Below are 124,086 nucleotides of genomic sequence, written 5' to 3' on the forward strand. Positions count from 1 at the left end.
ACCAAAATTAACACTCTAGGTCATTTAGAAGCCAAGATAATGACAATTTCGGTTTTCAACAAACGCCATTTTGATAATCCAAAATGGCCGCTATAAAGAACTTGAAAAAAATGGAGACATATTTTTTCTACAACTTCTATCATCCCTAAAGACAACCCAACCAGTGTCCACAAATTAACATTTGAATTCAACGGGAAAACATTGGCCCCCCCACTCTCAAACATTGGGCCTTTTCCTGCCATGTCAAGGAAATGTGCTGCATATGACGAGGAGTGTTGGTGGGATGGCACCTTGACCGTCCAAAGGAATGTGAGACGGTATGGAGCTAGGAAGTGTATCACAGGTTGGTGAATAGGGTACAAAAGTGTTGCAAATGTATCCGTATTTCAGTGTTGTCGCTGAAGAAGTACACGTTTACGAAAACTTGAGAATCGCAATCTAAAATACGCAATTTGGTGTCTGTCTGATGATTTTTTGACCACGATACGTTCCATTGTTACTTATCCAATCGCAGCCAAACTTGACAGGATGATTAAGGGTTACACAATGAAGGTTGTAGCGCATTCACTTGCCCCCCTCCGCAAGGGGGGTTTTCTCCCCCGAGCGGGTTTTCCCCACCATTGCCCTCAATGGGTTGCGTGTTCAGGTGTATATCCATATTAAGTTGGCTGTGTCGTGGCGTTTTTCCAAGTCCGCTTCGAATAACAAAACTAACGATAATAGCATGATATTAATGTTATTACAAAACGATATTAATACTGCTTGGGTTTTGAGGTTTGTACAGTGAGCTCAATAAAGTTTAAAGGTTGCCCCCCATAGATAGTCACACAAGCAACATGTAGCCTCGTTTGTAGTATAGTTATTACCTTCGCAAAAGCGGAAGGTTATGTTTTGATCGCTGTGTATTTATTTGTATGTATGTCTGTGTGTGTGTGTGTGTATGTTATTCGCATAACTCAAAAAGTATTCAACCGAATTGCATGAAATTTGGTGGGATGATTGGTTATTATACGGGACACATTTGATTAGATTTTGGGAGCAATCGGGTCAAAGGTCAAGGTCAAGGTCACGAAAAGGTCAAAATCGTATTTTTGTTCTGTTCCCTACACTCCCATGCCAAGTACAGAACAGTAGCTGCGGCGAAGGTATGCGCTCTACCGAGTGCCCGTTCTAGTTTTAGTATGTCTAAGAATAGGCCCTTTCCAGTGTTAATTCTGCGTTGTGTACAGCCAGGAGAATAGGTCCTACTTCTGCAAACCATTCTACCTCTACAGGCGTGATCCATTTTGCTACCCATGAGTTGTTCATTAGTCGAGTTAACACAAGGTAGGCCTAAGAAGGTGGGGGCGGTGTTGAGTTTGGCGCGGCAGAGGCGATGACGGTAAGCATGAGCCGCCAATCAGAGCTCAGAGGTGGCGGCATCAGAGGGCGTGGTGAGAAGAGTCTGGTGAGTTCCAGAGGGTTTGCGGGGCGTGCCTATATAACCCGCTGCGCAAAGCCCTCAGAAGGACTGAAGCGGAGGACTTGCAGAGAGGGAGAGGACTTGCAGAGGGAAGAGAGGACTGCAGCGTTGTAAAGGACTTGCGTCACAGGGCTTGATGAGAGAGCTCGCATTGTGCCGTTTGAGGAACTGCGCTCACCAACACCCAGTGAATTGAGGAAGAAGAGTTGGTCGCTAGATATACGCGGGCGCAGCCAGGCGCGTTTATAACGGACTTGCACATTTCAGCCAAGCGAGTGAACGAAGCTGAGTAACCGCCCTTTGCCGTAAAAGCCGTCCCGACCTTTGCCGTAAAAGTCCTCCCTACCGTTCGTCCTGATATATCGCCTTTGCTCGAGAGACGCGCTACGTGGCCCTGCCTTCGCCGATCCCCATCTTCGCGGACGTGCCGGGGACCGTGGAGAGCTGGACGAGGACCATCCTTGGACACGCTGGGGAACATCTGCCCGTCTGCAATACCCTGTGTGAGTGTGAGAGACGGCCCGTTGTCTCTGGGGTAATTAAGACTGTATAAGGATTTCTCTGTGTCTCTTCGTCCTTGAGCTGTATATACGTGTAATAATAATTAAACCTATCTGTTCTTCCTTTCTTCTGAATTTAATCGTCTTTGTGGTTTCATCATTGACTAAGCGTGGCACGAATAAGATCGCTTAAATCGGGGTGCATTAATTATAACTGCGCGGATCATGTGTACGCAAACCGCTCGGCGTACTCCAACCTCACGTGTTTCGTGCGAGGCTTGTTTCCTTGCTTCCAGGGCAGCGTGAGTACTTAGGTACGAGCGAGAATTTAGTCCCGAAACCCTATTTGGCGCTGTCCGGAAGGGACGTTGCAAGCCCCGGTTCCGCCAGGCCCAGTAAAGACGAGGAGATTAATCCCCCCTTGATAAGGGGCGAAGGCCGGCGAGAGAACCGCAACATTTGGTAGTCAGGAGTTGGGATTTGGAAGCTGGGACAAAAATTTTTGGGACAATTTTTTAGACAAAATTTTGGATACCAATTGTACATATTGGCAGCAACATTTGGTGTCAGGGGTTTGGGATAGGACCCGAAGTGCGCTTCACGCACTAAAATTATGAGTGCCCTGAAATTTAGTTTTTAAGAACCAAATTTAAATTCGTGCCATGGCTAGCCAAAGCGGTCGAATGCCGGTGGGGGTAGAAAATGAGGTAGAGGAGGTAGAATCGATAACCCAGGACCCCCTGGGAAGAATTGGAAGAAGAGGAGGACATCGACGGGCCGGCCGTATGGGGTAGAAAATGGCGGCGCCTCGCACGTGGCAGCGGAAGCCGAGCCTGCGGCGCCAATGAATATGGACCTTAAATAAGGGCCTATATGATAAAGTCGGATCATAAAATGGATGCAATGAGTGGACAAATGGCTAATCAAATGAAAGTAGAGGGGGACAACTCAAGGGCAGAAATGAGAGAAATAAAAGACGGGTTAACTGGGTTGGAAAACAAAATGGGTGGCCAATTGAAAGAATTGGGGGACGAATACATCCGGGGAATAAAAGAAATGGGGGAGAACATTGGGCACATGTTGAGCGAAGAGGTCGCATTGGAACGCGACGAGGTAACGCAGCGTGAGGAACGTGTGGAGAGCGGGGTAGAGCAGAGCGCGGCTAGGTTGACCGAGGGGATGGAAATCGCGACTCGGGGTGTGGAAAAGCCGACGGCCGCCGAATTGGGAAATAAAATTTTATGCACACCGGCGGTCGTCGAGCTAGATAAAGAAAAAGAAATAGTTGAAATTGGGGCCGAAGAGACGGCAGAGTTAGAGATTAAATCGAGGGAAGTGATGGAATATGTGCAAAGTTAATGTTCACATCATGATGCTGTGCTTGCTAACCCCAATGAAGGTTTGCAGGTGATGCTGCCGCGGAAGAAGGCCCCTAAGGTGAGTAGGAGTGTGTACGGCGGGAAAAGATTTTTGGCGCGCTTTGGGTATAGACGGAGCCCGGGCGCTCGTGGAAGGTCCTTTGTGCGGTGTACGCGAGCGAATGGCACGCGTGTGCTAGAGAAGTGTGCACCGGAGCACAAGTGTGTAACAGGAGAGTGTGTTACAGAGTGCGAGGGAGAATGCACACTGGAATGTATGTGGGAAGAGTGTGTCGGAGACGAGTGTGCGATGGCCGAGAGTGAGAGCGAATGCACACCAGAGAGTGTGTTTGGGTGTGCAACAGGGGAATGCACACCCGTGGGTAAGTGTGCGCTGATTGGGTGTGTACCAGAAGAGTGCACACCAATGGTTGTTACTGAGTGTGTAACAAAAGAGTGTGCGCAAGGGTGTGCGATGGCCGATTGTGAGACGGAGTGTGTAACGGAGTGTATGAGTGGTACGAGTGTGCCTGGGTGGTGTGCACCTGAGTGTGCAAGGGAAGAGTATGCACGGGAGAGTGCTGTAATAGAATGCAGGGAGTGTATGAGAGGCGCTGGAGCGCCGCGTTGTGCGAGTGTGGGAATGGGTCGCGAGTGTTGAGAACGCGGCCCAAGCATCAACGCAGACCAGGGTAGCATTTAGCGTGGCGACATGTAGCCGATGCAAGCCCTCGGTGAGTGGTGTGCTTTGTGTGCTGCGGGGGATCGGCGGGGATCGTTGCCGCATCGGCGTGCACGATTCGTGCCGGGCCCCGCCCTGTATGGTCGGTGCCGCGCCTTAGCGGGAAAGGCGATCGGGACGGTTCAAAGGGGGGGGGGGGGTAGGAGAGGTCAGAGCCATGCTCCGACCGTGGGCGGTTGGGCCATCGTGCATGGGACCGCAAGGCTCCACGTAGAGATGGCGCCTTGAACCCTGGCCCAAGCATGCCTCCTCCCCTGAATCAAAAATGCCGGACGGACCCAACATACAGTAGACCAACCACCCGCATGCATTGCTCGGCTTTTCAAAGCCGAGCTGTGGCGAAAATGTAGAGGCTCATAGTTCAGAGGACTGGAATAGCAATTGTGTTGGTGAATGGTACCCTGTGTGTAGGAGTGGTGGTTTCACCATTCCTCATTTTTTTGGGCTCATGAGCATTAGAATATGGGGATGGCAGTGAAAGCTAGCTGAGGGCGGGCTAGGTTAATTGTTAGGGATTTAGAAATGACAGTCGATAACAATATTTAAGTAGACATTTGTACAGGTAGAGGGGACGTAGTTAGATTAGATGGATGATAATGACAAGGGTGTGCTTAGTGTAAGGGAAGATGGTGAAGCACGAGTTTTAGGGGAAGTAGTCAGCTAGATGATGCTGTGTGTGTGAGGAATTGTGTATGGAGACAAATGCAATTGTGTTTGAGAGGTGTGAATTAACTTGCATGGTGTGCAAGTGGGGAACAAGTGTGTGAGCACAAGAGGTGTGCAAGAGATTTGGTGTGTGAGAAAAGTGGTGTGCGAGATAAATGGTGAGGAATAAATGGTGTGGAATGCTTGGTGCGGGATAGAAGGTGTGGAGTGAATGGGGGGAGATGGACCCTTCACAAATACCTGGGGTGGGTAGTTTAAAGCTGGGTAGAGGGCTTAGGTAAATTGTTTGGATATTAACACCTGTGCTGCAGGAAGTAGCAAGAAGTGCTTTGTTGGGTGCATGAGTCTATGAAATGGCTGGGCGTGTGGGCTTTGTTAGTGCGTATGGTTATTGGGGCGCTCCGCCACTGGTAGTCTGTTGGAGAGGTGAGGCCGCAGGTAGGCTCCGGGAGCCAGTTAGAGTTATGAGTAGTGTTCAGTGGGGCCCGAGGATCCTAGGAAAGGACCCGGGTAGCCCAATGCCAGAGAGGGCATCAGGGGGTGAGAGAGCCAGGAGGGGCCTTCCCCAATTTAGGTAGTTGCAAGGTAAGCTCGGGTGGCGACTTCAGTGGCGGAGGCACGCAGGTAGTTGGACCTGCTAGTGGAGCCACACGACCCAGCCCCGAAATTGTGCAAAGGCACAGTGTGAAAAATTGGGGAGTGAGACCCAACTTTGGAAGGCACCAGGTGGTCCAATGGGAATCAGGTTTTTAGAACCGCATATTTTAAAGATGCCGATGGGCAGGGTGTGACCCCGGGTAGTGTAAAGGAGTTAATGTCAGTAGAGTAGTTAGGATTTGAGGAATTCCCTTCGCGCCATCCACATCCATTCACCAAGAAGGACAAAGCTCCGCACCAGCACCAAGTGACTGATTTGAGTAAGTGAGATGCATCTCGACGTGATGAGACAATGTGTTTGTTCCATCTCTTCCTTCTTGGGAGGGATTGGAGACGAATTTGGAGTAGAGGGGGATATGGGAGACAGGACGTAGTGACGAATTCTGTAAATATAGGGAAGGGCAAGGGTAGTGTAAGCTGATATTGGGGGGTAAACGAACGGTTAGGGACGAGCTTGCTCTGTTCGCTCTCCTGCGCCCCTCATGCTGCATTGACTTGTGTTTTGGTGTACCTTTGCGCCCTTTCCGTTTGCTAACTGTGCTTTGTCTCTCCTCCCCACCCATTGACCCACTTTGGAGGAGGAGTTGTGCAGCAACAGCAAACTGTGCAGCTGCACCCTGCTACATCTGTGCAGCAGCACCTTGCTATGCTTGTGCGGCACCCCTGCTGCACTTTGCTACACCTGTGCAGCTGAACTGCGCAGCACTTTGCTGCCGTATTCTTGGTTATAACTTTGCTGCCCGTGTGCAGCACTTGTTGCCACAGAGACACATTACACATTACACAACCAATAATCATCACATTACACATTATGGACCACACGTTTTGTGGCTTTACACTTTGCTGCAAACTTCCCTTGCATCTTCGGACCACGTATTTTGAGTGGCATCAATGTCACGCAGTTGGACCACATAAGGTTGGCCCTGCTTGGCCAGGAATTAAATAAAAACGAACACGGGTTTTTGTACATTTTATTCTTGGTGTGCCAGGAAAGAAGAACTTTAAGTTTTTATTGCACACAGAAGATGCGACATGCAGGAAGCAAGAAGATGCAGGAAAACAGAAGATGCAGCAGCCTAGCAGCAAATGTGAATTTTTTGATGAATGTGTTTTGTGTATTGGTGCTATGATGTGCTTTCTCTCCCCTCCAATCTTCTTTCCACAAAGAACAGGTCCTGGGTTATAGAAATGTAAATAATTAGGTTTGTGGTTGTAAATAAGAGGCTACTCAATGGCTTTATGTGTAGTTTGAAATTAATTCCGCAATTTGGTTAAGTGTGGGTGCGAGTCTGATTGTTAGTTACACAACGCAGTAGGTGGGACATATCTAGTGTTGTAAAACTGTCACATGCACGGGTTAGATTAAATGTTAGGGGGAACCACATCTAAGTGTCGCACATAATTAAAAGCTAGTCCCAAGTCTTTCTCAAAACCAGTCGTTCCCACTTGGCTAGGTTCGCCTCAGGGACGAGTCTGAAGAGGGAGGGGGGCAGTGCTATGGTTTTGAGGTTTGTACAGTGAGCTCAATAAAGGTTAAAGGTTGCCTCCCATAGATAGTCACACAAGCAACATGTAACCTCGTTTGTAGTATAGTTATTTCTTAGTATGTGTAAGAATAGGCCCTTTCCAGTGTTAATTCTGCATTGTGTACAGGAGAATAGGTCATACTTCTGCAAACCATTCTACCTCTACAGGCGCGATCCATTTTGCTACCCATGAGTTCATTAGTCGAGTTAACACGAGGTAGGCCTAAGAAGGTGGGGGTGGCGTTGAGGTCGGCGCGGCAGAGGCGATGACTGTAAGCATGAGCCGCCAATCGGAGCTCAGAGGTGGTGGCGTCAGAGGGCGTGGTGAGAAGAGTCTGGTGAGTTCCAGAGGGTTTGCGGGGCGTGCCTATATAACCCGCTGCGCAAAGCCCTCAGAAGGACTGAAGCGGAGGACTTGCAGAGAGGGAGAGGACTTGCAGAGGGAAGAGAGGACTGCAGCGTTGTAAAGGACTTGCGTCACAGGGCTTGATGAGAGAACTCGCATTGCACCGCTTGATGAACTTTACCATCGCATAAGAACGCACGTGCTAACCAACACCCAGTGAATTGAGGAAGAAGAGTTGGTCGCTAGATATATGCGGGCGCAGCCAGGCGCGTTTATAACGAATTTGTGCATTTCAGCCAAGCGAGTGAACGAGGCTGAGTAACCGCCCTTTGCCGTAAAAGTCCTCCCTACCGTTCGTCCCGATATATCGCCTTTGCTCGAGAGACGCTACGTGGGGGACCGTGGAGAGCTGGACGAGGACCATCCTTGGACACGCTGGGAAACACTTGCCCGTCTGCAATACCCCGTGTGAGTGTGAGTGAGACGGGCCCGTTGTCTCTGGGGTAATTAAGACTGTATAAGGATTTCTCTGTCTCTCTTCGTCCTTGAGCTGTATATACGTGTAATAATAATTAAACCGATCTGTTCTTCCTTTCTTCTGAATTCGATCGTCTTTGTGGTTTCATCATTGACTAAGCGTGGCACGAATAAGATCGCTTAAATCGGGGTCCATTCATTATAACTGTGCGGATCGCGTGTATGCAAACCGCTTGGCATACTCCAACCTCACGTGGTTCGTGCGAGGCTTGTTTCCTCGCTTCCAGGGCAGCGCGAGTACTTAGGTACGAGCAAGAATTGGTCCCGAAACCCTATTTGGCGCTGTCCGGAAGGGACATTGCAAGCCCTGTTTCCGCCAGGCCCAGTAAAGACAAGGGGATTAATCCCCCCTTGATAAGGGGAGAAGGCCGGCGAGAGAACGGCAACAATACCATTAATATCCCACCTCCCAAAGGGGTTTTTCCTCCTTGAACAAACATCTTGTCAACGTTTATAAATAGCTTATCATGGCGTTTTCATGGGAACAACGTCCCAACGGCCTCTACCAGAGTTAAAATATTGTAAACCACAAACACACATGATTAGCTTTTTAAACAGTCGCTAATGCTGTTTATAACACTAAATAAAGAAATTTGGAGAAATCCCGACATCCGTGAGGTAAGTTTTACTTGCAGAACTGAGCGAAGATCTACTGTGCTCTATATACCCTACTAGGGTTGGGTTAATAACATGGCCATTTCTGCCTCTAACGTGGCGTTTTTCTAGTGAACTTTTGAAACTCGCTCCTGCTGTTTAACACGAAACTGAAAGGGAGGAAGACCGGGTGGTGTTCATTTGCCAAGCAGGTAGCTAGCGCTTGCCAAGCCAGCCGTTCCTTAACGGGTTTGAATGGAGTGCTTGCTCGAATGCTTAAACCATTTGTTGATCTCTTCACAAGAAACTTGGTAAATGAACACACACCCAATGTTCTTGAGATCTGACCATGGATCGTCTGTAATCTATATACGTACCCCAAATAGGAATGACCCTTTCTGCCACTCCCGTAGTGAACGGGTGTACGACAACAAACAACAACAGGCATTTTAAGGCCATTTTCCCTGCAAGAGCGGCGGTTAGCCTTGCGGTCCCCATGACAATCTTCTCCATTTCGCCCTATTTTCTGCATCTCCCCTTGTTAAAGGGTGTACTAGTGTATAAAAATGACCAATTTAACAGCATTGATTGTCACAGACCATGTGTCTTTGCTCTTCCATCTCGACCTTGATTTCCCGTAAAACGGGTCATCGGAACTCCAGTCGATGGCAATGACACAGGTGGGTGTGTGGTGAGAACACCTGGGTGTAGAAGCAAAACCTGGCATTGGTGGAGAAAATATCTGAGGTTTGAAGATTGACTTCCTTTAAAAAAAAAACATTTGAAATGCTCACGAGATTATCATAAGATTTTGAAAAATCGAGGAGATTTCAGTGAAGGTTTTACTTTTGTGCAAAAGATACATCATGTCTGATGGTCGGACGAGGAAGCTTCACTGAGTATTTCAGCCAAAGGCCTATCACAAACTCTGGTGTTTCTTTCATTAGAGTTTAGACAGAGTGCCCCATTTCAGGTTTCTGCATCTGACGTCACATCCATCATCACATCACATTAAAGGGTTTTACAGTCGATACTTCCCCATTTCCCTGTTTCCATCACATCCCATCACAAATTCCCTGTTTGTCGTTAAAGGTGGCAAAAAGGGTTGGCGTCAGGAAGGGCATCCGGCCGTAAAACATTGCTTCAAAAAGGGGACCAAAAAACAACAACAACCACGGTTCCCGAAAAAGGCCAACCCCCGCTTTGCGGGGAAAAATGGCCTCTAAAGGTGTTTTTTTTTTTTTTTTTGTATACTTCCCCAACATTTGCAGGGAGGTTGTTCCATTCATGGGTAAAGAAAAGGTGTTTCTGGCATCAGGTCTGCATCTCTTGTACAATTCTCGAGGTCGTCCTCCTGAAGTGGTGCTTTTAGTAGCTGATAAAAAGAGAGGTGTTCGGTAGAGTCTGGTGAGCAGCTCGGATAGACGGCACCAGACACATTCCCTCTTGTGGGACACGAGCTTTATTAACTTTGAGTCATTCCGATTTGTTGGTTTATTCAGCGTGTGCTGGCAATAAGTCATACTTGTTACCTTCACCTGATGCTCATGGTTGGAAGATGAAATTTGACATAAAATAAAACAATTCAACAAGAAATTCAGTTCCACCTCATATTGGTTCCATTTTATAAAGTGAAGAAATCTGTAAATAAATTGTGTTTTGTTCAGAAAGCATCACATGATCATTCCAATGCCAACTTTCCATCAAAAAGTTTTACGTTTTATTGCACAAAAGTTTAAGATTTATCTATAAATTTATCGCTTATGTCTTCGCACTTTGTTCAGCAGAGTGAAACTTTGAACTGTTTTGATATTTGTGATGTTTGTGACTTCCGTAACTGATTATTTCTTCTATCAATTTTTTTAAAACTTCATGTGTTTGTTTTACATATTCTGATCATTTTTGCATTTCCTGTCTTGCTCTCGCATCACAACGCTCCGTCTTCTCTCTTTCGCATCATAACGCTCTCTCTTCTCTCTTTCGCATCATAACGCTCCCTCTTCTCTCTTTCGCATCATAACGCTCCCTCTTCTCTCTTTTGCATCATAACGCTCCCTCTTCTCTCTCTTTCGCATCATAACGCTCCCTCTTCTCTCTTTCGCATCATAACGCTCCCTCTTCTCTCTTTCGCATCATAACGCTCCCTCTTCTCTCTCTTTCGCATCACAACGGTCCCTCTTCTCTCTTTTGCATCATAACGCTCCCTCTTCTCTCTTTCGCATCATAACGCTCCCTCTTCTCTCTTTCGCATCATAACGCTCCCTCTTCTCTCTCTTTCGCATCACAACGCTCCCTCTTCTCTCTTTCGCATCACAACGCTCCCTCTTCTCTCTTTCGCATCATAACGCTCCCTCTTCTCTCTTTCGCATCATAACGCTCCCTCTGCTCTCTCTCTTTCGCATCACAACGCTCCCTCTTCTCTCTTTCGCATCATAACGCTCCCTCTTCTCTCTCTTTCGCATCACAACGCTCCCTCTTCTCTCTTTTGCATCACAACACTCCCTCTTCTCTCTCTTTCGCATCACAACGCTCCCTCTTCTCTCTTTCGCATCACAACGCTCCCTCTTCTCTCTTTTGCATCACAATGCTCCCTCTTCTCTCTTTCGCATCATAACGCTCCCTCTTCTCTCTTTCGCATCATAACGCTCCCTCTTCTCTCTCTTTCACATCACAACGCTCCCTCTTCTCTCTTTCGCATCATAACGCTCCCTCTTCTCTCTCTTTCGCATCACAACGCTCCCTCTTCTCTCTTTCGCATCATAACGCTCCCTCTTCTCTCTCTTTCGCATCACAACGCTCCCTCTTCTCTCTCTTTCGCATCATAACGCTCCCTCTTCTCTCTTTCGCATCATAACGCTCCCTCTTCTCTCTCTTTCGCATCACAACGCTCCCTCTTCTCTCTTTCGCATCACAACGCTCCCTCTTCTCTCTTTCGCATCACAACGCTCCCTCTTCTCTCTTTCGCATCACAACGCTCCCTCTTCTCTCTTTCGCATCACAACGCTCCCTCTTCTCTCTTTCGCATCACAACGCTCCCTCTTCTCTCTTTCGCATCACAACACTCCCTCTTCTCTCTCTTTCGTACCACAATGCTCCCTCTTCTCACTTTCCCCTCTTTTCTCTCTCTCTCTCTCTCTCTCTCCCTCTCTCTCTCTCGCCCCCTGCTGGTCGTTTGCATGCTGGTTGTACTGTCATGGCGTCTGCTTGTGGAGGCCTGTGAGTGCTCTGTGTTGTTGCTCCATTCCCCCCCCCCCCCCCCCCCCGTTTTCCCCCCTCTGTGTCCTTGTACCTGTTCGTGGAGTCTTCCTGGTGATTCCCATATACGTTGAGACGGGAGAGAGAGCCGGAGAGCACAGGGTGATCGCTGGTAAGGGTTCGCCGTTTTTGGGCGTCGCCCGATCGGTGTTTGCTCCTTCATCTTAAACCTCTATTTCCTTTTTTTCCTTTCGTTTATCCTTCCTTCAGTTTGTTTTGTTGCCTCCCTTTTCCGAAGTTAGGGAAATCGGAGAGGTCTGATTGCTTCCCATTCCCGGAGTTCGGGTAGGGAAGATTGTATTATATATTCACCCTCCCCGAGTTGGGGAGGGGTTGTAAGTGCAGCTGTTCCAGCATGGCAGCTGCACTATCTCGATTTACGGCCTTTCAGAGCCTGACCCGTAAGCACGGGTTCTTTTGTGTACCTCCGGAACGTGAGGTTAGTGTCGAGGACGTTGTCCTCGCAACCGGTCGTGTTGTCGGGATCGACAAGGTTGTTGCCGCTTCGCGGATGAACAAGCGGATCGTTATTTTTTTGTCCGACGTGGATTGTGTCCCACAAATTGTCGAACAGGGGTTGACAATCGATCCAGATTTATTTGTAATGATTTCCCCACTAGATAGCCCAGCGATAAAAGTCGTGATATCAAATTGCCCCCCATTTGTATCCGACGATGTACTAATTAAAGAGTTGTCCCGATACGGTACCATCGTGTCTCGTATCTCCATGATTCCCTTCGGGTCACGAAACAACGATTTAAGGCACGTGGTTTCATTCCGGCGGCAAGTGTTTATGATTTAAAAAAATTCCCAGAAGGATTTAAACCTTATAATAAAATTAAAACATCAACAGAACGAATATACAGTGTACGTGTCCACCAACGTTCTAAAATGTTTTGGCTGCGGACAATTTGGGCATGTTAAGCATGACTGCCCCCGAAAAGAGAATTCTCCACAAGTGCAACCTCCCCTCCGAACCGGGAATAAGCAACCCCCCCACCTTCCCACCACCGGTCCAAACCCTTCCACCACTGACCCAAGCCCTCCCACCACCGACCCAAGCCTTCCCACCACCGAACCAAACCTTCCCACCACCGAACCAAGCCCTCCCGCCGCCGAACCAAGCCCTCCCACCACCGACCCGAACCTTCCCACCATCGACCCAAGCCTTACCACCACTGATCCCAATCTGTCCACCACCGACCCAAGCCCTCTTACCACCAATCCAAACCCCCCCGCCGTACCCCCCTCCCCTCCCCTTGAAACAGGGGCCCCTCCCTCTACTGAAGGATCTAATTGCAGCCATCTCCTGTTAACTATAGATCTCACCCCCCAGGCGACATCGTCCAATCACAGCTTGTTGCCTGCTATAACTGATCCTACCTCTCCCGCCGTGGTAGCCGATGGGATCCCCCTCCCGATGACCACGTCCTCCCTCCCCCCCCCCCCTCCCCCCAAACCCTTGCAATCTCTTCCCACTAACCAGGACGAGTTTCAATTAGTCTGCCCAAAAGGAAAAAGACATCTGCAAACAACAGATGAAAACGGTCATCTCTTTAAAAAACCTACAACTGAAAACCGACAGCCCCTCCTCTCTGGCCTAGATTTGTCCCTCGTCACAGAAAATCGTTTCTCGGTATTGGAGGACATAGATGTGGATGAATCCTCGCCCTTGTCTACTGACCTAGAAACTGATATGGTTGAACCACAAAAATTAGTTCCCCCCCCCTCCCCTGAAGATGGCTCATTTCTCTCCCTCCCTGTCCCCCCCCTCTATGGACTATGCCCCATCCGATAACGTGGAGGGATGTGATGACGGTGAGGAGATAAATGATGAAAACCAGTGTGACACACCATCTGAGCCATCTGATATAGATGACTCTGTTAGTGAATGTGGTAGCCTTAAGGAAGAAGAAATCCCTCCAATCCCTCCCTCCGAGATAAAAAGGTTTCTTAAGGACACATTCCGAAAAAGGAATGTTGTAATAGAAACCTTTTTTCCGGAGCTACCTGATTTTATACATTCCGCTAAACTGATGGTAAAACGGCCCCACGTTTTTAATTTCAATTCCTCCCAACGTCACCGTTTAAAGAAGTGGTTGCAAAAAGCTAAGAATGAACTGCTATCAAAAAATTGAGTGGTGGTCACTCCTCCTTATAGCTGTAATGAGTTTTTCCATTTGTAGCCTGAATATTAACGGAGGATGTAGCTCTGTCCGTAAAGTTCAAGTAAGGGATTTTTTATTACAGAAGAAAGTTGACATTGCCCTCTTACAAGAGACCCATGCCAACGACTGCTGTGTCGCAGAGTGGTGTAGGCTCTTCCCCGGCCTGTCCTTCTTTAGTAACGGTGACTCCCGCAAAGGCGGTGTCGCAATAATTCTTAGCCCCTCCTTTTCGCCTTCATCGCTTAAATTCGACGAAATACACAAGGGATCCCTAGCATCCCTAGAATTCCACTACTATGGAAAATTCTATACTATTTTTAATATCTATGCCCCAAGTACGCCTGTAGCTCGGCGAGTTTTTTTTAATGACCTTGGGACACACCTAACGTCCCTCGACAGTCAAAACGCCCTAAAAAACCAAGACAATCATGTTTGTATTGGTGGAGATTTTAACTGCACCCTCCAACCCCAACTAGACAGGAACAGTGCAGAGCCCCATCCTGCCTCCACAATCCCTCTCACCAAATTTTTAAAACAAATGAATTTGACAGATATATGGCGGGTACAGCACCCATCAATCAGGCAATACACATGGTGTCGATGCATTCAGGGTAATATTGTACTTGCTCGCTTGGACAAGTTTTATATTAATCCTCCACTTGAACGCCTCGTTCTGTCATCCAAAATTTGCCCATCAGGATTCTCGGACCACAGCGCAACATTTCTCAAAATTTCTGCCCCCTGCCCGAAACACAAGAGTGCTTTTTGGAAATTTAATAACAACTTACTTGATGATAGTACCTTTAAGGACATTTTTCCGGAAATTTGGAATATTCTGGTTGCCTCCCAAGGGAATTTCTCAAACCTCAGACAATGGTGGGATAATGCCAAAACGCACATCAGACTGTTCTGCCAACAATATCGTGCGTATGGTGTTCAAGAGGAAAGAAAAACCACAACCTTACTTGAAGATGAAATCCTGGAATTACAGGAACAGCTTCAGGGAACCGCAAGTGTGAGCTACCAGGGAATGAGGCAACAAATCCATGGAAAAACGGCCTTGTTTCCGAATCCGAATCCGAATCCGAATCCGAACCAATCCGAATCCATTCCATATCCGAAAGGCGAGCACAAAATGCTTTATTGCGCCTGAAGATGAGGTACATACACGACCTTGATGCTCCAACCAAATTCTTCTTCAGCCTTAAAAGGGGGGCCTCTTCGTCAATGATTACACGCTTGCTCCATGATGGAGAACTCCTTTATGAAGATGGCAGAATCAGGGAATGTGCCCGGAAACATTTTAAACAACGGTTTATGCGGCATGACATTAACCAGGATGCAATATCGGAACTTGTTTCTAACCTTCCAACATTGGCGGAGGATCAGAAGCAGCAGTTGGAGGATCCTCTTAGGTTACCTGAGCTCACCGCTGCCTTGAAGGCCTTGGAACCTGATAAAGCCCCTGGACTGGATGGGCTGACAAGTGAATTTTTCCAGTTTTTTTTGGGACACCATTGGACCTCACCTACTGCGGGTATTGAATGAATGTTTAGAGGATGGACAACTGCCGTGGAGTTGCCGGAGAGCAGTCACCACCTTAATTCCTAAGAAAGCGGACACTCAACTTATAGAGAACTGGCGTCCTATTTCTGTTTTATGTACGGATTATAAAATTTTAGCCAAAGCCTTGTCTAATCGAATGAAACCTTTTATGAATGTACTAATAGGAGAACATCAATCCTTTTGTATTCCTGGACGTACTATTTTTAATAATATCTTTCTTATCCGTGATACCATTCGGTTTTGTAACAATTTTAATATGAATGTTGGTCTGTTTTTTATTGACCAAGGAAAAGCCTTTGACTGTATTGACCACATGTACCTTTTTAGAGTTTTAGAGAATTTTGGGTTTGGACCTATTTTTATCTCGTACGTTAAACTTTTGTATTGTAATATATCCAGTGTTCTTAAAATTAATCAAGTATTGTGTAGCCCCATTGCTGTACAACGGGGAGTACGGCAAGGTTGCCCGCTATCTGGACTTTTATACTCTCTTGCCATCGAACCTCTTCTGCTCCAGTTACGTACGCACATTTCTGGCTTCACTGGATCAATTCTTACCACACCGCTAAAAGTCTCTGCCTATGCAGATGATGTCTGTATTTATATAAAAAATAGTGCTGACGTCACTGCGGTGGCTCAGGCACTAAAAACATATTGTCAGGCTTGTTCAGGCCAGGTAAACTGGAAGAAGAGTGAAGCCCTTTGGATAGGACCTGGGGATTGCCCGCCAATTGTCCTACCAGGAGGAGTGAACTGGCAGAAAAGTGGCATTAAATACCTCGGTATTTTCCTCGGAAACAACACCTTTGAGCAGCAGAACTGGGTGGGATTACCAGACAAGGTAATGGCAAAACTGGCCCGCTGGAAAGGACTTCTTTTTCAACTTTCGTACCGCGGAAGAACTCTCGTCATTAACAATCTTGTCGCCTCTATGCTATGGCATAAGATGATATGCCTACAACTGCCCGGGAGCCTTCTTTTTACACTGCAAAAGAGCATTGTCGACTTTTTCTGGAGCGGGAAACACTGGCTCCAACCCCCCGTGGCATACTTACCACTCACTGAAGGTGGCCAAGGTCTTATTGATATCCGCAGCCGGATTATGGTCTTCCGGCTTCATATCGTGCGCCAACTTGTATATGGAGATGAAGCCCTACTCTGGAGGCCTCTGGCTAACTGCATATTACAGCTTACATGCAAACTGGGTTACGACCGAGAACTTTTCTTGATGAACCCTCATCAAATCGATTCATCCTTGCTGCCCACCTTTTACCAAGGGGTGATGAACGCCTGGCAAGCCCTGTCCTTTTCCCGTGAAATGGCAACATACAACATGGAAATGTTGTTGAATGAGCCCCTATGCTACAACCCCTTCCTGGAAAACAGCTTGAATAATAGGGGACTCGTTCAACGCTTTATTGATGCCAAGCTGCTACGAGTGAAAGACCTCATGACAGAGTCTGGGAGCTGCCGGCTGAGTGCTGCCGCTGTGGCACAAAAAACCGGAATAAAATCTGTCAGGATCATCTCTCGGTTCCTTCAAGGGATATCCACAACGTATCGTAATACCTGCGAGGAACTTGGCCCTTCCCCCGAGGAAACAGCGGGTGACTTCCCCAAACTCCTAGTCTTCAGCCCGCCACTTAATCTGTCCCCTGGCCTGAACAGCCCTGATGATACTGCATTATCCCTTCCCGCCTTTCCAAAGAAAACTTTGTACAACGCGTACGTTAAAATTTTATACGCAAAAACATTTTCTGAGCACCCGAGGCTTCGATGGCGGGATGTTTTACCCCCAATACCCCCCAATTGCCCCAATTGGCGAAGTTTTTATCTCTTGCCTACTCCAAAGTATGTTGGAGATATTCAATGGAAACTTGTACACTGGATTTTACCTTATAATGTTTTACTGAACCGGTTTTCTACTGCTAACTCTAATCTATGCCCTTTCTGTGCATCCATTGAAACCCTACCGCATATATACCTTGAGTGTGAACGATTGCAACCTCTTTTTACATTCCTTCAGGAACGCTTTGTGAAGCTTGGTTCCCTCTTCAATCACAATGTTTTTATTTATGGTGTTTTAGGACCGTCTTCCCTTAGGAATGTGGTTTTAATGAATTTTTTAATTGGCCAAGCCAAGTTTGCAATTTATAAATCCAGGAAGAAAAAAATGGGAAGCGCTTCTGACTCGTCATGTGATGTACTGCTCACCTTTAAGGCTCTTGTAAATGCAAGACTAAAGCTAGAGTACCGGTTTTTTAAAATGAACAAGACTTTAACATGTTTTAAAGAAAAGTGGGTTTTTAATGATGTCATATGCACACTTGATGATGATGATTTGAAAATAACCTTTCCTTGAGACCATTTTATTGTGTTTTGTTTCTTTGTGACTGAACATAACTGATTTTTTGTACTCTTGTAATAAAAGGAAGAAACAGTCAGTCTCTCTTTCTTTTTCCATTACATTTGCGGTTGTCCCCGACTAAAGCCACCAAACTATTTTCACAGATCAATAACAATGTAATACAGGCTTGGATTACTCACAGCACGACGTTTATCAAGTACTAGCAAAAATACCCCTCCCCAGTGATGGGAAAAGATAGACAATACATGGTGGTGGTGACTGGTGAGAATAACCACAGAAGATGACAGACAGTTGGCCGGGGAAATTCAATCCATCCTGTAGCGCTAAACTTCACCACAGGTGGCGCTATTCACATCAACTGCAACAGTGAGGAAGTTTACACCATTGTTTCTGGGGGTTTCCCGTCGGCCGAAGGAACCTCTCACTCCACTAAAACCTAGGCAGTACAACCTTTTACCTCTGACAAATTTGGTCCAAATGCGTCCACAGGTGTAGGACTGTATATGTGACAAACAGACAGACAGACAGATCGACATTTATAGTTATAAGATTGATTTGTGTTTTCAGGTTTAAAACTCGCTGGCATAATTATTGTTAGAGCAGCCTCTCTGAATCTGGGCGGGTGACGGTTCGAACCCGAATCCGGCTCAATCATACCAAAGACTAGAAATGGTACGTGCAGACTGCAGATTCCTCATTTGATACTCAACACTTAAAGGGTATAACATGGCCTAGCTCCATAGGTTTGCATCCACGAGGAGGAAATTCCTCATTTGCCTCGCTGAGTGTGGAGAGAAGAGCAGAAGCGACGTTGTAAAGGTAGTGTCGCTAAAGATACTGTACGACACAACGATGGAATCATCTGGAAAAGGAAGAGAAGGGTATTGGATCTAGGTAGTTTATATCTATGAGGAATAGGATTGGGCCCAGGACACTGCCGGGCGAGGAGCACTCCACTGGAAGAGGAGAGGGTTTATTGATCGGCATGTGTTGACTGCACGAGTCGAGGAAGTTAAAAATCCAGGTATTAAGGTAACCTTGTATAGCACAGGCAACAAGGTTGTCAGACTGCAGAATGAAAAAATTGTGTCGAATGCTTGATATACATCCAAGGAGATGGTCTAGATCCCAAGATAGAGATTGAGGAATTATGTTCCAACCATTGCTGAGAGAACAGCAGCAGCATGTGTAGGGTTGGGTGACAGGAACAGAATCGAAACTGATGGGCAGAGATCAGACTGTTTGAAAAGAAGAAATATGGCATTGGCAACGCTGATTGATTCCATGACTTTCCTTAAAATTGAAAGGAATCTTATTGGTTCGTTGTTGGGGGAACCAATGGTGAAAGGCTACACAAAGCTGACGGATGCTCGCACGGACTATGTTGGCGTGGAAGCCATGCCTGGCGTAGGGAGTATAAAATCCCAGGACACATCTTTGTTTTGTAGTGCCGTGTACGGCCGAGTGAGGCCGCTGTGGGTGGGGCCGAGTGAGGTCGGTGTTGCCATTGCCTGGAATAAAGATGGTGCTTGATCCTATCTGCATGTCCGCATCTTTAAAACAAAGACATTACAATTGGCGACGAGGATTTTTCAGACCATGGCTACGTCGTCAACTTTGAACTCTTTGCGCAGCAGCTGAGCTTTTATTTCATCCCTAAGGACATAGTCCAGGTGGGGAAGCAGAAAGCGATTCTTCTATCGTCCCTCTCGGCGGAGGTTTTCCATTTGCTGTGTGATTTGTTTTCTCCGGCAAGGACGTCGGATGATGCTGTCACCTACGAGTCCATAGTGAAGACGTTGCACGACCATAGTAAACCAGGCAAGTCACCACAGTTATCGTGGTGCGAGTTCGACAACCTGGTTCGGTTTCCCGATGAGAGCGTAGCTGATTTCGTGGCCAGGCTGAAGCACCTGGCGGGGGATTGTTGTTTTGGTGACTGTGAACGATCACAGAGATTGAAGATCGTTTTATCACGGAATTGCGAGATGAGAAGATGGTCGCGTCAATTTTACGAATAACGTTTGAAGAGATTACATTTGCTAAAGCGGTTCAAACTGCGGCTTTTGTGGGACAAGTTAGAAAGGATGTTCGCGCCATTGTTGGGGAGGACTCTGCAGTTAATGCCACAGCTGCTGGAGGGTCACGTGCTCGCAATTCTCCTGCGGGAGGGTCACGTGCTCACAATTCTCCAACTGGGTCGGTGGATCAACGTTCTTCTTCTTCTGCTTCTTCTTCTTCTTCTCGCCGGGTACATGCAAGCAGTGCATTACAGGGACAACTACCACAGCAGCCTTGTTCGGGATGTGGTGGTTCACATTCTTGTATGAGCTGTCCATTTCGGAATGCGGTGTGTCCCCGGTGTGGTAAGACGGGCCATGTGCGGAGGGTCTATCGGGGTCGGGCCAATTGTTATGGATACGTAACATACCAATTGTTACGATACCAATTGTTACGATACCAATTACGATACATTGATACGTTACGATACCAATTGTTACGATACCAATTACGATACATTGATACGTTACGATACCAATTGTTACGATACCAATTACGATACCAATTACGATACATTGATACGTTACGATACCAATTGTTACGATATTTTTTTTTTTTTTTTTTTTTGTATACTGAATCGAGGCTCGTGAAAGAGCTCGTGAAAGATACCAATTACGATACATTGATACGTTATGATACCAATTGTTACGATACCAATTACGATACATTGATACGTTACGATACCAATTGTTACGGATACGGGGACGGCGCTTCCCCTTATTGGGGGGTGGGGGGGTTAATCCCCCTTCTATTTTCACTGGCCGTCTCCGCTCCTGAAGCTACCCCGCTCCACAAGGCAGGGGGGGCAACCTCGTTCAAGACCGCGGACAAGATGTTAATTGCCGAGCGGATGGCAGCCCGCGGCTCGAACCATTAACAGAAACTAACCCGATCCTATTCGTTGGCCAAATCGTGCCACAGGTATCCAATGGGGAAATCACTAAAACGAAACGGATGTAAAGGAAAGAAGGCAAGGTAGGAAGAACAAATATAATTTATTACTACTATTATGTACAAGACCAAAGAAACCAAGGAAGGAGGAAAAATACGAAAATAAAGACAGAAGGAGGAGAAGACACAGTGCAATTATTAGAGGGGGTCGGTTGACGTGGTCGAGGCTGGCAGTGAGTTTGATCAACAGAGCATGTTTCCGATGATGTCAGCTGCGAATCACCCCTTTGTGGTGGCTGTCAGTGTGAATGGCAGGCCAGCCAACTTCACAGTGGATACCGGGGCATCAGTCAGTCGCGTGAGTAAACGGACCTGGCATCAGTTGGGTTGTCCGGTGTTAGCCTCTACATACTGACGTCATACTTACACAGGGGAGATGATAAAGCCATTAGGCTTGATGGATGTGTTGGTTCGTTATCGGGACCAGCAAGCGGTGTTGCCCCTGCATATGTTTGATGGTTCTGGACCATCTCTACTTTGTCGTGATTGGTTGCACACCATCCGTCTGGATTGGGCAAACATTTACAGTGTGCATACGTAATTTCCGTCTCCTTCACACTTGGAGGGGATCTTGGGAAAACACCAAGTTCCATTCGGGCCTGCACTTGGGAAGCTCAAAGGTGCTCAAGGTCACCTGCACCTGAAAGAGGGTGTCAGTCCGTGATTCTGTAAGTCTCGAACAGTGCCATATGCCCTTCGCGATCGGGTCAAAGTGGAGCTCGATTGATTGGAAAAGATTAGGGTCATTGAACAGGTGGAACACTCTGAGTGGGCGATGCCCGTGGTCACATTGCTTAAGTGGATTGGAGGTATCCTCCTGTGTGGTGATTTTAAAGCGACCGTTAACCCCAACCTCTGAGTGGAGCAGTATCCACTGCCATCCATTGACGAGATATATTCAAAGTTGGCGGGGAGTGGGTACTTCATGAAGTTGGACTTGTGCGATGCGTACTTTCATCTAGAGATCGCGCCGGAGGATCGTCACCTCCTGACCATCAATACGTGTCAGGGTATGTACCAGTATACCCGTCTTTGTTTTGGGATCGCTTGAGCTCCGGCAATGTGGCAGAAGGCGATGGATCGTCTTTGTACCGACTTACCTGCACAATGCTACTTGGATGACATCCTCATTGCGGGCACTACGGCCGAACAACATCTTGAGAACATTGACAAGGTGATGTCTAAGTTAGCTGACCATGACCTTCGCTTGAACATGGACACATGCTTATTCTTTCAGAAGCGAGTGGAGTACCTAGCCCCAGAGGGGCTGTCGAAAACCCCTCAAAGTTGATGCTATAGCTATAGCCCAGCCCAAGGGACAAAGTTCAGCTTTGTTCCTTCATTGGGCCTGCTCAGTATTACCAGAGGTATGTCAGCAACCTAAGCACTGAGCTTGCTCCGCTGACTCGCATGTTGCATCGAGATGTTTGTTGGAGGTGGAGTTCGGTGGAACAAGCAGCATTTGAACGAGTCAAAGCTCGTCTTACTGCAGACACAGTACTCACACATTACAAACCTTCACATCCTCTCATTCTGGTGTGTGACAGCTCGTCGTACGGCATTGGTGCTGTCTTGTCTCAGGTAATGAGTGACGGTGCTGAGCGTCCGGTGTGCTTTGTATCATGTGATCTGACAACCACAGAGCAGAACTATGCTCAGATTGAGTGTGAAGCACTAGTTTGGTATGGGGCATGTTGAAATTTTGTCAGTACTTGATAGTTCGGCATTTTCTCCCACAAACTGATCATCAGCTGCTTCAGTTCTTGTTTAATCCTCAGAAAGGCATTCCAGTCACTACCGCTACTTGGCTACAGAGATGGTGTCTTGTCCTCAGTGCGTACGACTATGAAATCAAATTTCATGCTTCCGAACGGCACGCTAACTGTGATGGCCCATCTCGATTGCTGTCTATAAAGGCTGGTGCCGAACCTGCGGATGAGGTCGAGGTGTTCATGTTGGAACAGATTGAATCTGGTCCGGCAATCGCTGCGGAAGTGGCCGCTGCCATTCGTCGTGATCCTGTGTTGTCACGTGTTGCACATGTTGTTTTGTCAGGTTTTTGGTGCGAGTTGCCCTCGACGTCAGAATATGCTCCATATGTGTCACGTGTCTCTGAGCTGTCTTCAGCTCAAGGTTGTGTAATGTGGGGCATGAGGGTGGTCATTCCTGCTGCTTTACATCAGCGCTGTCTCAATGAGTTGCATTAGGGTCATTTGGGTGTGGTCAAAACAAAGAGTTTAGCCCGGAGTTTGTTGGGATGGCCTGGGCTTGATGTGGACATCGAGCGGATGGTAAAAGCATGTGATACGTGTCAAACTGATGCTGATAATCTTTCACGTGTGTTGTTATGGCCGCCTGATGACAGAGTGTGGCAGCGCGTTCATGTAGATTTTGCAGTCCCAGTCATGGGCCGCATGTTTCTGGTGGTGATCGACGTTTACTCAAAGTGGCCAGAAATAGCTATAATGCAGTCTACCTCGACAGAGAACACGGTGGAGCATCTGCGGAGTATTTTTGCGCACAAGGGGGTTCCGGAGATTTTAGTTTCGGATAATTATGGTTCACAGTTTGTATCTGAGGTGTTTGCTGTGTTCAAGCGTGCTAATGGTATCAAACACCTGAGGTCGGCACCTTACCACCCAGCTAAAAATGGCCAGGCTGACTCATTTGTCAAAACATTGAAACATGCCTTGCGTAGAGGCCAAGCGGTTCGATCTGTGCAGAGTAGGGTTGATGTGTTTTTGCTTGTCTATCATAATTCAGTGCATTTTACTGCACAGGAAACACCTGCATTCCACATGTATGGCCGACAGTTGCGGTCCTGGATTTGCTTTGACCTGGTGCACCTGAAGTTGTGATGGCGACCAATGTTTGTTCATTCACGGTGGACCATCCAGTTTTGGCACGGGACTATGTACACCGACACAAATGGGTGCCGGCTGTCGTGGTCAGAGTTTTCAGTCTGGCTAACTACATTGTTCGTACTTTCGTCTGGCTTATCTGGAAACGTCATGTGAATCGGTTGTTGTCTCATGGATCCAGTCATTCACACACAACCAATTCCGTTCCCCCGCACAATGTCTCCTAATCCATTGAGGTGCCCGTGACCACGTTTTGGCCAGCTGCCCATCCATCTATGGAGCCGGATGTTTATGGCAGTGAGAGTAGTGTGGATGTTTCTCCAGTTTCGGTTGAGCCTAATTTGGTGCCTGGTGGGGAGCCATCATCTGTTTCCAATGCCTCACCATCACTGGTTGTGTCCACGGCTCAATGCCCGTGAGTTTCTTCTAGACGCATTGTGCGACCAGCATATTTGAAAGACTATGTGACTTAAGGGGGGAGGAGAGTAGTGCCATGTACGGCTGAGTGAGGCCGCTGTGTGCGGGGTCGAGTGAGGACTGTGTTGCTGTTGCCTGGAATAAAGATAGTGCTTGATCCTATCTGTGTGTCCGCATCTTCATAACAAAGACATTGCAGGTTTAGGGTGTGCATGTCAGAAACGCCTTGTTATGAGCAGGGCCGTGGTGTGCACATCAGGAACGCCTCCATACAAGCTGCCGATGCGAGAACACCGCCATACGAGCCGCCGCTGCGAGAACACCTCAGAACAAGCCACACTTGCGAGAACACCTCAGAACAAGCCGCCGCTGCGAGAACACCTCAGAACAAGCCGCCGCTGCGAGAACACCTCAGAACAAGCTGACGCTGCGAGAACACCTCAGAACAAGCCGACGCTTTGAGAACACCTCAGAACAAGCCGACGCTTTGAGAACACCTCAGAACAAGCCGCCGCTTTGAGAACACCTCAGAACAAGCCGCCGCTTGGAGAACACCTCAGAAAAAGCTGACGCTTTGAGAACACCTCAGAACAAGCCGCCGCTGCGAGAACACCTCAGAACGAGCCGCCGCTGCGAGAACACCTCCGTACGAGCCGCCGCTGCGAGAACACCTCAGAACAAGCCGCAGCTGTGAGAACACCTCAGAACAAGCCGCCACTGCAAGAACGCCTCTATGAGCTGCAGCTGCGAGAACACCTCAGAACAAGCTGCAGCTGCGAGAACACCTCAGAACAAGCCGCAGCTGCGAGAACACCTCAGAACAAGCCGCAGCTGCGAGAACACCTCAGAACAAGCCGCCGCTGCGAGAACACCTCAGAACAAGCCGTAGCTGCGAGAACACCTCAGAACAAGCCGCAGCTGAGAGAACACCTCAGAACAAGCCGCAGCTGCGAGAACACCTCAGAACAAGCCGCAGCTGTGAGAACACCTCAGAACAAGCTGCAGCTGCGAAAACACCTCCGTGCAAGCTGCCGCTGTGAGAACTCCTCAGAAGAAGGTCCCGCTGTGAGAAGTCTTCTTACAGGTACTGCCTGCTCGAAGGTTGCCTGTCAATACAAGCTGGCCTGGATGCTGGAGTGAGCTGAGGGCAGCACAAAGAGAGGGCACAGTGACACCACAGAGGCCCTGGCGTTCCACAGTCACTCTCCTCATCAAGATGACCTCATTATCACACCACGTATTCCTGTCACTACATTAACGATCCATCGCTCTCCTCCTCTCTCTGTCCTTGCCCCCCCTCTCCCCCTGTATTATTTAGGCCCAACCCAGCCCCGTCTTGCTGGGTAAGGTAAACCCATACTCCAAACTGCCTCTTCATTCTTGCTTTTTTTTCTTTTCTTCTTCTCGCGGATTGGTTCCAGGTACCTTGTCTCGTTTGTGCTCAGGTTTATTACAAGGATACCCGTAGCTAAGGATAAGTCTGCTCTTTTGTTCTTTTTTTACTTTGCTTGTTTTTTCTGTAAATACATATTGCCATTGATTTTGCTTTGGTGAATAAAGAGCTGAAAATGGTGTTCTTCACCATTGCTTTGTAATAAACAATAGTTGTGCTTTTTTCATCTGCTTCACTCTCATCCTTACTTTCATTGATTCAACATACAGGTGTACGTAATGGATAGCTGGGAGTTCTGCCCCACTGTGGCGAGTGTGGTTGGCCAACGTTCACTTACGGTTCGCTCGGCCATCGTAGTAATAGTATTTGTGGAATACGGATGAACACTGAGGGCACGGTCCTTAGCTGAGATCATTATGCCATCAACAGGTATCATGATGACAAGGCGAGAGGACCCTGTTGGAGCACATTATCCCAACCGACATCCACGGTGGCGTAACAACCCGTCGGGCTGCAGAGTTATCCGTGGCTTGGTGGCCTCAGGTCCGGATGTCATGGAGCAGGAACACCCTTGTGGTAACCCCTGAAGCTCAGTGCCATAACAATATTATGCTGTTATCATGAGTGTTGTTATTACTTTTGTTATTAGAAGTGGCCTTGGAAAAACGTAATGATTAGCTATCTTAACACAGACATACACCTCAACACAGATTTCGCCCAAGGCAGAAATCCCCCTTGCGGAGGGGGGCAAATTACGTCGCTACAACTTCCTCACGTTACCCTTAGTCCTCCTGCTAAATTTGGTTGAGATTGGATAAGTAACGACCGAATGTATTTCGGTAAAACAAACAAAAAAATACACAGACAGACAGACAGATACCAAATTGCGTATTTTAGTATGATTATTATTTTATTCTACCATAATAAGCTAATGCTTCAGCAAAAAGCATGTCTATCGAAGCTCGATATCGGGCCATCGACTTATTACATATGCATGGGGGTTCAGCTCAGGGTGCCCATGATGCTTATGGAGCACCCCAAGGAAGATGCCGACAGGAACAGGTTGGAACGCTTGCATACCGATATATATGGCGTACGATGGTTGAACAACCCATGGGTATATATGGGTTAATATCACTTCAACTCCACAACTCTTTTGTGTTTTCACTTTTGTGTTTTCACCCCTCTTTCATCTTTCAACATCCATGTCCCACAAACCCACTTTGTCACCCCAAAATGACCAGCTGGTTCTTTGGGACACCTGTGTTCTTTGTCGATGCTTGGGCTGACTATATGTTGGGCAGATTATGTCTTCAACATTGGCTCCAAATCCCGTGGAATCATCTTCCCGAGTCTGTTCGATGTGATGTGATCTTCCCTCTCGGCCTTGAGGTTTGCTGCCCATCACCACCTTGTGGCCTTTCCCTCCCCTATTTCTACTGAGATCCTGTCCCCCTTTCACCTGCAACTCCTTTAGACGAACCCCATGTTGTGGTGCATCCCTATGTTTTTTAATGATGCAGCTGTTTCCCCTTTGCCCCCATTTTGTCTGTTAATTGCTGTGTTTAATATTTTGGAAGACATAGTCGAGGTCCATGGAAGAGTTGGTAAACTGAACAGATCAGGACATAACAGGATGCAAAATGATTAGTAGAGAGGGAAAACATCAACAGCAGTGGTGAAGGCCAAGGTAGAGGGGGATTTGGATAAAAAATGGGTGTGAGGAGGAATGGGGGCAGGAGACAATGCATTGGGTGGACAAGATGATTTGACCAGTTTGTGATTTTGTCAAGGTCTAAAGAGAAGAAGAAGATGCAGCCTACCTGTTTGAAGGATGACGGATGTCACGGCACAAGGTGGAGTCATCAGTAAATAGATAAAGAGGATTTTCCAGAGAGTCAGAGAGATTATTGATGAAGATCAGGACGAGGACAAGGCCCAGAACACTGCCATGGGGAACTCCAGCCTTGACAGGGAGAGGAGATGAGAGGATTCCATTGATTGCCACATGTTGGGTACAAGTCAGTAAGTCATGTGTGCAGTTTACCTTGGATTCCATAGGTCGAGAGTTTGGAGAGCAAGGCAGGATGTATCAAAAATGTATCAAAATCACGAGATATGTTCAGGGAGACGGCTCTGATTTCCTGTCTGACATTGAAGGCCTCCATCCATTGTTGAGGAAGTAGAAGCAGCATGTCCAAGGTGGAGTGACCTGGTGTTGCGAGGGTAGTTTAAGCTAAATATCTTCCTGTGCTTGATTAATATGGTCAACCTTAGCCCTCTATTGTTCAGCTCTTCCATGAGCCTCGACATCTGCATAAAACACATTGATTTAAATTAAATGTCGATCGTCATATTTAAGAAGGTATGAATCAAAATAAACCTCAATATTTACATACGTAACGAGAACATTGCTCAGTGGAGAACACACCTAGGCCAGGCTGAAGAATTTACCTTTTGTATCCCACTGATAGCCCGGATCTAGATCCGGACCTGAACCAATATCGAATCGGCTTCTTCTTGTCCCACACCCAACCTGTCCACCAGGTTTTGTCCGAATCCGTTCACAACATTTTCAGGTATGCTGCTCACAGACGGACAAACAGAAAACAACAGACAGAAAAGCACGAGTGAAAACGTATAACCTCAATCTACCTTCGGTGGTGAAGGTAATCATTAAATACCCTGGATTGCTGATTTCTGCTGATTTGTCTCCCCCTGCTGGGTACCTCTTTACGTTTCTGGGTACCTGGAGAGATGAAACTGTGTGTATTTCAAGCAAGGTGAATCCGAAAGATAATGCCAATTCGGATGTGGAAGGGTGAGGAAGAAGGGGATGGATTTAGAAGGAATCGAGGGTGTAGGGATCAATTTTTAGCTCACCTGGAATGAAGTTGAGGTGAGCTTATGCGATGGCGCGTCGTCCGTCCGTCCTTCCTTAAGCACTTGAAACTTCTTTTCCGAAACCGCTGATGGGATTGCGACCAAATTTGGCACAAGTGATAAATTGCTGTGTTGTGAATAAAATTTGTTCACGGAATTAAAAAAAAAAATCGGGGTCTAAGGGGGTCAAAGTGGGTCCAGGTTTGACCCCCCAAAATAGGAATTTGCTTATTCCTCTGAAACTATGCACACTATTTCGATGAAACTTTACCACGACCTTCACCACCCATGCTGTACCAAAATTTGGTCAGGGCATGAAAAAAAATCTGCCCCTTTGGGGATCTACAGGGGGGGGGGGGGGGTTGGGGTTGCCCCCCAAAATAGGTATTTTTTTGCTTGTTTAAAGTCTTATGATTGTGTTAGTATGATTCGACATGCTGCCCTGTTTTATAGCAACCATTGAAACTGGTTTAAAATACCTTTAGTCAGTGCACTATACAGTATATTCTCCCAGGTGAGCGCCAGGGGTGTTGCCCCTATGTTGTACTTGAAGATCTGAGCCCCCCACCCTCGTCAATTCCTGGAGCAGTGACCATATACCTTAGATACCCAAACTTGTCGACATCCGTTCGGCCAGGTCATTATCCATGACAGCAGGAGAAGGAGCTGGGGTAGAGAGAGAAAATGGCGGTGATCGAGTTAAGACTGTTTACCGTATACCTGTGGTACGGATCTGATTTTATTATTTATTTATTTTTGGTGTGCATGGCCGAGGCTCATGGAAGAGCTGGTACACTGAATGGATCAGGACATAACAGGATGCAAAAGGAACAGTAGAGAAAGGGGGATACACCAACAACAGAGTAGAATAGAAAGCCAGGAGGCAGAGTAGAGGAGGAATGGGGTGGACAAGATGAATACAGAATGAAACTCCAAGGAGGAGAAACTAGATGTTTGGATGGAGGAGGGTTTGAGTGTGAGTGTGGAGAGGGAGAGGATGCCCAGTTGGCAGCTGGCTTTAGACCAGGAGGCCAACTTTGAAATGTGGTTTGCCCAAGAAAAATAATGGCTGATCATGGCTGACCCACTGCTTTGGGTAAAACGTGCCTGTCCACAGTTATTTGGGCCAAGTGATTCTTCGGGCCTTGCACTGGCACATATCGGAAGCACGGCGGAAGTTATTGCTGTACATACATCCGTCCTTTGGACGAGCTGAAAATGTTCTCCAACTCTCTCGTTTTGTAGAGGCACCGCCTTTCCCTCAGGTATTTTTCCAAGTATTTTTGGCTTCTTTTCAAAGCTTTGTTGCCATTTCAGGTAGCAATCCACATTCTGCATGCACGATGTGTATGTTACTATGTTCCGATAGCCGCTGTTGCTCGTGGGTTGCTGCACATGCACACTGAGGATGACGTCATTTCCAAAGTCCCATGTTCCTCAAGAGGCTCCATATTACTCCAGGCATGATGGGATCAGTAAGAATCAAGTCTCCTTGTGCTGGACATTCACAGCATAAATCCACATCTCCAAGGTGCAGGAAATGTTCCCAGCATGGAGCAGTGGAGCACCTCCCCTCCTCCAGGCTACATGACATTCCCTCGCCCTCCCCCAGCTCCCCTCCCTTACACATGTGTGGTTTCGTTGATAGATCTCACACATCGGTATTCCCAAATGCCAACACCTGCCCGTGTTATCGACCACTGGTTCAAATATGAATCAATCATTCATACGTGCTTGATTCTGGTGCTGGTCCTGGTCCTGATCCTGATGCTGGTGCTGATCCTGGTGCTGGTCCTGGTCCTGGTGCTGGTGCTGGTCCTGGTGCTGGTCCTGGTCCTGGTCCTGGTACTGGTCCTGGCCCTGGTCCTGGTCTTGGTCCTGGTCCTGATGCTGGTGCTGAGGCTGATGCTGGGGCTGGGGCTGGTCCTGATCCTGGTCCTGGTCCTGGTCCTGGTGCTGAGGCTGGTGCTAGTCTTGGTGCTGGTCCTGGTGCTGGGGCTGGTCCTGGTGCTGGTCCTGGTCCTGACCCTGGTCCTGATGCTGGGGCTGATCCTGGTGCTGGTACTGTTCCTGATGCTGGTCCTGGTGCTGATGCTGGGTCTGATCCTGATGCTGGGGCTGGTCCTGGTCCTCAAACTCTCCTTTTAACATGATTTACTCATTAAGACTTCATTAAACTTCGTATAAACGGCGAAAGCTATTACTCACTCTCGAGCACTCAGAACAAACATACAGTTTTTGATCATAACGAATGAAGAACGTGTTGGGAATAAACCCTGGGAAACCATTAAGCGTAATGACGTCATCGCTCGTAACCAATGCGGCGACGTACGTGGCTACGTCATCCAGGTGTGTTCTCGCCATCTGCAGACTTGGTGCTGTTTGCGGAACTGTCTCCGCTCACGTCTGGGTTACCTGTCCAGGTGACCAAGTTCGAGAGTCGAGTGGAACCAAGACATGGCGTGTGGGATTGGCACGGCCACCTGTTCCGCTCTCACCTACCGCGGTCTCAAGTACTCGTTATTCGTGTACTGCTTTCTTTTCTGGGTTCGTTATCAGATCTCTCACCTTATTACTCTGCCGATCGTCTCTGACGCCATTTAGCGCACCGCACACACATATGCGCGCATGAGTCGCGTGCACACACCTTCAGACCTTCTCTTTCCATTTTGATTGTATGTAGGTTTGATGATTTTTAAACAGGTGTGTTTAATAATTCCACTTTCTGCAGCATGTAACCACACCTCTAACTCCTCCCCTTCTCACCTTCACTAGCACACCACGCCCCTTTCACGTCTCTTCACTCCAATCAGATGTAACTTTTTGTAAACTAGCCCATCGGGCAGAGCCGTCTAGAACACAGTGTATGTATGTATGTATGTATGTATGTATGTATGTATGTATGTATGTATGTACGTACGTATGTCCATCCCATCAAACGTATACCAATCAGAGCTGAGAGTCTGGTCACATGATAGGGTGATGTGATTACGTCTGATGTCATTACGGCGGTGCGGCGGCCGACTCTCCACACTCCGCCATTTTCATTTACTAGGGCATTGCCCGTACTATATCTATATCTAAAATTATATCCCCCCCCTCTATTTACATGAAATGGTTTGGTCCAAAGCGAACGGCTTCCGGAGTTTGGTAAAGAAATCGCCATCGCGTGCACAAACGCGCAGGAAAGCGAATGAATCGCAAATTCGTTTTTATTAGTTTTAAAACATAGTTTAACGCCAACATAGTTTGCAAACGTGAAATAAATGAATACGCTCTCAAATGTGCCATCCGAGGCAGAGTGTGTCCGCCACGTTCGGCACACGCGATAGTTCGCTGCTCTCTGATTGGTTGAATCGTTTTTTGGACATAGCTCGGTAAGTAATTGTCCGATTAATATGAAACCTTGAAAAGGCACATCCTCGGGTCCCCAGCAATATACCTGGCAAGTTAAAAGTATATCGGACCCGTGGTTGTCGAGAAACAGCGGTCACAGACAAACGTACAAACGTACAAACAGAGATTACTGGAATTATAGATAGATATGCCGTTCATGCCGAACATATTGTCGAACCTGTCATATATCACAATCGCCATGCGTTTTACGTTTTTCATTCAGTGTGAATCCTGGTGTCCACAGTTATTTACGGTCCTGGTCGTAATACCTTTACGTTTTTCATTCAGTGTGAAACACAAACAAACCGATTGTTAAAATGACCATGAAATATCGAAAGCATCGGCATTACATCTTTTCCAACAATACGGTATGTATAGGCCTGAGGCTTTATGACTCACCGTCCGCTTCGGACAAATTACGCCCAGGTTTCTTAATACAGTGGTATCGTTTCAGTAGTATTATTTTCGTAATAATAATAATAATATTATAGGAAAGATAACCATAACACTTTAATCCCAATGTCGTGAATGGAAAGTTGATGGATTGAAATGGTGTAACCGCGGAAGTAAGGAATTCACCTCGGTTTAAAAAAAATAATATAATTTTTGTAATAATAACGTAACGTTATTATAGTAAATCTAATCATAACACTAATCCCTTTGTAGTGACTGCAACGTTACTAGAGGTTAAATATATATCTAATATATATTAACCCTTTGAGTACGGGATTTATTTTGATAAAAATACCCCCGGTACGGGATTAATTTGGCATTACGGGAATGCAACCACGTACTGACGATCTATTTTTAGGTATAGTCGATGACGTGTAGTAACGTCATCCGTACACAAAACTTTTTCGCGGGTTGCGGCACTGGACGTCATCCGTACTCAAAGGGTTAAAGTAGCGGAAGTTTTGTGTCTGGTTGTCATTCTATGTCATTACGTCTATGATGCCATTACGGCGTAAACACCCACACACTTCGAGAGCGGCAGGAAAGGTCATTCCTCTTTGGGGTATATAGATTACAGTCTCTCTATGATCGGGTCTCAAGAACATTGGGTGTGTGTTTATTTACCAAGTTTCTTGTGGAGAGATCGCCAAGTGGTTTAAGCATACGAGCAAGCACTCCATTCAAAACCGTTAAGGAACAACTGGCTCGGTGAGCACTAGCTATCTGCTTGGTAAAGGAGCACACCTCCAACCTTTGTGGGGTACATAGATTACAGTAGATCTTCCCTCAGTTCTGTAAGTAAAACTTACCTCACGGATGTCGGGATTCCTCCAAATTTCTTTGTTTAATGTTATGAACAGCATTAGCGACTGTTTAAAAAGCTAATCATATGTGTTTGTGGTTTATAATATTTTACAAGCCCGGCTACACCGCTGTTAGATTTTCGGTCTTGATTTTGGTACTGTGGTATGTTTATGGTAAAACGAGTACAGGTACGAATCTACCGACTTGGGGATGTTCTCCTTACAGGTGTGATGTACACTGTACAGTACAAAACATGGAGGGAATGCTTTAATTTAATAATAATAATAATAATAATAATAATAACACCCAACGTACACCCCACACTGTGACGTCCTACACTAGGTACAGGTACGGAATTCAAATATGCAGGTGACACAGTTTGGTTCTTGTCACACACCAAACCTGTCCACCAAGTTTCATCCAAATCCGTCCATATGTTTTTGAGTTGTCGTGTTCACAGACGTACAGACAGAGGTGAAAATAAAATCGATTTTGGTGAAGATCCAAATCCAGATACTATAATTATTTCATTCCCAAGGTATTCTTCACCATTGAGTGATAGGATCATGATATCTCCACAATCACTACGCTCAAGCATTCAACAAACTTAGCCAAGGAGAGGAGACCTTGGAAGAGTGGCTCACAGTAGGTATAAGTCCTTCCTCATCCCAAAGTCTAAAGAGACACAACTGCCTCACATATATAGACCAATAACCTGTCTGCCAACAACATACAAACTCCTTACGGGAATCATCACAAAATTGTCCACTGCCTGGATAGACTATACGAAAGCTTTTGATAGTGTCTCACATTCGTGGATGATAAAATGCATGCAAATAGACAAAATCAATCCCCAAATAATCAATCTGATAGAGAAAGCAATGGAGCTCTGGAATACCACATTGATATTACAGCACTCGGAAGGAAAGATTGAAATACCAGGAATGAAGATGCATCGAGGAATCTTCCAGGGAGACAGCCATTCATCCCTCCTGTTTTGCCTGGCCCTGGACCCACTGAGCAACCTCATTAATGAGCAAGGAATTGGATACAACCCGACGTCAAATAAGAGAACGTACAAAGACACAAAAAGTTGACACATCAACTTTACATGGATTATTTAAAACTCTTTCACCAAACGACGAAAAATTGGGAGAACAACTCAAATTAGTGAAACAGTACTCTGACATTCAAATGGAATTTGGCCTGGTTAATTATGCCAAGTGTACATTCATACAAGGTAGACCAACTAACATGGACAACATAAAAATTTACACAAATACAACAATACAGGAGCTAGACAACTACGCATCTCACAAATACCTCGGAGTAGAATATGTCACAACCAAATATGTCACAACCAAATACCAAATATGTCACAACCACAACCAAAAAAGGCCACCAAATATGTCACAACAAATTAGCAAACCAATTACCAAATAATACCTGGGTAGAACGAGGCTGATCCTGAAAACATACCTTTCTCCAAGGAACAAAATCAAAGTGATAAACCAACTCGTAATACCAGTATTCCAGTACAGCTGCAGCCACAATCAGATAAACTGGTGTAGGGTTGTAAATAATCTGGCCATAATCAGAAATCAAACTGGCTATCAAAACAAGGAAATACCTCACCATCCACAAAATGTTTTACAAAAATCAATGCATCCCGAGGATGTACCTGCCGATACGAGAATGAGGTAGCAGCTGGATGGAGCTCAACCAACTGCACAGAATGACAACTGTAGGATTGTAAAAATATGTAAAAACTGCAACAGACTACCAAATCCAATTTGTAAGAAAACGCAAAGACAACAAACCAGAGAAGGCATCCCTAACCCACCAAGCAAAAAATTTCCAGACAGGTGCGAATGAAAGATGTCACACAACAAACCCAAACAATAATGAGTACAGTCCCTACAATTGTAAAAAAAATAAAAGAAAAAAACAAGAAAGCAAAATACAAAATGAACTAGAAGGAGCAATCATTGATTGCAGAGCCTCGCCAGGACTTGTTTTCAGTAGTTTTTAAGGCTTTTGTATTAAAACAAATATGGCGCCATAATCACGTGACCAATGACGTCTTCATTTTTTTTTCTACACCAATTTATCCCTAGATGATGCTCAAGAAATTTAGTCTTGATCGGATGAAGTTTTGTTCTTGTTGAATTATGACATCATAATGGAGGCACCTATGACATCATCATCAACATATGTTATTCCACAGGGAGAATTCTTTACAATGAGCCATGTCTCAATTTTTTTCTATGCAGCGCTTTCGGAGATATAGAGGTACATTGTTTTTTGATTTTTCCAAAATTGCGCCTCTACCATGTGACCTATATCATAACTATCATTAAAAAAAAAATTATACTGGAGGAGGTGCTGCTCTGGTCAAAATTTCGTGTCAATTGGAAAGAGAAAAAAAATTGCAGAGAATGTTTTTTTTCATACTGATCAGATCAAGCATTGTACAAGCATGATGTCATAATTAAGGCACCGATTACATCATCATTATCATATCTTATTCCCCATGGGGAGTACTTGACAATGAGCCCTGTTTCAATTTTTTCCATGAGCGGTTTTGGAGCTGTAGAGGTGGAAATTTTTTGCAATATGGCGTCTGTACCACGTGGTCTATGACGTCGTAATTATGAATAAAAGATTATAGAGGCAGAGGCGCTCCTATGGTAAAATTTCGTGTAAGCGAAACTCGCGTTGGAGTTTCGCGAGATCCAAAAGATCCAAAAGATAATTGGATCTCGCGAGATCTCGGAGACGGTGGGAGGGATTTTCGAAGCTCCACACGGTCTCCACGTTTTTCGAAGTTAAGTCTGTTCACAATTGTATTTTGTCGAAACTGTATTTATCTTTCGGTGTGTGAAGTTATTGTGTGCAACTTTGGTTGTTTCTCGGTGTTTATCTTTCATAAATTGATCGTCTGTTTGCCGTGTCGCGAGCAAGGCCTTTGCCACGTCGCGAACGATTTGAAATCGAAGTTAAGTGATTGTTCCCATTTGTATTTTTGTTAAAACTGTATTTATTTATGGTGTTGTACGTATATTGTGTCCCGACGAAGATTTTTCGGTGCAAATCTTTCATACCTGTATTGAAAATCGTGTTAATTCGTGTCGTGTCTTGAGGCCTTGTACAGTGTGCACTGTACAACCTTGAGGCTTTGTTTTTCTCTCAGCGGTCCGTCGTTTGTGATCCAATAACTTTCGTTCTCTGTATTCCCAGTCTTTTCACCCATAGCCTACTTCCTTGTGTAAATCTCAACTCAAAAAAAAAACATTTCCTTCTCTGTTCTCATTCGTTTTTTCATTCTTATTCGTTCGTATTCGTTCGTTCGTTCTTCGACCACGTGTTTCTCCCCCATTTCCCCAGATAGTTTTCACTCATTAACCTTCAATGTTTACACTTTCCCCTCAAGTTATGTATTCCGTCATATTTTATAACACCTTTTTCTTCTTCTTCTTTAAAAGGCTGCTTTCGACTTGCTCACCAAATCAATTCATCCCAAAAAAAATATCCATCTCCTATAGTGCCTTTTTTCTACATTCCCTAAACTCTCCTGCACTCCATCCTCCATCCAGCGTCCTTAAACGTATTTTTAACTCAAAGGTCACAAGAAACTCATTTTGCAATAAATGTTCGTTTCCCATAAATCGTACACTTTCAAAAATCCAATCTCACCCCTCCCCTCCAAATCTTCCCCATAACCCCTCCCCTCCAAATCTTCCCCATCACCCCTCCCCTCCAAATCTTCCCCATCACCCATCCCTTTCAAATCTCCCCCCTTGCCCCCTCCCTCCTAAACTACCCCCTCACCCCTCCACGCCAAGACGCCCCCTCGCCCCTCCCCTCCTAGACTCCTGCCTCACCCCTCCCCTCCAAATCTCCCCCATATCCCATCCCTTTAAAATCCCTCCCCTTGTCCCTTCCCTCCCAAACTCCCCCCTCACCCCTCCCCTTCAAATCTCCCCACCCTCATTGCTTCTCAATTTCCCCCCTCTCACTCCCCCTCCTCAAAGCATCCTCCCCGCTTCTTCCCCCTTCAAACTCTCACCTCCATCTTCCCCAACCTTCTGCCTCGCTCTTCCCCCTCCTCAAATAACACCTCATTGTGGCTCACCCAATCACCATCAAACCTTTTGCCTGCCCCATCCTTCCCTTTCTCCGAGCTATTCTGAAATCTCTGACACACCTTCAACAGCTCTCCCTACCTCTTCCACCTCTTCCACATCTTACCCTACCCCTCCTCCCCCCTGTTCTGTATCTGATGCTCCCCCTTCCTCTTCATTAACGGTATGGATCTCAAACATCCGGGGCCTTCGTTCAAACTTAACTGATCTCTCCATACAGGTTGCTTCTGTCAAACCAGACGTGATCTGCTTAACAGAAACTTTCCTCCTTTATGATGTCTCTGATTCCATAGTATCTCTCCCGGGCTACTCCCTCCTCCGGTATGATAGACCTGAGCCTCGTCCTGGAGGCGGGGTTGCTATCTTTATCAAAAACTCTCTTCCTCACTCGCCCTGCACTGCACTCTCTCCACCTCACCCCCAGGAATACCTCTGGCTACGGCTTCCCCTTCGCTCCCACCTCTTGTTCATATGTGTGTTGTACCATCCACCAAACAGTGATGACTCCATCTACATCTCGCTGTCTGATGATATGGACCAACTTCTATCTACTCATCCCAACTCTCTCTTCCTCATACGTGGTGATTTCAACTGTCATCATGCCAGTTGGCTGGGTGTGGGTCCCTCTCTCACCAGCCATGGCTCCTCAGCAAAGGACTTCTGCGACTCACTGGGACTGACACAATCTGTCAATTTCCCGACCCGGATCTCAGTCAACGGAACATCTTCTCTTCTGGACTTGGTTATGACAAACTTCCCTGAAAATGTCTGCTGCTCTTCTTCTGCTCCGATCGGATCATCTGATCATGTCCTTGTTAAAGTGGACATCTCTCTGACCATCGTCAGGGAGCCTGCTCAGCGTCGACGAGTCTGGCATTTCACTCAGGCCAACTGGCACGGTCTTCAAACAGCCATCAATCATCTGGACTGGTCTCCCATCTCTACCACCTCTGACATCAACTCATCCTGGGAATTCTTCCAAAGTAAATTGCTCTCTCTCATGCACAGATTTATCCCATCCCGTCTTCAGTTGTCATACCCTTCCTCCCGTCCATGGTACACGGAATCTTGTGGTGAGGCTGTTGCCGAGAAACAACTTGCCTTCGTCTCCTGGAAAGCAAATCCAACGGAAGGAAATCTCATTTCCTTTCACAAAGCCCGAAACAAGTGTGTGTCCACCCTCAGGAGAGCCAGGAAACAATATCTCTCCGTTCTCAAGACCGAACTCTCTTATCTGTCTCCCTCTTCCAAATCCTGGTGGCATCTGGTCAAATCCGTTTCTGGTGTTTGTTCCCCCTCCATCCCCTCCCTTACCTCAAACGGCTACACAGCTGACTCCACACGTGAAAAAGCTGAATGCCTCAACTCTGTGTTTGCCTCTAAATCTTGTGTCCCAAACCCATCCCTCTCTGTACCCACCATACCCAGTCGTACCCTGCTGCTACTGGACTCCGTGTCCTTTCCTCCTGACAAGGTGGAAAAGTTTCTGTCAACCCTCGACTCTGATTCTGCAACTGGACCCGACGGCATCAGCCCACGGGTCCTAAAATCCTGCTCTGCTGCTCTATCTCACCCTCTCTCTGTTCTCTTCACCCTCTCTTTTGCTCAAGGTAAACTGCCATCTGCTTGGAAATCAGCCAACATCACCGCTTTGCACAAAAAAGGTGCAAAAACAGATCCTAGCAACTACAGACCAATCAGCCTTCTCCCAATTATCAGCAAAGTCATGGAATCCATCATTGCTTCGGATATGAAATCTTTCCTCTTCTCCAATGGCTTGATCTCTGATCATCAATTTGGTTTCAGACCAGGTCACTCTACTCTGGACATGCTGCTTCTGCTGTCTCAACAATGGATGGAGGTCCTCAATGCCAAACAGGAAATTAGAGCTGTCTCCCTCGACATATCACGTGCCTTCGACACGGTCTGGCACCCCGCTCTGCTCACCAAACTCTCCTCCTTTGGTATCCATGGAAATCTCCACGCATGGCTGGCGGACTTCCTCTCTAGTCGTCGTCAACGTGTGGCCCTGAATGGGTTTCTCTCATCTCCTCTTCCTGTTCAGGCTGGAGTTCCCCAAGGCAGTGTTCTGGGCCCCGTGCTTTTTCTGGTCTTCATCAATGATCTCTCTGACTCTCTCGAAAATCCTCTCTATCTCTTTGCTGATGACTCCACTCTCTGCTGCTCCATTCCTCTTCCCTCAGATCGGCAGTCTGCTGCCTCCTCACTCTCTGAAGACCTGGACAAAATCACAGACTAGTCAAACAAGTGGAACATGTCTTTCAATCCTGACAAATCTCACACTCTTACTATGTCTCTCCGAAAAGATCGACTGGACAACCCTCCCATCTACTTTCTCAACAATCCTCTCCAAGAAGTTCTGTCGCTCAAGATTTTGGGTCTCACTATCTGCCATGATCTTTCTTGGGAAAACCATATTTCCAAGCTGGCCTCCAAAGCCAGTCGCCGACTGGGCATCCTCCGTCGTGCGAAGTCCTTCCTCGGCACACCTGAGCTCCTCACCACATACAAGGCGTTCATCCGCAGCTCAATGGAATACTGTTCTCCCCTATGGGCCGGTGCTCCTGCCTCACACCTAGCTCGGCTTCACGCTGTTGAAACCAAAGCTTTCAGAATTATTGGAATCTCCCGCGATGAAGCTATCTCTGAGGGCCTTTCACTCACTCACCGCAGGCAGGTAGGTGGTCTTTCTGTCTTCTACCGACTCCTCTCCGGCCTTGCACCCCCAGCTCTCTCTGTGCTCTGTCCCCCAAATATTCCTACAGGTCGCACAAGATCTGCCAGCAACCCTCTGATGGTTAAACTGCCGAAATCTCGGCTCTCTGCTCACCTTCACTCTTTCATTCCTCTTTTCTCCCGCCTCTGGAACAAACTCCCTCACTCCCTTCAATCCCACTCCTCCCTCCAGGTCTTTAAAACAGCTGTTCACCACCATCTCTTATCTTCCCCCATCCAAAACCTTGATCTTTTCTACCCCCGCTAATTCACCCCAGATCCACCTTGTTTGAAATTCCAACTTCTTTCCTGGAAGTCCTGGCAGTGTCCATATGTTTTATACCTCTCCCACCGCCCCCTTCCCATGCCCCCCCCCCCCCAAAGCCCTCGCCCTCTCTCAGATCTCTCCATGTCTCCATGTCTCTCGGTCCCTGCTCTCAAATGTTGTGTTTTGTGTCCTTCCCCCTCTCTCCCCATCTTGTCTACCGCTCCCGATGTTGTATGTTTTATGTGTCGGTTTGTCTTTCTGTGTGATTAATGTTCGCTCTTTCACGAGCCTCGATCTTGTATACAAAAAAAAAAAAAAAAAAAAAAAAATCGGACCAACGGTTACCGAAAAAAAAAAAAAATTTAAAGCAGCTTTTCGCTTCGCGAGCGCAAGGTAATGAGCAATAATGGCCATGAGAGTAACAGGATGTGAAAGAATCAATGTGTGTTGAAGAGATCATCGATGGGATGGCAGGATACATGAGACTAGAGGTATGCGCACTCGCCTCAGAGCTGTCTACCCTTGGTTTGAATCTCAACCCAGTTGTAAACTGTCATCCTGGTGTTTTGTGTGAGGACGAGACAACGGAGGCAAGGAGGCACTTCCCAATTGGGAGAACAAGGGGACTGATGAATGCAGGTGGGCAACCAGTCTGGACTTTGGGAGAGTGAGCAGGTAAGGGTTTGTCGGGGAACGCATGCAGCCTCGGGTGGTTTGGGGAGGACATAAATAGTAGAAGGCAGGAAGAGCAAGGACAGATGTACACTTCTGTAAAATGGAGAATCCACAAGCTTGCCACAAGTGGGAGAGTGACACTCCTTGGAAATCCACATCCTGCCTTAAGATACCAATGGTGCGGAAGGTCATCTATCTATAATGCCAGCAATCTCTGTGTGTCTGTCTGTGTGTTTGTCTGTGACCGCTGTTTCTCGACAACCACGGGTCCGATATACTTGAAACTTGCCAGGTATATTGCTGGGGACCCGAGGATGTGCCTTTTCAAGGTTTCATATTAATCGGACAATTACTTACCGAGATATGTCCAAAAAACGCTTCAACCAATCAGAGAGCAGCGAGCTATCACGTATGCCGAACGTGGCGATCAGACTCTGCCTCGGACGGCACATTTGACAGCGTATTCATTTATTTCACGTTGGAAAACTATGTTGCCGTTAAACTATGTTTTAAAACGAATTCAAACTGCGATTAAATTAAAACGATTCATCCTAACTGCGATTTGCGAACTTCCGGACAGTGACGACTTATCTTCCGGCAGCCAATCACAGAACGCTCTGTTGCGTAGGCGTGGCCGATGTGAGACGAGCGGAGCTGAGCGCGTTACGAGCTGACCGCCATTACGGTACGTAATTCGATTTCTTATGCGCATTATTTCTCCCAATTCAGTCAGAGCGAAGGGCGGAAGCGAAGAGCGTTGCTTTTTTTGTTTACGGGCGTACGGGCGGGGTAGAGCGTACGGGTAGCGTTTTTTTTTTTTTTTGGCCACGGAACGGGCACCCACGTACGGGCAATGCCCTAGTCTATCTATAATTCCAGTAATCTCTGTCTGTCTGTACGTTTGTCTGTGACCGCTGTTTCTCGACAACCACGGGTCCGATATACTTTTAACTTGCCAGGTATATTGCTGGGGACCCGAGGATGTGCCTTTTCAAGGTTTCATATTAATCGGACAATTACTTACCGAGCTATGTCCAAAAAACGATTCAACCAATCAGAGAGCAGCGAACGATCGCGTGTGCCGAACGTGGCGGGCACACTCTGCCTCGGATGGCACATTTGACAGCGTATTCATTTATTTCACGTTTGCAAACTATGTTGGCGTTAAACTATGTTTTACAACTAATAAAAACGAATTTGCGATTCATTCGCTTTCCTGCGCGTTTGTGCACGCGATGGCGATTTCTTTACCAAACTCCGGAAGCCGTTCGCTTTGGACCAAACCATTGCATGTAAATAGAGGGGGGGGATTGTCACCACTCGCAAGCCGTTCGCTTTGGACCAAACCATTTCATGTAAATAGAGGGGGGGGATATAATTTTAGATATAGATATAGTACGGGCATGCCCTAGTGCTTTAAATTGGTGTAAACGGAATAAAATTTTGATGCGTAAGTGAATATTTCACACTTTCATCAAACTCCCTGTGTCCCATATCCAGGTGCTGGGATTGGTTCTCCTGTTTCTGGGAATCTATGCAGAGACGCAACGACCTGAAACCAGGGAGCTCCAGCATGTATTCCTGGCTCCAGCAATCATCCTGATCCTCTGTGGCCTAACTCTCTTTTCCATCAGCTTAATTGGAGCTGTTGGAGCCCTGAGAGATAACCCCTCCTTTCTGCACACGGTAAGCACCACTCTTCCCAAAGAGTGCACCACCAATTGAGATTCTGTGCATTCCTCAATTTCGACATGTTCTACTCTTCATATTTTTGGATGTTAGGTCTCATTCATTGTCTGCATCCTCCAGAATTAACCTATTCCATTGTTTCCTTGCATGGTTTCCCAAATCCTATCTTTATTCCAAAATCTTTATCTTCCACCTTTTGTCCACAGTTCTTTGGTTTTCTCGTGGTCGGGTTGCTGCTTCAACTCCTTGGAGGAGTTGTCGCTGTCATTTTTCGACAACAGGTATGTATTGTTGTGGGAATGCCATATCCATATCGGACGTGACTTTGCATAATATAGCAATAGTTATTTCCCATATTGCATGTTTATAATACGTGTGAGGTAATTTAATTGTGATATATGATATGCATCGTTGTATGTACAGAAATTTGCGTCTTACCTCCCCACATGTGTTTGTTTAAAACCGCTATCCCTTCATACCCTTTTTACGTTTTATCCTGTCGTAATCTGTCTTTTATGTTATTTAAAACATGCTGACAGGCCTTCGGCGCTCGTAAAGGCCGGAATGCCGTCACGACACGGAAAGTGCACCTTTCGAAGTGGGTAAAATGTCAGGGTCGGTTGCCCCGCTCACAGACTGAAAAATGGGCCAATTTTCACCTGACCAGGGAGGGGCTAGTGGTGTCATGGATGTGGGTGGGGCCGAGGCTATAAAAGGAGGGGTTGTGCAAACCATGGGGAAGAAGAAGTTCAGAGACTTGTAGCGGAACCTGGACATGAACTTGAGGGGTTTATCCACGGCATGAAGCATCTGTCTGCTTAAGCTTCTCAACACGCCCCACTTCCCTGTCATGCTGGCCCAGTTCACCGACAAACTGTTTTCCTGCGAGGCCATATCTCGACCTGGGACTAAGGTGTGTTCTGTTGGGCACAGCAGGGTGTTTTGCCTTGTTTGATTCTCCCTGGTCTATTCTGAGGTGTGACTGGGGCCCGTTAAGTGATTAGATAGATAAGGATCAACATCATAATTATGACGTCATAATTATGAGTAAAAAAAAATTCTACAGGCACAGGTGCTCTTATGGTAAAACTTCGTGTCAATCGGACCAACGGTTGCCGAGAAAATGAGTTTTTAAAATGCAGACACGCACGTATGCAACCGAATGCTTAACCCTGCTTTTTGCTTCGTGGGCGCAGGGTAATAACATCAATTTGCTCCCCCCCTGTTCTTCGGGTAACATCACATTGATGAGGTATATTTTGGGTTTGGATATATTGTCCTGTAAGTATCTCAAGTTTGGTCTCCAGTTTATTTAGTTTTTAAATTCAGGTGCCAAGGCTCATGGAAGTGCAGAGCAACAGCGGGTCAAATAGTTATTAAATACAAAGAGCTGTTTCGGTGACCCGGCATAACTGATGGACCCCCTCCCTTCACCCCCACCCTCTTCTCTTCTCCTCCCCCCCCCCCCCCCTTTTAAGGCTTACACCTTCTTCAGCAACCGGCTTCGGAGTGGTATTCGCCATTACTACGACGATTTGGATTTCAAAAACATAATGGACTACACTCAAATAAAGGTGAGACGGATTGTTGCATTTACGTGTGGGTCGATGTACATTGATCATCACGTTACCTCGAGGCCTGATCTGAAAAATAGTGGGCTGAGGAGCACTTTGCACATTCCGAGGAATTACATTGAGTACCAGGAAATTTAAGGGGATATAGTCGTAGTTTTTAAAGTCTTTTAAAAACGATTTGAGACATTTCACCTGCGCAGCGGAGACAGGGTTTTGCAATCGCTTCTGTGTGTGGGTGTCCATAACTGTCCAGGCCATAACTTTTTTTCATTTGAGTTTTTGTCATAAAATTTTCACACACCTTTATTATGAGAATAATAATTGAGTCAAAATGTCGAAGGACAGGGTCGTAGTCAGTACAAATAGCCCTTGTTAGTCCGTCCACCGCTGTGCAGCGCGAGAGGGCTGGGTTTATAATCGCTTTTGTCCGCTTGCATTTTGAGATGCCTTCTAGTTTACTATTTGAGCTTTTGGTATCAATTTTTCAACAAACATTTCTAAGAGAATATGGAGAACAGTAATGAATAAAATGTACATTTTTACCATTCGCTCGCGAAGTGAAAAGCAAGGTTAGGCATTTGGTTGTGTACATGTGGCGTGCGTGTCTGCATTTTATAATAGATTTTCTCGGCAACCATTGGTCCAATTGACACAGAATTTTACCATAAGAGTGCCTCCGCCTGTGTAATTTTTGATTCATAATTATGACATCAAAAGTCACGTGATACAGACGCCATCTTGGAAAAACGTTACACATATATATCTCCGAAACCACTCAATGGAAAAAATTGAAACAACGCTCATTGTCAAGTACTCCCCATGGGAAATAAGATATGTTGATGATGTCATCGGTGCCTTCATTATGACGTCATAATTTAAGAGGTACAACGCTTGATCCAATCAGTATGAATTTTTTTTCTCTGCAACTGTTAGTCCGATGGACACGGAATTTTGACCATTGAAGCGCCTCCTCCTGTATAAATTTTTAATTATAATTATGACGTCATAGGTCACGTGGTACAGGCGCCATCTTGGGAAAATTGAAAAATGGTGCACCATTATGTCTTTGAAACCATTCCATGGAAAAAATTGAAAAGTGGGTCATTGTAAAGAACTCCGCATTGGGAATAAGTGGTGTTAACGATGACGTCATTGGTGCCCTAATTATGACGTCATAATTCGACAGGGACAACGCATAGTGTGATCAGTTTGAAATTCATTGAGCGTGATCTACACAACAATTATGTTAGAGACTATAAATTTGTGATGTCATCGCTCACGTGGTCTGGCAGCCATATTGGATCAAAGAAAAAACCCTTCAAAAACAGAAGAGTTGGCTTGCAACAAGTAGACTGTGTAGGGTAAGTATTCTCTGAATACCATCTAGTTTTTTTTAGCTGTTGCTTTCATAAAGTTGAGTTCGAGTACAAAGCGGACGCGGATGGCCTTTGCATTTTGGGATGTTTCTTGTTACATGTTACGTTCGCTCCATGCAGTTGTCTTGTTGCGGGGCCGACAGTTACATGGACTGGAAGGTGAACGAGTACCACAGCTGTGAGGCACCTGGTCCCGCAGCTTGCGGAGTTCCATATTCCTGCTGCGTGCAGCCAAAGGTAAGCTCATGGTGGGGGCTTAAGGGGTATAAACACGGAGAGCCGCAGCACACACATGTGACTGATGAGGGTCCGTTGTTTCTCCAGCCACTAATGGTGGATTTGCCTGCCGAGGTCAAAGTTGGAAGAGCTTGGGAATTTTATTGTTTCGTCTTCAATAATTCTTCACTCAATATAACTCGATTGCATGTTTCCTCCAGGGTGTGAAACCTGTAATAAATTCTCAGTGTGGATTTTACGCTCTATTGGAAGAGGTACCATACTTTTCTTCACACTTTTCCTGTTTATAACAAAAATAACAAACTCTCTGATGTTATTGGTTCATTAAGTTCCTTTATTGGTTTATATTCTTATTACACTGTGAATTCATCGACATTTTTCAGTAAGTGCTCAAATTGTGTGGTGTGTTTGCATGTGTTTTTGTGTGTACGTTTGTGTGTGTGTTTGTGTACGTGTGTGTCTGTGTGCATGTGTACGTTTGTGCATGTGTACATTTGTGTGTGCATATGTGTGTGTGTTTTCGTGTTTACATGTCTACGTGTGTGTGTGTCTGTGTGTGTGTGTGTGTGTGTGTGTGTGTGTGTGTGTGTGTTAGAGAGTCGAACTCCTCGATAGGGTGGCTACGCGAGGTTGCATCAACGCGGCAGCCCATTGGTTAATCGATCATTTCACGGTCATGGCAGTTCTTCTGTTTGTAGTGTTTTTTCCTCAGGTAAGTGGATTATCAATGTTGGGAAGCAGAGTGAGCAATACTTACGAAGGTGACCATGAGCTGGTAGTCGAAGTAGTAAAATCGGTAATCGTTTGTTTCTTGTCACCGTGTGATTGAACAGTTTCTCGGTTTGTTGCTTTGCTGTTTCTACATTCAACGGCTTGAAGATCTGATACACGAGATCGAAAATGATGAAAAGGATCAGCGAGTGAGACTGGCCCAAACTGCGTGTTAACGAGGAATAATAATCCATGTTAAGGTGGTGAGATGTGAACACGTGATTTGTGTATAATCCTTTCTTAACCACATGGATTTAGTGCGGTTTTTTTTTATGTATCATTCATTGTTTGTTCATGCTTTAAACATGACGTCACAGCTATGAAGCACTTTTGGTACAACACGCAGGATAAATCTCAATCTCTCTATATCTTTCCACCATCTCCCCTGTCTCCTCACTTCGGTCACAGCGACTTCATTTGGTTCATTTAATAAAAAACTACTTCTTTTTTTTCTAAATAATAAATTGCTGGTTATTTGAAGGCAAAACTGATTTTATTATAATTCTTTTATTTGTATATACAGGGTGAGTCCAAAGTAGCGCCCGATTTCTGTTTATATATATCTATATAATAATAGCGTAAGGACTCGACTTTGTTATCCCTTTTACGCCGCACCCAGTGACCCGATGCCCACGGCACTAATGGATTTACGATCTAAGAACCGCACTCTTTGTTTATCACGTACAGCCATACTCGAAAAATCTGAATTAGCCGACGTTGGGGCCCAAAAGAATCCGATTAACTGCCGATACGACGCCATCTTACGACGCCATCGTATTGGCGTCTGCTGGGCGAAGGCGAAGCAAGCCGTCCGCTGGTTGGACAGGCGAAGGCGAAAGCAAGCCGTCCACTGAGTGGACAATCCAGAGCATGCATTTGTGCCGGTGTCGGCGATCGTTGTTCATATACGCACTCTTCATTCTCATCTTTCTTCCTAACTCTTACTCGGACAAGCAAATCCCCTATGCCATCCATAATGGTACACTCTATCCATACACCACATCCTCCCTTCCGTGGATGTTCCACGGGTTTCGTCTAGTATATATATATTTCTGTCAGTTGATTGTTTGTTTGTCATTTGTATTACAGTGTACAAGAAGGTCGAAATAAATGAATGACATGTTTATCTAACCATTTATTCTTTGGAAAATTATTACGGAAAATTATTATGGGGGAAACCCTTAGCTACATTCGTTGCCGTTTTCGGATGACCGGACTTCTTTGCAGTGGCTACCGACCCTGTTGCTTCAAATTTCTCGACAATCAATCGTATGTTTCTTCCCTGGGGTGGGTTAATATCGAATTCCTGTGCCAAACGGCGTGCCATCATCGTTGGTTGTTCATTACATCTGTAGTAATGTTTCATGGCCGCAATGCGTTGATTCATTGAAAGGTAATTCATGGTTCAATTTGGTGCAACTTCAGTAACTTTCCAAACTCTCAGCAATAACCTGCAAAACAAACAAATAAATAAATAAATTAAGAAAATTAATAATCTGCAAGACAATTATTAACAACATGACATCCCAGAAAGAATCTGACAGCCGAAAAAACAGAAATCGGGCGCTACTTTTGACTCACCCTGTGTATATATATATATATATATCAAAATATTATTTCAGTTCTCCAACCTAATGAGCGCACGCTGTGACGTCACCGCCACGCACGTACGCCTTGCCTGCCAAGCTCCGGAAAAGCCATCCGACAATGCGTAATTTAGATCTTAGTTCAGATACTATCACAAGTGCATACAAAAACTCAAAGTTACCGACCTGGTTTCGCCCTTGTTGGGGCTTCATCAGGGCAATGCAGTGAGTCCTGCATACACTTGTGAATCTGAAAACCTTTCGGTGATAAACCAGTCATTATGCGACTCCATACTATCAGTGGTGAACCGCAATATTTCTGTATATATATATATATAGTGCTCCCATTAAGGTACAGCGAAAGCTGGATGGGATACCTTAATGGCGGTTCACCACTGATAGTATGGAGTCGCATAATGACATATATATATATATACACACACACACACACACAAACATGCACACACAAGGTCGAGGCTCATGTAAGTTATTCTTAAATAAAAATCCAGTTTCCCCATTTGAAAAGGTAAATAATTGTACTCCCAACATTTTCATTGCAAGACGATTGTTTATCGTTCCAATTATTATTTCTCTGCAGAGGGTTAGTTGTTGTTTGTGACTGGACATCAAAACCTGTATTATGCAGTCACTTCTGTCGTCCCAAGCTACCTGACTTGTGGCCTTTTATCTACTCACACGATGTTTTTAACAAATATAACAAGTGAACTCTTCGGTTGTCTACTTTATACAGTGTTCTCTACGTTAGCTTTGTGGAATTATTCACAAGCAAGGCCACTTCTGATGGACGCTGCTGTTATAATGTCATCACGTGCACGTAGTCTTTCATTCTGCAATTTTTTGGTGTGTGTGTGTGTGTGTGTGTGTGTGTGTGTGTGTGTGTGTGTGTGTGTGTGTGTGTGTGTGTGTGTGTGTGTGTGTGTGTGTGTGTGTGTGTGTGTGTGTGTGTGTGTGTGCAGGTGAAATAATTAGGACTGTGAGAGCAACCACACACAGCTCTGAACTGGTCAATAAATTACAACAACTAGTCAGACGTATGTTAGCGCAGGGAGCTACAGTCGGTCGATGAAAACAAGTTTTCTTTAAAATCACAAAACGACACCAAATCGAATTAGTGAAATACAATACGAATAGTAAAAATATTATTCATGAGATCTTTATGTGAATACAGTACAATATAATAATTAAATATACTACAAATCAATGCTGCTAAGAATCAGTGGTTGCTAGGATACGGCAGCATGCCAAAAACCGTTATAAATGACAATTTGAACATTCTAAGTGTACAATATAATATTATATTACAGTACAATATAATACAAGTACAGTACAATATAATATTATTCATGAGATCTTTATGTAAATACAGTACAATATAATAATTAAATATACTACAAATTAATGTTGCTAGGAATCGGTGGTTGCTAGGATACAGCAGCATGCCAAAAACCGTTATAAATGACAATTTGAACATTCGAAATAGAGTTTGATCGAGAGGTAGGTGGTGTGGTCGTGCTGTTTGGTCGATTGATGTGTTTCAGGGTAAGATGTGAATGATTTAATGATATTATCATATTATAGAGTGTGTAAGGAAAGTTATAAATATATGATAACACATTAAATCCTATTGCAAGTAAAGTTGGGATAAGTGATGTTGCATCGATGGGTTGACTGACTGCCTGTACGCAACTGAGGTTGTGGATCCACTGATTTACCATCAATTGATGTGGAATGTGGATCCATGATCGAGGTTGTGGATCCGCCGTTTGGAGAGGTCCTGGGCTGAAAGGATCGAAACCTCGAGGAAGAACGGTGCCCAGCTGATGATCCATGCAGTCGGGAAACTAGTCAGTTGCTTACGGGTTAAAGTTCTTGCTTTAGGTGGAGAAACTATGTTTGAGGTTTACAATTTAAATAAAGTTGAATATGGGATGTCGTGAAATTAACATCATTTACAACAATCCTTTAAATTATTTAAGTTTAGGAACAACCGAAACTGTACAATTAATTAAGTGAGTGTGTGTATGTGTGTGTGTGTGTGTGTGTGTGTGTGTGTGTGTGTGTGTGTGTGTGTGAAAGAGAGGGATAGAATTGTAAGGAACAGAAATGAAAAAACGAGATGTGTGTGTGTGTGTGTGTGTGTGTGTGTGTGTGTGTGTGTGTGTGTGTGTGTGTGTGTGTGTGTGTGTGTGTGTCTCTCCTTTCCTTTTAATTTCTGTACAATTCCACACTCCTTGACCAATCTCTACTAAATTTGACCCAGGGGTCCCAGGGTCACATCATGGGGACAATCCCCTTCCCTTACCCACCCCCACCCCCCCCCCAAACAAGGCAATTTTCCAGATGTCTGTGTGTATACATCTGAAAGTTATAGAAAAAGAACGGCTGGGCCAATCTCCATCAAGTCTTGCATACGTGCTGGGGGTCACCCAGGGTCAGGTCATCAGCAGGCACACACACACACACACACACACACACACACACACACACACACACACACACACACACACACACACACACACACACACACACACACATTCGCACCATTCCACCGCAAGGAAATTCTCTGTATGTTTGTGTGTCCACGTCTGAAATTCACAGAAAGCAAATGCTGGGCCAATCTCCACCAAATTTTGTAAAGTGTTGGGAGTACCCCGGGTGAGGTCATGGGCCCAATCCCCACTCCTCCACCCCACAAGGTAATTCTCTTATACGTATGTGTGTTTGTACGTGTGAAAACCAAGAAACTGACTTCAAACAAGGAAATTAGGCCATCATTGCTGTGATGCACTCTCGGGTTAATTTTTGCTGCAGCTTTAAACATCAATCTTCTTGATGATTTACAAAAGTCCAAATAACCCGATATTGACCACGTCACTCAACTTGAGACATAAGCGTGACGTGTTGTTATACGGGTCTTAAAGAGCTTTAATTATGAAATAAAGCATGTATAAGTGCTGTGTTTTGTTTAAAATTATAATTAATGCATGGTAGACGCACAGGTGTGATAAAGTATCTGTTGTTTTAACAGATGTACACCAAAATAATATTTAAATGTATGGAAAAGTCTTCTATGGGATGAACCTCCATGTCAATGTAAAACAATGGGATTTCCTGGGAATTTTGCCCTAAAGTTGCGATAGCTTTGGGAAGTTTCTGTTGGGAGGGCCTTGGATGAGCCACATCAAGTGAACAGCTTTACGTCACCATGCGTGATGATGAAATATTCCCGATTTTTATCTTAGTTTGTTTGAACCTCCATGGGATGAACCTCCATGTCAATGTAAAACAATGGGATTTCCTGGGAATTTTGCCCTAAAGTTGCGATAGCTTTGGGAAGTTTCTGTTGGGAGGGCCTTGGATGAGCCACATCAAGTGAACAGCTTTACGTCACCATGCGTGATGATGAAATATTCCCGATTTTTATCTTAGTTTGTTTCGATCGATGATTGCTGGTGGAGGTGTTTCGGGTGAATATATTTAATTAAAGATTTATTGTTTCCAAGCTTGTGACGGAAATATTCAGATGTTCATGACACAAAGCTCACAGTGTTTAAATTTTAAAATAAATAATTTTTATCTTTGTCAGTGCTTCTTGGTGTGTTTTTTTTTGGAGTTGTAGGGGTTAAAGGTCATACAATGAGGAATGAACGCATATGTGAATATCCATCTCTGCATCCAGGCCAGTTTGTGCATGTTTAGAATGAAAGATCCGATATATGGGAGCCAGCAGTCAGCTCCTATTGGTATTGTATCACGTTGTGAGGAACCGAGATCATATATGTACTGTGATCTTCTTCTTTCATATGCAGCACGCTGCGGTGCCACTGATGCCGTGCCCTCCGTGGGTTATAGTCGGGGCGGAGATGGAGGTGGGGTGTCACCTGAACGGGGAATTTATGCTAGTACATTTGTGTGGCTGACCTGGGTCGGAATGTTTATCTGAATACAAAGGCCAATAAGTGTATTCATATTTCGGAAATCTTAATGTGTATATGTTGTTAAAAATAGAAAATATTTCCCCCATCCAAAACCTTGATCTTTTCTACCCCTATTAATTCACCCCAGATCGACGTTTTTGAAATACCAACTTCTTTCCTGGAAATCCTTGCAGTGTCCATGTGTTGTTTTTTTTTTAACTCTCCAACCTTTCCCACGCCTCCTCCCCCCAAGCCCTCTCTCTCCCACAGATCTCCCGATGTCCCTGCTCTCAAATGTTGTGTTTGTGTCCTTCCCCCTCTCTCCCCATCTTGTCTACTGCTCCCCTTATTATATGTTTTATGTGTCGGTTTGATTTTTTGTGTGATTAATGTTAGCTCTTTCACGAGCCTCGAGGTTATATACAAAAAAATCCCCAAAAAGAAACCATATCTCATCTTCCGGACTTTTAGAAGGTACACTACTCACAATAAGTTAGGGATATTGGCAGGTTCTTCGGTGTGGTTGATTTTGTGTATTAATTATGTTGAAAAAAGGTGTTGGTCCTAATTCTATGGTTATTAATGAGTGTGACAAAACAGCATTTTTGATTTCAATACCCCAACCCGAACCCCTATAAAAAAAATAAACTCACTCCCACAATATCCTTAAGTTATTGTGAGTAGTGTACATTAACAGCCATGGAATGATTGCATGGCTGTTTGTTTGTACGACCTCTTCAATGAGTACAAATACTTCACCCAGAATCCATTTTTGAGGCACGTACATGTTCGGAACAAAAACCTACTCCTGAAACGTCATGCAGATTGGACCGAAGTGTCATTTTTCTACTCTCTCGTGATACTAACATCTCGGCTTGTTTGTCAAGATGTTAAGCTTTTGTGGAAGGCCGATGTATCCAAAGGAAAATGTGTCATTTTATTTTTGAAACATCTAGCTGTACGGAATGTTTTTGCACACACATGTCAAAGCATCAAAAATATCAACATTTATGCATCGAGACGTGTTCAGAAAACCGAGCGTCCACGAGTTGCTGAAATTCACACAATGTTCAGGTTGTTTTTAACTGCACAATCCACATTTGTGACATTTCTGTGCGCACGCGTCGATTGTTTTTATCCTCCGCTTTTTTCAAAACAAACTGTGGATATTTTAATTGTCCCGTCTCCGTCTGTCCGTCCATCCGTCACGCGATCTCCTCCGAAACAGTTGTGCACAATGTGGTGTCGAGTCTGATTAAACTTGGCAGTTATGACCACCACATGGCATTGAGGTGCGAAAGCAGGACAATTTTGGCCCCACCCCTAGGAAAGGGTTAAAAGGTGAAATACCAAAAAATGCAATTATGGACACACATTTTAAACATTTTTAATGAAACTAAAAAGCCTAAATATTGGCTTGTTGGATGGGCGTTAGATATTTAACGTGCACATATTGAAACCTCGCCCAGCCTGCGCTACACCAGGGCGACGGTTTGTAGCTGGGTCGGAATTCAAACCCAGGATAGACCTATTCCCCCACTCCCTTCAATCCCACTCCTCCCTCCAGGTCTTTAAAACAGCTGTTCACCACCATCTCTTATCTTCCCCCATCGAAAACCTTGATCTTTTCTACCCCCGCTAATTCACCCCAGAGTCCTTGCAGTGTTCATATGTTTTATTCCTCTCCCACCTCCCCCCAAGTCCTCCCGATGTCCCTGCTCTCAAATGTTGTGTTTGTGTCCTTCCCCCTCTTCCCCCTCTCTTTTGTGTCCTTCCCCCTCTCTCCCCATCTTGTCTGCCGCTCCCCTTGTTTTTTGTGTTTTGTGGGTCGGTTTGTCTTTTTGTGTGATTAATGTTAGCTCTTTCACGAGCCTCGATCTTGTATACAAAAAAAAAAAAAAAAAAAATTAGTAGTGGAATGTGAGACCTCAAGGCCATCCTGTCAGCCAACGTAGTGTGAGTCTGGACAACCGTTCATATCATCGCCGGGATCGACCTCACATTCGGGAGACCATTCCTCCCACAGGGCAGCACCACCTTGAGCTTGTAGTTGTCACGATGTCGTGCTGATTGTTCCGCTTCTGTCCTGTAGCGACTCCCATCAGCCGATCACTCACTGACCATTCTGCCGGTGTTGCTCCAATGAGTGAGTGAGCATTACGGAAACGAGACCAGCACTCAGTGGAGAGCACACCTCCGCCAAGGTGATCTATTTATGTTTTGCATCCCACTGACAGGCCGGATCTGGATTCTGAACTGAACCAAAATATAATCGGCTTGTTCTTGTCACTGAACCAACTGGTCCACCTAGTTTAGTCATAACTCGTCCACAACCTTTTAAAAATATGTTGTATATCACTTTTCGCCTGATCTCTCAATGGTGAAGAATCACTTAAAAAATAAATAATTGTCAAAATTGAATCCATATTCTGATCTTCACCAAATATCGAATCAATTCTTCCTTGCCGCACACCCAACCTGTCCACCAAGTTTTGTCGAAATCTGTCCATAACTTTTTGAGATATTGTGCTACATGTTGGTTTTAGCCCTTTCAGCACTAATGGGGAAGAATCACTTAAAACTTAAATAATTCTCGCATCCGAATCCATATCCAGATCCTTTTCACAGACAGAAAGACAACTTGCTTCAACTTTAAAAATGCTTGCTTTAAACAACTTGCCTTTGCCTCCTGGAAGGCTAATCCAACGGAAGGTAATCTCAGTTCCTTTCACAAAGCTCGGAACCAGTGTGTGTCTACCCTCAGGAGAGCCAGGGAACATATTTCTCTACTCTCAAGACTGAACATTCAAACCTGTCCCCCTCCTCCAAATCCTGGTGGCGTCTGGTCAAATCTGTTTCTAGTGTTTGTTCCCCCTTCCACCTCCTCCCTTACCTCAAATGGCGACACAGCTGACTCCACATGTGAAAAAGCCGAATGCCTCAACTCTGTGTTTGCCTCAAAATCTTGTGTCCCAAACCCATCTCTCTCTGTATCCACCTTACCCAGTCGAACCCAGCTGCTCCTGGACTCTGTGTCCTTCTCTCCTGACAAGGTGGAAAAGTTATCAAACCTCGACTCTGATTCTGCAACTGGACCAGACGGCATCAGCCCACGGGTCCTAAAATCCTGCTCTGCCGCTCTATCTCACCCTCTCTCTATTATTTTCACACTCTCTTTTGCTCAAGGTCATCTGCCAGCATCTTGGAAATCAGCAAACATCACCGCTTTACACAAAAAAGGTGCAAAAACAGATCCTTGGAACTACAGACCAATCAGCCTGCTCCCAATTATCAGCAAAGTAATGGAATCGATCATTGCTTCGGATATCAAATGCTTCCTCTTCTGCATTGGCTTGATCTCTTGTCATCAATTTGGTTTCACACCCGGTCATTCTACTCTGGACATGCTGCTCCTGCTGTCTCAACAATGGATGGAGGTCCTCAAAGCCAAACAGGAAATCAGAGCTGTCTCCCTTGACATATCACGTGCCTTCGATATGGTCTGGCACCCAGCTCTGCTCACTAAACTCTCCTCGCATGGTATCCATGGAAACCTCCACGCATGGCTTGCAGACTTCCTTTCTGGTCGCAGTTAATGTGTGGCCCTGAATGGAATTCTCTCATCTCCCCTTCCTGTTCAGCATGGAGTTCCTCAAGGCAGTGTTCTGGGCCCTGTGCTTTTTCTGGTCTTTATCGGTGATCTCTCCAACTCTCTGGAAAATCCTCTCTATCTCTTTGCTGATGACTCCACTCTCTGCCGCTCCACATCCCAACCCTCAGATCGGCAGGCAGCACCCTCTTCACTCTCTGCAGACAGACCTGGACAAAATCATGAACTGGTCAAACAAGTGGGACATGTCTTTCAATCTTGACAAAAAAATCACACTCTCACTTTGTCTCTCCGAAAAGACCGACTGGACAACCCTCCCATCCACTTTCTGAACAAGCCTCTTGAAGAAGTTCTGTCACTCCAGTTTTTGGGTCTTAATATCTGCCATGATCTTTCCTGGGAAACCACATTTCCAAGCTGGCCTCCAAAGTCAGTCACCGACTGGGCATCCTCCATCTTGCGAAGTCCTTTCTGGGCACTTCTGAACTCCTCACCACATACAAGGCTTTCATCCACAGCTCAATGGAATACTGCTCTCCCCTCTGGGCTGGTGCTCCTGCCTCACACCTAGCTCGTCTTCACGCTGTTGAAACCAAAGCTTTCAGAATCATTGGAATCTCCCGCGATGAAGCTAACTCCAAGGGCCTTTCACTCACTCACCGCAGGCAGGTTGGTGGTCTTTCTGTCTTCTTCCGACTCCTCTCCGGCCTTGCTCCCCCTGCTCTGTCTGTGCACTGTCCCCCAAATATTCCTGCAGGACACACAAGATCTGCCAGCAACCCTCTTCTGGTGAAACTGCCAAAATGATGACTCTCTGCTCACCTTCACTCCTTCATTCCTCTTTTCTCCTGCCTTTGGAATAAATGCCCTCACTCTCTTCAATCCCACTCCACCCTCCAGGTTCTTAAAACAGCTGTTCACCACCATGTCTTGTCTTCCCCCATCCAAAACCTTGATCTTTTCTACCCCCGTTAAAACACCCCAAATCCGCCTCTTTCAATCCCCAACGTCTTTCCTGAAATTCCTCGTCGTGTTAATTTGCTTTACACTGTGTACTCCTCCCTCCTCCCCAAGCCCGCTCCCTTCCACAGATCTACTGACGTCCCTGTTCTCTACTGTTGTTGTGCTTGTGTGCTTCCCTCTCTCCACCTCTTGTCTCCAGCTCCCTTCATTGCATGTTTTATGTGTCTGTGCATGATTTCATGTTTAATGTGTTGGCTTTCATACGAGCCTCGATTCTGTGTAAAGAAAAAGACAGACAAACAAACAAGAAATATGTCGTGCATAGATAGCATGGTACGTACTTGCGAAATCCTTAAAATAAGTTGTTGGCCTATGATGACCTCAAAAATATTTGGTAGTTGAATTCAGTGACCTGGTTTGAAAATTCTTTTAAAATTTCATGTCAGATGAAAATTGAGGATTTTAGAAATTTGACAAAAGTTGGTGGGTGACCTTTGGCCTATGTTGACCTTTTGACCCCAAAAACAATAGGCTTCTTGCTTATGAGCATCTCTACCATTTGGTGAAGATCGTTTGAAAATTGTGACCTGTGGGCGACTGACATACAGACAGACAGAATAACGCACAATCAATACCAACCAATATGCGACTTGAAAAATGTTCGATTTTCGCAAATACCAAGCAGGGGTGAAAACGTAACTCCGCCCACTTTCGGCGGCGGAAGTCACAACGTGTGTGTTCCACAGAGTTATAAATAGAATCTATATAATGATATAGTTCTATAGTTCTATATATACCTCCGTGGTGTGTTCTATGTACAATGCAACCGACACGTGTGCTTGACACGGAAGTTATAATAAGTATTTCCGGCTCAGATGAAAGGGAAATGAGATGCAATTATTTAAAAATTTGACATTTCAAAGATTTTGAAATTTTGAAAGATGCAAAATTTGAGAATGAGATGAAAAGGGAACGATGAGCTTCTTGTCCATTGCGAGGCTATAATGAACCAATCAGATCGTTCGTAATTTTCGGAATCGATTCAACCCAAGCATTTAAAAGTGATAACCAGACGCGTAAATTCAATGAAAAATAAACTTTATCTGATATTACAAAACATCAACATTTTGTTAGACTTTTTGGAAAATAAAAGAATTCCCTGACCGGGAATCGAACCCGGGCCGCGGCGGTGAGAGCGCCGAATCCTAACCACTAGACCACCAGGGAAACTGACTTGTTGGGGGATTTTGTCCATATTAAAGGATATTGTCGTCTATATATTAGCACAAACTAATGTTTTATTTCAATTGTAAACGCACCAATGATTCGCTTAGAATTCTTTTCAACGATTTGTCGCGGGATAAAGTGATTACTCTGTTCTTACGATATCCTGTCTTTCCAACAGTTCGAGTGGACCCAGTTCCGTAAAACAGTGACGTAGTAGATCAACAACCAATCCGCGCTCTTGTTTATATTATTTAATTCGTCGCAGCCAATGAGAGCCCTGTGTTTGAATGGGCGCGTGTTTGCAATCCTCGGCTGGTGCCGCGAGCGCGAGCGGCCGGTTGTTCTCGGCGGACAACGGATTTGTGGGCGCCAACTGTGAGGTGTGTTTAGCGGTTACAAGGCGCGGTTAGCTCGGCGCGACTTATTTCACCATGCTCGCCGCTTTGTGACTGTTGTGCGTGTTCTTGTGCCGACAGTTCCACAGAATGCTTCAACCTGCAAAGCGAAGAGCTTTGGTGGCTTGGGTGAGTGACGGCACTTGTTGAGGCCGCGGGCGGTACAGTGTATGCACTTGATGTGGAAAACGACGATACAGTGTACTGTACACTGCACTGTGCAATGAAAGAAGGCTATTTGGCCCATCCTGCCTGAGCTTTGTCCGAACGGCAGAAACACGTCGAATTTTAATTTACTTTTTATTCACCCGACCTCGATGACGTCATGGTTTGGCCTTTCAAGCGTCCCTTCTGAGTTTGTGATGTCTTGGGTTCAAACCCCGACTGGGTCATTCCCAAGACTTTAAAACGGTACTTACTGCTGCTTACTTTGCTCAGCATTCAAAAGGAAGGAGCACGGACAAGCAACCATAGCTCTAGGTTTAATGAGCTTCATGATTTCATCCTGCTTTGGCATTTACTTTGAAGGGAAAACATCATCGTTCACTGTGACTCAATTTAATGTCGTTCACTTCACTGTGACTCCTTTTAATGTCGTTCACTTCGCTGTGACCCCTTTGAATGTCGTTCAGTGTGACCCCTTTGAATGTCGTTCAGTGTGACCCCTTTGAATGTCGTTCAGTGTGACCCCTTTGAATGTCGTTCAGTGTGACCCCTTTGAATGTCGTTCAGTGTGACCCCTTTGTCGTTCAGTGTGACCACTTTGAATGTCGTTCACTTCACTGTGACCACTTTGAATGTCGTTCACTTCACTGTGACCACTTTGAATGTCGTTCACTTCACTGTGACCACTTTGAATGTCGTTCACTTCACTGTGACCACTTTGAATGTCGTTCACTTCACTGTGACCACTTTGAATGTCGTTCACTTCACTGTGACCACTTTGAATGTCGTTCACTTCACTGTGACCACTTTGAATGTCGTTCACTTCACTGTGACCACTTTGAATGTCGTTCACTTCACTGTGACCACTTTGAATGTCGTTCACTTCACTGTGACCACTTTGAATGTCGTTCACTTCACTGTGACCACTTTGAATGTCGTTCACTTCACTGTGACCACTTTGAATGTCGTTCACTTCACTGTGACCACTTTGAATGTCGTTCACTTCACTGTGACCACTTTGAATGTCGTTCACTTCACTGTGACCACTTTGAATGTCGTTCACTTCACTGTGACCACTTTGAATGTCGTTCACTTCACTGTGACCACTTTGAATGTCGTTCACTTCTCTGTGACCACTTTGAATGTCGTTCACTTCACTGTGACCACTTTGAATGTCGTTCACTTCACTGTGACTCCTTTGTCGTTCACTTCACTGTGACTCCTTTGTCGTTCACTTCACTGTGACTCCTTTGTCGTTCACTTCACTGTGACTCCTTTGTCGTTCACTTCACTGTGACTCCTTTGTCGTTCACTTCACTGTGACTCCTTTGTCGTTCACTTCACTGTGACTCCTTTGTCGTTCACTTCACTGTGACTCCTTTGTCGTTCACTTCACTGTGACTCCTTTGTCGTTCACTTCACTGTGACTCCTTTGTCGTTCACTTCACTGTGACTCCTTTGTCGTTCACTTCACTGTGACTCCTTTGTCGTTCACTTCACTGTGACTCCTTTGTCGTTCACTTCACTGTGACTCCTTTGTCGTTCACTTCACTGTGACTCCTTTGTCGTTCACTTCACTGTGACTCCTTTGATTGTCGTTCACTTCACTGTGACTCCTTTGTCGTTCACTTCACTGTGACTCCTTTGATTGTCGTTCACTTCACTGTGACTCCTTTGATTGTCGTTCACTTCACTGTGACTCCTTTGATTGTCGTTCACTTCACTGTGACTCCTTTGATTGTCGTTCACTTCACTGTGACTCCTTTGATTGTCGTTCACTTCACTGTGACTCCTTTGATTGTCGTTCACTTCACTGTTACTCCTTTGATTGTCGTTCACTTCACTGTGACTCCTTTGATTGTCGTTCACTTCACTGTGACTCCTTTGATTGTCGTTCACTTCACTGTGACTCCTTTGATTGTCGTTCACTTCACTGTGACTCCTTTGATTGTCGTTCACTTCACTGTGACTCCTTTGATTGTCGTTCACTTCACTGTGACTCCTTTGATTGTCGTTCACTTCACTGTGACTCCTTTGATTGTCGTTCACTTCACTGTGACTCCTTTGATTGTCGTTCACTTCACTGTGACTCCTTTGATTGTCGTTCACTTCACTGTGACTCCTTTGATTGTCGTTCACTTCACTGTGACTCCTTTGATTGTCGTTCACTTCACTGTGACTCCTTTGATTGTCGTTCACTTCACTGTGACTCCTTTGATTGTCGTTCACTTCACTGTGACTCCTTTGATTGTCGTTCACTTCACTGTGACTCCTTTGATTGTCGTTCACTTCACTGTGACTCCTTTGATTGTCGTTCACTTCACTGTGACTCCTTTGATTGTCGTTCACTTCACTGTGACTCCTTTGATTGTCGTTCACTTCACTGTGACTCCTTTGATTGTCGTTCACTTCACTGTGACTCCTTTGATTGTCGTTCACTTCACTGTGACTCCTTTGATTGTCGTTCACTTCACTGTGACTCCTTTGATTGTCGTTCACTTCACTGTGACTCCTTTGATTGTCGTTCACTTCACTGTGACTCCTTTGATTGTCGTTCACTTCACTGTGACTCCTTTGATTGTCGTTCACTTCACTGTGACTCATTCAGAATGACACACCATCCGTGTACGAACCTTCCTACAGAATGAAGTCGACACACTACACGGTTAATGGTTTAATTAAATACCAAAGCAATCTACCACCCTCGTTCATATACCTGTCTGCCTCCAGCCCACCTTAGTCACTGAGTCGTTCATGCATGGAATAGTCTCCATTGAAAGGTAGTAGTGGCAGCACAAACGGCAGAGATTTGAACTGGAATTGGATAGGCGTGTAGCGGTTAGGAGAGGGGGGGTACATGGGTATTGGCAGGGATGGTAGTTTCTAGTTTGCTATCAATCAATGGTTGTATATCGGTCCAGTAATTAGTCTACTTGCCAAGCCTATGGAGCCCTCTTGTGAACCTGGAAATGTTGAGTACCCCAACGTTTTAAGTTAGAAATGTACAGTATGGTTCCCCAGCACTTAGAAACTGCCGGATGCTAACTTGCATATGTTGGGCAATTAGCAAAATTAGCATTAATAGCATTAACCCTATCAAACATAGGCCTGGGACACTGAAATTTCTGTTTCGCTCGATTGCTCCGTTTGAATGCTTCGTGTGAGCAAACTATTTGAAGGATCTGTATGAAATTTGGACATAATACACTTAGATATGCTTTCCGTGAGTGTTCTTATAAAAATTTCCTGCGATCAAAATTTCATGTGAAAAAAGGGATGTAAAAGCCATGGATTTTTTTTCACCCAACATTTTTTTGCGCGGTTAGTGCCCCTACTCTCATGTTGAGCTACAGTTTCAATGTTAGTGTCAGCTGCCAAATATACTTCGGAGGACCCAGATAAGTTCCTGCGTGCAGTCGGCCTGGAGAGGCACATCGGCCCTATCCACAGTTGGGGTGATAATTTTGATCTTGTGGTCTTCACACCCAATGGTCGCCGCACGACTCATGCCATGGCCACTCAGTTTGTGCAGAATCCAGCAGGTCTCCTGTTCCCCGGAGGAGCCACACCTGGTGGTAAGGTCATGTCGCTGAAACTACCCCGTCAGACGAAGCTTGAAGCTGGGAAACATAGTATAGCTCATAAGAGCAGTTTTGTCATTGAACATTACACAGGCCCCAAGAAGATGACTCCACCAGCTCTGAAAGAAGTCCCAAGAACTGATGCTTTCCAAGATGCCATCAAACAGAGTTTCAAGAGCACAGAAGAAGGATGCTGCTTGGCTCTCGCAGCTCCACTCTTCCCCTCTTCTCCTGGACTGGGCAGCCTACAATGTTGTGCAAGATCGCAATGGTGATGACAGTGCTCCAAAGCTGAAGACGATAAGTGTCTTTGGACCACTGCTTGACTCGCCCCCTGCCCACCCTGATACAGTGCTCAGTACCATTGCCTACTTAGACACATCACTGAGGCAGCTTGGCATGAGCCACAGTCATATCACGTTTGACATGCAGCTGTACGTGATCGCTTGCCTGATCAAGTGGAGTGATCTGCAGCGATGGTCATCAGTGGTTCTCAGACCTGGGATGATGCACACTCTCATGTCATTCATCGGCTCAATCGGACAACTGATTAATTCAACAGGTGTGGAGGAGCTAGTCGGTGCATCATTTGGAGGCCTGAAATCCATCTTCAATGGGAAGGCCTGGCCCAAGGCTATGCGAGCCTTCCGTATGGTTGTGTCTGCTCTTCTTCATGACTTCTTAGAGGAGGGAGAGAAGACTCACGAGCAGATAACGGCATTCCTGGAGAAAGCCAGAGAGCACCCCACAGGCCGGCTGTGGGTGGATTGTTTCATCACCCCTACCCTAATAGCTCACAGGTTCTGGCGAGCAGAAAGAGAGGGTGATTGGATGCTGCAACAGCACTGCCCTGAAGAGATGCTGCCCTATTTCTTTGCTGCCGGTCATCACCACTACGCAAGATGGATCACATGGCATCTGTGCGACATGCAGTACCTTCCTGCTACTGCCAAGGATGACCTTTACGCTGGAAGCCATGTGTGCCGCCACTGATGGTGCAGCTGCAGTCAGTGGAGACATGTTTTGGAAGCAGACATGCATCAAGCAAGGGAAGGGAAGGGAGTAGGAGGCATGAAGGGCATCTCCACCAACCCTGAGCAGGTCGCCATGTGGATCCAATCTTTCGGCATCTGCTCCTATCTCTCCAAGTCATTGGATGAGATTTGCGACGATGCTGAAGACCGGATAAGACAATGAAGCCCAACAGACACAAAGAAGAGGGTAAAGGACGGCGGGAATTGGACGCGGAAAACCAGGCTAAAATCCTGAGTGCTACAGGAAAACTCCCATCCACTCACCATAGAGACCGTGACCCTCCACCATATCATAAATGGCCAGGTGGCAGATGAAAAGGTGAATGTGCAAGATGCATTGAAGATCGGACAGGACATGAGCACACTGTTCTCTTCATCACTTCCTGAGAGATTTCATGCGCCCATCTCAAATAAGGTGGTGACAATGACATTCACCAAAAAAAGAGTGAAGGTCAATGCGGAAATCATATGTGACCTTGAGGCATTGTTTGCTCGGCTGCTGGTGGTGGGGAGCAAGAGAAGAATGGAGCTCTCTGCCCTCTGACTACGAGCTCGGCCCGGTCCCTGCATCCATCATCGATGAGTATGGATGCCTCAGGAAGGGTAACAAGTCTGTGATCGTCCAGCGTCTTGGAATCCTTGCCCCCAATCCCCACCCACCACATGTTGTACTCGTTGATGCATCGCCGCTCATCTACCACGTGGTGTGGCCATCGTCAGGCACTGTGGCTGACCTCGCAGCCTGCATGGGGCGCCGGCTTAATCGCTACATCACCGAAACATTTGTCATCTTTGACCGGTATGAGCAAGTCTCTGCCAAAGACCACGAGAGGCAGAGAAGAGCTGGGGAGAGCTCAACAGAGTACCGACTCTCACTGACAACCCCTCTACCTAGCTGCGACAGTGATGAAGAACAAGACAAACAAACGGAGACTGGGTGAGCTCCTGTGCACACACAGCATAGGAGATCACATCAAGATGGTCAGCAAAGCAGGCAGTATTGTCACTCATGACGAGGCTGACGTCTCCCTCATCTCATACATGTTGGATGCAGCCAGTCGCGGAGCTGAAACTGTCCGCATTCTCAGCGACGACACTGATGTTTTCGTACTCATGGTCTATTGGTGCTGGAAGGTGGGTATCACATGTAACCTGCAGATGGAGAGATGGGATGGCACTATTCTCAACATCAATTCGACAGTAGAGAATCTCGGTGAGCAGTGTCGCTCCATCCTGGCGATGCATGCTCTCTCCGGATGTGACACCACCTCCTATCCCGCAGGGAAAGGGAAGGTGTCCGCACTCAAGGCCATGAGAGTAGTACCTGGTGACCTGCTTCACTTCACCGGAGAGGAGGGAGCTACTGATTTACAGATTACAGAGGCAGTGAGTGGTTTCATCCTGGCTCTGTACAACGAGAGGGAGTCGGCATCTCTGAACGTCGCCAGATATGACATCTACCGAAAGCGCAAACCCCCCCAGCACTGAAGACACTGCCTCCTACAGAGTGCAACGCTCTCCTCCATGGACGGCGTGCCCATCTACAGGTGCTGCTTTGGAAAGCAGCAGACTGCCCTGACCCACCAGCTGTGGACATAACAGAGTTTGGATGGAATAAGAAGGAAGGCGAGAAGGGAGAGGAAATCATCATGCCCATCCTGGATGCAAGCCCCGTTGCTCCTCCTGCCGTGTTGGAAATGATCAGCTGTAGCTGCAAAGCTGGGTTAAAGCCCTGTTTAACAGCAAAGTGCAGCTGCGTAGCTGCAGGCCTGGCCTGTACCAGCTACTGCTTCTGCAAAGGCTCTGATAGTACATGTTGCAACACACACACACACAGCAAGAAGAGCAATATGACAAGAATGTAGTCAGGAGAAGAAGATGAAGACGACGAGGATGAGTTTTATGATGAGGATATGCTTTATAACAGTGCAGAGTAGTAGAAGTGCAAGACGCTCTTTCTTGATGGAAGTTTTATGTTGTGTAACTAGTGCACATATTTTTCAGCTCTGATAATTTTGGGTATACTTGTGTTTTAATTTTGAGGATATTATTTACCCATAGTCATCTTATTCTAGTTTGGTATGGTACTTGCCTTTGTTACCTCTAATACCTGTGAATAAAAGTGGAGCAATAGAGCGAAACAGAAATTTCAGTGTCCCAGGCCTATGTTTGATAGGGTTAATGCTATTAATGCTAATTTTGTGACTTGCCCAACATATGCAAGTTAGCATCCGGCAGTTTCTAAGTGCTGGGGACCCATACTGTACATTTCTAACTTAAAACTTTGGGGTACTCAACATTTCCGGGTTCACATTGCTGGCAAGTAGACTAAATTGTGATGTCTGTGATTTCAACCCCTCCCCTCCCCCCCTCCATCCCCCCCCCCCCCACATTAAAAAGAGCTGATACTCTTGGACCTCCTGCCTTTTGGGTGGTATATGGAAACTAAGTCTTGACCGGTTTTTTAAAATATTGCGTACACAAGACAAGGTACCAAGATGGTTGCCATGGCAACATAATTCCATTAATCACAGCCATGATCTAATCAGTTTGAGATAACTATGTGAGGAATAGATATCTAATATGAAAGCTAAATATTCAACTGTTTTTGAATTATCACATACACAAGATGATTGGTCAGAACTCATTTTGATATCCGTGTCCAACCTTGTCAAGAGCAAAGGCCAAACAACAACAAAACAAACAAAAAATACCACGTGTATGGTTTGTGATGATCCTTACCCTGACACTGTTTTCTCTCCCATCCACAGTATTTGTTCCTGTGCCTGCCCCACAGTTCACATCCCCCTTCCCCTGGGTCTCCCCCCCCCCCCCCCCACCCTTCCTCCACTCCCAACCCCGACTCCATTAAATGAAGTAGATATACTGAGATAATTGGTGTACATACGGTGCACGTTTGATGGGCCCAATGGCCTCTTGTAGGCCATAGTGTATTAGCAACCTGGCAGGTAATTTTGCTGGGTTGCTGGTAGCTATGGCCTACTCTATTTATTTTTGTGAGATGCAGTTGTATCTTTGTACATGCAATGCAGATGGGACAGTCAGCTTTATCACCACTGAAAGGAGTGTATGCTCCGAGATGCAGCCTCCCCTGATGGCACTATATCATAATGGCCTTTGCATCTCCTGAGGAGACATTGCTCTTTCATTTTCTTTTTCTTTCCAATAATTGCACACTATTCCTTTACCTCTGAACCGATCTTCTTCAAATTTGGAATCGTGATTCCTTTGTACAAAACACCCAAACCACTTTTTTTTTTTTTTCTTCTTCTTAACTGCTTTAATAACTGCCTTGTAAGTGCAGATGGGACATACAGATTTGCCTTCTCTCATCCAAATTCGGACTAGACTGATTAATGCAGATGACCCCGTAATCAACAAAACTACCCTGACTCTCTCCACATGTACCAACGGTGTGATTTGGGTCTGACCAAAGATTTCCCGATCCTTATTGTTATTACCCAATCAATAAAGCTTTATCACCATTTTAATTGCATCAAATATTGTTTTGTAATAACTTTTTTCGAGTACTGTATTGTACTTCATTTGCAAAATGTTCCTTTAAAAAAAAAATCGAACACGTGATTTATCCTTCCGTTAAATTTATCAGTGTCCGAGAGTATAAATTGATGAATTTTTTTTTTTAAACCTGATTTAAGGGAATGAATTTAGATTTTCATAAATGTATGTATTTTGAATGCCGTCAAAGGTTTTCTTGTTTCGTACACGTATGTGTCTGGCTCTTTACAATTCGTGATTTGATTACTCTTCCAGGTGAACTGCTTGGGGATTGGGAGCATTGGACAAATCGAGGATATTCAGGACCCAAACATCTTGAGGCGGTTGGCCCATCGCGTGTGAGTTTCCACAGTTTGGTTTTTTGATGATTTAAACAAGTTTTGGCTTTAAGATGCTGTTTTATTCCAATGAAGGTGATTGTGGTTTAATGTTGGGCTTTGCAGCGAATAAAAGGGAAATTGCCAAGCACGTCATATTTCCTTCCCCAATGAATATAAACAATCTCGGCCTAAAAAAAAGAAAAGAGGCAAGTTTTGAATTTTGGAAAATTTGTATTGAAGAATTGAATGAATTTGAAATTGTTGATTTCTTATCACTGGCGAATATATTGAAGTGTCAATTGCTATTGAAAACTGGGAGGAAATGAGTGCGTCATGGAAAAGCCCCCCTAAGGGTCTTGGGAAATTTAGTATTCTGAGGATCTAGATACGAGAATGTTTTAAAATTTTAGTGATTCTTCACCATTGGGGAAAGGGCCAAAATGATGTGTAGCATGATATTTCAAAGTTATGGATGGATTCGGATGAAACTTGGTGACATGGTCTGGTGTTATATCGGTATACTTTTTCATACTTGTAGACAGGTATTAGAAGTTTGAATATACCAGTATACCAAAAAAAATCGATATGGAAAAAAAAAAAAATTGGTATATCCACAAACATTGGTATATCACCACAAATCAAAGAAAGGTGTTTACCATCCTTGAATCATGATTTTAAAAGCTTTGATGCACTTGGCCACACCTGAAACAGTGGAACGAATGAAGTGAAGACGTCCCAGGAAGTAGGTATAGTAGGTTTTAACTTTTAGCTCTTCGCACTGTGCAAGTAATCTCGTTTTCCTTTGCCCTTGCGGCTATTTAGCAATTGATTACTTTATATGAATCTGGCGTGCTTGAGAAAGCCAGTGCTGATTACCGGTATGGCGATCCACGATGGTGACACTGATACCGGCCTGTGCCGATTACTGGTATGGCGATCCACGATGGTGATTGGTGACAGTGATACTGGCCTGTGCCGCTTACCGGTATGGCGATCCACGATGGTGACAGTGATACCGGCCTGTGCCGATTACCGGTATGGCGATCCACGATAGTGACAGTGATACCGGCCTGTGCCGATTACCGGTATGGCGATCCACGATGGTGACAGTGATACCTGTGCCGAATTCCAATAACAAATTACTGTCGATGATGGGTACAGAATGTATGAATAAGTAATCGAGCATTACCTATTTTTGGAACCTGTTTGGAAAAAAAAAAAAAAATTACATATGACACCGATTATAAAGGTTTTTACCACTATAGGCTCACCAACTTGTATCGATATCGGAGAAAATAAACATCGATGGAGCTTACTTGGTGGATAAGTTGGTTATTGGACAAGAACAAGCCGATTTGATTTTGGGTGAGGTCTGGATTCAGATACCGCCTATTTGTGGTATACATAACGTGAACTGTTTAGCCTGGTGGAGGGAGGTATGTGCTCTACCGAGTGCAATTCTACTTGTTTCCTTCAGGAAGCAGAAGGCAGACCCTTTTCTTGACCTGTCCTCTCTTGAAACTTCCGCCGATTGTCTTGCCCTCATCTGCGATGCTGCGAGAGGTGCGTTCGACAAAACCTTGTGCTCTGTCCCCTAGTTTACATTCTTTTAAAATGCAAACTATTGTGTGTGCGTGTGAGATCGCCAAGCATTTTAAAAAGTATTTTCTTGCGATTGCTTCCTGGTTTCTGCAAGGGATGTGATGGAGGTTAATAATAATCATGAATTTATTGTCATGTATATATACGTGTGCAATACACATACAATGAGAAGGATGCTTCATGCTTTAGCTTTAGAACATGCTTTAGATGTTCACAAAATTTTAGACACAGATTCATTGAGGGTGCGGATTGCAGTTGGGTAAAAATCTGTCGTGCAAGCGATTACATTTGCTTTTGATGGAACGATAATGTTTAACCGAACAGAGAAGTTGAAAAATGTGATGCGCCGGGTGGAAATCATCTCGGATGATAGCTTTGGCTCTTTTCACTGCTCGTCTGGAGTACAGGCGTATCGATGGAAGGCAGATCACACACAGTAATTTTACAATCAGTCTTTACGTGTAATGTTGAGGCGTTGTGTTCTGATTAAATCCTTAATGGTGCAGTTGATACAAGATTCCATGACTTTGACACGCTGTTGGTGATTAAAGATTTTTTTTTTTAACATGATCTGTGGCTCGTAGTGGAGCCACCCCACGTCTCGCACATCTCGCATGTCACACATATGGACATATGGGCATATGGACAAATGCACAGATGCCATGTTTCTTCCTGTCTTTATGCCAAGATCGTGTGAGTGGTAATAACGTTATCGGAGGTCTTGTGCTGCATAATGTTCTGTAAGTCATACAGACCCAGTATAAATGTGAAAAGTTGCAGATTTTTCCCATCCCACAGCCTGGGAATGTCATTTTTCCGTAATCCTGCCAGTTCCGTGTATACCAACCAGGCTGGTCCTTCCCACATGCTGCACACAGAGTTCGGTGCTTGTGATGAGGTTTGAGGTTTGAGGCTTAAGGCTTTCTGGACTAGTTCAATAACTCCAAGCTTGGAAATGAGGTTTCCTCATTTTGTTTTCCGGTTTTGCCGGCGGTTGTGTGTTTTTTCCAAGCTCTCCACGCCACGAAAGTTAAGTTTTCCCATTTGTATTTTTGTCAAAACTATTTTTATTTTACGGTGTGAGTGCCTCCTGTGTTTCTCGTTATATCTTGGTGTAAATCGTGCATACCTGTGTAGAATCGTCGGTTGGTTCCTGCTGCGTTTTCCAGGCCTCGAGGCTTTGGGCTCGAGGTCCTTTGTTGTCTCCTCTCGGTCGTTTGTGGTCCATTTACTTTCGTTCTCACTGGTTTTTTTTCAGTCTTTCTTCACCCCATACTTCCCTGAACATCTCATTCTTTGTTTGAAGTCTTAATCCCAAAAAAATAAAAAAATAAAAAATAAACACTAATTTCCTTCTCTCCCAGTGTTCGTTCGTTCTTCGACTACGTGTTTAGCCCCACCTGTTTTTTTTGTTTTTTTTGTGTTTTTTTTTCTCCCCCTCTCTTCTTCCTTCATATCTCGATCCTCTCCAGCCAACACCTTTCCAATTCCAGTTCTCACCATACTACTTCAACTTTATCCTTCTTCCTCTGATCCACTTTCACCTAACTTTCAAAAAAACTAACGAAGAATTTAATAAGTAGGCCTCCCTCCCGTACCAACACATTTGCTTAAACACCTCCCTGTTCCTTCGTTCTCTGCTCTCCTGGCTGTCAATCTTCTATTCTGTTCCTGCTTCTGAACTTGTGCTGGAATCATTAATCCCCCTGAGGAATCCTTCATGCCCTCATTTAGGGAATTTCCCCAGATAGTTTTCACAGTTTAGTTTTAAAATGTTTGAACTTTCCCCTGAAGTGTTGTATTCTGTTGTATATTATAACATACTTTTCTTCTTCTTTAAAAGGTTGTTTTCGATTTGCTCACCAAATCTCTTCATTTCAAATAAAAATTCAATCTTTTACAGTTCTTCCCTCTTTCATCCCTAAACTCACGTGCATTCCACCCCTCATCCAACGTTTTCAAATGGATCTGACTTGAAAATCGCAACTCATTTTGCAATAAGTGCTCGTTTTCCATTAATCATCCAACACTTTCAGAAATCCAAACTCACCCTCCCCTCCGAAACTCTCTCCTCACCCCTCAATTTCAAAACTCACCACTCCCCCCTCCCCTTCAAATCTCCCCACCCTTTTTTTTCTTTTTTTTTTCCCCTCCAATTCTCCCCTCACCCCTCCTCCTCAAATCGTCCTCTGCACTTCCTTTCCCAACTAACTCTTACCTCCATCTCCTCCAACCTTTTCTTGCTTTTCCTCCCCCCAAACAACACCTCACTGTGCCTCATCCAATCACCATCAAACCATTTGTCCTCCTCCTCCTCCTCCTCCTCCTCCTTCCCTTTCTCCTAGGTCTTCTGAAATCTCTGACACACTATCAACAGCTCTCCCTACCTCACGCTCCTCTTCCTCATCTTATCCTACCCCTCCCGTCCCCTGTCCTGTATCCGATGCTCCCCCTTCCTCTTCCTTAACTGTATGGACCTCAAACATCCGGGGTCTTCGCTCAAACCTGATTGATCTCCATGCAGGTTGCTTCTGACAAAGCCAGATTTGATCTGCTTAACAGTAACTTTCCTCCTTCAAGATGTCTCTTCCTTAATATCTCTCCCTGGTTACTCCCTCCTCCGGTATGATAGACCTGAGCCTCGTCCTGGTGGTGGGGTTGCTATCTTTATAAATAAAACTCTTCCTCACTCTCCCTGCACCACCCTCTCCCCACCCCCAGGAGTACCTCTGGCTACGTCTTCCCCTCCGCCCCCACCTTTTCTTCATGTGTGTTGTGCCATCCACCAAACAGTGATGACTCGATCTACATCTCGCTGTCTGATAACATGGACCAACTTCTATCAACTCATCCCAACTCTCTTCCTCATATGTGGTGATTTCAACTGTCATCATGCCACCTGGCTGGGTGTGCGTACCTCTCTCACCAGCCGCACTCTGGCAAATTATCTCTCACTTCAGCAAAGGACTTCTGTGACTCATTGGGACTGACGCAATCAGTCAATTTCCCAACCCGGATCTCAGTCATCTTCTCTTCGCGACTTGGTTATGACAAACTTCCCTGCAAATGTCTGCTGCTCTTCTGCTCCAATTGATTCATCTGACCATATGCTTGTTAAAGTGGACATCTCTCTGACCATTCTCAGAGAGCCTCCTCAGCGTCGACGAGTCTGGTATTTCACTCAGGCTGACTGGCACGGTCTTCAAGCAGCCATCAATCATCTGGACTGGTCTCCCATCTCTACTGCTTCTGACATCGACTCATCTTGGGAATTCTTCCAAAATAAACTGCTCTCTCATGCACAGATTTATCCTATCCCGTCTTCAGTTGTCATACACTTTCTCCCGACCATGGTACACGGAATCTTGTGGTGAGGCAGTTGCCCTGAAAAACTTGCCTTCGCCTCCTGGAAGGCAAATCCAATGGAAGGAAATCTCATTTCCTTTCTCAAAGCCCGGAACAAGTGTGTGCCTACCCTCAGGAGAGCCAGGAAACAATATCTCTCTTCTTTCAAGGGTGAACTCTCAAACCTGTCTCCCTCCTCCAAATCCTGGTGGCGTCTTGTCTAATCTGTTTCTGGTGTTCCCTCCCCCCCCCCCCCCCCCTTCCATCTCCTCCCTTACCCCAAACGTCTACACAGTTGACTCCGCATGTGAAAAAGCTAAATGCCTCAACTCTGTTTGCCTCAAAATCTTGTCCCAAACCCATCCTTTGCTCCTGACAAGGTGAAGTTTGTCAAACCTCGACTCTCATTCTGCAACTGGACCAGATGGCATCAGCCCACGTGTCCGAAAATCCTGCTCTGCCGCTCTTTCACACCCTCTGTTTTCTTCACCCTCTTTTGCTCAAGGTCATCTGGCATCTGCTTGGAAATCGACCAACATTACAGCTTTACACAAAAATGGTGCAAAAACAGATCATTGCAACTGCAGACCAATCATCCTGCTCCCAATTGTCAGCAAAGTAATGGAATCCATCATTGCTTCAGATATCAAATACTTTCTCTTTTCCAATGGCTTGATCTCTGATCATCAATTTCGATTCAGACCATGTCACTCTACTCTGGACATACTGCGTCGGCTGTCTCAACAATGGATGGAGGCCCTCAATGTCAAACAGGAAATTAGAGCAGTCTCCCTTGGCATAATCACGTGCCTTCGATACGGTCTGGCACCCCGTTCGGCTCACCAAACTCTCCTCCTATGGTATCCATGGAAATCTCCACGCATGGCTTGCGGACTTCCTCTCTGGTCGTAGTCAACGTGTGGCCCTAAATGGATTTCTCTCATCTCCCCATCCTGTTCAGGCTGGAGTTCCCCAAGGCAGTGTTCTGCGCCCTGTGCTTTCTGGTCTTCATCAATGATCTCTCTGCCTCTCTGGAAAATCCTCTCTATCTCTTTGCTGATGACTCCATTCTCTGACGCTCCATAACTCATCCCTTAGATCGGCAGTCTGCAGCCTCCTCACTCTGGGCAGACCTGGACAAAATCAGACTGGTCAAACGAGTGGAACATGTCTTTCAATCCTGACAAATCTCACACTCTTGCTATGTCTCTCCGAAAAGACCGTCTGGACAACTCTCCCATCTACTTTCTCAACAATCCTCTCCAAGAAGTTCTGTCACTCAAGCTCTTGGGTCTGACGATCTGCCATGATCTTTCCTGGGAAAACCACATTTCCAAGCTGGCCTCCCATGCCAGTCGCCGACTGGGCATTCTCTGGCCTTCCTTGGCACACCTTAACTCCTCACCACATACAAGGCTTTCATCCGCAGCTCAATGGAATACTGCTCTCCCCTCTGGGCTGGTGCTCCTGCCTCGCACTGAGCTCAGCTTCATGCTGTTGAAACCAAAGCTTTCAGAATCATTGGAATCTCCCGCGATGAAGCTAACTCCGACGGCCTTTCACTCGCTCACCGCATGCACGTTGGTGGTCTTTCTGTCTTCTCACGACATCTCTGGCCTAGCCCCCCCAGCCCTGTCTGTGCTGTCCCCCCCAAATACTCCTGCAGGTCGCACAAGGTCTGCCTGCAACCCTCTTCTTGTGAAACTGCCAAAATCAAGACTCTCTGCTCACCTTCACTCTTTCATTCCTCTTTTCTCCCACCTCTGGAACAAACTCCCTCACTCTCTTCAATCCCTCTACTCCCTCCAGGTCTTTAAAACAGCTGTTCACCACCACCTCTTATAATCCCCTATCCAAAACCTTGATATTTTCTACCCCTGTTAATTCACCCCAGATCCATTTTTCTGAAATACCAACTTCTTTCCTGGAAGTCCTCGTTGTGTCCATTTGTTTTTTTACCTCTCCTACTACCTTTTACCTCTTTTTTTCCATGTGTGTAAGACTGCATGGAATGTGTTGAGCAGAATGCAGAGCGTTCAATGTGAAGCTGGATGACCTGGTGTCACGGATGGTGCTGGAAGATGAGCAACACCCAGATCGGGCCATGGAGGTCGCCAAGGTTTGTGTTCAGGGTTTTGAATACGTCCCTTTATTTTTATTTATTTATTTTGCTGTGTTTCTGCACTTTAAAGCTTTTGCTTGCGTGTTAGTGGTTGGAGTGCAGGTAGTTGATGCAATGAGTTGTTGTGATGTTGTGGTCTGGCATGGTCAGGTTAATTTTGAGTTTAAAGCGATTGTGATGGTTGCGTACCATGTTTCTGTCCTCCCCTACAGTTTATTGCTTTCCTCGTGAGCTGGTTTGTCTCGGACTGCGATGTACAGAAAGCCATGATTCAATTGGATGTCGACATACAGGTACAGTTGTGTATCGACTTAACCTGAGCTAATTCTCGTAAGTTTTATTACTTGTAAAATCGAATATTTTTCAAGTATATTGGTCGGTCGGCTTTGCTATTCTGTTTGTCACTCGCCTACAGGTCACAATTCTAAACCGATAGTCATGAAACTTTACCAAGCTCTTGAGTCTAAGAGGTTGTCACAACTGAGAAGCCTATTGATGAGGTCCAAGGTTATCTTGAGGACAAATGTCTAAAATCGTAATTTTTCAGCTGATTGACTTGAAAATTGAACAGCACTTGGATATTGAATCACTGAATTGGGAAACCATTTTTTGGGGTCAAAAGGTCAAAAGTTAAGTCCAGGTCAAACTTCCAAAAGCATCAATTTTCATCTGAAAACGATCAATTTTCATCCAATTGACCCGAGCTATGATTAAGATTGTCATTTTTAATGTTGATGAAATGGATGATTTGATGGCAATTCTTTTATGAGGGGGTGGGTGTGGATTTTGCAAGTGTAGTGAGTGTTCTGCATGATGTCTCTCGTTTGTTTATTTTTAATTCCAAGATCGATATTTGTGGTAAGCAGTCGCAGGGTAAAAAGGCAATGTGCTTACAGTGGGGCAGTCGAGCATTGATGACAAAACAAGGGAAAGCGCAGAGGAGGAAACTAACCTGTACGTATAATGTTAGGTAAGGTTAATGGGGATAGAAAATATCATGGTTACGGATGTGGGATGGGGTTGTGTGCCACCTGCTTTTGAAAGGCTGGAGGGGAAGGGTATGATTGAACTGCCTCCAGAAGGCAGTTCCACAGACTGTGCCCTCTCTGGTGACAGAATGGCTTGTTGGCTTCTTTTTTTTCTTTTCTTTTTTTATTAACCTCATGCGTGAAGCAAAAAGTGGGGTTGAGTAATTGGTTTCCTCTGCAAGTTTATGATTGAGGAACTACTTATTTTCAATTGCATTTTGAACACAGTAACACACATGAATCTGCAGTTTAGCAGTACTTTGGCTCTGAATTTGGGAAATTGTATGGAATTTCGCACTGAGTAAGGTAATTGTTTGTTTAATTGCATTGCATTGTCATGGATTGTGGTCGTGCATGCCTGCCTCGTGGTTATGAATGGTGTTCCTCAAGGTTTAATGAGGTATTCTGTACCCTGGAGCCACTTTTTTGTCTGCTTTTGGCAAACTTGCATGCTATTGTTTTCATCAATGTAATATTTTGGAGTATAATTAAGAATTATTCTGTTGTGCCCTTAAATTATCTTTTCTAAAAGAGCACTGAGGTATCAATTTTTGTTAGGATGGCAGTTCCAAAGGCCTCCACAAATGATTGGTGATGGTGCACGGTGCAGGTACACCCTCGTCTAATCTGATGGTAGCCAAATGAGTGGCTGACTAAGCTTGAGCAGGGTTCCCTCGACAGGGTTTGTACATGTCCTGGAAATCCTGGATGGGCATGACATTTGAGAAATCTATTTTTCAGGCTTTGAAAGCCATGGAATTTTACAATTTGTAATGGAAGATCAGAGCGTAGTTATGTTTCTGAACGGAAAATTGTATTCCTTAATTTTCACAGTTGTGTATATTGGTTATAATACCAAATATGGTGTTGCGCATATTTTAGTTTTGCCTTTTAAATGTTAATGATATGCATGTTGCCAAATAACTTGCTCTTTCATTTTTGGGAAAACCTCGATTCTCTAAAATATGCTTGGGAATGTTCATGGAAAAAGTTGTGGAATTCAGATGGTCAAAATGGATACGAACCCTCAAAGATTAAGCTCAGGTCAGGGTGGCTGGCAAATGCAACCAACCCAAAATCTTGTTTAAGGGCAAGGCATTAATCATGGTTGATCAAAAAGCTACGGTTACTAAACTATCCACAGAACTTGGAATTTCTCATGGCACGGTTTTCATCATAATCTCGGAACACTTGGGCACATCCAATATCAAGCAGGTCAAGTCTCGCAAAACTCCAGTACTTGTGATGAACAGCAATGGCTGGCGTCGTGCCATACGTAAGCTTCTCAAACTGTGCAACACGTACCTATGAAATTGACCGTTAACTTTCCTCCTCTTGCGATGAAATTGACCTGCTGTGACCCCGTTGCTTATTTGATGACTGATAATTAATCCGATGGAAGATTGGTGTGGCTTCACCAATGGCATCGATCTGATGCAAGCACGAGAGATCATCATCATCACACAAATTTCACACCCTACCCTCATCCGTCAAGGTCATGATGTTTACTTTCTGGGATGCTGATGGAATTTTGAATTATTTCTAACAGAAAACTTCAATAACAGGGGAATGTGATCCCCATTCACAACAATGCCCTTGTGCGTACTGCCAGGGTTGTAAACAAAAAAACCCCACTATGTGTAACTGTGGATTGAGAGTTTGAGAGCAGGTGGAACATCCTCACTTCACCCTATCCGAGTACAAACCGAATCTGGCGCTAGTGAATCGGAAATCGAATTTATTTTCCTCTTCCTGCACATACAATTTGGAGGATGATTGGGGCAAGTTGTTGTTGTTTCGTATGCAGACTGAACATATATATGAATGATCGTTTTAAGGCCATTTTTCCCCACGAGAGTGGGGGTTGGCCTTGCAGGCCCCATGACCTCATGGGGCCCTTTTTGAGGCAGTTTTTATGGCTGGATGCCCTTCCTGACGCAACCCTAAGTCGCCTCTTACGATGCGCAGGGATACGGTGTACCTATTCTAAACTGGGGTACACTGGGATCATTCATCCCAGCAAGCTGGTACTCAATTTGCCGACCTCGGAAGGATGACAGGCTGACTCAACCGCCCTGGTGTTAATTCAGCGATCGACCGGGATTTGAACTCAGGATCCTAGGATCCCAAGCTAGCACCCTAACCGCTAAGCCAACACCAGGCAGACTGGTTGCATAATTTTCTGGAAGTGCAGCTATGTCGCTGATACAGTACCACCATTACCAGTAAGCTGGTACTCATTTTGCCGACCTTGGAAAGATGACAGGGGACCGCAAACATGGGGACCGGACCGCAAGGCTAACCCCCGCTCTAGCAGGGAAAATGGCCTTAAAATGCATGTTGTTGTTGCAGGTTGGAAAGATGACAGGCTAAGCCAACACACCTGGTGTTATTTAACAGCACGATGGGCTCAAACCCAAGACCCTAAGATCTTTAGCGATTCACCTTAACCGATAAACGCCAGGCTTATTGAGAGCAATTGCATTAACGTGAAGGAGAATTGTATTGAAATTATTTATTTATTTAAAAAACAATTAAACTTGCATCATTCAAACAACTAGGGGTGAGTGCATGTTGTGTCACCAACTAGGTGTGTGTGGGTATTGAGGCAATGAGTAACAGCTTGATGTGGCAGTTCTATTGTAAGGCTGGGAGATGTGTTATCTGAACTATGGGGGAAACTACGGGCCAAACATGTATTTTGGGCTGACCACTAATTATACATTGTGATTACAAATGCTCTGAGAATCACAATTAGTTTGTTGGGATGAAAGATGTTGATTGAAAGGGGAAATTAATAATTAATTTGATATATCTGGCACCTTAAGGTTATGTGAATAACAGGGTGTTGATGCCCATGGAAGAATGTGATGTTATATCTGCTGTTTATTTATTTATTTACTTTAATTGAGCAAAACTCATTTTGAGGTTTGTTCTCAGGTGAGGTTTTGGCAGAGACAAGTTTATAGGTATTTGTCTCAATGTCCATGGGGTCAGGATGTGAGTGGTCTTGGTGGGGGAATGAGATCTCCATGTGACTGTTTTGCAGCGAGAACTGCTCGCCATTCTTGAACTCTTTGCAAGTGAGAGTGATTGTCTGAGGGATGAGCTGGAGATCCTGCTCAAAAAAGACACAACAGGTACGTTCCTGTGCACAAAAGATGAGTTCATCTACAGGCCACCGACCTTCAATATTGAAATGGTTGTTTTGAAGGTATGTCATTGTCCTGTATTTTACCTCAACAACTAAAGGTGGACGGCAGTTGTTTTCATCCCTGTCTGTTTGTGGCTTGGCAAAAATTTGTTTGTGTCTGCAGGTGACCGTCTGAGGACAGCAATGCACATTTCTGGTCAGGATCCAAATTCGGAAGTGATTCTTCGCCATTTAGAGATGCTGCTAAAACCGATGCACAGCGCACTGTCAAAATGTTATGGACGCATTCGGACAACTTGGTGGACAGGTTGGGTGTGTGACAAGGATGAATTTTATTTTGGTGAAGATAGATCCGGATGCGAAAAAAAAAGAAGAAAAAAGACATATATATATATATATATATATATATATATATATATATATATATATATATATATATATATATATATATATATATATATATATATATATATATATATATAGATATATATATAGATATATAGATATATATATAGATATATATATATATATATATATAGATATATGTATGTAATCGGGAGATTAAATCAGACGCGGACGTAGCTTCAGGACGTCGATCTTTAATTTTCGACAATCTTTCGAACCAACAAAGGTCTTCTTCTTAGTCGTCCCCAAGTTCAACGGAACATGTGTGTATATATATATATATATATATATATATATATATATATATATATATATATATATATATATATATATATATATATATATATATATATATATATATATATATATATAAGTTCTTCTTCACCATTGAGAGATGGGGCTTTAAACGATATACAGGTAAAACCAATGTACAGACATTCACGGTTAACAAAATGTGACCTGTTTCTACACTTGTGACCTTGTGTTTCGCGTAGTCGTGGGCGTTTTGATTTTCCCTTCTGAATTGTGAATTGCCGGGAACCTATCGGCATTTTTCCCATTGATACCTTGCGAAAAAGGGGGACAGGTTTCCTGCGATTCCTTTTTTTACATTAAAATGTTTTTTTCAACTGTGTACACATGATTACAGTCTCATAAAAATGCTTACAAATAATAAAAAACGATAACACCAGGCACCATTTCAAATGTTTATTGAAGGAATGCAATAACAGCTTAAGTCTTTAACAAACGAACAAAAAAACAGCATGTATCGTTTCAAACTTTTATAAACACAAATGCGCAAATTTTCAAATGTTGATGAAGAATTAAAATCGAGTGAACTCTGAAGATGACGCAGGTGGGGTTGCTAATGAGTCGTGCACCGAAAGGAATGTAGGTGAGGGCGCTGAAAAGGTCACCAAGTTGTGCACTGAGGGCGCCGAAGAGGGTGCAGATGAGGCCGCGGATGAGTCGTGCACTGAGGGGAGGCAGGATAGGCAGGAGGGGTATCACAGTGAGAAAATTCGTGATCGAGATGTATCTCCTTGAATGGGAGCATCACGTCATCAAACCCCCTCTTAAACTTGGGGTGAAGCCTCATGACCGGGTTGGCTTCTTGCACCCTGTCAATTGCCCGCATGTCCTCCAGTATCTCTCCCAGGAACTTAACCGTGAAGTTGGATCTCAGCACCATCACTGCCCTCCTCCTCCTCCCCCTCCTTGGAAACCTTGGTGGTAGCATCCAACTCCTTCGCTGAGCTCTTCGACATGCAAGGCGATAATATCCTCGGGCTCCATGTCATCAAAGCTTTTCCCTCCCACCTGACATGACAACCTGGCGATTTCATTCCTCTCCTCTGTGTTGTCGGGGAGCCTGTAAAGTTCTTCACTGTCTGTGACCACAGGTTTTGCCAGCAGACATTGTTCGTGGAGACTCTCACCTCATCCAGCGACTCCTTGATGGCGCCAATGATGCAGTGGGCTATGTTTAACTGTTTACAACACTGCCCGAGGGTGAACTTTGAGTTGGAGTCTATCACATCCAAAATGTGGCTAAAGGTGCAGTGGGTGTAATACGTTTTAAAACTGGAGATTACCCCTTGGTCTAGCAGCTGCATCAGGGAGGTGCTGTTGGATGGCATGAAGATCACCTCGACGTTCGGGTGAGCCCCCACCTGCAGGAGTGGTTTTGTTTTGCCAGCTCCCTCTCCTCTTGAGGGATGAACCAGTTATGGAACCAGTCCATGAAAATTTTACTGCCGTTAGCCACGCCTTCCTGTTGGCCCTCCAAAGCACGGGCAGGGTATGTTTGTTCTTGCCTTTGAGAGCACGTGGGTTCAGGGAATGGTATGCCATCATGGGTTTAATCATACAGTTCCCTTTTGCATTTGGGCAGAGGGGAAGAGATGCCTGCTCCTTGGCGACTTTGAACACTGATGCTGTTCTCTCTCGCTTCGAGATGAAAGTTCTCATGGGCATTTTATTCCAGAACAGGCCAGTCTTATCTGCATTGAAGACCTGCTCTGGCAGGTACCCTTTCTCGTCGAGCTGTGCGAGTTGAGCAGGCAACGTTTTGGCTGCATCGTGGTCCGTGGAGGCATTCTCGCCTGTCAGTTTGATGTTGCGGAGACCATACTGTTGAAGTGGTGAATCTGCTCGCTTTGAATGGACTGGGGCTGTCCACACCCACATTCCTCAGCGCATCACTCATAGCCACACCTGCATCACTTGTGCTCGCACCAGCCAGATACGTGTATTGTAAATGCGTCTTGCCTTTGCACGAATGAGAGGTCTACTTGAAGGCATGTTCTTCTGCGCATTGTCTTCTTTCCATACGTTCAGAAGCTTGTACATCCTTTCTATGTGGATGTCCCAGACCTGGGCGACCACCTTTGTGCTTGGTACAGCGCTCGCCGCAACAATTTCTCAGATCGTCCTCTCATTCTTCTATATGTACCGAACGGTGAATTTCTGGCTCGGGCTCAATGCTTTCTTCTGCCTCTTGGTAGTTGACGCATCTCCAGCATGGGTCTTGCGCTTCGAACCCATGATTGAACAATGAGCAGACCGAAAGGCAAAACACAGGTCAAAGCAGCAGGACGATAATGATTGAGACCCTGGACGTAAGTAGTCATGCAGGCATTGTGGGTAGATGTGTGAGGTGAGTATTCTGCCCATTGTTTGTGTGTGATGGCAGGTGATGCTGTATTCAGCAGCTGGTAATAGATGTGGTGAAGTGTTTACATTCTGTAGCTCGTGGGCGTGGTGAGGGGGACGTCTTGTGCAGCTGGTGCGATATGCTGCGCAGCTAGGTTCATAGTGCGAATGGTGGGACATGCTGGGCAGCTCGATTAGCACAACTGAACTTTATTATTATTATTTTTGTACACAAGATCAAGGCTCATGAAAGAGCTAACATTTATCACACAAAAAGTCAAACCGACACGAAAACGCAAAGGGGAGCGGCAGACAAGATGGAGAGAGGGTGAAGGACACAAACACAACATTTGAGAGCAGGGACATCGGGAGATGTTTTTGGAGGGAGAGGGCCTGGGGGGAGGCAGGATAGGTATAAAACGCAAGGACACCAAGGACTTCCAGGACAGAAGTCAAAAGTCACCTCAAAAAAGTGGATTTGGGGTGAAATTAGCATGGGTAGAAAAGATCAAGGTTTTGGATTGGGGAAGATAAGATAGATGGTGGTGAACAGCCGTTTTAAAGACCTGGAGGGAGGAGTGGGATTGAAGAGAGTGAGGGAGTTTGTTCCAGAGGCGGGAGAAAAGAGGAGTGAAGGTGAGCAGAGAGTCTTGATTTTGGCAGTTTAACCATAAGAGGGTTGCAGGCAGATCTTGTGCGACCTGCAGGAATATTTGGGGGACAGAGCCCAGAGAGAGCTGGGGGGGCAAGGCCGGAGAGGAGTCGGTAGAAGACGGAAAGACCACCAACCTGCCTGCGGTGATTAAGTGAAAGGCCCTCCGAGATAGTGTCATCGCGGGAGGTTCCAATGATTCTGAACGCTTTGGTTTCAACAGCGTGAAGACGAGCTAGGTGTGAGGCAGGAGCACCAGCCCAGAGGGGAGAGCAGTACTCCATTGAGCTGCGGATGAAAGCCTTGTATGTGGTGAGGAGCTCAGGTGTGCCAAGGAAGGACTTCGCACGACGGAGGATGCCCAGTCGGCGACTGGCTTTGGAGGCCAGCTTGGAAATGTGGTTTTCCCGGGAAAGATCATGGCAGATAGTGAGACCCAAAAGCTTGAGTGACAGAACTTTTTGGAGAGGATTATTCAGAAAGTAGATGGGAGGGTTGTCCAATCGGTCTTTTCGGAGAGACATCGTAAGAGTGTGAGATTTGTCAGGATTGAAAGACATGTTCCACTTGTTTGCCCAGTCTGATTTTGTCCAGGTCTGCAGAGAGTGAGGAGGCTGCAGACTGCCGATCTGAGGGATGAGGAATGGAGCGGCAGAGAGTTGTCATCAGCAAAGAGATAGAGAGGATTTTCAAGAGAGTCAGAGAGATCATTGATGAAGACCAGAAAAAGCACAGGGCCCAGAACACTGCCTTGGGGAACTCCAGCCTGAAGAGGAAGAGGAGATGAGAGAAACCCATTCAGGGCCACACGACGACTAGAGAGGAAGTCCGCCAGCCATGCGTGGAGATTTCCATGGATACCAAAGGAGGAGAGTTTGGTGAGCAGAGCGGGGTGCCAGACCGTATCGAAGGCACGTGATATGTCGAGGGAGACAGCTCTAATTTCCTGTTTGGCATTGAGGACGTCCATCCATTGTTGAGACAGCAGAAGCAGCATGTCCAGAGTAGAGTGACCTGGTCTGAAACCAAATTGATGATCAGAGATCAAGCCATTGGAGAAGAGGAAAGATTTCATATCTGAAGCAATGATGGATTCCATGACTTTGCTGATAATTGGGAGAAGGTTGATTGGTCTGTAGTTGCTAGGATCTGTTTTTGCACCTATTTTGTGCAAAGCAGTGATGTTGGCTGATTTCCAAGCAGATGGCAGTTGACCTTGAGCAAAAGAGAGGGTGAAGAGAACAGAGAGAGGGAGTGAAAGAGCGGAAGAACAGGATTTTAGGACCCGTGGGCTGATGCCGTCAGGTCCAGTTGCAGAATCAGAGTCGAGGGTTGACAAACTTTTCCACCTTGTCAGGAGGAAAGGACATGGAGTCCAGGAGCAGCTGGGTACGACTGGTTACGACTGGGTATGGTGGGTACAGAGAGGGATGGGTTTGGGACACAAGATTTAGAGGCAAACGCAGAGTTGAGGCATTCAGCTTTTTCACGTGCGGAGTCGGCTGTGTAGCCGTTTGAGGTAAGGGAGGGGATGGAGGGGGAACAAACACCAGAAACAGATTTGACCAGATGCCACCAGGATTTGGAAGAGGGAGACAGATAAGAGAGTTCGGTCTTGAGAACGGAGAGATATTGTTTCCTGGCTCTCCTGAGGGTGGACACACACTTGTTTTCGGGCTTTGTGAAAGGAAATGAGATTTCCTTCTGTTGGATTTGCTTTCCAGGAGATGAAGGCAAGTTGTTTCTGGGCAACAGCCTCACCACAAGATTCCGTGTACCATGGACGGGAGGAAGGGTATGACGACTGAAGACGAGATGGGATAAATCTGTGCATGAGAGAGAGCAATTTACTTTGGAAGAATTCCCAGGATGAGTTGATGTCAGAGGTGGTAGCGATGGGAGACCAGTCCAGATGATTGATGGCTGCTTGAAGACCGTGCCAGTTGGCCTGAGTGAAATGCCAGACTCGTCGACGCTGAGCAGGCTCCCTGAGAATGGTCAGAGAGATGTCCACTTTAACAAGGACATGATCAGATGATCCGATTGGAGCAGAAGCAGAGCAGCAGATATTTTCAGGGAAGTTAGTCATAACCAAGTCCAGAAGAGAAGATGCTCCGTTGACCGATATCCGGGTCGGAAATTGACAGATTGTGTCAGTCCGAGTGAGTCGCAGAAGTCCTTTGCTGAGGAGCCATGGCTGGTGAGAGAGGTACCCACACCCAGCCAACTGGCATGGTGACAATTGAAATCACCACATATGAGGAAGATAGAGTTGGGATGAGTAGATATAAGTTGGTCCATATTATCAGACAGCGAGATGTAGATGGAGTCATCAGTTTGGTGGACGGTACAACACATATGAACAAGAGGTGGGAGCGAAGGGGAAGCCATAGCCAGAGGTATTCCTGGGGGTGAGGTGGAGAGTGCAGTGCAGGGCGAGTGCGGAAGAGTTTTTGATAAAGATAGCAACCCCACCTCCAGGACGAGGCTCAGGTCTATCATCCCGGAGGAGGGAGTAACCCGGGAGAGATACTAAGGAATCAGACAACATGAAGGAGGAAAGTTTCTGTTAAGCAGATCACGTCTGGTTTGACAGAAGCAACCTGTATGGAGAGATCAGTTAAGTTTGAACGAAGGCCCCGGATGTTTGAGGTCCATACTGTTAATGAAGAGGAAGGGGGAGCATCGGATACAGAACAGGGGGGAGGAGGGGTAGGGTAAGATGTGGAAGAGGTGGAAGAGGTGGAAGAGGTAGGGAGAGCTGTTGAAGGTGTCAGATTTCAGAATAGCTCGGAGAAAGGGAAGGATGGGGCGGACAAAAGGTTTGATGGTGATTGGGTGAGGCATAATGAGGTGTTATTTGAGGAGGGGGAAGAGCGAGGCAGAAGGTTGGGGGAGATGGAGGTGAGAGTTGGAAGGGGGAAGAAGCGGGGAGGACGCTTTGAGGAGGGGGAGTGAGGGGGGAAATTAAGAAGAAATGAGGGTGGGGAGATTTGGAGGGGTGAGGGGGAGGGTTGGGAGGGAAGGGACAAGGGGAGGGATTTGAAAGGGATGGGATATGGGCACTGATCTCTACAACCACTGGATAGCGCATCGCCCACTGAACGTAACACACACAACTGACGCTGCCGCACACACAGGTAGGCAATCTTAACCACTCGCATCGTATGCGGACGCGTCAGGAGTTGGAGTGAACAACACATAATTTGTATGCAATTCCCAACTAAGCTCGCTACTTTCCTTCAGATCTGGACTTTATATCAAATCCCTTATACTATAGTGTCAAATTGTATTCTCGTAATAGAGGCCTACATCAACATCAACTTGTTTAATCATCAAAAAAATGTCCCCCACTACACCAAGTCCCAATCATTTGCTTCCTTCACAACAAAACAATGCTATTAATGTTGCAGCATTTTGCAGACGAGATCAGTAATGGCATCCACTAACAGTTCTTATTGAATGGTAATTTGTTTTCTTTGCTGAATAAAAGTAATTTAAAAAAGGTAATTATAATAATAATAATAATTCATTTATTTTGTATAGCGCTTTTCCAGAAGCCCAAAGGCGCTTTGACAGAGTGGAAAACATAATGCATAACAATACATGAAAACAACAATTGCAAAAAGACAAGAATCAAGAAAACAAACAGCAGCGATATACGGCATATATATAAGACAAGAATCAAAAAGACAAGACAAGAATCAATAGGGAAATATTTAAAGCAAAAGGAGGGAGAAGGAGAAGAGATAGTCAGGGGTTAAATGCTGTGGGTTGAATGTTGAATGCAGCGTTGAACAGGTGGGTCTTTAGTGATGTTTTGAATGTGGTGAGTGAGGAGGAGTCTCTGATGGTGTGAGGTAGTGAGTTCCAGAGGGTGGGAGCAGCGATGGAGAAGGCCCTGTCCCCCCAGGATCTGAATTTGGTCCGGATGGAGGGGGTCAGGAGGTTGGTACCAGCAGAGCGGAGGTTGCGGGTGGGAGTGTGTCTGGAGAGGAGGTCAGCCAGGTAGGATGGGGCCAGGTTATGGAGGGCTTTGTATGTCAAGAGGAGGATTTTGTACTGGATTCTCTGGGGGATGGGGAGCCAGTGAAGCTTGTAAAGGACGGGGGTGATGTGGTCACGGGTCCGGGAATGAGTGAGTAGACGGGCAGCGGAGTTCTGAATGTATTGGAGTTTATTGGTGATTTTTGAGGGTGAACCATAGAGGAGGCTATTGCAGTAGTCCAGACGGGAGGTGATGAAGGCGTGGATGAGGGTTTCTGCAGCCGTGGAGGAGAGGGATGAGCGGAGACGGGCAATGTTTTTCAGGTGAAAGAAGGCTGACTTTGTGATCTGTTTAGTGTATTTGTCGAAGGAAAGGGTTTGGTCAAAGATGACGCCAAGATTCCGGATGTGAGGGGAGGTGGATACTGGGATACCGTCGATGTTGAGGGCAAAGTTATGGGTGGATTTTGTGAGCGTTTTTGGGCCAATGATGATTATTTCAGATTTATCACAGTTAAGCTTGAGGAAGTTGATTTGAAGCCAGGATTTTATTTCAGTGATGCAGTTTGTCAGGATAGAGTGGGTGTCGGTGGAGACGGACTTGGTGGAGATGAAAAGCTGGATGTCATCGGCGAAGCAGTGGAATTGGAGACCATGACGGCGGATTAAGTGACCGAGCGGGGACAGGTAAAGGATGAAGAGGAGGGGGCCAAGAACTGAACCTTGGGGGACACCTTGGGGGAGGGGAGCAGTGGGGGATTTGCAGTTATTGATGGAGATGAACTGGCATCTGTCAGAGAGGTATGATTTAATCCAAGAGAGGGCAGTGCCGGTGACGTTAAAGGTGGATTCAAGTCGGGTGAGGAGGATAGTGTGATCGATGGTGTCAAAGGCAGCGCTGAGGTCGAGGAGGACGAGAATGTTGAGGTTGCCAGCGTCAGAGGAGAGGAGAAGGTCGTTGGTGATTTTGAGGAGAGCAGTTTCAGTACTGTGGTTGGAGCGGAATCCGGATTGGAATGTTTCATACAAGTTATTGGCAGAGAGATGATGTTTGAGTTGAGTGGCTACAGCGCGTTCCAAAACTTTTGACAGAAAGGGTAGGTTGGAGATGGGTCTGAAGTTGTTTAGGGTGTCAGGGTTTAGACCAGGTTTTTTTAGAATGGGGGTAACAGCAGCAATTTTGAGGGAAGGTGGGACGATGCCTGTAGACAGGGAGGAGTTTATTGTTGCAATGATAAGTGGAGAGAGAGCAGGGAGGGAGGCTTTGACAAAGCTGGAGGGGATGGGGTCAAGAGTGCAGGTGGCAGTTTTCATTCCTATGAGGAGTTCAGAGAGGTCAGTAGGAGAGATTGGGGAGAACCGAGACAGGGGATGGCAGGACAAGGGGGGGCAGGTGGTTGGAGGGGGAGCGGGTGCGGCGGTGGTCAAGCTGTTGTAGATGTTGTCAATTTTGCGTTGGAAGAAAGAGAGGAAGGAGATGCAGTTGTCTACTGTGAATGACTGGGTGGTGGTGTTCAGGGGGCGGAGGAGTTTGTTTATTGTCGAGAAGAGTGCTTTTGGGTTTCCGGAGCCAGAGTGGATAATTTGAGAGTAGTAGGCAGAGCGGGCGCGGGAGAGGGCATCTTTGTAGTGTTGTATGTGGTCCTTGTAGGCTTGGGAGTGAACTGTGAGACCCGTTTTATTGCGGAGTCTTTCAAGTTGGCGAGCACGAGTTTTCATCAGGTGGAGTTCAGGGGTAAACCAGGGAGCAGAATGGGTGAAAGAAACTGTTTTGGTTTTTACAGGCGCAAGCTGGTCAAGGCAGGAGGAGAGAGTGTGGTTGTAGTAGTCAGTGAGGTCGGAAGGGGTGTGGAGGTCAATGAAGGTAGAAGTGGACATTTTTTCAGAGAGGGTGGATGAGAATGAGGTAGGTGAAAGAGCGTTTAGCTTACGGAAGTTGATTGTGCGATAATGCCTTGGTGTTGGGGCGGGGATGTTGATGGTCAGAGTGATGGCTAAGTGGTCAGAGAGGGTGAGGTCGGAGCCATAGAGATGGTGCAAATTTAATCCAGTGGAGCAGACAAGGTCCAAAATGTGACCACGGATATGGGTAGGAAAGTCGACATGTTGAGTGAGGTTAAAGCAGGTGAGTAAATCAGTGAAGTCAGTGGTTATTGTGGAGTCAGTGGAGTCAGTGGAGTCAGTGGAGTCAGTGGAGTCAGTGGAGTCAGTGTGGATATTGAAATCACCAAGGAGGAGGATTGAGGGGGAGAGGGAACATAGCTGGGTCAGAAAGTAGGAGAAGTCAGACAGGAATGATGGGTGTGGTTTGGGAGGGCGGTAGACGACAGCCATGACTGACTGCGTGTGACCAGAGAGTTTTAAAGCCAGGTGTTCAAATGATGGAGCAGATGAGATGGAGATGAGGTTGGTCTTGATGTCTTGACGGTGGATAACGGCAATTCCACCACCTCGGCCCTCCGAGCGTGGTTTATTGACGTAGGAATATCCATTGGGTGTGGTGAGGTTGAGTGTGTAGTAGTCCAGAGGTTGTTGCCAGGTTTCGGTGAGACAGAGAAAGTCCAGTTTGTTATCCAGGATGTATTCGTTCAGGATGAGGCATTTATTGTTGAGGGACCGGGTGTTGAACAGGGTGAGCTTGATGTTGTTTTGAACAGCAGGGATGAATTCAGGTGAGTAATTACTTTGTTGTGATTTATTTCCATTCTTATTTCTTGTCAGAAGTAAACTTTTCAGTAGTAAATGGGGGGGAGGGGGGGGCGGCATGAAGGAATCTTAAAAATCATTGAAGGAATACATGTACTGTTATGGCAATAAAAGGCAATATGCAATATGTAAGGCAAAAAGTACAGTTGTGGCAATGAAAGGCAATTTGATATTGATCGTCCTTTGGCAACGTTGGTATTTAAAGGAGTACATTTGTACTGGTACAATGAGCTATCAACTGAGGCTATTGACGTGCCGTGGTGAGGAGTAGCGAGTGCCAGCAGTGGTGAGTGGGTAGCAAGTGCATGCAGTGGTGAGAAGGTAGCGAGTGCATGCAGTGGTGAGTGGGTAGCGAGCGCTTGCAGTGGTGAGTGGGTAGCGAGCACGTGCCGTGGTGAGGGGTAGCGAGCACGTGCCGTGGTGAGGGGTAGCGAGCACGTGCCGTGGTGAGGGGTAGCGAGCACGTGCCGTGGTGAGGGGTAGCGAGCGCGTGCCGTGGTGAGGGGTAGCAAGCGCATGCAGTGGTGAGGGGTAGCAAGCGCATGCAGTGGTGAGCACATGCATGTTTACCATCCATATCTGCAGAACAGATCGACGACCAAGGGAATCTATATGACAAAACAAAGGGTAACATCAAAATAATTTCCATGTATTATACCGACTTATTCCAGCAAATATGGCCACAAATGATCAGGCTTCTTTACCACATCCATATGCATATGAATGTTACTGGCTCTACAATGTATGTACATATCTGTTATACAGCTGTCAACATACAATTGATATGCAATTTTATTTAGTAAATTTATTTATTCTCTAAGTATTCCTTTCAGAAATTATAAATCATAACAAGGGAACTGCCTTAGCCCTTTAGCCTTTAAGGAATAAACTACATGCATGTACAAGTACATACAACATACTTTACAGTCATGTAGTGGCAGTATTGCTTGAGCTCCGAGTCCAGACTCTTCAATGACAATGTGACTAGATCTAGAGTCTCGACTCTAGATCTAGTCACATTGTCATTTGTGTAAAACTGTAATCAGATCTAGATCCGATTACAGTTTTACATCGTAATTTTGTGCATTTGTTTTTACTGATTTTTATTCTTCACTTACAATTAAGTAATAATTCATACTCAGCTCCACACAAATCTGTGGTTTTGCAAGCTATTTGTTTTAAAGTAGTCTAACTAAAAGTTAGATTGTAATGTAAATCTAAAATATAGAACTTTTTTTACACAGCAACTAACAAGGGAATCTACACATGGGTCTGTACAAACATCTAACTCGTTCATGTGTTGCACGCTATTAACGCTAAACATTCTCATTTACAGTAACTTTATTATACTTACAGATGAAATGTTGGATTGCAACCCTTGAACTGCCTATTTGTACAGTTGACCGCAGCACATGAAGGCATATTGAGTCCATTTATAGTAATAACGAATCAAAATTATATATGTATTGGCAGGAGTGTTAACGCGAGCTTTCTTGGAGAATCAATGCGAGTGGTTAAGATGGCGGCGTTTGGCGTCAGATCGATCAGCCAATGCGCTATCCAGTGGTTGTAGAGATCAGTGGATATGGGGGAGATTTGGAGGGGAGGGGTGAGGGAGGAGTCTAGGAGGGGAGGGGCGAGGGGGAGTCTTGGAGGGGAGGGGTGAGGGGGTAGTTTAGGAGGGAGGGGGCAAGGGGGGAGATTTGAAAGGGATGGGTGATGGGGAGGATTATGAGGGGAGGGGAAAGGGGGAAGATTTGAAAGGGATGGGTGATGGGGAAGATTTTGAGGGGAGGGGTGATGGGGAAGATTTGGAGGGGAGGGGTTATGGGGAAGATTTGGAGGGGAGGGGTGAGATTGGATTTTAGAAAGTGTATAATTAATGGGAAACGAACATTTATTGCAAAATGAGCTTCTTGTGACCTTCGAGTTAAAAATACGTTTAAGGACGCTGGATGGAGGATGGAGTGCAGGAGAGTTTAGGGAATGTAGAAAAAAGGCACTATAGGAGATGGAATTTTTTTGGGGGATGAATAGATTTGGTGAGCAAGTCAAAAGCAGCCTTTTAAAGAAGAAGAAGAAAAAGGTGTTATAATATATGACGGAATACAGAACTTGAGGGGAAAGTGTAAATATTGAAGGTTAATAACAGTGAAAACTATCTGGGGAAATGGGGGAGAAACACGTGGTCGAAGAACGACCGAACGAATAAGAATGAATAAACGAATGAGAACAAAGAATAATAGAGAAGGAAATGTTTTTTGGGGTTTTTTTTTTTTTTTAAAGTTAAGATTTTAAACAAGGAAGATTTGGGTGAAAATACTGGGAAAACGGAGAACGAAAGTTATTTGATCACAAACGACCGACCGCTGAGAGAAAAACAAAGCCTCAAGGTTGTACACTGTACAAGGCCTCAAGACACGACACGAATTAACACGATTTTCAATACAGTTATGAAAGATTTGCACCAAAGATCTTTCTTGGGACATAATATACGTACACACACCATAAAATAAATAGTTATAACGAAAATACAAATGGGAACAATTACTTAACTTCGATTTCAAATCGCTCGCGGCGCGGCAAAGGCCTTGCTCGCGACGCGGCAAACAGACGATTAATTTATGAAAGATAAACACCGAGAAACTTCCAAGGTGCACACTATAACTTCACACACCGAAAGATAAATACAGTTTCGACAAAATACAATTGTGAACAGACTTAACTTTGAAAACGTGGAGACCGTGTGGAGCTTCGAGAATCCCTGCCGCCGTCCAAGATCTCGCGAGATCCCTTCTTCTCTGGGAGAGCATTCTTTACCACTGCATCACTTGAATCCTGCAACATTATGAACTCCCGCACCCTCACCACCTTAAACTCCTCGGTTAATGATGTCAAGGGAAACTTGAGTTTTCCACCCTGACCATAAAAGGCAATGTTCGTCAAACAGCGTGGCACTCCCAACCACCTCATCACAAACCCACTCACCACAACCTCCATCACACCTTCACATGCTGTCAATGTTTGACAACACACCCCTTCACATGCCAGACGACCACTGACATATCAATCATCCAAAACAAGTCAAAAAAAAAAAAATCCCACCTGATCGTCATGTGACTCTCGTAACTTGGTTCCCCAAAAAAAAAATTCGTAAGCCAATTGTTCCAAAATTTGTAAATTCAAAAAATTTTTTTTCCCAAGCTGTTGCCTAAATCCCCCAATTTCTGCATTTAATAAATTAATTATTACATTGCCGATGAAAAAAAAATGAATCATTCTTGCTCCGAAGACTTTGCAGCCACAGGAAGCGTCGACAGTTGCTCATATTCAGAAAAAGTCAGTCAGTCTAGTCAGAAGGGCTTACCAGACCAATTAGCCTGTTGACTCTTGCCCCTATTTGGGGTCTCCAGTAACAGAGCCCTGTTATTTGTCTGAAATGCTGGTACTTGCTGGTACCCTTGCTCTTGGTTTTCCCTATGAAATTCTCCTATTTGAATACAGACAATGTTGTCTCCAGTGTCACAATTCTCTCCACTTGAAACACCGGTCCTTGTCATCCTCTGTTCTTCCCCTCCGTTCTCTTCTTCCTCCTTGCCACCTTGGCTTCTGGATTTCTCGTGATTCATAAACTCTTCTGCGTTGTTCCGCAGGCATTAAGGCTTGGGTCTGCAATTGCATCAACTTTTCGGCATTTATAGCGCTGTTTCTGGCCTGTATTCGCTGATGATGCAAAGCATAAGTCAATATTTCTTGTATTGTCTTTCCTTCCCAAGAAATACACTGTTTTTCCACGTCTCTTCAATTTTGGCAACAAGCCATTCATAAAAAGGGGTTTTATGGCATCGTCTATCTGTGCCGGGCCTATTCCCGAATGTAATCGGAAAATATCTCGCAGTCTTTCCAAATAGTCAGCAGAATCTTCTCCAGTTTTCTGTTTACACGTGACCACTTTGTTCCAGTCAGTCACAGGTGACAGTTTTTGTATGGCCTCTATTAATCTATTTAACTTTGCCATTTTTGATTATTTGTCCATATCGACTTTCCCAGGTTCTCTTTCCCATTAGCTGTCAACGTTGTGGCATTAGGAATTAGCCATTTCAGAAGTATTTCCATGTCCCTCGCATTTGGTAATTGAGTTTCCACAATCAATCGCAACTCCTCTGTGAATTGGACTGGATCTGTCTTGATTGATGGCATACTGCTCTGCAATGCCTTAAGCTCATATATCTGCCTTAAGTTCATATACGTAAGGTCTGAGCGTTCCTGATTTGCCCCTGGAAATTTCCGCTGAGGGAAATTTGTTACACCAGACTGCTCAAAATCCCTCTTCTGGAGAGTCAGACTTTGATTGGTTAATGGCAAGTTCCCGACAGGCCCCCAATTAATACAGGCCCCTATAATACTTCTTGTATTATAGCTGTTAGGTGGAAAGTATTGTGCAGTTGTTGCAACTAGTTTTTTCTCTTGCTCACTGTTACGTGCTCCTCCCCAAACCCCGGTCACGGTGTACCTCCGAGCCCCGAAAGGAATCACGGCAGAAAGAAGTGCTATTATGTGTGCCAATGACAAATAGTGAAACCACACCAATCAGTTGTTACCAAAAAACAAGTATTGTATTAGTCTTGCACAAGAATAACAGCACAAGTACAACATGTTTCAATTGCACAACAAAAATACCATATAATTCCTATGATGGTACCACCAGTTTCTTACTCAATAACTCACGGTGCTCCACGTGAGCGAAAGGAAACATTCCCAGTCACTGTCCTGGCACCAGGCCAACGTCGATCCACGCTCCGGTGGTCAAAAGGAAAAAAGTCGTATCGAGACCAGAATCCCGGGCGGCTGACAGTCAACGCTGCCGACAAGCCGCTGGGGGGGAAGGGGGGGGGGGGTGTCGGGCCGACCTCGGTCATGCAAAGGTGCACCCAAAAGGCAACTGGGAATGCACACTTTTGGTTCACCAGACAATGACGCTGGTATGAACGTTCAGCGCCTCCCAAACGGAGAACCACGAATTCCCCAATCGAAATCCACATTACACACGCGAACCAGGCTAGTGGCTGGGGCGCGGTGAAATGGCTGGAGCGAGGTGAAAAGGCTGGAGCGAGGTGAAAAGGCTGGAGCGAGGTGAAAAGGCTGGAGCGAGGTGAAAAGGCTGGAGCGAGGTGAAAAGGCTGGAGCGAGGCGAAATGGCGGACGGGCCTGTAATGGAGGCGTACCTGTTCTCCAACAATGATTCACTTCGGAATCGACCGCAAAATCCGTCACGCAGATTTATCTGTCGCAGCGATCACGACTGTCACAGGAATCCCTTTCCTGGGAAAACCAATCTTTGCTCGTGACCCACGTTCGCCAGTGTCCGCACGATATTTCAAAGTAGTTCTGCTTTTTCCCCCGACCTCACTTGCTCCACTCTCGCTCCACTCTCGCTTCCTCTTCTTCTCTTCCGGTTTCTCCCGATCCATTTCGTTTTTCTTTTCAAACACTAATTTTTCCCTTTTGAAAACAGTTATTTCCATTTCACTCAAACTATACCAAGAATAGTACATGGAACTAAATATGCTTACAGTGGATGAAAACCACAACGATGGAAGTGACGAATCCGTAACATCACCGAGTCATTAATTTTCTCTGACTCCATTCCTGTCCCCTTGTTGCACCCTCTTGGGTAGTAGCCTCATGAGCCGCTTCCTTCAACTTCCTCCTGTTGGCTAGAGCCAACCGCTCCTCCTTGTCCCAGTCCTTTGTCAGGTTCAGGTACTACTGCAAGTTGCTCCTGACTGGCAGGTGCACGTTCCTGATATGCAAGATTCCTTCGATACGGTGGAGGAGTTTCCTCTTGCAATTGTGCTATCTCATATGTCCTTGCTTCCAGGTACAATCTGGACTTGGATGGGGTGGATGGCTTTCCATTGCTAACTTCAAGAGGCATTTGAGTGGATACCTCTCCCAGCCTATTCTGTATCTGTTTCACCTCCTTTTGCAAGCCCCCCCACCATCTCCCCCATTTTTGCTCTGGTGTCTCTGTTCCTAGATTCAATGTCCCAGTAATGAAATGATTTCCAATCTACCTTTAATTTTTGTTTCCCCCTGGCTTCCAATTCTTTTCTTAATGTTTCCAATCGGCTCCTCTCAAATGTGCTGTCTCTTGGGAATTCCTTCTTGCATCCTTTTGTCCATTCATACCATACCCATCCATTCATACCATACCCATCCATCCATCCATTCATACCATACCCATTCATACCATACCCATTCATACCATACCCATACCATACCATACCCATTCATACCAAATCCTGTCCATACCAGGATTTAACATCTTTAACTGAATCTGTACCATATTCTTTACATATGTAATTTATGCAGGCACCTTTTTGGGAAATATCTAGTTCACCTTCTTTACCCTTTCAGGCCCCATTACCCATAATGCCTATGTGAATAACACTCAGTACTCACTCAATGTACTCGGACAACTGTACACGCTATCCACTGTGTGTACTATAAGTAAAATCTGTTGGGGTCTATTCCACCTTGTACACAGTAGCCTGGACGTTTCGTCTTCTGAGATTGGTATTATAGCCGTTCTTCACTGGTGATTCCAGGAAGGGTCTCCACAGCTTTCAATTGATGGTTGCAGCTGACTCCAGGAACACTTCCTTTTTCTACAACCATTTCACCAACCGATCCCCAGACTGATCGCGCAGGTAAATCACCACCGATAGGTGGAGAACCACTTATCGGCCCCTTGTCACCAAAGCCAAAACACTTTTGTGGAAGCCAGGTAATTGCGTTCCCTGTTGAAGTCACACCAGATGTTAAGCACATATGTATATATATATATATATATATATATATATATATATATATATATATATATATATATATATATATATTTTGGACCCTTCCTTTTTCAACTTACCACCTTGCTCATTTTTCAAGGTATCGTCACATTGACATGAATATTCTGATTCCACATTCATTTCACAATGTGAAATTTATCACATTCTTTAATCAAATTATCTTCCAATCAAATCAAAATGGTTCATCTTCTATCAAATTTTTTCCAAAAAAATCAAGTTAATTTTCACAATCTTCTGATTTCCACCTAAGTATGTCAATGCTCCCTTTATAAGAATTCACTTTTAAACCAATTAGATAACAACATGCATAATCCCTTTTCCCAATTTGGTCCAAATTCAATTTTCCAATGTTTTTCCAACCATTAATGATACTCAAACCTCGTTACATCTAAAATTTTGAAAACCAACTCAATGTTTGGCCAAAAGTCATAACCAATGAAATGTTATTGACAATTTAATTCAATTATACTCAGATTATTGTTGGAATTTATAGTTATTTTCCATTTCAACTTCTGATATCTACTCTAATCCATTTCTCTATCAAATCTTAGAGGAGCCTGGAAGAGAATGGAAAATCAAAAGCTCTATAAGGTGAACAATATTGTGTTGTTCAAACCCACCAAAAAAAACAAAAACACATCAGCAAAAAATTCCCAATAAAATCCAATAGACCACCATTTAGTTCGATGCAGCCTGATTCTTCATTTTACGAGTAGGAAACACAATACCGCTTCCTGGGGGCCCTCCAAGAAGCGACATGTGCCTCCCTCTTCCTATTACCTCTGTCAAAAGAGAGGATATTACATTTAAATCCGTTTGTCTGTCTGCACAGAACAATTTTGATTTTCTCTGCATTCGTTAATACGAATGACAGGAAACTTTCATCACAGGTGCAACATCACCTGCACAATTTTGTAAAATCATAATCATGTCATTGATCACATGGTATGGGCACCATAATTGTGTCAACACAACAGTCTTAAAATCACTGAAAAACACATCCTGGCGAGGGTCCACAATCTCTGATTGCCGTTTCCTTAGCTCCTTACAATGGTGATATTACATACATAACATATCAATATTGAATTATAATAAAACAATAAAATTGAGATATGATATATCATGGGCAAGGGGCAATGCCATCATGCCATGCCTGATGGTTCAGAGAAAACAGCAACATTTACCTCCAGGACATACTTCCCATCCCAGATAAGACCTACCGTCGGTCAGGTCGACAAAGCCCCAAAAAACCCAATGCATAATGCTTATCTGGACCACACCCTACCATCTACACCATTCACAAACCACCCGCCAGCCTTTTTGGTGGGGTGTGGGGTGGGGGGTGGGGGGGGGGGGGGCGGAGAAAGATGGATGATGAAAGGGATAAATTACATCTAACACCAATCCATGTTGAACGGGGGAGGAAGTCATGGTTTATATGCATCACATAGATTCATACGTCAACATATTTTCAAACAACTCATTCGAACAAATGAAGCATTCAGATTTCATATTGCCAATCCCACCTGTCCCCGTACGCACACAGCACGGAATGTTCCACATATACACAATAATTCCTGCCTTGTAAATTGGTAAACAGTAACTTGGGTGTACGCGAATGCCATTAAATAACCTTTTGACAGGGTGCCGCATCAATGAGTATGTCCTCCGCCATACTGGATGTCAAACCTGGAACCCATCGACCAGTTGCAATTGTCCAAACCAAAAATACAGCGCCTGTCAGACATCTCCTTCTTTTTCACATGTGGTTTTCACAAACCACACATGTGGTTTAAAATACCTTTAGTCAGTGCAGTATACTGTTTATTCCGCCAGGGGTGTTGCCCCTGTTTTTTTTTGTTTTTTTTAAAACTTTGTTTGGCCTCAAATGAAAACTATTTCACCATCGTTCCATTCTGTTTATATGTACTAAATGTTTTATTCCGTAATGGCAACGTGCAGGGAACCACGCATATCGGTCCCTTTTTGGATGAACATTCTTCGCAGGCATGATTTTTTTTTTGGATGAATTTTAAAATCGATTTTCTTGATAACCTGACAAATACCACTGAATCATTTACATAGATTTATTTTGCTTTCTTGCAGTATTGCAATGAACAATGACCGTTTAATAATGTTTACCTGGGTGGTGCACGTTCGAAAAGGTAAAAATGCTGATGGCAGAGTGTTGTCTGTTTGTTGGTTCTTTGATTACGCCGTGTCATTCTGTGCAGGACCATTGTTTCCGCAATTTCCTTCACCTGCTCCACCTCCCTGCCTGAACACACCAAAGAACAGCTCCACGCTCAATTCCAACTTCTTCGAGTGAGGATGCATTCCTTACATTGAGTCTCCTTTGTGATTGCGTCCTCTTCAAACATCCAAAAGGATTTTTTTTCTTTCTGTATTGTTCTTGCATCTCCTGCCATATGGGAAATGGCTACGTGTAATTCAGACTCGTCATGTTTGAATAATGCCGATAGCATAGCAAAGCAATCACAAGAACTTTTCTCTGAGAAAAGAAACCTCAAGGCAATGCTCGTGTATTACACAGCAATCCAATGTCATTATTTACAGTTTGCCAATACCAGCAATGGTGTTCTCAATTGATCATTAAAGGCCACAGGATAATGTACATGGGTTCGGTTTTTTTTTCAGGATTGTTTGTCATTACTTTGCTGAAAACCTTTATGTTAATTGTTTTCCATGGGCTTTGTATGCAGATACCTTGCAACACCGATGAAGGACTTCTTTGAGAGGAATCGGGCGTATGGGCAGCACCGCCTTCATCTGGCGGAAGCAGATCGTGAGGAGCTCGAGATGGAGCTTGCGAATGTCCGTGAGGAATTGTCTAAAGAGAGTGAGTGGAGGTTGTTGTTGTTTTTCCCCGGTCAGTTCTGCTCTTGGTTCCATGGCCGATGGCTCTCCTGGGAGCATCCCAGAGATCCCAGAGATCCCTCACATCGAAGAGGTTGTTGTATAGACTTGGATTGGTTTGTAAGGAAGAGTTTTGACTTGTAGAGGGAAAAATACCTTTTTGAGACTCGCCACAAAGATTGACAAGATCTGAACTTTAGAATCATTTTCATTTTATTTCCATTTCTTCTCCTTCAGTTTTTGTGATGCAATTCGAATTGACACTCGAGAGGGAAACTGGACGAAATTTCCATTTGTTTGCTTGGTTAGTTTTGTCGTTTTGGATGTGATGGGCTAATTTCAATTGTAACCATGTAATGCTCGTAACCCACCCACCCTCAGGGGCAATGGTGTTTGAGCTTCAGGATCAGGTGGAACGGCAACGTGAACTTTTCCACGACCCTCAACCCTCCCCATCTCACAACCTTGTGCTTGAGATTGCAAGCCGTACTGCGAGGTGAGATTATTGGGATGGGAGTTCAGGATTTTCCGATTGTGGTTAGTCAGCATGTCACCCATGGCTTCTTGTTGGTTGGATGTTTTGATTTGAATAGCTCACTTGATCTGTTTGGTGCTCAGTTTGAACAGAATGATTAAACTCTGTGATGAGCTCGAGGAAGAGAAAAAATTCCTTCGGGAAAGGATTGATGAATTGACGAAGGGAAATGAGGTGCTCGAGGAAAAGGTGAGGGCTTTTTGTTATGATCTGTTGGATTGTGGGCAACCTTGATGATGACACCACTCTAATCCCTTAACCTTACTGAACTTTTTATTTATTTATTGCTTCCAACCATATAAAGCAAATTTCAATTCAAATATGATGGACATATCTTAGGGGTACGAGCTTAACCTGTTTGGTTATTTCTCTGACATAACCTCAGAGAGTGGATCCTGGTGTCCAGCCGTACGTGCGTTAGCATTTGACTAAAACCTCTCCTCACAAACTACCCGACATATTTGGACCAAATTTGGTATGTTGCATCAGGACAGTAAGGTCTCATATGTTTATGCTCCCCTCCCCTATAAGGGTGGAGAAGTGGGGGCTTCCCCCATTTATTGGTATTTCGTTCAAAAATTTTAGAAACCGCCAGACTGATCTAGACCAAACTGGCCATGAGGCATCGTGACCATGCCCTAATATAAACTTAAGTTGTGCTCACTATGACCGTAACTCTCCCCTGGAAAGAGGGCCAAAACATTTTCCTCACAAACTACATTGACCGATTATGACCAAATTTGGTATGATACATCAGAACATTAAGGTCTCGTGGGGTTGTGCTCCCCATTTGGATCTGCCCCCCCTCCACCATAAGATGCTGAAAAGGGGGGTGGGGGGGTTCACCTAAAATTCAGGTAATTGATTTTAATATCTTAAACCGTGGGGAAATAACCGTCAGACCCCACAGGGCTTTTTAATTTATTAGTAGTCTATCTACTACTACTACTACTACTACTACTAATCCACATACCCAACTAAGGGACGTAGTGACCCCCATAACTGGTGGTCTTCCGCATTCTGCCAACATTCATGTGGGCCAAGGCCAATCTCATTGGCTTACTGGTGTAACCAAGAGAATCTTGGGGGGGGGGGGGCGGGGGGGGTCTTCTTGAGGACAGCACCAGGTTAGATCGGGTCGGTGATCATGGTAAGTATTCATAGCAAATTCCAGGGAGATGTAAGCTGGTACATGTTCCCTCACTTAAGCGGCGGATGTGTCCAAACAGGGAATAGCGTCTCCTTGCAATATCAAATCTGATCGGGCTGATTCTTGTGATCTCACAGATGGTCCTGTTTGAGACTCGATCATACCATCGAACCCCAAGGATGTGGCAGTCTATCCACAATCCCAAAACCAAATTAATCACTGGAAATTTTACAAACAGACTTGCTTTTGTTCATGTTGACTTGACTGTTGACCAGACTTGCGTCATTTGTCTGTGCTTATATCTCTCTAATCAAGTGTTTGGATAACTCCACAGTGATGGTAAAGATCATGAAAAATAAAATGAAGTCCTTGTTTTTTTTTTTCTCCAACAGCCTCATCTCAAATCACCAATGAGGATTCAGACTGGGTCCTCCACCTTGAACTTGCTGCTTTTACTCGCCCAAGAATGAATGGAGGCCCTCTGTCAGACGTGAGATCAGGACTGTCTCTGGACATATCTCGTGCGTTTGATACTATCTGGCATCCTGCCGTGCTTACCAAAATGTCTGTCTATGGAATCCAATGCCAACTGCAAACATGGCTCACCGACTTCCTCTAATCCTGTAGCCAATGTGTGGCACTCAATGGAATCATTTCTTCATCTCTCCCTGTTAAGGCTGGAGGGCCCCATGGCAGGGTTCTGGGCCCAGTCCTGTCCTATTCATGATCTTCATCAGTGATCTCTCTGACTCTGGAAAATCCTCTAGCTATTTGGTGATGACTTCATCCTCTGCTGCGACGTCCCTCATTCTTCAGAGAAGGCTGCGCAGCCTCTTCCGTCTCACTAATTCTCTCTGAAAGGAACACCTGGCAAACCATTCTACTTAACAATTCTCTCGAGGATCTCGCTATCAGTCATGATCTTTCTTGGGCAAATCACATTTCAATGTTGGCCTCCAAAGCTAGTCACCGACCCGGCATCCTCCGCCTTTCTTCTGTATCCATGTTTTCCACCCCGTGCGTCCTCTTTCCTCCCCACTTCCCTTATTTATCCAATTATCGCTCTTTTTATTCCTTCAACCATGCTGTTGGTGTCCCCACCCACCCTCCCCATCCCCGCCTGTTTGTACTGTTCCTTTTGTTTTGTTGCATCCTGATCTGTTAAGTGTTCTCTCTTCCACGAGCTTTGACTTTGGATACTAAAAAAACACCAAAAAAAAAAACACCCCGGCTTAGCAATTTACCTCAAGTATTGTATTTAACATTACATGCAACATATGCTCTTTTATTGTCTGCAGTCCATTGGGGTACACAAGATCAATTTGTGGTCCAGTCTACATAAAGATGGAAATTGTGGTTATTGATTTCTTGCCTTGTACCCACTATGACTGGGCCCTTCCCCAAATCCCCCTCCCCTCCCTCCAGTTTGAGTGGGGAAAGTTGAATTTTGAGAAGCAGAAGAAGGAGTTGAACGACATGGTGTGTGAAGCTAAAGAAAAGGAAACAGAGCAGGCGTCAATGCTGAAAGAATATGAGACTCAGCTTATTGAGGCCCAGCAACAAAAGGTTGGTTTGTCCATTTTTCTTGTGCAGTCCCTCCCAATTCCATATCCAGGTGCTGCCCAGTGATACGCGCCGAAAGGACATGCTCAGTTTTCACTCCGTTTGTTTTCTTGTTTGTTTGTCCAGGCGATATCTCAGCCATCGTTTGAGCTGGGAAGTAAAAATTTAGGCACAATAGTAAGCAAGTGATTTGGCAAAAATGGTATTTTTGATTTATTGATTAATGAATTGAGTAATTACTTAATTATTCATTTATTAATTAGATACTTATTTTATTTCTCATCTGGGCAATATTTCAGGCACTTTTTGAGCTAGAAGCTGATATATAATTGGACACAACAGTGACCAAGTGATTTAGCTATAAAGAGTATTTTTGATGTATTGTTTAATTTTTCAACAAATTAGTTAATTAATTTTCAAAGTTTCAGCTTTGGATGAACACACACTGGTGGTTTCGGTGTGCTATTAGCCAATTGATTAAGAAATTAATTATTTTACGATTATTATTTTAATTACGCAATTGATCAATTAATCGATCAATTATTGTACACCGCTCCCTCCCAATTCTGTCTCCATGTGCTGCGCGGTGGCATGGCGCACTGCAGGATATGTTATTTATTTATTTGCCATTGAGGTGGTGTACTTTGAATGTAGCTCTACTTGTTTTTATCTTGTTTCACAATATTTCTTGGATGAAAACATTAAAATAATTGGAAAAATAAATGATATTCAAAAGCCTAGAATTAAGTTCCTCTTTCATACTACATTATTTTTACAATAAGTACATATAGCTCTTCTACATTCCTTGGCATGAGCTTCAGTTTTGAATGTTTTAATGTTTTTATGACTTGGTTATAAGCTTAGCTGAGAGAAACAGCAGGTTACGATCAGCAACTGCACGACCCAACACGTGAGCAGAGATGGTGACGGGTGAAATGGCCACAGATTCGGAGAGTTTTATGGTGGGAGAGGAGGGAGACAAAGTTGGCTGAAAGACCCTCGTATATGGAGTCAGCTCGATCGTATGGGCGGATACGAGACATTACTATTATAATAATGTGACATTGAAGAACTGCCTTTAGAGGCCATTTTCCCCGCAGAGCAGGGTTTGGCCTTTTTTGGGCACCGTGGTCCCCTTTTTGAAGCAATGTTTTATGGCCGGATGCCCTTCCCGCCGCCAACCCTGTTAGTCGCCTCTTGCGACACACAGGGAATTACCAGTGAACTGGTACTCAATTTGCCGACCTCTGAAGAATGACTGGCTGAGTCAATCCCCCCGGCGTTAATTCAACAATCAACCAGGATTCAAACCGAGGATCCCAAGCCGGCACCCTAACCACTAGCTTCTGGTGTAGATTATACACAAGCATTGGATGTTAACGGCATACAAGGCGAGAGTATGGGACATCTTGCAAAAGAAAAGTTTCAGTTAGACAGACGTCATCTGGACATCGTTGTAAAGTAGAAGCCACAAAGTAATTTGTATGCCCCCCACCCTACCCCCCCCTCTCCTCCCACCCTCCCCACCTCCCCCCTCCCCCCCCCCACCCCACCCAAAAATGATATTGCAACTGCAAATCACATTAGCCCTTGCTATGGTCCTGGCTCTTAACGATAATTTTTGCATTGTACAAGTCATTGATTTCTCGGGGGGGGGGGGGGGGGGGGGGGGGAATTATGAAAATGTTGTACAGGATCAATTAATTTTTCTCCAAGGTTGATGTTAATTGGAGATGTAGGGGGTGAAAAGTCTACGAACTGACAGAGGGCAACTTTACAATGTCTGCCTAAGAGATTGTGGCTCATTGTGAGGCCTAGAAGATGAAGAGACTGAACTTCTTAGAGTGGCAGACCATGGAAATAGATAGGTGGGTTAGTTCGACGATCCATCCGGAGTTATAGGGCGAGACTTTTTTTTTTTTTTTTTTTTTTTTTTAGGACAGAACGACCTGTTCCATTAATCGGAATGGCATGTAATACATTTCACATCGTTAGTGATGCAGCTTTCTTTCTGTCCATGGGATGGAATATGTATGACAGACATAATGTGGAGTAGTCCACAAAAAAGGAGTGGGTTTTCCATTGCATCTGTGAGGTCGTTTATGTAACTTGGGAATAAGACCGTGCCCAAGACGCTTCCTTGTTGCTCCACGCACGGAGCAAAAATCGGAGTTAAGCAATTTGTTAATGTCTGTCAGTCTGCAGACATCAGTCTATGATCGAGAAACTACTTCATTGCAATTGAATTGTATATATTCATGTAACTTAATTACAATTTGGGCAAATTGTATGGATTCTTGTCCCAATAATGTACAGAGGAGTAATTTTTAAGTGGTGAATTAATTTTTTTATTTTTTACCCCTTTTTTAAGGCCATTATCCCTGCTCGAGCAGGGGTTAGCCTTGCGAGCCCCATGACGATCATCATGATTTCCTTTTTGAGGCAATGTTTTTATGGCCGGATGCCCTTCCTGACGCCAACCCTTTAGTCACCTCTTACGACACGCAGGGATACGATGTACCTATTCTAAACCGGGGCACACACCGGCAATACAACAACAAACAACAGGCATTTTAAGGCCATTTTCCCTGCAAGAGTGGGGGTTAGCCTTGCGGTCCCCATGACAATCTTCTCCATTTTGCCCTATTTTCTGCATCTCCCCTTGTTAACCCCCTTGCCCGCATTTCTTCTTCGACCATCTTTAGCCAAGTCTTTCTCAGTCTTCCCCGTCCTCTACTTCCTTCTACATTCATTTCACTCTTCTCAACCAGTCACTTTCATCCTTCCTCAACACATGACCAAATCATCTCAAACTGTTTCTCTTCACAGCATCCATCACAGGCTCTATTCCCATCATCTTTCGCAATTCATCATTTGTCTTCCTCTCAATGATACTCCTCACATCCACCGAACCATTTTCATTTCCACCCTTTCCAGCCTTCGTTGCTGCTCTACGTTCATTACCCATGTCTCGCTCCCATAAATCATAACACTTCTTACACATGCAGCATACACCTTTCCCTCCAGCTTCAACGACACTCCCCTCCTCGTCAGCATGCCACTCAGTTCCCGAAACTTCTTCCATGCACATCTCACTCCAGCAACCGTTGCCGAGTCTGATCCACCTTCTCCATTCAGCATGTCTCCTTGGTAACAAAATGTTTTCACACCTTCCAGCTTCACGCCGTCTCCAAGATTCAACTCAACATTTCCTCCATCTGCAGCTCCCTCTGTGCACACCTTACACTTGAATGTAGCTGCCACAATGGTTAAAGACCCTCTCAAACAACTACATTTTTGACGAACTCACTGAGCGCACATTGTACATTGACTGGAATTCACTCCGACACCCTTACTGCACATAGCACATGGGCACTTCCCAGTTCTTTCCACCTCACCACATGCTTTACCACTTGCCATCACCTTCGTTTTTCCGATATTCACCTTCAGACCTTTTGTCTCCATACATTCCTTCCACTTGTTCATCTTCTCCTTCAGTCCATCCATACTTGCTGCAATCAACACCAGATCTGCATACAACTCCCACGGTAAACCCTCCTTTACGTTCTGAGCCAGCACCTCCATCACAGCTACAAATAGTAGTGGACTTAGTACCGACCCCTGATGCACTCCCACCTTCACCTCAAACCCACCACTGTTCCCGTCCTTCGTCCTTACAGCTGTGCGCGCTCTTTTGTACATTGCCATCGCTACTCTGATCAACCATTCCTCCACTCCTAACTTCCTCAATGCCCATGTCACTACTTCACGTGGAACCCCATCGAATGCTTTCTTCAGATCAACAAACCCAAGAAACAACATCTTCCTCTTCTCCATGTACTTCTCCTGCAACTACCTCACAATAACAAAAATAATAAAAAATAAACAAAAAATAAAATAAACAAATAAACAAAAAAAATAAACAAAAATAATAATAAACAAAACACACCGGTAATCTGCTTCAATATTTGGCTATGTCTGTCTGTCGAACATGAAGAACCTGTATTGTTATACCAACCAACTGTGTTTAATTCTAAAGCGTTTCATTCATTTCCTTGCTTTGCATATGTCAGATTTTTAAAATGCGAAACTGAACCGCATCCTGCAGATACAGTTGTGATTTTTAAGCGGTGAATCTGCTTCAATATTTGGCTATGATGTCCGCAAGTCAAAAATGAGGAAGAACTTTTCTAATCCACTGTGTTCATTTCTAAGCTTTGCCTATTTCATATTTAAAATGCCAAATGGAACCACTTCCTTTGGACATGGGTGGATTATTATTGTTATTATTATTTTAATAAACTCTGTTTGCCTGTCAGTCAAACAAAATAAAAAATCATTCCAAACAGGAAACTTATTTTTGAGGGACATCATAAAGGTCACAAACAACTGATGTAATTTGGTAAATAAGGTGGTCAACCACGGTAAATGTTGAAAAATATATATATATTATTATATGGCCGTAAACTTTTATTTTATTTGAATTTAATTATATTGTTGAACACTCTCGAGCAGAAATTGCCTTCTTGGCACTGAAACACTGAGATTCAGCATGGAGACTGGTGGTGCCGAGTTGCTTTGTTAGGTGCAAAAGGCAAAGCAAAACTTTAAAAGACTCTTCCTTTACCCCATGCAGTCTTGAGAAAAAGGATCATGTGTTCCATCAACCCTCATTAAAACTAGTTTTGTTGCTTGGAATGTGCAGGCTGGCAGATGGAAGGAATTGCCTTACGATGTAACCACCTCGGCAGGTAGCAAATTTTTGGTGGAGGGGAACACGTGTGCTTATCCTATGAATATTGTCGGACCATCTCCAGGAGGATCTGCAGCAACGGTTGGAGATTGAATTGAGCAAGTCTGCTGCTTTTGCACAGAAGGTTTGCACTGGCAACTGTGACTGCTCTGGTGATGTCATGTCCAACGTACTTCAGGTACATTCCACCCTTTCATGTTTATATTATCTAACGGCATATATATATATATATATATATATATATATATATATATATATATATATATATATTTGCAACAGTTTTCTTTCTAAGTTAGAGTTTCATGATGCATGTACTGTGTTTTTAATCGACTTTGTGTTAATGTTAATGTGTTAATGCCCCTGCTGTTCAGATCGAAGAGCTGAAAACCAAGGTCTCCAGACTGAACTCTGAGAATGATAACTTTGCAACGGTGATGCTTCAAAAGGATTCGATTATTGAGGAGGAAAACAATCGTATTCATCTATTGTTGGCTGAGAGAGCATCATTGGAATGTCGGTTCTCTGAACAAGAAGATGAAAATCTAGAACTCCACCGAAGAGTTTCCAGCATGACTCAGGATAACCAAGACTTGGAATTGAGAAACGGCATTGCATTGAAGAAAACCGACGACCTTTCCAATCAAATTTCAGGCCTTCAAGATGAGAAAAATCAACAATGTGCGAAATCATCCGAGCTTGAACAGAAGGTTGATGGAATGCTTCAGGAGTTGAACTGCCTGAAGGGGGAGAAAGAGCAACTGATAAACAACATCGATGGCCACAAGGCCGAGGGGGAAAAGCAGTCTTGCCTTGTGTCGCAACTGCGGGAGGATAACGATAAACTAGTTAAGCAATTGTCTGCAGTTTCTCTTGAGAAAGAGCAGTTGGTCGAGGTGCACAGCATGTTGAAGCAGAATTTCCTAAGCCTTCAGGAACAAATGAGAAGCTCGTCATTGCAGGTGGTCGACTTCAAGGAAGAAAAAGAACGGTCTATGAAATACACTTCCTGCTTGGAAGTAAAAAATGCTGCACTTTTTGGCCAAATTTCTGAACTGCAAAATAAGAATGATTACATGACAATGCAATTGTTTAAGGTCTCGCAGGAAATGCACCATCTGCAAAACGCTTTCGGTGACTTGCAACAGGAAAGGAATCATCTGGAACGGAACAAAGAGGACTTGATGGGAAAGGTGACTTGTTTGAATGAGACGTTGGTTGGACTACAGGTTCAGGTTTCTGAATCGGGGTTGGAGGTGGAGCGTCTGCACAAAGAGCTGCTTGCAGCAAACGGTTCATGCAAATTGCTGGGTGACAAACTGTCCGAGCTTCAGCGTGAGAAAGAAGAACTGGTTATCGAGCATGTTTACGTGCGTTCCGAGTTGAAGGAAGTGGTAAATGTATTGAAGGAAAAGCAAGAGATCGAAATAAATTATTCCAAGCTTGAGGATCATGTAACATTGGGGACCCAGTTTGTTGAGCCTCATATTGAGGGTGGTGAATTACAAGGTACATCTACCATAACACACTCCTTGAGAAGAAAAATAGATGAGCTCCTCGAGGAAAAAAAGGTGTGCGAGGGGCAGATTTCCATGCTCACGATTGAAAATCAGGATCTGCAAGAGAAGCTTTCCACTTTAAATAAAAGCAAAAACCCACAGATGCTAGAATTTGGAACGCAGACCACCTTTCAGAATGACCCTGTATTGGATAAAGCTACCAGCCTGGATGTCGTGGATCGTGTGAACGATCTTCACAATGAGCCTGAGCCACTGCTGGGACCTCCGGGATCTTCTGAAAGCAAAGAGCAGCATTTGCTGGAACAGCTGCGAATGCAGGTGATCTGATGTTATTGCTTTCTCTGCTTTGGTGTTTCGATGCTTTGTACGAGGTTGATTATGGAGACAATTGGCTAAATGAAGCACACCTTGCTCTATTTCTTTCACATTTCCCCATTTGATCCTTTGCATCTCTCCCTCTCCCCTCCGTTTTGGCCTCGTTATAAGAGTATACTAAAGGCAAAGATGCCGATGGTGGGAAATGTTCTGTCCCTGCTGGTTTGGAGCCAATTTTTAAATTGTTCAGATTGGAATATAATATTTTTTTTTGAGTCCTCCAACTACGAATGACACGGAGGGAAATAAGCGTGCTAATTTGGTGGTGACGTATCATTGACTCATTGGGTGATGACTTATGTTTGCAATTCACATGTTTATAATTGATATGTTTGGAATATGGGAGTGATGTCATCGGAAATGGAAATGATGGTTAGAGTAGAGAGTGTGGGAGGAGCTGAGTGAGGCACGCAGTTTGGCATGAGGCCTGAGGCCAAAGGCTGGGTGATTGGTGATTAAACCGTTGACGTTCACAGTTCACAAGCAGTACGTTTCACGTGATTACTGGATACAACAGTTGGTGACTAGGATGGCTGATTTTTCGCTACCTCCACCGGCACCATTCCTGCCGTTCCCAGGCGAACCCACAGTACCATGGCGGCGGTGGTATCAGTCGTTTGAAACGTACTTACTTGCGCTGGATTTACAAGCCACGGCGGCTCCACGTAAACGAGCCATTCTTATTCGCTGCTTGGGTACGGAAGGCCAGCGGATTTTCTCCACTTTCGAACCGGCGAACGACACGTTCCAAGCAGCTGTGGATGCACTTTCTGCACATTTCGATTCTCGGCAGAGTCTTCTTCTCAATCGCTTTCCGTTTCGTCAGTGGTCTCAGCGGCCAGGTGAGTCAGTCCATGATCCAAATTTTTGTCTGCACTGAGAGAGCTAGTACAGCCCTGCAAATTCGGAGCATTGCAGGACGAGTTAATAAGGGATCAGCTCATTGAAAAAACATCTTGTTCCGCTGAGGGAGCGCCTGCTGTTAGAATCTGATGATTTATCATTGGGGAAAGTGGTGGATATCGCGAAGCAAATGGAAGCGGCATTAGCAGCGGCATGTACATTGGCAAACACCACAGCGCCATCTTTGGATACAACAGCACAAGTGCCTGTACAAAAAGTTCAAAGTACCTCCCGGCGTTGCACTAACTGTGGATCACTCGGACATGCAGCCCGGTCCCCGGAGTGCCCTGCAAATGGCCAGCGCTGTGGGAATTGCAAAAACAAATGCACCACTTTTCCCGGTGCTGCCGCTCATCGCCCGTCCTTTCAGCTACCACATCTGGCACAGCAACTTCATCACCAGTCGCAATCAACTCGGTGTCCCAGCCAGTCACTGCATTCAAAACTTGTGGATGCTACGTGAATGATATTTTGAAACCGCTTCTGGTTGATACAGGTGCCAAGGTCTCGATTCTCAATAAGGCAACTTATGACAAATTTTTTTCGCACATTCCTCTGAAACGGACTGCAGTGGTTCTGTCGTGTTATGGCAACACCAACATTACCGTGCTGGGTACTGTCAGCCTACCAGTACGGTACAAAAACCACACTGCTGCTCCTTCAGTTTTCTACATCACCACAATGGGTACCAATCTGATGGGGCTGGACTTATTCCACAGCCTTCACTTTCGGCTGGCTGATTGCTGTGGCACAGATGTCCTGCAGGTCACGACCACCTGGCACCACATGTTTCCTGCATTGCTTACAGACCTGGGGTGCATCTTTGACTTTGTACACCAGCCTACAGTTGACGCTGCTGTTGCGTTGCACCAGTCATTCAACCCCTGCGGAGGGTACCTCTGGCTCTCCGGGACCATGTCACGGCCAAACTGCAACGTCTCCTCAACTCTGACATCATCGAATCCATCAATGCATCCCCTTGGATTTCAAACCTAGTCGTTGCACGGAAAACATCTGGGGAGCTGCGACTGTGTGTGGACCTCCGGGCAGTCAAGGCCATCATTCTGGATAAATATCCCCTGCCCACCGCAGAAGAACTCACCACATTTCCATGGCTCCACTGTTTTCAGCAAACTGGATTTAAAGCAAGGTTACTTACAAGTACCCCTGGCACCAGTCAGCAGAGATCTCACAGCCTTTGTCACGCACATGGGGGTTTTCCATTACAAGCGCATGCCTTTCGGCCTCTGCTCGGCTCCCAGCTGTTTTCAGAAAATAATGTCTCTTCTCCTAGCTGGCATACCTGGGGTGTCAATCTACTTGGACGATATTGTGGTACATGGCGCCACCCAGCCTCAACATGATGCTCGACTACAACAAGTTTTTGGTCAACTCTCTGCCCATCACGTCACACTTAACTCTGCGAAATGCCTCCTCGGGGTTCCAGAGATAGTTTGTGGGGTACAAGCTCTCAGGGCAAGGCATCACTCCTATCTTATCACATGTTGACACCACCCATGCCCTTCCTCAGCAACAGTCGGTTTCCCAACTAGCCTCCTTCTTGGGTATGGCCACATACTACTGTGTTCAAAAAGTATCCGACCTTTATTTTTCGTGCGTAAAAAACAAGAAGCTAGGCAGGCGTTGATTGGTGCATGTATGTAGGCGATCCTAATGCGCACGCGTGAATTTTTTCCCACCTGCAGAAGCTGTCATTCGACGGCAGACCGCCGTTGAGTGAGGACATGTAAGCGAGCGCCGTCGGATTTTCGTTTTTGACAATGACGGAAAAACTTGAACAACGCTACTGCATCAAATTTTGTGTTTTTTGGCCTCGGGGATGTTGGATGCTTCCATTGTGATGACTGCAACTTGGTTTCTGGGTCGTACCCATAAACCCAGGACTCATCGCCAGTGATCACTGTGTTGAGGAAGCTGGGATCGCTGTTCACTGTCTCCAGCATGTCCTGTGCGATCTCCAAACGGAGTTGCTTCTGCTCAATCGTTAGCAACTTTGGTACGAACTTTGCTGAGATTCTCCTGAAGCCCAAATCCTCCTACATAATGGAATGAACGGTGTTGAATCTTGCGGATCGTTTCCACTTGGGAATCGCCAAGCTTTACACAAAATTTGATGCAGTAGCGTTGTTCAAGTTTTTCCGTCATTTTGTCAAAAACGAAAATCCGACGGCGCTCGCTTACATGTCCTCACTCATCGGCGGTCTGCCGTCGAATGACAGCTTCTGCAGGTGGGAAAAAATTCACGCGTGCGTATTAGGATCGCCGACATACGTGCACCAATCAACGCCTCCCTAGCTTCTTGTTTTTTACGCACGAAAAATAAAGGTCGGATACTTTTTGAACACTACGTATTACCTCCGCTTCCTCCCACAGTTTGCTTCTACTACAGCGCCACTATGCCACCTCCTCAAAAAGGATGCACCTTGGGAATGGACCACGGCTTGTAGCCACGCTGTACAGACACTTGAGCATCAGCTCACCTCTGCCCCCCACTCTAGCGCACTTCAGTCTCACAGCGTCGAAGGATGGTTACCTGTGATGCCTCCTTGGTGGCACTGGGTGCTGTACTGTCACAGCTTCATGATGGGGTAGAGAAACCAGCAGCATTTGCTTCCTGTTCCCTCACTCAAGCTGAACAAAAGTACTCGGTGGGTGAGAGGGAAGCGTTGGCATGCATTTGGGCATGTGAGCGCTGGCATCTCTACCTCTACGGCAGAGCCTTCACTATGCGAACAGACTATCAAGCTCTCACGGCACTTTTGACTACCAGCGGCTCAGGACATAAACCACTACGATTACTCAGGTGGGTAGACCGCTTGAAACAGTACAATTTTAAGTTGGAATTTACACCGGGACGCCAGAACACCATTGCGGACCTTCTGTCAAGAGCGGTCGTTCCACCATCGACTCGGCAGGAAACGGACACCAAACCTGATCTGGTGCAACTGCTTCAGGCACCCTTGTCCACTGTTGTTTCCATGGAATCACTTTGTAAAGGGTCCCAGGACGACGATCTGTTTACCACGCTCCGTACTGTTACGTGCTCCTCCCCAAACCCCGGTCACGGTGTACCTCCGAGCCCCGAGAGGAGTCACGGCAGAAAGATGTGCTATTCTGTATGTCTTAGATCAATGGTGAAACCACACCAATTGTTACAAACAACAAATATTGTATTAAGATCACACAAGAATAACAGTACAAAAAACAATAGTAATCAATTCTACTACAAATATAACCTTCCTATGATGGTACCATCAGTTTCGTACAATAACTCGGTGCTCCAAGTGAGCGCAAAGGACATCCCCAATGTCTCTGTCCCCGTCCAAGCCAAGTTAATCAACTCCAGTGATCGACAGAACGATGTCGAATCGAGACCAGAATCCTGTTCGGTTGACAGTGACAGTTGCTGTCAAAGATGCGTAAAGGTGCCCTCAAGGCGAATGGGAAATCAACCCTTTTGGATACGGACGTTCAACGGCTCCCTTTACGGCGAACCGCAAATTTCCATTCAAACTTCACGTTACACACACACACCAGCTTAACTTCTGGAGGTGGTGAAAATGGTTGGAGCGAGATTAAAGGCCAGGAGCGACCCGAAAATCCTGCGCGAGGTAAAATGGCCAACCGACCAGTTCTCGAGACGTAACTGCCCTCAAGCAACGATTCTCTTCGGAATCGATCGCAAAACCTGACATGCAGGTTTATCTGTCTCAGCGATAACAACTCTGTCGCTGGAATCCCTTTCCCGGGAAACCCAAAGCTCACTCGAAGGTGCCCGTTCGCCAACGTTCGCTCAAGACTTCGAAACAGCTCGGCCTCTTCTCCGACTTCACTCGCTCCGCCTTCTTTTCCTCCTCTTCCTCTTCGTCGTCGTCCGGTTCCGGTTTCATTTCAAACATTAACTTTTTTTACCTTCTGAAAACAATAATATCTATTTCATTTAAACGATAACAATAGTACATGGAACTAACAATGTTTACAGTGGATAAAAACCACAACAACGGAAGTGACGAATCCGTAACAGTACCTACATTAGAGGGGGGTGGCCGTCCAACGTGAAATGGGAGCTGTTACCCTACTACAGAGTGAGGGCAGAATTATCCTGCTGGGAGGATGTCTGCATTGCCAGAGGTCACCGAACCTTGATTCCGGCATCCCTTAGAGTACAGGTCTTGCGAATGGCACATGAGGGACACCTTGGAGTAGTGAAAGTTAAACAGCGCTGCAGAGACATTGTCTGGTGGCCCACACTGCATGTCTCCTCAGCGGAAAATCCTCTCGGCCAACTCCTGCCCCTCTATCCCCTATACAGTGGCCATCCGCACCTTGGAAACATCTCCAGGTGGACCTCTGTGGAGAACTGCATGGGGCACCAGCCCATGCCCGTTACCTACTCATGGTGTATGACCTCCATTCAAAGTGGCCTGAAGCTTTGCCGCTGGGGTCAGTCACCACTCAATCGGTTATTCAAAAGCTTGATTCATTGTTTGCCTGGTGGGGTCTCCCGGATATCATTACCACAGACAACGGGCCCCAATTTATTTCTGCTGACTTTACAGCTTATCTGGCAGAGAGCTATCAAGCACATTAGAACAGCCATATACCATCCTCAAGCTAATGGAGGTGTGGAGCGCCTCAACCAGACACTAAAGAACGGCATCCGTGCTTACCTGACCGAAGGTTGGCAGTTTGAAGCAGCTCTCCTGCAAACACTCTTACACTTTTGGGCCTCCAAGCACACAACTACAGGGGTATCCCCCACGTCGCTGATGCTGGGAAGGGAACTACAACTCCCGCTCGATCGCCTTGGCTTTACCAAGGGTAATCCTACATAGACAGCTACACGTTTGCAGGAAGAGACCCAGCAACAGCGTATGAAGTTGAGGTTTGACCAGTCCAAACGGGCCAAACCACCGATGTTACAGGAGCGGTACTGGGTGCGTGTCTGGCTGCTTCGGCGTCGCAACAAGCTGCAGCCTCGATGGTCGGACCCATTGCAAATCGTTAAGAGATTGGGAGCAACCACCTATCGTCTACACGATGGATCATGATGGCATGCAAATCGCTTGAGGAAGGTTCCTGTATCACCTGTCGGGCAAGGACAGGGAAGCATTTCTCCTCTTCTTTCCTGGCAGCCGCCAACTGGGATTGACAACAGGCCTGCGGACACACCTGCACCTCCAAGGGCTCCTCAAGTTGATCAGCGACCTCAAAGGGCTACGCAACAGCCTACATGGATGAAGGACTATGTGATTGGCTAATTATTTTTGAAAAGGGGAGGGAAATGTTATGTTTGCAATTCACATGTTTGTAATTGATATGTTTGGAATATGGGAGTGACGTCATCGGAAACGGAAATGACGGTCAGAGTAGAGAGTGTGGGAGGAGTTGAGTGACGCATGCAGTTTGGCCTGAGGCCTGAGGCCGAAGGCTGGGTGATTGGTGATTGGTGATTAAACCGTTGATGTTCACAAGCAGTACGTTTCGTGTGATTACTGGATACAACAATGACGTTTTCCATGTCGTGGAAATTTGTGCAATTATGATTATCACAGCATATCAACAAATGATCAAAATCACAAATCAGATGATCCTTGATTATTATGATGATGATGATCAGATGATGATGATTATGAATCACAAATCAAATGATCACAACAAAGCAGATGTTTTGTTGATTATCAATTTCTATTTTACCACTCATGAATATCGGATTCTTAAGCTTGATTTGTAATGTTTGTCCAGATGTAATAAATTGATTATTTCTATGTATTAAGTAATTCAGCTCTGAAGTTGTCAAACACAGAACAGGCCATTGCATAATGTGGTGTCAGCTGCTACGCTGCTAACTGCAGCATCGGTCAGCACACATGTCCTTTGAAGACTTTTTAAATGCTGATGTGGCACGGGTGTTCATCATTCCAGTTTAGAGGTTATTTGTGATTGTGATTTTATTTATACTTGTACACCCGTTCACTACGTGAGTGGCAGGAAGGGTCATTCCTCTCTGGGATATCTAGATTACAGTGGATCTACGGTCAGGCCTCAAGAACATTGGGTGGGTGTTCATTTACCAAGTTTCTTGTAGAGAGATCGCCAAGTGGTTTAAGTATTCAAAACGATGGATTAGGAACGGCTGGCTTGGCACGCGCTGGCTAGTTATTTGGTAACTGATAGTGATAACATCCAAAATTTCCTCCCTCCCAGGTTAGTGTTAAACAGCAGTAGCGACTGTTTCAAAAGGTAATCATATGTGTTTGCACTTTTTAATATTTTACTTCTGGTTGGGGGTGCTCCTGTCAAAACGTCACGATAAGCTGTTTCTAAATGTTGACCCGGTGTTTGTTCAAGAAGAAGCCCCTTTGAGAAACGGTATTATTAGTATTAATATTGTTTTGTAAAAACATTGAATGTTATGCTGTTCTCATTAGCGTTTTAGAAGCGGTCTTGGGAAAACGCCATGATAAAGCAATCTTAGCAGGGATATACATCTCAACACGCAGCTCCCCCTTGGTGGGGAAAATCACCTTATGTTGGGGTGCAAATGAATTCGCTACAACCCTCATCGCGTGACCCTTCGTCCTCCTGTCAAGTTTGGCTTAGATTGGATAAGTAACGACCGAATGTATCGCGGTCAAAAATCGATAGACAGACGCTAAATTGTGTATTCTAATATGATTATGTATATATTTGTTTGAATAATGTAGACTTGTTTATTTAGCTGTTGCATCCATTATCGTGGTTTGGAACATATTTGTATGAAAAGTACGAGTATGATTCCTTGGCGTGTATAACATTGCACACTTTTATCGAAACGGGGGTGAGGAGAGGGTGTTCACTGTGCAATGCAACAAATTTCATTTAAGATTTGCATTGTTACTTGATTGTTTCTTTCCAATTTTAAAAATTTGTTTGGAAGAATAAGAAACGGCTTTGTGTTGTGTATTGCCATACATCGTACAGTTGTCGGACCCCAACATTCATGGTCCCAACATTCGCAGACCCTGCGTATTCGTGGTTGATAAAATGCAACCTGCTTCGACATTCGTGGCCCTGTGCCCCACGTATTCGCATTTTTTTGCAGGTGTAAAAAAAAATAAAAAATCTCACACCAGCTGTGCACATGACACTTCCAAAAGCATCTTCAACACTTCAAACAAAAGGAGCTGTACGTGCATAATGACGCATTCAACATTCTATTCCTCGTTTTTTCTGACCAGCTTCTACATTTGTGGTCCTGTGCTTCATGTCATGGCTTTTTGTGGGTCTTTCAGTTTTTTGGATTTTCCCAGATGAATCAGGAACTGCCAGGAACCTATACCCCCTTTTCCCATTCAAGCAATACCCCACATTTCGCGGATTCGACATTCACGGCCTTCACAGGAACGTATCCCCCGCAAAAGTCGATGTCCGACCGTACTGTCATTCATGTGTGCACAATGACTTTGCTAATGGTACTCTTGTAGCAATATTGACTGTGATTGGCTCGATCAATATAAACGATTACGAGGGCCGTTCAAAATGTTTTTGGCATTAACGTATTTGCGATAGATTAAGAAACGCCAATATTTAGCCCGTCCCATGCTCTATGGGAGATGGGGGTTTGCAATCACTTCTGTTCTCCAATGACTTCTGTTCTCCTGTTGGATTTACTTTTTTAAATTTAAGTCCCAGTTAATTTTATAATTTTGTAAATTTTCATTTTATTTTTCTTTATCTGTTGTCATGTTGAGCTTATGGAAGAAGTGTCTGAATACAAAGTGGATGCAGACGGGCTTGGATTTTCAGATGCTTTGTAGTTCTGATTTTCAATGTAAAAGTATAGTTGATAGTCGAGATCAAATTGTCTCCAATTTCGATTGCTTTTCATGAACAAACTGGTCAAATCTGATGTTTGACTGTCGTTAATTTGGTGTTTGATCACAGCATTGGATGTTGGTGGTAACTTGCCGATTGTTCGCAAAAGATACTGTGGGATCGTTAACGTCCAACTAATGCTAGCAGACGCGACACCTGGCTTGATGTCAGACTGAGGGATGAGGCACTTCGTGTAACAATGCCCTGTCTGCGAAGCACCAATCCAACAGGCCACAGTTGGATTCGGAATAGAACCCACATTTGACTGCTCAAAGGTAATTGCACCACCTGTGCACCACCGCGATCCTGTTGGATAAAATGGGAATTGCCTGACTCGGAAGGGATTGTATACGCTTTTGTGTCGGAAAATAGAAGGCTGGTGTTTCTTGGACTATGAAGTCTTTGTTTTGTTCCAATATAACTTCTTGAAGGCCCTGCATAATTGCAACAATCATTGATTCTTGTTTCATCCATGGCTGTGAAATGCATGAGTGCTCATTTCAGGATGCTGTTTGAGACGTTGTCTTAATTTACTAGGTGCATGAAGCAACACAACGCTGCATGGCAAAGTCAAAGTTGGCTCAGGACCTCACGGCTTTCCTGGGTCAGCGTGAACAGGAATTGATGGAGCGTGATAGGGAACTGACCACTCTCCGTGAGGCCTTCAAGGCCTCTGAGCGCCTAGCCAAAGACAGGCACCACATGCAGGTTGTGACAATTCACTCGCTCCAAGCCCAGGTGAGGCCTGTTTGGGAATTCAGTATTTTGGGACTGCCACTGGTAACATGTAACCCAACCCAGTGCTACCTGTAGCATGATTGGGTTGTCGGCGAATAAACTGACATCCCTCACTGGCTTTGCTCGTGGGGAGGGAGACTGTGACAGTGTGACACCCTGCCAGGACCAAAAACAACACCTGGCAAAGGGTGGATTGGCTCCCACTGGAGACGAGTAAGAATCCAGTAAGATCCATCTGGGTCCAGTAAGACCCATTTGGTGTCTCAAAAACACGCATCTGATTTGGACCAGTTTGAGTCATATCAAAGACGTTAAAAATGGTACGTGCTGCTTTCTTGCTTCAAAAATATAGAGCACAGACAATTTCCATTGGTTGGTATCATTTAGAGGAGGAAATTCCTTTTGAGGAAATGCCCCACTGAGTATGGTGAGAAAAGCGGCACCATCATGACATCGCTGGCACCCAGAGTATCCCGGGCAGTGACGGCACTTCTCCCAAGGTGTCTGTGCATGCCCATGTGTGGCACGCATCTGCGTGCTTGTGGCGTGCGTCTGAGTACGTGTCTGTGGTGTGTGTCTGCGTGCATGCCTCCATGTACGTATGTACTTTCTGTGTGCGCGTGCATACATCCTCTCCTATGTATATATCTACTAGTAAGGGCATTTTATGAGATATTTCACAAATCTGTTAACTAAATTGTTACCACAAAATTTCTTCACCAATATGTTTGTAAAGGTGTGTAATAACATGTGTTAAAATGTTGAAGTTCAACTCCCGTGGGAAACCCAGAAAAAAAGCTGTTGAATTCGGGTACCGAAAAGTTATTTTCGAGAATTTTTATTTTTTTAAATCGGCCCTGAAGTAACTTATGAGGGGTCAAATAAGGGTTTTTCATGATTCTGAGTTGATTATTAACATTTATATTTTCACTTTTACATTTACACACAAAGTAGCTTTTATTTCACATACATATATAATACTCAAGAGTTATTTCTCATTCACAATGTCAGAAGTTTCAACAGTCATTGTCTATGTCTTCTTCAGACTCAACAACATCATGACTGCAGTTTCTGCATGTAATGCCATTACAGACTCCACAGGCCGAGATGCACGTGACCCCAACCTTGGAATGACGGGTAGATTTGCCTGCTTTATTATATTCACAGCCTTCAGCCAAATCGGAAGATCAAAGGTCACTATAGCGACCCCAGCGCGCCGTATGCACTCTTTCAGAGTGGTGAAGATGGTGTTGAGGTCATTAGGGTCTCCTTCAATAACTGGGAGGAACTCGATCTGTGTGCTCTGCTTTGCATCATTAGCATGGATTCTCTTCATCCAGCCATTCCAATTGGAGTGTGGGAACTCAGGATCGTTGGCTTTGATCACCCACCCCGCTGCCCAGAGTGTGTCACCTGGAGTGAGGAGTGGCTGATCATGAGCCAGGGAGGAGGAAAGCTCAGCGAGGGGGAGAAACATGATCGCGTTCGTTCCTATCTGTTTCCTGTTCGTAAATGGAATAATCTTTACTTCAGTTCCTCTCAGGATCTTAGCTTTGTCGAGTGCCTTCAACTTCACCCGGGGGAAAGCTGCTGTTGTCTGTGGATCTGGCAAAGGTGGTGCCGGAGAGGTGACTTCGATCCAACCCATTGAGTGAAAGGGAGTGTTTCCGTGAATAGAGACAATGTTTAAATCTATATTGTCTCCAACAAACTGAGTGACTGCATTGTTTGTTTCCCCAACCTCCATAAAGACCACCTGATCATTACTTGACAATTCACTTTCACTGGCTGGCACTTTGGCTGTCATCACTGATTGATCCTCAAGCGCAGCATCAACCGCAACCTCATCATTGATCTGTTCATCGGTTTCCTCCACAATGGTGTCAAGAGTGCCAGAAGTATCTGGAACATCTCCACTCCTACTATTAAGGAAGCAGTATTTGTAGTTTTGTGTCTCCGTGTAAGACTCGGTGTATCCCAGCCGGTGGAACTTGTTGAGCATCCATTTTGACCCAAATCTATGATCAAGTTGTATGGCAAGCCCCATTTGGTGTGGCAATACTCCAGACCGAGGTCGACAGGCCTTCATAAAATTCTGCCCCCAAACGGCAACTCTTTCGTCTGTCTTGACAATCGGTCTCAAGAACATCTGAAGGCTTGCAGGAACAAGTGTCAGCTGACTATCGATGTCAGTCATACTGTGTGTGGTGGGGTATGACTTTGGACCTAAATCAATCAAGGCAATATCATTGGATATGAACTTGAGTGCCGTCTTTATGATCTGAGTCTTCTCATCTCCATGGTCAAGATTAGCATGATGCGCTCGCAGAATATTGTCGGTGCCATCTTTGAGACAGAGTACATCTGCCCTTCTTTCCTGTGTTGTGAAATACAAGGTGTCTTCGTATTTCTCTAGAAGTTTTATCTTTAGCCAATGCTTTGAATAAGAAAGGCTCTTCTCTGGTGACTGATCAAACTCCTGCAGCTTTTCATGGACTTGGTCCATATTCATTACCCCATGCTCTAATTCTGAGTCTAACCATTCGCAGAATTCAATAAAAACTGCCTCTCGCTCCTCATCAATACTCCTCTGTCCTCTCTTCCTTTTTCCTTCCTCATCAGTCTTGGACAAACTGTCACCTCTCACAAACATAAGTTTGCATCGCAAATGGTACAGTGTTTCTTCTGCTACCAAGTCGTTGATCCCTTCCAGGCGTCCAGTGACTTCAGTGACCCAGTCATCCCCGCGACTCTGTGCTGTCTTCAGCAAGCTTGCCTTCAGTGTATCTGCAGTCAAATTATCTGGCACTCTGTATTTCTTTCTCGCTTGTGCTGGATTATTTTTGTAGAGCTGGGCTGGTTGGTTGCAAAGAATGCATACATCCTTATACAGGAGGTCAACTGACTGTGATCTTCTAGAACTGCAGCCAGTTGATGAACTGAACTCACAAGTCGTGCGTCTTCTCTTCAACTTTGATGACTCTTTCTCTGCCTTTGATGCTTGGGCTGACTTCTTGGTGGTTGCAACAAAGTTGTTGTACAGATCATTTTTACACTTCTGGTGGTACCTCAGTTTTCCTTCCTTTTGAGCCTCCTTCATACGTTCCACAACAGTAACATTTTCGACAGTTTCTGCTTGTTTCAATAAAGTTGAGTATCCCTTTGGAGTTGCCTGTATGAGCCTTTCAGCTGGTGTATCCGAGCGTGCACAGATGAAGCAATTGAGCACAGGTGGAGTAACGTCTTCATCCATATTGCTAGACTCCATGTCCTGCAAAGTAGAAAATGAGATATATTTAGAAATTATTTTTCCACAAAGGAGTGTCTGTGGTGAAATATAAATGTTAACAATCAACTCAGAATCATGAAAAACCCTTATTTGACCCCTCATAAGTTACTTAAGGGCCGATTTAAAAAAATAAAAATTCTCGAAAATAATTTTTCGGTACCCGAATTCAACAGCTTTTTTTCTGGGTTTCCCACGGGAGTTGACCTTCAACATTTTAACACATGTTATTACACACCTTTACAAACATATTGGTGAAGAAATTTTTTGGTAACAATTTAGTTAACAGATTTTCATATGTTTCCCTTACTATACCTGACAGTTTTACAAAGGATAGCTGCCCCAAGATAGTGCATTTCTAAATGAAATTACTTTCAGCCTTTTCTAATGTATTTTCTTTTTATTTCATTTTTATATAAATTTGCACGTGGACCAACAACTATTTGTCGCCTCAAATCGATTTTTCTTTTGCCGCTAACATCGAGTTCTCCAGCATTATTGCTTGTGCTATCCAATTAATATGTTTTTCTATTTTGTGTGATTGTTTTTCCCAATAGTTAGACTTTGGAGCTGAGTGGTCTCAGCAACCGGATGGGGCACCACAGTCCAACACTCGCTCTGTCTCATTCCCTGTTCCGCCTCGACCCTCTACCCTCAAACGCAAGCAGAATGATGATTGTCCCAAATTGTGAGTTTGACAGCGATAGGAATTTAAAATGCTTTGTTACTTTATATTTAAACGATGATATTTATTTTAACTGCTTGGTTTTGTTTCGTGCAATGACAATTCGGATTGCAGTGACTTGTCTTGTCCTTGGTTTTTAAAGTGACATTTTGTGAAGGATTTGCTGAGGTAATAGCAGTTGTTATTGTTTGTGTTAATCTTCGAGATATCAGAATATGAATGCCAGTTTCATTACTTGCAAAATCGAAGATTCTCTGCTCACCTTCACTCTTTCATTCCTCTTTTCTCCTGCCTCTGGAACAAACTCCCACACTCCCTTCAATCCCACTCCTCCCTCCAGGTCTTTAAAACAGCTGTTCACCACCATCTCTTATCTTTCCCCATCAAAAACCTTGATCTTTTCTACCCCCACTAATTCACCCCAGATCCACCTTGTTTGAAATTCCAACTTCTTTCCTGGAAGTCCTGGCAGTGTCCATATGTTTTATACCTCTCCCACCCACCCCCCTTCCCATGCCTCCCCCCCCCCAAGCCCTCTCCCTCCCACAGATCTCTCGATGTCCCTGCTCTCAGATGTTGTGTTTGTGTTCCTCCCCCTCTCGCCCCATCTTGTCTACCGCTCCCCATGTTATTTTTTGTGTCGGTTTGTCTTTCTGTGTGATTAATGTTAGCTCTTTCACGAGCCTCGATCTTGTATTAAATATATATATATATATATTGGTCAGTTGCGTTTGTGGTTCCGTCTGTCATCAGCCTGCAGGTCACGATTCTAAACCGAGTTGTCGAGGTGGTCACAATTGAGAAGCCTTTTGATTTGGAGGTCAAAGGTCATTTGGAGGTCGAATTTCTAAAATTGCCATTTTTCATCAAATTGACTTGAATTGAACAGCATTTTGTGCATGGTCACTAAACTGGGAAACGATCTATTTTTGAGGTCAAAGGTCAACTCAAGGTCAAACTTCCCAATCGTCACTTTTCATCTTATTGACCTGAGCTTTGATCAAGATCGTCAATTTTAATCTTTGAAATGGACAATTTGATGGATCAATGGCAACCTTTTATTTGGGGGGGAGGGGTGGATTTTGCAAGTATTGTGCTCTGCATGACGTCTTGTTTTATTTATTTATTTTATACCCTCGATGAACCCTGCCCCCACCCCTTACCACAAAGACACCATGCCAAAATCATCCTCTTCCACAACACACTTCCTCCACAACCCTGAGCTCCTCTCCCCTCCTCTCGCACCACAATGCTCCCTCTTCATCCCTCTTCATCCCTTTCTTGCTCTCTCTCTCCCTCTCCCTCTCTCCCCTCTCTCTCTCCTCTCCCTCTCTCCCCCCTCCACCCTCTTCGCTCTGTCGCGTGCTCTCTCTGTCGCGTGCTCTCTCTGTCGCGTGCTCTCTGTCGCGTGCTCTCTGTCGCGTGCTCTCTGTCGCGTGCTCTCTCTGTCGCGTGCTCTCTCTGTCGCGTGCTCTCTCTGTCGCGTGCTCTCTCTGTCGCGTGCTCTCTCTGTCGCGTGCTCTCTCTGTCGCGTGCTCTCTCTGTCGCGTGCTCTCTCTGTCGCGTGCTCTCTCTGTCGCGTGCTCTCTCTGTCGCGTGCTCTCTCTGTCGCGTGCTCTCTCTGTCGCGTGCTCTCTCTGTCGCGTGCTCTCTCTGTCGCGTGCTCTCTCTGTCGCGTGCTCTCTCTGTCGCGTGCTCTCTGTCGCGTGCTCTCTGTCGCGTGCTCTCTGTCGCGTGCTCTCTGTCGCGTGCTCTCTGTCGCGTGCTCTCTGTCGCGTGCTCTCTGTCGCGTGCTCTCTGTCGCGTGCTCTCTGTCGCGTGCTCTCTGTCGCGTGCTCTCTGTCGCGTGCTCTCTGTCGCGTGCTCTCTGTCGCGTGCTCTCTGTCGCGTGCTCTCTGTCGCGTGCTCTCTGTCGCGTGCTCTCTGTCGCGTGCTCTCTGTCGCGTGCTCTCTGTCGCGTGCTCTCTGTCGCGTGCTCTCTGTCGCGTGCTCTCTGTCGCGTGCTCTCTGTCGCGTGCTCTCTCTGTCGCGTGCTCTCTCTGTCGCGTGCTCTCTCTGTCGCGTGCTCTCTCTGTCGCGTGCTCTCTCTGTCGCGTGCTCTCTGTCGCGTGCTCTCTGTCGCGTGCTCTCTGTCGCGTGCTCTCTGTCGCGTGCTCTCTGTCGCGTGCTCTCTCTGTCGCGTGCTCTCTCTGTCGCGTGCTCTCTCTGTCGCGTGCTCTCTCTGTCGCGTGCTCTCTCTGTCGCGTGCTCTCTCTGTCGCGTGCTCTCTCTGTCGCGTGCTCTCTCTGTCGCGTGCTCTCTCTGTCGCGTGCTCTCTCTGTCGCGTGCTCTCTCTGTCGCGTGCTCTCTCTGTCGCGTGCTCTCTCTGTCGCGTGCTCTCTCTGTCGCGTGCTCTCTCTGTCGCGTGCTCTCTCTGTCGCGTGCTCTCTCTGTCGCGTGCTCTCTCTGTCGCGTGCTCTCTCTGTCGCGTGCTCCCTCTGTCGCGTGCCCTCTGTCGCGTGCCCTCT

At 45.2% G+C, this 124,086-nt stretch overlaps 2 protein-coding genes and 1 non-coding gene across 5 annotated transcripts; 2 read left to right on the forward strand and 1 right to left on the reverse strand.

The window, feature by feature from the left end:
- Positions 1-30,633: 30,633 nt before the first annotated feature.
- Positions 30,634-47,890, forward strand: LOC137421397 (tetraspanin-15). The gene is made up of 8 exons (XM_068107415.2): positions 30,634-30,858; positions 42,289-42,474; positions 42,684-42,758; positions 43,956-44,051; positions 45,548-45,664; positions 45,865-45,918; positions 46,260-46,376; positions 46,498-47,890. Exons 1-8 carry the CDS (start codon positions 30,769-30,771, stop codon positions 46,609-46,611), a joined length of 849 nt encoding a protein of 282 aa, XP_067963516.2. The 5' UTR covers positions 30,634-30,768; the 3' UTR covers positions 46,612-47,890.
- A 9,797-nt stretch (positions 47,891-57,687) lies between these two features.
- Positions 57,688-57,759, reverse strand: TRNAE-CUC (transfer RNA glutamic acid (anticodon CUC)). The gene has a single exon. It is a non-coding gene; the product is annotated as a tRNA-Glu (tRNA).
- Positions 57,760-58,020: 261 nt separating this feature from the next.
- LOC137421401 (uncharacterized) lies at positions 58,021-121,582 on the forward strand (the record flags this gene model as incomplete). 3 transcript variants are annotated; one of them, XM_078771436.1, is given in 17 exon segments in its annotated part: positions 58,039-58,139; positions 58,236-58,283; positions 66,730-66,812; positions 68,272-68,357; positions 73,766-73,860; positions 74,076-74,156; positions 77,941-78,031; positions 78,209-78,352; positions 97,554-97,644; positions 98,043-98,179; positions 98,578-98,692; positions 98,815-98,920; positions 101,307-101,447; positions 106,262-106,375; positions 106,569-108,032; positions 117,408-117,608; positions 121,452-121,582. In XM_078771436.1, coding segments are annotated over 17 exon segments (3,221 nt in total), but the record flags the coding sequence as incomplete, so codon positions are not given.
- Between the last annotated feature and the right edge of the window lie 2,504 nt (positions 121,583-124,086).

This window comes from Myxine glutinosa, chromosome 2, assembly GCF_964187855.1.
Source record: "Myxine glutinosa chromosome 2, kmMyxGlut1.1, whole genome shotgun sequence".
In the NCBI taxonomy this organism is placed as follows: domain Eukaryota; kingdom Metazoa; phylum Chordata; class Myxini; order Myxiniformes; family Myxinidae; genus Myxine; species Myxine glutinosa.

What these genes read in the sequence shown, in the direction of transcription:
- LOC137421397 (XM_068107415.2), top strand. Translation starts at nt 30,769, where the DNA reads ATGGCGTGTGGGATTGGCACGGCCACCTGTTCCGCTCTCACCTACCGC. An exon ending in TTTACGCTCTATTGGAAGAG is followed by an intron (nt 45,919 to 46,259) that starts GTACCATACTTT and finishes TGTGTGTGTTAG; the next exon opens with AGAGTCGAACTCCTCGATAG. An exon ending in TTGTAGTGTTTTTTCCTCAG is followed by an intron (nt 46,377 to 46,497) that starts GTAAGTGGATTA and finishes GTGATTGAACAG; the next exon opens with TTTCTCGGTTTGTTGCTTTG.